The sequence below is a fragment of the Capricornis sumatraensis genome, chromosome 12 (assembly GCF_032405125.1).
Source record: "Capricornis sumatraensis isolate serow.1 chromosome 12, serow.2, whole genome shotgun sequence".
NCBI lineage: Eukaryota > Metazoa > Chordata > Mammalia > Artiodactyla > Bovidae > Capricornis > Capricornis sumatraensis.
This window is the reverse complement of record NC_091080.1, coordinates 22,733,132-22,877,310: the sequence shown is the minus strand read 5'-3', so window position 1 is coordinate 22,877,310 and position 144,179 is coordinate 22,733,132.

The following is a 144,179-nucleotide window of genomic DNA, read 5'->3' as shown; positions in this document are numbered from 1 at the left end:
ATAAAATAAGCCTATTTTATTCGTGGGAGGGATTTAACATAAGAAGAGAAAACCAGAAATGTGATAAAGCCAAGAAACAACACTCTTGAGGCAAGTATTCCTCCAAACCCTACATTCTGTGTGTGTCTACAAAGTCCTCATCCCAACTCATGGCAGAAGACTAGACTCCCATCAGCCATTTCTGCTCTAAGTGAGAATGTGGGGTTGGAAAAAATGTTCAACCATGTGGTTCCCTTGTTTTCTTCGGTTAAAATATTGACTTAAACTTTAGCAGACACCACTGTTTGTTTTAAGAGTGGTTGAGAAAGATGGAAAATCACAGCCATTTCCTCTTACAAAAGGTTTCTGGAAGGTTACTGGTAGTGCTTACCTTTGTCTGGGGGGAAGCTTCGAAGAGAGTCTGGGGACATGAGTTTGAAGGAGCTGTGTGAGCTTTTGGCTCTGTGAGGGAGCTCCACATTCCTTTCCTACAACCCTCACCACATGACCACTAGGAATTATGTAATCCTTCCCACCCTTCCCTTCAAAAGCCGCAGCCAGAGACACTGGCACCTTCTAGGAGACAAGCTTATTTTGTGTGGATTGCACATGCAAGAGAAGGACGACAGGGGATGAGATGGTTGAATGGCATCACTGACTCAATGGACATGAATTTGAGCAAATTTCAGGAGATACTGAAGTTCAGGGAAGCCTGGTGTGCTGTAGTCCATGGGGTCACAAAGAGTTGGACACGACTGAGCAACTTACCAACAACAACAGGTGTTGTAGGCAGTTCTGGGGTGCAAAATGCTCTAAACCTTGTTTCTTAGTCTTCTCCCAAAAATACTGGGGTGAGATTCCTGTCTCATACACAGTGACTTCCTCGGGTGCCAATCTCAGGACTCACAGCCTGACAGGGTCACCCCAGACCTCACCATGTGCAACTCACAGCCTCAGCTTAGACCATCCTCCCCTGGCAGCTGCCCACGACACTCACCATCACCCAGTCCCAACCCTAGGAGCCACAGTCACCATGGGAAGTATTTCTGGAGGTTGGCATCCTGAGATGGATTGGACAGGGTTCTGGGTATCTTTCACCTGGGAAACTCTCGACCCCTTCTTCCCAGCTGTGTGAGAATACAGACTTAATCGGCTGAGAAAATGAACCTTATTCAGTTGTTTTTTTTTTTTTTCTTTTTTCTGGCCTCTGGATCCTTTTTCTCTCCATGGTCTGAGTTGGTAAGACCAACAAAAGCCACAAAGAGCTATGCCTGTGCAGCCCTTGGGGAGCAATTGGTGGAGCAACCAGGAGCATCCATCAGAGGAGCCAGGACGCATTTCATTTCAGAGGCCGCATCAGGCTGCATTAACATCTTCCTCCAGGTCAGGCAGCACTTCCCACGTGGCTCAGTCTGTAAAGAATCTGCCTGCAATACAGGAGACATGGGTTCAGTCCCAGAGTTGGGAAGTTCCCCTGGAGAAGGGCTTGGCAACCCACTCCAGTATTCTTGCCTGGAAAATCCCACGGACAGAGGAACCTGGTGGGCTATAGTCTAAAATTAGAAACTTTCAAGATGGAAGAGCCTTCAGTCTAGTGGTTTTCAAATGCTCTTTAGGTTCAAAGCCCTTTATTCAGGGTAATCTTCATAGAAGCATATTACTGGACACAGAGAAAGGTAGATGTGTTCTGATAGACAGGAGTGGGGCAAATCCTGGACCCTGTCCTTTCAGACCCCAACTCAAACCCTCAAGAATTACACAAAGCTGTGCACCTCGTGGGACTATTTAAGTTTAAATTAAGTAAATGAAATAAAATGTAAAATTCAGTTTCTCAGTCACACTGGCTACATGTCAAGCACTCAACAACCTCTGGTGGCAAGTGGCAACCTGTTAGTGTGATTGTAGAACATTTCCATTATAGCAGAAGTTTCTATTGAACAGAACTGCTGTCGAATTTAGGACGTCCCTAAATGGGCTTCTCTGGTGGCTCAGCGGTAAACAATCTGCCTGCCAATACAGGAGACACAAGTTCAGTCCCTGGGTCAGGAAGATCCCCTGGAAAAGGAAATGACAACCTACTCCAGTATTCTTGCCTGGAGAATCCCATGGACAGAGGAGCCTGGAGGACTACAGTTCCTGGGGTCACGGAAGAGTCAGATACGACTTAGTGACTTAAAAACAACAACAACAAGGGGACTCTGCAACTTCTAGGCCTTTCTATCTTGTTGATAGAAAACCACTGATCTAAGCTAACACTTGAACAAGAAAAGAAGTCCAAAGAGGTGGGGCATAGTTTGCCAGCCACGTGACTGGTTCTTAAAGAACTGGAACTCTACCTTAGGTCTGTTAGTCTCCTGTCTGCCTCTCGCCACCACCTTAAGCCTTTCTCTGACAGCTCTACTATTTAAGACAAGGGAACCCAGGTCATAGGCATCTCTGATACTTGGAAAGAGACTTTAAATTTTATACATGTTCAGTCAGCCTCTGGCACATAAATAGAGACATTTAAACTCACATCAGGCCCAAGCAAATGTGAAGGGAAATACTGTCAATTAGTGAGAGGCTAATTAATCTTTCTTTGCCACATACACTCTGGCAGGATCGAGAAAGTGTTGTTTTTGCTCCAAGCTGCAGGATTGCTTGCTATGGAAACAATGCATGATGATAATGTTGATTTCTTGACTTTGTTCAGAAGCTGGCAGTGGAGGGCAGATCTTGCCAGCAGTTACCCCTGCAGTTAGAAAGGAAAGGAATTAGAAAATAGATTCTTTAATTAGTGAATCAGGGCATGTTGGATTCTTTACTTTTCATAGAATAGGAGTATTTTATGCTGTGTGACATCTTCCAATTCAGATATTTTGAAGTGATTTCCTAATCACATTTTATTTCTCAATCTAAATATTACTATTACTTTGATTATTATTATGCTGCAAGACAGAGAGGCATGGATGAAGCAACTATTATGGATGAAGTTCGTCAAGGGCAGAGCATCCTTCAGGACCTGCTAACTGGCTGTGATTTTTCCTGTGACTCAGAACTGGCTCCGTTTTACTGCGTGTCCGATGGTGGCTTCCTTCCTGTCCAAATCACCCTGTGGCTGCCACTGAGAGAGGTCTACTTACAGGGACTTTCCCTAAAAAGGGCCAAGCCAGAAATGGCATCTGCATTTATCTCTCCAGCCAGCAGTCTTGTAGCCACCTAAGCAGCTCGAAAATAAGGAAGAATGGACTCAGTGTCAGGGACAGTGCTGGGCACAACGGCAGTTATATAAATGAAAAGAACAGTATCCAGTAATGGAAACTCGGCTCGTGAACTCACAGTTAGAATATGGTGTGATGTTTGTGATAGAAGCGTTTACCAAGAGCAGTGGCAGCAGTGAGAAGGATTAGCTCTCATTACTACATGGAAATTGTTCTCTTTAATGCCCTGCCATTGACTGTCTGTATGTGTAACTTCCCTGGCTTCTTCACCTGTGTAGGTAATTTCCACTTATTCATCAAAGTGCAGCTGAGATCACCTTTATCTGTGAATCCTTTCTGATCACATCACTTTCCTTTATGATAGGCAGAGTTGGGTGCGTTACCCTCACTGTCCTTAAAGCAGCCCATAAATTTATCTCTTCAGTAATTACATTGTTTTGTAATTATTTGTTTATATTTGTATTACTCCTTTAGAATATGAGCTTAACCCCCCTGAGATCCAGTTTCTTCATCTCTAAAAGAGACCAGTGTGAGGAGAGTAGAGATAAATGGTAACTAACGTTACCATATAAATGAGTGGATGAAGGATGTGACGTGTGACTTGGGTCATGAAAAATGAAAGAAATTATCAGGTAGAGAAGATGTCTTAATTTTAGTAATGTCCTGTTTAAAGCTTGAAGTATATCTAAAACTGGGAACTCGTTTGTTGAAAATTTATCATTCAGATCACTAGGGTACTTTTAAATTTTATTTGTTCATTCAGTATTTATCATATTTATGTGGGATCTTTAGGAAATTCTTTGCAGAGGAAGAACTCAGAACCCTCTCTGGAAGAGTTTCAATTTCAAGTCAAAGACATATGAAAGAGTTAACCCTGAAGGTAGCTAATATAGTTAATTAATAGGTAGTTAACACTGCACAAAACTAGTAAATGCAAAATTAAGAATTTATATTGTTGTTGTGCAGTCAAATATATATAAAGGACATATATAACTAATATGCGTTCAGAGGTTGTAGATTTTGTTCTGACTTTCATTGAGAAAGCTTTCATGAAAGAGATGAGGCTTGAATGAGCCTTTTAAAAAGGTAATATCTGGAAGGATAAAGAATGTTTGGAAGTGGTCACACAAATATTTGGGGAAAATCATTCCAAGTGAGGGAAGTGCTATAGCTCTGAAGTATCAGAATGTTTGCTGGATTTGAAATGAACAAGGCATAGTGTTCAGAGGGAAGAGTACTCCAATATGCTGTCAGAGATGTGGGCAGGGTGTAGCTTTACTGGATAAAGACTTTAGATTTCTTTCCCAGTGTGCTTGAGGGCCATTCAGGGGCTTGAGTGTTAATGACATGATTATGCTTTAAAAGGATCCCTTTGACTTGATATATGAAGTACAGGGAGTAAGCAGAAGCAGGAATAATGATTATTAGGTCATTATATTGATGATGATGGTGTTGATGATAACAGATGGAATACTATATACTGTTTTAAGTGTTTCACAAATATTAACTTACTTTAACCCCAACAAAACTCTATGAGGACTTTACTATGATAATCCCAGGATGAGGAAACTGAAGTGTGTGAAGATGGAATATACACGGCAAAGGTGGGATCTGAGTTCATGCTCCACTCACTTCCCTAAAATTGCCTTTCCAACTTTCATTTAGGCTTGTCCTAAGTGTGTTCGTGCAGGGGGTGAGGAAAGGTTGAATTGTGGATGTATTTTGAAGGTAAAGCCAATAGCATTTGCTGATGAGTTAGATATAGGGGATAAGAGAAAGATCAAAGAAATACCAAAAATTTTGACTATACAAATACTAAAACAAATACAAATACTAAAAATTTTGATAATTGGTAATTTTGAGATGGGAACACTGGGCAAGAATTAGGTTTGGGCCTGGAGAAATGGGATAGGTTCAATTTCATGAAATTTCAGTTGCTGAAGGCATACATTCAGAGATAGAGAAACCTGTATGCAGGTCGAGAAGCAACAGTTACAACTGGACATGGAACAACAGACTGGTTCCAAATCAGGAAAGGAGTACGTCAAGGCTGTATATTGTCACCCTGCTTATTTAACTTACATGCAGAGTACATCATGAGAAATGCTGGGCTGGATGAAGCACAAGCTAGAATTAAGATTGCTGGGAAAAATATCAATAAGCTCAGATATGCAGATGACACCACCTTTATGGCAGAAAGTGAAGAGGAACTAAAAAGCCTCTTGATGAAAGTGAAAGAGGAGAGTGAAAAAGCTGGCTTAAAACCCAGCATTGAAAAAACGAAGATCATGGCATCTGGTGCCATCACTTCATGGGAAATAGATGGGGAAACAGTGGAAACAGTGTCAGACTATTATCTTGGGCTCCAGAATCACTGCAGATGGTGACTGCAGCCATGAAATTAAAAGACGCTTACTCCTTGGAAGAAAAGCTATGATACACCTAGATAGCATATTAAAAAGCAGAGACATTATTTTGCCAGCAAAGGTCCATCTAGTCAAGGCTATGGCTTTTTCAGTGGTCATGTGTGGATATGAGAGTTGGCCTATAAAGAAAGCTGAGCACTAAAGAATTGATGCTTTTGAACTGTGGTGTTGGAGAAGACTCTTGAGAGTCCCTTGGACTGCAAGGAAATCCAACCAGTCCATCCTAAAGGACATCAGTCCTGAATGTTCACTGGAAGGACTGATGCTGAAGCTGAAGCTCCAGTACTTTGGCCACCTCATGTGAAGAGCTGACTCATTTGAAAAGACCCTGATGCTGGGAAAGATTGAAGGCAGGAGGAGAAGGGGACGACAGAGGATGAGATGGTTGGATCACATCACCAACTCGATGGACAAGAGTCTGAGTAAGCTCCGGGAGTTGGTGATGGACAGGGAGGCCTGGAGTGCTACAGTCCACGGGGTCTCAAAGAGTTGGATACAACTGAGTGACTGAACTGAACTGAACCTAGAGAGTAAAAAAGCAATATTTGTTTTTTCACCCTCAGTGGACATGGAAGTTCAAAAGTTAAAATGCTTTCTATAAAAATAGATGGTTGCTCTTTCTTACCACTGAATTTATATTCTTGGAGTATTCAGGATAAAAAAGATGGTATGGGGAGTGAACGATGGCCTCCAAAGATATCATGGCCCAGTGTCCCCAAACTGTGAACCTTATATGGAAAAAGAGACTTTTCTGAAGTGATTAAAGATATTGAGGAAGGGAGATTTTCTTAGGTTATTACGATGAGGCCTAAATGCCATCACAAGTGTCCTCATGAGAATGAGGCAGAGATGATGTGACCAGAGAAGAGGATAAGGCAGTGTGTCCGCAGGAGTAGTGGTTGGAGAGATGTGTGTGTGTGCTAAGTCTCTCCGTCACGTCCAACTCTTTTGCAGCCTCATGGACTGTAGGCCACTAGGCTTCTCTGTCCATAGGTTTATCCAGGCAAGAACACTGGAGTGGGTTGCTGTGCCCTCCTCCATGGGATCTTCCTGATCTAGGGGTTGAACCTGCGTCTCTTATGTCTGCTGCATTGGCAGGCGGGTTCTTTACCACTCGTGCTGCCTGGGAAGCTGGAGAGATGTGGCACAGGCCACTGAATGCTGGCAGACAGCTAGAAGCTGGCAGAGCCCAGGAACAGGCTCTCCCCTGGAGCCTTCAGAAGGTAGCAGCCTTGTAACACCTTGATTTTAGATCTATCAGGTTCACTTTGGACTTCTGGCCTCCAGAACTTCAAGAGAATACATTTGTGTTGTATTAAGTCACTAAGACTTTGTGGCAGTTTATTATAATAGCAAGAGGAAGTTAATTCAGGAAGGTTACAAAGAAGATGAGTTGTGTGGTTTTTTTCCATTTGGGAAAGTGAGGAAGTGGAATGATTTCTTTGTAGCCAACTCATTTACTCAAAGGAAACAGAATCCCAGTCCTTCTGAAGACAAGAGGTTGGCAAGTATATGTGTTACAGGAGCATGAGCTCAGAATTCAGGGGCCTAGGGATCAGATTTTTGCATACACACTTACACAACTGTGGGAGCAAGGGCACAGATACACAGCACAGATATTCGTTAAATGTGAGCTGAAATTGTACTTTCTTTCTGCCTTTCCCTTCATCCAAATACCTAAATAAGCAGCGTAATTGTATTCATTTAAATGAAATCCAGAAAGGACTGGCTTATCTTTTTGTCACCATCCCTACATAACACACACACACACACACATGCACGCACACGCATATACACACACACACACACATGCACAGGAAAGCCCTGGAGTTCAAATGTATTCATTGTTCGAGGAAGAATGAAGGAAGGAGAACCAGCAAAGACAAAAAATCGATTCAAGAGGCTCTTGGGAACCGAAGCGTCTGCAGTCTCCTTCTTTGAGTGTTATAGACCAAACAACGAGACATTTGCATTTGTTTGCTTGTTTGTTTCTTTAGAAACTAGAAATTGATTACACCAAGATGAGTCATAGCTATATTATGTCTCTTTTTAATACTAAGTAAATTAAAGCCGATCACACTGGATTATGTATCATTTATATGCCAGCCTTCTAGTTACCACTGAAGAAAAACAGTCCTTAATCACTGTGGTTTCTTTGGTTTGCCCTTTATGTCTTTACTCCATGAAGCACATGGGAAAGAACTGACCAGATTTCTTAATGCTTGGAACTAACCACAAAGCCCTTCCCACTCTTTGAACTGCTTTGTTCTTCCAGATAAAACTGACTTTTGTATTCGGGGTCCTGCCTTTTTAATGAACATATCATATCTGTGAATTTCAGTGAACTGAAGCTTGGACTTAAATCCTAATGAACTTGATTTCTACTGTAGTATCTTCTAAGGCTCTGATTGGTTGGAAGCTATAGAGAAACACCAACAAGGACTGTTTATTGCTCAAAGATAATTTATTAAAAATTTAAAATATAAATTAAATTATGCATATTCTTGTATTCGAATTGAGCTTGTTATTTGTAAATCATGTGTCGATTGCAGTCATGTAAATTTCTACAGAGAGGGTTCTAGAGAGAACAGGTCTAGATTTCTTTGACCAGCTCCATCGTCTGTTAGCTGTGGAATATAGACCAGTTATTGGTCTTCAGCTTCCTTAGTAAAAATTGTGAAACTGGGGGAGGCTATGCATATGTAGAGGCAGAGGGCGTATGGGAAATCTATGTACCTCCCTCCCAATTTTGTTGTAAGTCAAAGCTGCTCTAAAAAAAATCATCTTAAAAATGGGGAAAATAACTACTTTGCAGAATTATTACAAACACTAAATGAAATGAAGATAAAGGACATATATTAGATACCTGAAAAGTTGAAGCTGTTGGTTGTGATTATTATTCCACCTCTAGCTGCTCTTTTCTCCTCCAGAGTAGGTCCAGACTTGGAGGAGAGCAAGACTTTCCCCTCTAAGGGTCTCCTCGTCCTTAGATCAGTACATGGCATCACACCTAGTTATGAGCTCTGAAGGCAAATCTTTGCATTTCCAATTTATGTTAATAATAATACTAATAATCACAATGACCCTTTCTTGGTCATCTGCTGTCTACCAGGCCCTTGGCTAGCAGCCTGCATAAATCAATACAACCAGTAACCCTATAATGTGGGTACATTTCTTAAAACATTTTATTCACAATTATTTACAATTTCTTTTTCATAGACAGCAAAACTTAAAAAGTTAAGTGTTGTTTAGTTGCTAAGTTGTGTCCGACTCTTTTGCAACCCTATGGACTGTAACTCACCAGGTTCCTCTGTCCATGGGATTTCCCAGGCAAGAATACTGGACTGGATTACCATTTCCTTCTCCAGGGAATCTTCCCAACCCAGGGATTGGACCCGTGTCTCCTGCATTGGCAGGTGGATTCAGGGAAGCTCCACCATCCCAAAGTTAAAAGATGTGTTCTGAATCATCTCATAATCAAAATGTATATCCAAAATTCTTTTATGTGTCTCAGCCATATCCTGGGCATCAAACCAAAGAAATCAATGAGAGATCATTCCTGTCGTTAAGAATTTACTGCTAAAAGGAGGCAAATCAATAGCTTATATCACTAGAAACAGGCCCATAATTATGAGTTGCGACAGCCAGAGTCAATCTTGCAGAGAAAAAAAAAAAGAAAAAATATGTAAAACCTCTATTAACAGGAATAACTAATTATAGCAGTCAAGTAGCAAGGCTCTTTTCCTCTGCTTCCCTCCCCTGCCCTCCATTTTCTGCTCTGTATTTTTAGAACAAAGAAACAAATGACAACCAAACTTCCTATCAGGAATGCAGATGATGCTGTTGATGTTGATTTGAATTCCAGGCATGTGCGGGTGGGTGGCTGTCTCAGGGGAAGAGTGACTGACAGGAAGTTGTCAACAGACACAGGCAAGGAATGCAGATTTCTTTCCTTCAATGAGGCCAGCAAGCAGGAACTGAGCAGTAAGGGGGTTGCTGCACAGAGCTGGAGACCTGCAGTGATCGCGTGGTTGGAGTTGCAGCTCCCTTCCCCACCCCGCCCTCAACCCTATCCCCTGTCCCCTGTATTCCCTACACCCGGAGACACAACCAAGGACACCACCCCATGGGGCTGGTGATTTGGTCAGGCTCTTCCAGACCATGAGGATTCAGTGGTGGCTCAGATGGGAAAGAATCTGACTGCAATGCAAGAGACCCAGGTTCGATCCCTTGGTTAGGAAGATCCCCTGGAGAAGGGAATGGCTACCTGCTCCAGTTTTCTTGCCTGGAGAATGGCTCTGCCACGGACAGAGGAGCCTGGTGGGCTACAGTCCCTGGGTGGCAAAGAGTAAGACGTACCTGAGTGACTATCACTTCCAGCCCACGTGCTGGGCCTTCCCAGGTTGACCGGGCTGTTGGTCTTGGGGGTGTCATTATTCCTCCATGGTGTTTCTTGACAGCTGTGAGTGGAAAGTAGCAGTGCTATCCAGAGCCAATTGTCACTCACCTGTATCAACAGCAAATTACTCTTCAGCTGTATCAGAACAGGAATGCATTTTGCTCTTAGGGACACTTCCATCTCTTTTTCTTCAAGCTGGGAGCAAGTATGAGCCAGTCATTCACATTGCTGAATGAAGGATGCAGATTGGGTTGCAGTAAGCAATCCAGGAACCTCTGAGATCTGATCATCCAAAGTAGGCACTGACTGTCATTTTGCCTGAAGTTCAATCCTCACTGTTAGGCTCAACACTATTCAGGACTGAAAGATACAGCTGCATAGGTTACATACTGCATGACTCTGAAGGACTCACTTATGGCGATCCTGGATTCTTCTCAGTCTCCTATCCTTTTGCCTTCCTAGGGATCACTGTTCAAAAACCAAGAATGTTCAGGATAACATTGCAAGATCTCAATAATTTAAAAAGAGCAAGGTCTATTTTCTATTTCATTCAAGGAGAAAATGGACAAATATAATAAATACCATATTCTAAGATTTTGAAAATGAGATGTAAAAGAAAATGTTGTTGTTTAGTCACTAAGCTGTGTTCAACTCTTTTGCACCCCACCAGGCTTCTCTGTCCATGGGATTTCCCAGGCAAGGATACTGGAGTGGGTGGCCATTTCCTTCTCCAAGGATCTTCTCGACTCAGGGATCTAACCTGCCTCTCCTGCATTGGCAGGCAGATTCTTTACCATCTAACCACCTGGGAAGACCCAAAGAAAAAGTATCTCTACACAATAAAATTGTTTGATTCCACAAATTCCATTTATTATGGATTTTGCAAACAATAATAATTTATATATCCTATTGTAATTACAGCAAAGAGCAATAGACTCTATCTCTTGCCTACCTTCTTACTTTATCACCCTTTCCACATGGGAAAATAGTTTTATGAGGTTTTCATTTAAGTAAGAATTGACTTTTAATATCTAATATGTGAATCTAAAACCTATTAGCAGAGAGAAGAAAGCGGTGGGAGGTTAATTTGTAATCCATGCCTATCCCCAGATAATTCAGGAAGGTATGATTAAGATTATACAGGGTACATTCAGTATTAATACATTTTAAGGAGAAATGTAGATTGGAATGAATTAAGAAGGGTTCTATGCCTGTCTCTCTTTAGGATTGAGTATGAACCCTCTGCCTAGATTTCTGTTAGGTTAGCTGAAGCAGTAATGCCTTTGATTCAAAAATATGAACAGTATTATCTAATACCCATTTATTGGAAAGCCTGCAGCCAAAACAGAGGTTAATGCTTTTTGCAGATCCTGAAAGACTAAGATGGAATTGGAATCACATTGTTTACTTTCTTAGGAACACAAGATTTCTGCACGGAACAACAATTCTTTCAGAGTTGTCAAATTCACATTACATGAACTATTTCCTGTCAGTATCTCTCACCCTTTCTTCTTGCACTGAAGGGACACATGCTAAAATGGCTCTTCATCTAAGCCAGGGAAAGATTCAAGGACTGAACACCTTGTGTGGGAGGAAATGATAATTGAACCAATTAGCCATTTCACAACCTCCCTGTAGTTTGAAGATAATGTTTCATCCTAGCTGCTTTACGCATAGATTTTTTTTTTTACAGATGGTAATAATTACTCTATAATTACATTAAACGCCAACTTCCATGATCTTTCTTGAACCCTGTAGAACTGCAAAGCAGTTCACCTAGGTGATGATGAACTTTCTAAATTAGACACAATATACTAATTTAATGTGGATACAGCTAAAGCCCAGTGGGGGCAATTGATTACTTATGGTTATAAATGTTACCAAAATGAGCAAGGAGGGTTTTAGTAATTCTCTGTCTTTCTCTCTCTCACACACACACACATACACACATACCTCATTAGCTAAATTGCTGCTCAAGTATAATCTTCATGATGATAAAATCATAACTTTTACATAGATTGAACAGAACTCAAATGTTTTATTTGTCTCTATATTTAAAGGGGGAATCATTAAGATGTTACTGGAGAATTTGAAGATCAGGCAATCAGGAATGTGGAAATGAATAGATGAATAGAGGGTTGAGATCCTGCAGGGCAATAAAATGTAAATTGGGGTATAACCTTTTCTATGGGTCTAAAATCATGTGTATACTTAGAAGATAAAATTTATTTACATTGTTGTGGAAAAGAATCAACGTGCATTAGTCTCAATTTTCAACAACTTCATTCTCCCACTATAGAGTTCCAAAATAGCCTAGTCAATAGAACCTATCCAAAGGTGAAACTTCTCTAGAATCCAATGAGTGAGTGAAAGTCGCTCAGTCATGTCCGACTCTTTGCAACCCCATGTACTATAGCCTGCCAGGTCCCTCTGTCCATGGAATTCTTGAGGCCAGAATACTGGAGTGAATAGCTGTTCCTTCCCCAAGGGATCTTCCCAAGCCAGGGATCAAACCGAGGTCTCCCTGACTGCAAGCAGATTCTTTACCATCTAAGCCACCAGCAAAGGCCAAGAATCCAATAATCCCCCAGAGATCAGCCAGATAATGCCCCACATACCAAGGGTGGACACCCAACTATTTCTTTGGCCCACCTCTAAGTATCTGACCATTTTTTTCTGACAGTCAGCTAGAGTTGACTGGTCATACTTCTGTTTCAGAGGAAGACAAAAGATAGGGAAGCTGGAGACAAATCAGGTGGATCATTCAAACTCCAAATATTCACTGGAAGGACTGACGCTGAAGCTAAAGCACCAATACTTTGGCTACCTGATGTAAAGAGTTCACTTATTAGAAAAGACCCTGATGCTGGGAAAGATTGAGAGCAGGATAAGAAGAGGACAACAAGGGATGAGACGGTTGGATGGCATCACTGACTCAATGGACATGAGTCTGAACAAACTCTGGGAAATAGTAAAGGATAAGGAGCCTGGCATGCTGCAGTCCAATGGGTCACAAAGAGTCAGATGTGACTTAGCAACTGAACACCAACAACATTCAAACTCACACACGCAAGGGCTAAATAAAGTCAAGGTGAAAATTCAGGAACGTTAGAACTCTGGGAATTCAAAACTAGAAGGGACATTAGGTATGACTCAAGACGTGGATTTTAAAGAAAATATGTCTGAGACTGCCTTTTTCTCATTGAAAGAAATGTTAAGCCACTTTGATCAGGTGCCTCAAGTTCTGTGGAGTCTGCCTTGCTGTAAAGAAACTCCTTTCTACATTCCCTCCTCCCTCCTTCTCATCCTGTGCTACCCTGAGATGTTTCCCTTTTTATTTGGGAATAATCAGAATTAAAATACACAGGAAAATTGTATATCAGGGTAATATTAGGTTGACCAAAAGGGTTGTCAGTTTTTGTCTTTTTTTCTTTAAAATGACTCTAGTAATTCTCCCTCCAGGGGACAGGCCAGGCCAAAATACTGGAGTGGGTTGTCATTTACTTCTATAGGGGATTTTCCCGACACAGTGACCGAACCTGGGTCTCTCGCATTGCAGACTGACTCTTTAGGGTCTGAACCACCAGGGAAGCCCCTTAGTTATCTTTCAGTTCAGTTCAGTTCAGTCACTCAGTTGTGTCCGACTCTTTGCGACCCCATGAATCACACCATGCCAGGCTTCCCTGTCCATCACCAACTCCCGGAGTTCACTCCCGGAGTTCACTCCCGGAGTTGACTCCCAGATTTCCATCAGGTCGGTGATGGACATGAGTTAGTCCATCCAGCCATCTCGTCCTCTGCCGTCCCCTTCTCCTTCTGCCCCCAATCCCTCCCAGCACCAGAGTCTTTTCCAATGAGTCAACTCTTCACATGAGGTGGACAAAGTACTGGAGTTTCAGCTTCAGCGTCAGTCCTTCCAATGAACACCCAGGGCTGATCTTTAGGATGGACTGGTTGGACCTTCCTGCAGTCCAAGGGACTCTCAAGAGTCTTCTCCAACACCACAGTTCAAAAGCATCAATTCTTCGGCGCTCAGCCTTCTTCACAGTCCAACTCTCACATCCATACATGACCACTGGAAAACCCATAGCCTTGACTAGACAGACCTTTGTTGGCAAAGTAATAGCTCTGCTTTTGAATATGCTGTCTAGGTTGGTCATAATTTTCCTTCCAAGGAGTAAACGTCTTTTAATTTCATGGCTGCAGTCACCATCTGCAGTGATTTTGGAGCCCCAAAAAATAAAGTCTGACACTGTTTCCACATTAATTTGCCATGAAGTGATGGGACTAGATGCATTGATCTTCGTTTTCTGAATGTTGAGCTTTAAGCCAACTTTTTCACTCTCCACTTTCACTTTCATTAAGAGGCTTTTTAGTTCCTCTTCACTTTCTGCCATAAGAGTGGTGTCATCTGCTTATCAGAGGTTATTGATATTTCTCCCTGCAATCTTAATTCCAGCTTGTGCTTCTTCCAGCCCAGCATTTCTCATGATGTACTCTGCATATAAGTTAAATAAGCAGGGTCACAATATACAGCCTTGACATACTCCTTTTCCTATTTGGAACCAGTCTGTTGTTCCATGTCCAGTTCTAACTGTTGCTTCCTGACCTGCATGCATACAGGTTTCTCAAGAGGCAGGTCAGGTGGTCTGGTATCCCCATCTCTTTCAGAATTTTCCACAGTTTATTGTGATCCACATAGTCAAAGGCTTTGGCAAGTCAATAAAGCAGAAATAGATGTTTTTCTGGAACTCTCTTCCTTTTTCCATGATCCAGCAGGTGTTGGCCATTTCATCTCTGATTCCTCTGCCTTTTCTAAAACCAGCTTGAACATCTAGAAGTTCACCATTCACTTATTGATGAGGCCTGGCTTGGAGAATTTTGAGCATTACTTTACTGGCGTGTGAGATGAGTGCAATTGTGTAGTAGTCTGAGCATTCTTTAGCATTGCCTCTCTTTGGGATTGGAATGTAAACTGACCTTTTCCAGTCCTGTGGCCACTGCTGAGTTTTCCAAATTTGCTGGTATATTGAGTGCAACACTTTCACAGCATCATCTTTCAGGATTTGAAATAGCTCAACTGGAATTCCATCACCTCCACTAGCTTTGTTCATAGTGATGCTTTCTAAGGCCCACTTGCCTTCACATTCCAGGATGTCTGGCTCTAGGTGAGTGATCACACCATTGTGATTATCTAGGTCATGAAGATCTTTTTTGTACAGTTCTTCTGTGTATTCTTGCCACCTCTTCTTAATATCTTCTGCTTCTGTTAGGTCCATACCATTTCTGTCCTTTATCGAGCCCATCTTTGCATGAAATGTTCCCTTGGTATCTCTAATTTTCTTGAAGAGATCTCTAGTCTTTCCCATTCTGTTTTTTTCCTCTATTTCTTTGCACTGATCACTGAGGAAGGCTTTCTTATCTCTCCTTGCTATTCTTTGGAACTCTGCATTCAGATGCTTATATCTTTCGTTTTCTCCTTTACTTTTCACTTCTCTTCTTTTCACAGCTATTTGTAAGTCCTCCCCAGACAGCCATTTTGCTTTTTTGCATTTCTTTTCCATGGGGATGGTCTTGATTCCTGTCTCCTGTAGAATGTCATGAACTTCATTCAAAACAATCTTGTTAGATTATACTGTGACAGCTGTTATATCAGGATGCAATTAGAAAACTATCAAAATTTGTGAATTTTTATATAATATTGAAAATAGAAGGAAAAAACAACACTCTTTGCCTATTATGCTCTATTATTTCAAGAAGGGTAAAATACAACTGAAACACAACAAAGATTTGTGCAGTGTATGCAGAAGGTACTGTGACTGACCAAGTGTGTCAAAAGTGGTATGTGAAGTTTTGTGCTTAAAACTTCTCACTGGACTAGTCTCCATGGTCAGGTAGGCCAGTTGAAGTTGATAGAGATCAAAATGAGACATTCAAGTCAGTTCAGCTCAGTCACTCAGTTGTGTCCAACTCTTTGGGACCCCATGAACCGCAGCATGCCAGGCCTCCCTGTCCATCACCAGCTCTTGGAGTCTACCCAAACACATGTCCATCGAGTCAATGATGCCATCCAACCATCTCATCCTTTGTCGTCCCCTTCTCCTCCTACCCTCAGTCTTTCCCACCATCAGGATCTTTTCCAATGAGTCAGCTCTTCACATCAGGTGGCCAAAGTATTGGAGTTTCAGCTTCAACATCAGTTCTACCAATGAACACCCAGGACTGATCTCCTTTAGGATGGACTGGTTGGACCTCCTTGCAGTCCAAGGGACTCTCAAGAGTCTTCTCCAACACCACAGTTCAAAGGCATCAATTCTTCAGTGCTCAGCTTTCTTTATAATCCAATTCTCACATCCATACATGACTACTGGAAAAACGATAGCCTTGACTAGACGGACCTTTGTTGGCAAAGTAATGTCTCTGCCTTTTAATATGCTGTCTAGGTTGGTCACAGCTTTTCTTTCAAAGAGTAAATGTCTTTTAATTTCATGGCTGCAGTCACCATCTGCAGTGATTTTAGAGCCCCAAAAAATAAAGTCTGACACTGTTTCCACTGTTTCCCCATCTATTTGCCGTGAAGTGATGGGACCGGATCATTGTTTTCTGAATGTTGAGCTTTAAGCCAACTTTTTCACTCTCCTCTTTCACTTTCATCAAGAGGCTTTTTAGTTCCTCTTCACTTTCTGCCATAAGGGTGGTGTCATCTGCATATCTGAGGTTATTGATATTTCTCCCGGCAATCTTGATTCCAGCTTGTGCTTCCTCCAGCCCAGCATTTCTCATGATGTACTCTGCATATAAGTTAAATAAGCAGGGTCACAATATACAGCCTTGACATACTCCTTTTCCTATTTGGGACCAGTCTGTTGTTCCATGTCCGGTTCTAACTGTTGCTTCCTGACCTGCATACAGGTTTCTCAAGAGGCAGGTCAGGTGGTCTGGTATTCCCATCTATTTCAGAATTTTCCACAGTTTCTTGTGATCCACACAGTCAAAGGCTTTGGCATAATCAATAAAGCAGAAATAGATGTTTTTCTGGAACTCTCTTGCTTTTCCCATGATCCAGTGGATGTTGGCCATTTGATCTCTGGTTCCTCTGCCTTTTCTAAAACCAGCTTGAACATCTGGAAGTTCACAGTTCATGTAGTGCTGAAGCCTGGCTTAGAGAATTTTGAGCATTACTTTACTAGTGTGTGAGATGAGTGCAATTGTGCAGTAGTTTGAGCATTCTTTGGCATTGCCTTTCTTTGGGATTGGAATGAAAACTGATCTTATCCAGTCCTGTGGCCACTGCTGAGTTTTCCAAATTTGCTGGCATATTGAGTGCAGCACTCTCATAGCATCATCTTTCAGGATTTGAAATAGCTCAACTGGAGTTTCATCACCTCCACTAGATTTGTTTGTAGTGATGCTACCTAAGGCCCACTTGACTTCACATTCCAGGATGTCTGGCCCTAGGTGGGTGACCACACCATCATGATTATCTGGGTTGTGAAGATCTTTTTTGTACAATTCTTTTGTGTATTCCTGTCACCTCTTCTTAATATCTTCTGCTTCTGTTTTGAGACATTATTGCAAACAATTAACATTATACCACTTGCAAGATAGTCAACATACTCAAACTATCCAAATCAAGCATTAAAAATCATTTGCAGCAGCTTGTCATGTTACTCTCTTTGATATTTGGGTTCCACATAAATTAAGTGAAGAAAACCTTCTTGACCATATTTTCACATGCAATTCTTTACTTAAAGTTATTCCATATTTGGCTTAAAGCTCAACATTCAGAAAACTAAGATCATGGCATCTGGTCCCATCATTTCATGGCAAATAGATGACAAAACAGTGGAAACAGCAGCTGACTTTATTTGGGGGGGCTCCAAAATCACTGCAGATGGTGATTGCAGCCATGAAATTAAAAGACATTTACTCCTTGTAAGAAAAGCTATGACCAACCTAGACAGCATATTAAAAAGCAGAGACATTACTTTGCCAACAAAGGTCTGTCTAGTCAAGGCTATGGTTTTTCCAGTAGTTATGTATGGATGTGAGAATTGGATTATAAAGAAAGCTGAGCACCGAAGAATTGATGCTTTTGAACTGTGGTGTTGGAGAAGACTGTTGAGAGTCCCTTGGACTGCAAGGAGGTCCAACCAGTCCATCCTAAAGGAGATCAGCCCTGGGTGTTCATTGGAAGGACTGACGTTGAAGCTGAAACTCCAATACTTTGGCCACCTGATGTGAAGAGCTGACTCATTGGAAAAGACCCTGATGGTGGGAAAGATTGAGGGTAGGAGGAGAAGGGGACGACAAAGGATGAGATGGTTGGATGGCATCATTGACTCGATGGACATGTGTTTGGGTGGACTCCGAGAGTTGGTGATGGACAGGGAGGCCTGGTGTGCTGCGATTCATGGCGTCACAAAGAGTTGGATGTGACTGAAGTGAACTGAACTGATTCCATGTTTAAAACAAATTTGTGACATGCGATGAAAAGTAGATACTGTATAATAATGTGAAATGGAAGAGACTATGAGGCAAGTGAAATGAACCACCAACCACACATACCAAAGGCTGGTCCATCTTCATTCAAAGTAGGTGATGTTGTGTATATGGTCGGATTGGAAGGGAGTCTTCTATTATGAACTCCTTCTGAAAAAGAAAACAATTAATTCCAATGAACACTGCTCTCAATTAGACCAACTGAAAGCAGTTCTTAATAAAACGTGTCCAGAATTAGTCAACAGAAAATGCACAATCTTCCATCATGATAATGTAAGACTACATGTTTCTTTGCTGACCAGGCAAAAACTATTATAGCTTGGCTGGGAAGTACTGATTCCTCCATTGTATTCACCAGATTCTGCAACTTCATTAGGTCTTTACAAAATTCTTTTAATGGAAAATATTTTAATTCCTTAGAAGACTGTAAAAGGCACCTGGAAGAGTTCTTTGCTCAAAAAGATAAAAAGTTTTGGGAAGATGGAATTATGAAGTAGCCTGAAAAATGGCCAGAGTTAGTGGAACAAAGCTTGTTCAATAAAGTTCCTGGTGAAAATGAAAACTGTCTTTTATTTTTACTGAAAACCAAAGGGACTTTTTGGCCAACCTAGCATGTTTTTAAATCATTAGTACATGTTTTAAAATTGTTTTCTACTAAAGGGATGGGACATCTGAAATGAGATTTAAAGTAAATATCATTTCAAATAAATGGTATGAAATAATATGGAAAAATAGCTTCATAGGTGAGAAATAGGATCCAAATGTCCATCTACTTCTGTGACTGGAAGGGTGGAAGTTTTTGTACCTCACAAAACTAGAGGGTGATGGGTTCCCTGTCTCCACTGCAGTCCTCACTCTTTGTAATATCTTTGCTGGGTTTGCATTCTAGCTCCCTCTGTGTCCTAAACAGAGCCACCAGTTCTACCCAAACCCTCACAAGCTTGGAAAGAGCAAAGGGTCCCCTCAAAACAAAACATCTCATTGCACTTTTTTCATGTTTAAATCATTAATTTATCCATTTCCAGCTGCGCTGGGCACTCATTGCTGCGCTGGTGGTGGTTTAGGCGCTAAGTCATTCTGACTCTTGCGATCCCGTGGACCTGTCAGGCTCCTCTGTCCATGGGATTCTCCAGGCAAGAGTACTGGAGTGGGTTGCCATGGGCTTTCTCTCATTGCAGAGTCGGGGCTCCTTCCCGCTGTGGCACGCGGGCTGCGCGTCTCTGCAGCTTCTCTTGTGGCGCACGGGCTCTAAAACGCAGGCTCAGTGGTTGTGCCGGTGCGCAGGCTCAGCTGCTCTGCGGCACGTGGGATCCCTCCAGACCAGGGACTGGACCTGTGTCCCCTGCACTGGTAGGCAGACCCCCACCCATTGTACCGCCAGGGAAGTCCACTTCCGCTTTGTTTTGTTCATTTCAAAGGGTACACTTTTAAAATTCATTCTTTCCTAGGCCTTTTAATATATAACTCATTCGGACCAGGGATAGAGTTCATATTATCAATTCCTGTGTATTTAGCATTGATAACTTTAACAACACAGGATAGCGTTGCTCTGTGTCATTAGCTACATGCTATCTAATTAGTAGATTAAAGATACTTATTAGTTAAAATCACATTGATGCTAAGAGGAAAAAAACCGCTTCTCAAAATTTATAGCTCATAAAACATCAGCTTCTGATTACTGTAATTATTCCTTTCAAGATGTAAAGTGTATGAATTATTTACATGAATGAGAGAAAAACCAGAAAAGGAAGCGGGAGGAAAAAAATGAGTCTTATTTGTCATCTTGTCTTTGTCTTCAAGTCTTAAGCTAAATCGCTATTATTTCATTTCGTTAAGTTCAGCTCATTTCTGTCAATACTGTAGAGATGTGGAGGGAATGAAAAAAGAAACCTGCATTGTCACCTTCCAATTCAACATGGAAATTTCATTAAGAAAAATATTTTTGTTAATGTAGAGTTCTGAAGGAGCTGATATCTGTCATTGTGTTTCTGGGGTGTTTTGAATGTTTTATTCTGACACTTCTCATTTTGTCTGCACACCCCTAGCCCACTCCCGTATAATAATCATTACAAGCAACAAAGACCAGAAGCCTGCCTTTGCATCACAGCATTCACCATCCTATCACCTTGCTTTTGAAGAGGAATTTTTGTTGGCATAGCACTTTCCATAAGAGTCTCTCCTTTGAGCTTCACCACTGCCCTGCCTAGGAGATAATGCAGGTTTTGCTAATTCCTTGTCAAGGCAGAAACCAAGCCGTTCAGGGACTGTAGAGACCACATTTCTGGGAAATCATGAAGCCAGAAGTTGAGGCTCTGTCTTAGTCCACACCCTAAGCTCCTTTTTTAAGAACTACAATCTCTTTTACTAGAAATTGTCATTGAAATAGTTAAATTACAAGTAAATATTTGTGATTGTTAGCAACATTCTCTAGCTTTGGTTTTTATGATAACTTCCATGGATCAATACTTTCTCTGTGCTCACCTTTGTAAACAGTTTAATTATTGGACCCCCAAACTTAATGAGGCTCACAAAAATGGAAGAATCATAATAAAGAAGACATTCTGCCCCACTAGGGATCCGTAAGCCTTTTATTGCCACAGAAGGATGAAATGTGTCCCAAATATAATTAATAAATGCAAATAGATGTCCTTCAGCTCTTCAGGAGGACTCATAATAAGCAAGACAATGAAGCAAGGTTTTGTTTTTTTTTTCAGTCTTTGAAGAAATGAGCCTGATTCAGAGACAACAAAGATTTAAAGTGGAATAAAAAACAGGCACTCACATTGTTCAGATAATAGAAATGTCATACGTTAGATTCAGAAGAGAGGAAACCTTAGCATATTAGGAAATCAACACAACATTTTCTCTTCTCCATCACATTTGAATTAATGAGAAATGCTTATCATCAGACATCAGACTGACAATCATGCACAAATTGCTCTTGACTGCTCAGCAGGGCAAAGTGATGAAATTTTACGAGGCAGAATGGGAAGATCTTCATTAGGACACAGACTAAGGTTGCTGAGGCAACCCTCCCCTATTGATTTCACTTCTAAAGGTGAAAATTCTATTTATCCGAACGGTCCCCGGACAAACAACCTAATTACCTCCTGGGTAGTCCAGTCTTAAGAGTAGTTACTTGTATCTCAAATCCAGAATTAATAGATTTCTGGCTTTCAGAGCTGCCTTATTTAAAGTATGTCTTTTGTCTGCGTTTGAAGCAATGACGCACATTGCCTGGCATACAGTGCTTCAGTGAAAATATTGTTAAATGATTATATTTTACTGTCAAAATTGTGAATTCACATTTTAATTGTGCTTATCTAACTCTATCCTTTGCCTCATTTTGAGGACATAGTGTTTGTTTGTTGTTGTTTAGTTGCTAAGTCATGCCCCACTCTTTTGCAACCCCATGGGCTATACCCGCCAGGCTCCTCTGTCCGTGGGGATTTTCCAGGCAAGAGTAATGGAGTGGGTTGCCATGCCCTCCTCCAGGGGATCTTCCTGACCCAGGGATCAAACCCACATCTCCTGCACCTTCTGCATTGGCAGGCAGATTCTTTACCACTGAGCCACCTGGGAAGCCCTGGTGTTTGTTTGAAAAGAAGAAAGAGAGTGCTAAGTCGTGTCTGACTCTTGTGATCCCCTGAACTGTAGCCCGCCAGGTTCCTCTGTCCATGGGATTCTCCAGGCAAGAATATTGGAGAGGGTTGCCGTTTCTTCCTCCAGTGTCTGTTTAGGTTCTTGCAAATGCAAAGAACAGAAACAGCCTCATGTTATCTTCTTGAATGAAGTACATGGAGAAGTATGGAAAACTGAGTGCCCTCCCAAAAGCACGCATCCAGGGTCTCAGTGACGCTGGGTGCCATTCAGCACCTGCAGCACACAACATCAACTCTGATAGTTTGACAGCAGCTTGAGGGCAAGAACAGACATTTTCTTTCCAGGCCAAGTTTCTGTTTCAATCTCTGCATCTATTTTTTCCCATCAGTTGCTTCTTTTTGCTATTTTGATATCATTTTTTTTCTTCCCTCTGCTTTTCCTGTATTCTACTTAGTCATGTCTTCTGCTTGCTCCTGGCTCTGGTGCTTCCCAGCTCCCACTCACTGCCTTCGTGGTCTGTCTCTGCATGCCTGGATCACTCTGTACGCTACTGATTGGGAGATCTCTCATTCAACTTCCCCCCAAAGAGAATCTATCCAGGGCTGATCATGCTTGTCCGTATAGTAGGTCCTTGATGTGGTAAACTGGTGCTAGGTACCTTGAGGGCTCCCGGGCAGCTCCCAGATGACAGAGACCTTATCCTTGGTCCAGTCTATCGTGGCCAAAGTAACAGCGACCTACAATACCCACATGGTGACCTATATGAAAGGAAACATTCAGAAAGGAGGATGGAGTGACCTCAGGTATCTGTGGTCAGTGAGATCTGCAGGTCTAGGATGTCTTCTTAAAAGTTCTTCAATCCCCACATCTATGACTTCAGAATTTTTACAAAGACAGAGACGAGGCTAAACCAGTTTGACAGGATACTTCAGATACTTGGATCGGACTCTTCACCCAAACATGAGCTAGACCTGAAAGGAGGAAACAGCTCCTGGACGTTGACTCCCTACAGTAAAGAAGTGAACACTCCAGGAAAAAATGCAAGTTGAGTTTTTGTTACTTTTTTTCACGTGCTACAGAATGACCTCAGTATTCAAGTACTCAATTCAACTGGCAATTAATCAGACTGTCAGCAGGCTGCAGTACACATTAAGACAGCATGAATAGGTTTATAACTCTCAAAAATGCACCACTAAGGCCAAGGAGTGAATTCACCTCAGAAACATGTTTCTGAGCATACCTACACACTTCTCTGGTAGCTAACTGTTTAAGACTCTGCCTGCAATGCAGGAGACCCTGGTTTGATCCCTGGGTCAGGAAGATCTCTTGGAGAAAGGATAGGTTACCCACTCCAGTATTCACAGGCTTCCCTGGTGGCTCAGATGGTAAAGAATCCACCTGCAATGCGGGAGACTTGAGTTCGATCCCTGGGTTGGGAAGATGCCCTGGAGAAGGGCATGGCAACCCACTCCAGTATTCTTTGCCTGAAGAATCCCCACGGACAGAGGAGCCTGGAGGGCCACTGTTTATGGGGTCACAAAGAGTCTGACACAACTGAGTGACTAAGCACAACACAGCACACTCACATATGGGCTTCCCTTGTGGCTCAGTGGTAAAGAATCCACTTGCCAATGCAGGAAATGGTTTGATCGCTGGATCAGGAAGATCCCCTGGAGAAGGAATGGCAACCCATTCCAGTATCCCATGGAGATACTGGAGAATCCCATGGACGGAAGAGCCTGTTGGGCTACAGTCCATGGGGTTGCAAGAGTCGGGCATGACTTAGTGACTAAACGACGGCAACACTCACATATGCTAAGGGTTACAGTTTCAATAAAGATGTGTTTATTAGTAAAAATTGGTTGGCCAAACATGTACACAAAATGATATGGGACATCTACTAATCACTATAATCAAATCTCATATATTACATTGAGTTTTACAGCTTTTCACCATTTCAAAATTTCTCCCAGGCTCATCTTTTGCTTCTAAACAAGGAAAATATTTTTATTTTTTAAAATAAAGGTCATCTTACAGAATCCACCTACAGTTTATTGTAGTCATTAATCCATAGATTATCAATGACACTAAAAGTTTTCCCTACACAGGCTTTTAACACTGAATTTGAAATAAAATATTATTTTGGTTTCTAAAAATTTGTAGTAGCAGTTTCTTCACTGAAAAAAACAACAAAACAAAAAACCATTTCCACCTAACCAGAGATATTGTTCCCTCTTGGGAAGTAAAACATCGTGTCCAAGGCACTGATTTCCTTATTGAAAAAAAAGATGAAGAAAATTCTTCATTTCTGGTGACAGCATTCAGAATTGAATTATTTCATCAAAATAGGGTTATTTCTCAAAAGTGCTCAGAACACAATATACTGACTTTTCAAAAGGGAAATCACCTATATTTGTAGGCTCTTGTGTCAATGCTATTAGAAATATTATATTGAACATCAGAACTCTAAAAAAACTTGTTTTCAGATGTAAACATAACTTATATCCCCAAACAATTTTTATTACTTTCCTTAGAAATTTAAAGCCAAATTATATTGCTAAATTCATGGCCAAAAATAAAATCTTAAAGAGCACTGGAAGATACTAAGAAGATGAAAGTTTGCCAAGTGCTGCTTAAATCATGAACTTATAAAAAGATGTTCAGCACTACTGAGTACTTTCCTATTGACAGGCTAGTGGAAATGGATGCTATTTGGAATTTAAGCTTACAGTCGCAACTGTAGTTGGTTGAATGGTGGCCCCTGAAAATATATGTCCATGTCCTAATCCCCTGAACCTGTAAATGTGACCCTGTTTTTAATGAAAAGTTTTTCAATTTATTTCCTTGGGATTTTTGTGTGTACACACATTGTATTTAAAATAGTGACCATTTAGTCTTTGGAGACAGATTAAAAGATAAGGTTATAAATGTCCTATTTCTGTTTCACTCTAAATGTATGAAGCATAAGTTTCAAAAATAGTTTTAAAATAATGCTTATAACAGATACCCTGTTAGGCTTCCTAATTAAGTTTTAATTTATAAACTTATTTTTATTTTCCCCCATAATCCCTATTTTATTTTTTTCAAACTTTAAACTTTTTCTTTTGTATCAGGGTATAGCTGATTAACAATGTTGTGGAAGTTTCAGGTGAACAGCGAAGGTGGCCCTTTTTTTGGGAAAAAAAAAAAAGATCTTTGCAGATGTGATTAAATTGAGGATCTAAAGATGAGCAGGTCATCCTAGATCATCGGAGTGGGTCCTAAGTCCAATGACAAGGGTCCTTGTAAGAGATGCACAGAGCAGAGATACAGAGAGAACAGTGAAGACAGAGGTGGAGATTGGAGTGATGTAGCCACAAGCCAAGTGAAGCAGGCCCCAGAGCTGGAAGAGGCGAGAAAGCATTCTCTAGAGCCTCCGGAGTGAGGGTGGCTTTGCTGTCGCTTTGACTTCTGAATTCTAGCCTCCAGAAATGTGAAAGAACACATTTAGAATGTGTTTTCGATAAAGGGAGAAAAAGAACACATTTCTGTTTTAAGCCACCTAGTTGAAGAATCAGGACATTCAGAACCTGGCAACAGAAAGCTTAAAGGACAGAGAACAACTGCTTCAAAACTAAACTCTCCAGGGTCTCCACACACGTTGCACTCTGTCCTCAGACTGCCCCTCCCTGACTTCTTTATTTAGCTATCTCCCACCTTTCCTTCAAAACCCTATTCAAGTGCCACTGCCTCTGAAAAGCTTTCTGTACCAGAACCTGGCTTCAATGTCCTGCCATGTGCTTCTATATCAATTTCTGCTTACTGCATCGTACTGTAATTGCACTATGAATGACCTGTCTGTCTGTATCCCTAGACTATACCTTCTGAGGGTTGGGCTACATTCCATGTCATTAACTTTGTATTTCCAACACTTAGCACTCTCCCTGGGACAAAGTGACCACTCAGAAAGATTCTTTGATTAATGGAATGAGTGAATTTGGAGGACTTGTTGTTGTTCAGTCGTCAGTCGTGTCTGACTGTTTGCGACCGCATGGACTACAGCACGCCAGGCTTCCCTGTCCTTCACTATCTCCTGGAGATTGCTCAAGCTCATGTTCATTGAGTCAATGATGCATCAACTATGCTGAGAAGACTTGCATTTTATTCTTCATGGTAGTATGCATTCTGAAAGCTGAATCATGACTGAGGATAGATAGTGATATTCTAACACCAGCACGGAATCAGAGCAGGACCCTCTAGTCTTTGCTCCCAGCCACCGTGTCCTCAGCTTGCCTTTTGTCTCTGGAAAAACTTTAGCCAAAGAATAAGCTTAACCAGAGAAATGGGAAAACACAGGAACAAAGGAAAACAGTCCCATAAGAATAAATAATAGTAGTATTTAGTCATTAAACATAGTTGAGGGCCTTTAGTTTCTTCTCATGAGCTGTAGTAATATTCTGAGGCATATCCTGTGAGCTGTCTTATAGATCCTGAAACCCCCACCATCAGGAAGAAGTTAACTACATGATGTCCAGACTGTAACCATGGCTTAAGCTGCCACAGTTCTGAGAATTGGCCGCAGGGAAATGGGAACAAACCGACCCTGGAACTAAAGATTAACTGTACTTAAAACTATCAAGATGACACCGATCAGACTACCGATGACTAATTTCCTGTTTCTCTATGTAACTTCCTCCCTCTACCTATGAAAGCTCTTGCCTACTGATGGTCAGGGGGTGAATCAGCCTAGATGATAAGTAAGCTCCTGATCATCCTCTTAAGAGTCTTATGCTACCGTAAGCATGAAGGTGAAAACATTATTTATGACTCATATAACCAACAAGATGCTATGAGTGTTCACAGAAGAAAAAGGTTGTATCTAATAGAAGAATATCACAGGGACCAAGGTGAAGTAGGTGGCCTTTGAAAAGGACTTTGAACCATAGCTAGGATTTTGAAAGACCATTGGAACAAAATCTTTTGATGGCCTGGTGTTTCATATTTAGTTGTTTCATGTTTGCTAATTATTTATTAACATGCAGTTTTTCTTTATAAACTTTATTTGGAGCATTAACCCTACAGACCCCTCAGCTTTGGGCTTCCCAGGTGACACTAGTGGTAAAGAACTTGCCTGCCAATGTAGGAGACCTAGGAGACACAAGTTTGATTCCTAGAACAGGAAGATCCCCTGGAGGAGGGCACAGCAACCCACTCCAGTATTCTTCTCTGGAGAATCCCATGGACAGAGGAGCCTGCTACAGTCCATAGGGTCGCAAATCGTCAGATACGACTGGAGCAGCTTAGCACACACACATGCACCCCTCAGCTGTAGTCATTGTAACGTAATGATATTTAGCTTATTTCTAGCCAGAAAGAAGTCTTCCCCATAGGATCTCAATGGTCTATCTATCATTAATTCTCCAAATTCAATTGTTGTAGCTTCATTCCTTTAACCTTCATCAATATAGTATACTCCCTGTCCCATTCCTAATAGCTATACTTTTTATTCATGTCTCTGATTTTTTTCTTGATCAGTCATACTGGAAATTGTCTATTATTTTAATTTTCCCAGAGAAATATTTTGCTTTGTTGATCTTCTGTATTTTAAAAAATCAATTTCTAGTCCTATTTTTAAAATACATTTTATCCTACTTTCTTTGGTTTTATCCTTTTTTTTCATGTAACTTCTGGATATGAACACTTAACTCATTCATTTTCTGGTTTTTCTTTTTCTGACATAAACATTGTTTGTGGGGTGAAGGAATGTGTCCAGGAACATGAGGATAGAGGATGTTCAAAGTGTTGTCTGTTCTGTTCCACGGTGTCCTTCGAGGCCTAGCTGTGCTGCTTGTAGAAGGGTTTGCTAACAGAATGCATTAGTGTTAACTTTTCTGATCCTTCATGTATTTGCACTGGTTTATATTCACAGACTCTTTTTTTCCCTTAGTAAATATCTACATCTATTAGCTGCCTAGAGAGGACTGTGTAGTGCTAATTACTACCTCATTCAGGGCTTCCCTGGCGGCTCAGATGGTAAAGTGTCCGCCCGCAATGCGGGAGACCAGGGTTCGATCCCTGGGTTGGGAAGAGCCCCTGGAGAAGGAAATGGCAACCCACTCCAGTATTCTTGCCTGGAGAATCCCATGGACAGAGGACCCTGATAGGCTACAGTCCATGGGGTCACAAAGAGTTGGACACGACTTCACTTTCACTTTCACTTTTCTGAACAGCAAGTTGTGGGGACCTAAAAGATATGACCCGGCAATGTTTTCTCCAGAGGCTACACTTTTCCTCAAAAGTGGAACTCTCCCCAAATAACATGTACATATTATTAAGTACCAGTATTGCTTTAACTAAAAATTAAAGACTGGTGGAAAGAAATATAAACAATGACGCATCCCCAGTCTATAAACCATTCTTGTTTACTGTTATGCAATATTGCCTAATCTAGATTTTATGTTTTTATAGAATCGAGGAGATGGAGATCACTTGTAACAAGTAACTCATGCTATTCATCTATCAAGAAACTAATGTTTTTCTTTGGCATCTAACCTGTTACCGAGTTAGGTTTGAAGAAAGTAGCAGAGATGTATAAGCTACAATCTCAGATATTTATAGTCCAGTGTGGTAACTAAAATGGTATTTGAAGTAAATATTACACAAATAGAAGGTGATGAATGTCAAAAGGGAATATGGATAAGTGCTCTGTGAGTTCACTGCTGAGAGCTATCCTGTCCCTCTTGGTTCTCATTATATTTTTTATCCAGTGTCTAAGGTCTTTGGGGTCCTGGTTACAAAACACTTGGTTCAGCTCTCTTGAATCTCTTCTGTTTTTCTAACACTGAAAATGAAACCTTCTTTTTATTTCAGATACAACAGCACAAAGTTGGAACAGCTTAAGCTATCACTTATGGTGGCTTTTGAAATGAATAAGCCATAAATACTTCTCTGGAGTTATCATCACCATTAGGAGCGATAAGCAAACAAAAACCCAAATCAATAGTTAATGTCACAGTGAAATAATGCCTGTTTCCTCTTTCTAGAGGATACTACACAAAACACTTCATTCTCTCTAGTCTGCTCTAACCCCATCATATACCGTTGTTTATGATACTAACAATTACGACAATGCAATACAGCACACTCATCAGTTGCTGCCTTCCGGAGGCGCTCAGTTCGCACATATAGCATGAGTAATGGCCCACAGAGACATTGCTTAATATCTGTAATCAGTTTTAGTCCGATGCTATCCTCAAAATGCATTCTTCTTTTCCAATAAATGATAAATTATAAGGCTATTGCCTGGCAAAGAGAGAGTCATTTTTTCCCCAGCCAAAGATTTATTTCCCAACCAAGTTGTTTTGGAATCCTTGAATGTCACTTTCAGCTGTTTCCAATTCTGAAAACAAGTATCTGCCAATCACCCAGACGTGTGTGGGGCAAGGCTTGAGTGTGTAGTTATTTAATGGGAAATGTTTGCCATCAGAATTGAAGAGATGGTCTGTCAAAGTCTGAGAGCGTGGCAGGAAGGAACTGGAGGGGAGGTGATGCAGGGTGGAGGTGTGGAGGAGGAAAAAGGAAACACAGACACAATGGAATAGAAAATTCCACACGCAATAAAATCTCATTAATTTGGGATAAGTAAAATAAACCATAAAAGCATTTAGTTTCTCAAATGAGGCTATAGTCGTTGAAGTATCCTTGGAAAAGGATTTCCTAAGTATGGAAAAACTGTAAGCAACATCACAAAGAGGCTAGTTTCTCTACATCTTCCTTACGTCTTTGGTTGTTGTTACATAGTCTCTAAATCATGTCCGACTCCTTTGCTGCACCATGGACCGTAGCTCACCAGGCTCCTTTGTCCACGGCATCTCCCAGACAAGAATACTGGAGTGGGTTGCCATTTCCTTCTCCCAAGGATCTTCTCAACCCAGGGGTGGAACCCGCATTTCCTGCATTGGCAGGTAGATTCTTTACTGCTGAGCCATCAGGAAAGCCTTATGTCTTTTAGTAGTGTCTGTTTACAAAAGCAAAGAGATTTCCTTTTCTCTTTTTCACCAAAGCAACTTTAGCAAGTCTCACTTAACAAGCCTTCATTAACCATGGATTTTTGTCATTGTACTATAGACTAGAATTGAATTTAAAATATTGCATAATTTAAGCTTCTCACTTCCAAGTTGCTTTAAATTAATGAAGATATCTGTTTTCTAGATTAGAACTAATGTGTTATAATTACTGATTTGTAGCTCTACATTATTTCTTTGCCTAGTATCTCGCTGATGAAGAGTAACTATATAGGTAAAGATTTCCAGATTTTACAGGAATTAGTCAGGGGTTCTTTGCAGATGCATGCCTGGACAGCCATAAATATATGCTCACTGAGGTTCCGTGAACCCAGTATTGTCATGGATATGGTGGAGAACTTTTGGAAAACTCTTCCCTGACTCGACTTCCAGTTTTACTGTCTTTGTATTTTCTTTCCTCCTGTCTGACCACTATTTCATGGCCTTCTCCACCTGTTTCTCTTTGTTTCCCCATTTGGTCAGTTTCCACGTGACACTTCTCTCTACTTGGTCTAACATTTTCCCCAGGTGCTAGCATCATTTCCCTGTTGCATTTGGTCCATTTTAAATTGATCTGTTGATGAATTTTTAAATTTATACTTCCTGATTTAAGCAGGTTTCTACATCTCAGACTTAATTTCCAGCCAGACATCTCCACCTGGATATTTCCACAGGCACCTACCCTTGATATATTTAAACTGCATGTATCAGCTCTTTCTGCTCCCGAATGTATATCTCCTTTGTTCCTTAACCTGCATGACAGCATCAGGCTCAGTTGCTTAAGTGAGATACTCCTCCTGTATACCAAATGATCACTAAGCCAGACCAATTTTCTCTCTTAACTTCCTCACTCATCATTCTCTCTACCATTATCACAATTTGGACTATAAACTCCTTATAATGCATTCAAATCTCCCTACTAGCTGATCCCAACAAATCATTACTGTCTTATAACTCACCCATCACTCTATCATACTCCTGATGTTATAGGCACAGTGGAGAACACCCCATTACTTAAATTATCGTCTTTCAGTCATTGCTTGTGGCAATGCAAAATGGTACAGCACTGTGGAAGCCAATCTGGTGCTTTCTTAAAGAAATAAATACACTTTTAATAACCCTGTATGCAAGACAGCAAGAGACCACAGATGTATAGAACAGTCTTTGGGACTCTGTGGAAGAGGGCGAGGGTGGGATGATTTGGGAGAATGGTATTGAAACATGTATAATATCATATAAGAAATGAATCACCAGTCTAGGTTCACTGCAGGATACAGGATGTTTGGGGCTGGTTCACTGGGATGACCCAGAGAAATGGTATGGGGAGGGAGGTGGGAGGGGGCTTCAGGATTGGGAACACGTGTGCACCCGTGGCAGATTCATGTTGATGTATGGCAAAACTAATACAGTATTGTAAAGTAAAATAAAAAAATAAATTAAAAAATATATATATACAATTCTGCAAAAATGCTGCCTGGTATTCTACCAAAGGAGCTGAACATTCATGTGCACACAAAAATGCAAAGGGATGTATGTAGCAGCTTTATTTCAGAGAAGGAAATGGCAACCCCCTCCAGTATTCTTGCCTGGAAAATCCCATGGACAGAGGAGCCTGGTGGGCTACAGTCCATGGGGTCAAAAAGAGTTGGACACAACTGAACAACTGAACAACCGAGCAGCGGCAGCTTTATTCATAACTGCCCAAACTTGAAAGCAATCAAGATGTCCTTTTGTTGTTTTTAATTGTTGTTTAGTCGCTGTGTCTGACTCTTTTGTGCATATTTGCACAAAATATGCAGAACTTTAAATGCATATTTCTAGGTCTGATTTCTGTGTCTGTGAGACTGGTTTTATTTTGTTTTATTTTTTTAGACTCCACAAATGAGTGAAATCCTCCAACTGTTGTCTTTCTTTAACTGGCTTATCTGAGTTAGCTTTATCCAGGTTGTTGCGAATGGAAGAGTTTCATCTGTTTTTATGGCTTGGTAGTACTCCATCACGTGAATATATACCACATCTTCTTAATCCATTCATTCCTCGCTTAAATTTTCCATATTTTGACTATTATAAATACCACTGTGATAAACATAGAGGTGCACATATCTCTTTGGACTTTGTTTCCATGTTTTTCAGATAAATACCAAGGGGTCAAATAGCTGGATCATATGGTAGTCCATTCTTAATTTTTTTTGAGGAATTGTTGTACTGTTTTCCATAGTGACTGTACCAACTAATAGTCCTACTGACAGTATGTGAAGGTCCCCTTTTCTCCATATCCTCACCAACATTTCTTGTCTGTTCAATAATGGCATTCTAACAGATATGAGGTGATATCTGATTGTGGTTTGATTTTAATTTCCCTAAAAATTAGTGATGCTGAACATCTATCCATGTGCCTGTTGGCCATCTGTATATTCTCTTTGGAAAACTGTCTATTCAGATTCTCTGTCCACTTTTTAATTGGAGTGTTTGCTTTTAATTGGAGTGAATGCAAAAAAAATTCATTCTGAGTTGTATGAATCGTTTGTATTTGGGGTATTAACCTCTTGTTAGATATATGATTTGCAAATATATGCACCCATTCAGTAGGCTTCCCTGTCATTTTGATGTTTTCCTTCACTGTGCAAAAGCTTTTTAGTTTGATGTAGTCCTATTTGTTTGTTTTTGCTTTTGTTTCCCTTGCCTTTGGTTGGATTTACAGGAAACATCACTAAGTACAATGTCAATGACATTCTTCCTTGTCTATGCTTTCTTCTAAGAATTTTATGGTTTCAGGTCTCATGTATTCAAGTATTTATTCCTTTTGAGTTAATATTGTGTATGATGTCAGTCTAGTTTTATTCTTTTCATCTGAATGTCGAATTTTCTCAACACTATTTATGGAAGAGACTGTCCTTTTGCCAGTTGTGTATGTTTTTTGCTCCTTTATCATAAATTAATTATCCATTTATGTGTGGGTTTATCTGGGCTCTCAACTCTGTTCCATTGATCTGTGTATCTATTTTCGTGCCAGTATCAATCTGCTTTGATTACTATACATTTGTAACATAGTTTGGAATCAGGGAATATGATACTTCCAGCTTTGTTCTTTCTCAAGGTTTTTTTGGTCAATTGAGGATTTTTTTGGTCATTCCATACAACTTTTTAGCATTATCTGTTCTGTTGTCATTGTTGTTGTTCAGTCACTATGTCACATCTGACTCTTTGCAAAACCATGGACTGCGGCATGCCATCCTTCCCTGTCCTTCCCTATCTACCAGAGTTTGCTCAAATCATATCCATTGAGTCAGTGATACTATCCAACCATCTCATGCTCTCCTGCCCTGCCTACTTCTTCTTTTGCCTTCAGTCTTTCCCAGCATCAGTGTCTTTTCCAATGATTCAGCTCTTTGCATCAGGTGGCCAAAGTATTGGAGCTTCATCTTCAGCATCAGTCCTTCCAATGAAGATTCAGGGTTGATTTCCTTTAGGACTGACTAGTTTGATCTCCTTGCAGACCAAAGGACTCTAAAGAGTCTTCTCTAGCACCGCAATTCAAAAGCATCAATTCTTCTGTGCTCAGCCTTCTTTATAGTCCAACTCTCACATCCATACACAACTACTGGAAAAACCATAGCTTTGACTACACAGATCTTTGTCAGTAAAGGGATGTCTCTGCTTTTTAATGTGCTGTCTAAGTTTGTCATAGCTTTCCTTTCAAGGAACAAGCATCTTTAAATTTCACGGCTGAAGTCACCATCCACAGTTACTTCGGAGCCCAAGAAAATAGTCTGGCACTGTTTTCACTTTTTCCCTTTCTATTTGTCATGAAGTGATAATGCAGGTATAATCCCTGGGTTGGGAAGGTCCCCTGGAGGAGGGCATGGCAACCCACTCCAGTATTTTTGCCTAGAGAATCTTATGGACAGGGGAGCCTGGCAGTCTACAGTCCATGGGGTTGCAGAGAGTTGAACACAACTGATGCGACTTAGCACACACCCATGATGGGACCGGATGCCATGATCTTAGTTTTATTATCTGCTCTAGTTCTGTGACATATGCCATTGGAATCTTGATAGGAGTTTTATTGACTCTAAGGTTTCTTGGGGCATTTTGTTTCATTTGGCCACGCTATACAGCATGTGAGATCTCAGTTCCCCAACCAGGGATCAAACCCACATCCTCTGCATTGGAAGCATGGAGCCTTAACCACTGGACTGCCAAAGAAGTCCTGATATGTGCATTTTAATAGTATTGATTCTTAAACACAGGAAAAACTTAACTAAAGTGGTGAAAGACCTATATGCTGAAAATGATGAGACCCTGATGAAATAAATTGAAGACACAATTTTAATATATTTTGCTTTTCATTTTCATTTAGTTCCAAATATTATTTAATTTCTCTTCAGAATTCTTTGATCTCTGTGTTAATTAGATGTGTGTTGTTAAGTCTCCACACATTTGGGAATTTTCCAGTTATCTTTGATTATTGATTTCTAGTTTCATTCCATTGTTGTCTGAAAGTAGACATTATATGATTTCTATTCTTTAAAATTGTAAAAGTGTGTTTTATGGCTGGGAATGTGGTCTGTCTTGGTGAGTTGTTTCATGTGCTCTTGAGAAAAATGTGGATTCTGCCATTGTTGGATGAAGCAGTCTATAGATCTCAATTATATCCAGTTGATTGATGATCCTATTGAGTTCAGCTATATCCTTACTGATTTTCTGCCTCCTGGACCTGTCCATTTCTGATAGAGGGATGTTGAAGCCTGCAACTATAATAGTAGATTTATCTGTTTCTCTTTGCAATTCTATTAGTTTTTGCCATACATACTTTGATGCTCTGTTGCTAGGCTTATACGTTTTAAGGATTGTTACGTGTTTTTGAAGAACTGACCTCTTTATCATTATGTAATAAATGGTCCTCTTCGGGCTTCCGAGGTGGCTCAGTGGTAAAGAATCTGCCTGCCAGTGTAGGAGATGCAGATTCGATCCCTGGGTCAGGAAGATCCCCTGGAGGAAGAAATGGCAACCCACTCCAGTATTCTTGCCTGAGAAATCCCATGGACAGAGAGAAGCCTGGTGGGCTACACTGCAAGGGGGTTGCAAAGAGTCAGACACAACTGAGTGCATATGTACACACATACACACACACACACACACAAACATACACACACACACACACACACACACACTGTCCTTCTTTATCCCTGATAGCTTACCTTGGTTTAAAGTCTGCTCTGTCTGAAATTAACATTATATACATATTTTTTTCTTCTCTTTCCTTGCATCTGTTCCTCCTTCTTTGTCTTCTCCCAGATGAATAGTTACATAATCTGTCAACACAATATCTTTGCTTTGGCACAAACCAAAATGAAAAATTATTATCTACAAGAAACTTAACCCATTAATCTTACTACCTCTGTGATTCAAGTCTCTAATTTTCCTCCTTAGATCCAACAGCAGTAATTCCACTACAGAACTCACAGTTATCACTATTTTTACGGGAAAAGTGATATAAAAAGAAAACAACAGACTACAGTTGTATTAGTAGAAAATGGTTCTCCCTATCCTCCCCACCACCGCACTGCCACTCCCAGGAATTTCTGAATAACCCAGTAGAGTTATCCCTTTGTCACACGGAACTGCAAAGGGCCAGAAAAGTCATGATACAAATGCACTGGGAACATTAAAATGTCACTGGAAATATAACAAAATGGAAAGCTTTTGTATGTAGCAAAATTCTTCTCAGGGAGAGTGATCAATATGTGTTCAGATGGAATGGTGGTGGTTGTAACATAGGTAGCAGTTAAAGGATGGGCCCACAAATGCATGCTTGATAACAAGAGAAGTTTGCTACGTCATCTTCTAAGATTTGTAGGTAGGTAAAATTTTGGTTTTTCTGAATAAAAAATGGGAGTTTGTGATCAGTGCTGAATTGTCTCAGACCAGCAGTTCTCCAGGTTAGTTATGAGCTCAGCTGTGTCCAATTCTTCATGACCCCATGGACTGTAGCCTGCCAGGCTCCTCTGTCCATGGGATTTCCCAGCCAAGAATACTGGAGTGGGCCGCCATTTCCTCCTCCAGGGGATCTTCCTGACCCAGGGATTGAACCCGTGTTCCTTGCATCTCCTATGCTGGCAGGAGGATTCTTCAACAATTGTACCACCTGGGAAACCCACAGATTTTAGCATATATCAGAATGCCCTAAAGGCTCATTAAAACATATTGCCAGGCCTCACTCAGAGTTGTTGACTCAGTAGGTATGGAGTGAGGCTCAAGAATCTGAATTTCTAGCAAGTGCTCTGGTGAAGCTGATGTTGCTGATCTTGGAGACCACACTTTGAAAATCATTGCCCTAAACCAGAGAGCTAAGATGCTAATCACTCTCACTATAGTCCTATTTTCCAGCTCCTTCTTCCACCGAAAAATAAATATTGGGAAAACTTTAAAGACAATCAGTTTGAGGTATGTCATGTTATTAGCATGTTTGGTGTCTCTAATGATTAACTTGCACAGGGCACTTGCTTGCCTTGATGCAGCCATAACTGCAAACCAATAAATAACAAAGCCACTACTTCTTCATCTTCATCATCTCACCTGTATTTTCCCTGTGATGTTGATTATAAAATGGTTTCCTTTGTATCACCCATGAAAAGAGAAAAGGGATTCAGGGACAAATATAAGAAAACATCTGACAAAAATATTACTTTTATATTGTAACAATATTGTGAGATATAAAAACACACTGTATCCTGTTTCAAGGACTGAATTTCACCAGTATATAGAACATGCTTCATTATACTGGTTAGTCATCTCTATTGAAAGTAAGATTCCCAAATGCCATGCTATTTCTGAGAAAAAGGTTCAAAAATATTCTGTTAGATTTCCCAATAAAAATTGTTCAGTTTGGAGTAAAGTTGTAAGGATGATTGGCCAGTCTTCTCATTTGTTTATACTCCTTTCAAAATCCATCTCAAGCCCTTCCAACAATGACTTGACTCAAGCCTTTCATCTTCAATAAACATTGCATTGCTTGACAGTCACAATTTTATTTTACTTAACTTTTAATTTGCAGATCCTAGCAGGTGCCTGGTACACAGCAGGCATTTGGTTCATCTCTGACAAATGGTGGCAATGTGCATAATACTTTTGCAACTGAATTATAACCATACTGCAGGAATTCTGCCCGTGTGACCCACTGCTTTACAGCCAGTCACTCAGCCAATCTGATCTCAGATCTTCAGTAAAATACAGAGGCTGGACGTCTCAGACCACCCTGCTCTGCACATTAACAAAAAACTGGGTGATGTTGTGATTTGACTGAGTGGTCAGTTGGATGAAGGTGAAGGTGAAGTCGCTCAGTCGTGTCCGACTCTTTGCGACCCCATGGACTGTAACCAACTAGGCTTCTCCATCCATGGGATTCTCCAGGCAAGAAAACTGGAGTGGATTGCCATTTCCTTCGCCAAGGGATCTTCCCGACCCAGGGATCGAACCCGGGTCTTCCGCATTGGAGGCAGAACGTTTAACCTCTGAGCCACCAGGGAATTTCAGTTGGATAGGATTCTATTATCTCTCACACTAAGGAGAAGAGACTTCATTCATAATTCTCCTAATTATCCATGTTTTGTTGCCTATATTCACAGCTATTTTTCATAGGACATGAACCTGGTCCATTTAGAAACAGACATTTCCTTTAGAAAAGACCCAAGTAACATATTTCTTGGAGAAGGCAATGGCACCCCACTCCAGTACTCTTGCCTGGAAAATCCCACAGATGGAGGAGCCTGGTAGGCTGCAGTCTATATGATCGCTAACAGTCAGGCACGACTGAGTGAATTCACTTTCACTTTTCATTTTCATGCATTGGAGAAGGAAATGGCAACCCACTCCAGTGTTCTTGCCTGGAGAATCCCAGGGACGGGGAGCCTGATGGGCTGCCATCTATGGGGTCGCACAGAGTCGGACACGACTGAAGTGACTTAGCAGCTGCAGCAGCAGCAGCAGCAGCAACATATTTCTAGGTGATAATCTTTTCATATGATTTTGAAGTGTATTTAAGAACCAGGCGTAATTGATACACTTTCTATAGTAAATGTTATTGAATTGTTTCCTTTGATATTAAAAATATGTGATTTTCATAGCTGATAAAGGTCCTATGTAACCAGGAGTCTGCCTGTTTCTGGTGTCTGGCTGCTGAATGTTTTCAGCACCCTCTCCTTCTTTTCTACATTCTGTTAGCTGATCAGGAAGCCCAGGTGCTCCTCCTTTGGCACAGGTGGGATGTTGGGCCACGCAGTCCCAGGTTGTGAATGTGGGGACCCTCACTGCTGCCACTCTATAACACGTAAGCCCCACACCAGTCTCAGCTCCTTGCTCTCTCAAGCAAGTTTTGGACCTGCTTTTATGCCTGTTCTATTATCCCTAGAAACCCTCAGCACTTGAGTAACAAATTCCAACCTCTTCAGTAGGGCTTCTCAGGTGGTTCAGTGCTTAAGAATCCACCTGCCAAGCAGGAGACACGGGTCTCTTCCCTGAGTTTGGAAGATCCTCTAGAGAAGGAAACGGCAACCCACTCCAGTATTCTTGTCTGGGAAATCCCATAGACAGAGGGGCCTGGTGGGCTACAGTCCATGGGGTTGCAAAGAGTTGGACGTGACCGAGAGACTAACACTTTCCTCACTTTTCACAATGTCGACACTTTCAGCACTGTTTTAGTCACTTGTACAAAATGCATAGTACCAGTATTTCCAAATACATTGAGACATTTCTTCATCAAAACTGAGAAATGCAGGAGCCATAATAAAAATCACAGGATTTTGTGTAGTAAAGACATTGAAGACCAAATGTTTTTCTTTCCCTGTATGCCACCTCTTCTTCAACCTTTTTCCTTTTGCTGTTACAGGCTAGTCATAGTGAGGATTTTTAGACTGCTCACTGGAGATTAAGTAAATTTAGGAGTCGACATGAAAAAATTCTAAATGGTTTGAGTTCATTTAACATTTTGCCTAAGAGTGTTTTTGCTTGTATATCTTATCAATTAAGGGGTAATTTTAGATAAGTGAATGTCATTAGGAGAAGTATTAAGTGTGGCTATTTAAGCACTTATGTTGGCCAGAGCAAGAATAATTTGATTAAATAATTTGGACAGATTCCCTCTCGATGTAATTCTATGAGGGACAAAGGTGGGGGAGCATCAGTTCCCCAGGGGATTAAATGGAATAGATAATCCTGTGGTCAAACAAGTTAAGGGAAACACTACTAAAGATGGGGCTTTCTGTCTTCATTAGAAAAATTGAAGATGCTCTAAAGAACTCCATTAAAGATAATGGTGTCTCTAAGAACTGTGTGCTTTGTGGCTTAGGTACTTGATTAAATGGCTAATTCAATCCTCTGCTTATCTAATTGATCTTGTTTTCTCCTCCTTCACCCTACCCTTGAGATATCCAGAAGTAAATGACGTGTAACCATAGCAACTTCTTTCCCTTGACTTAGCAGGCATTTTCAAACTGTATCTACAGCAATCATAGGTTCTCTTGATACCTCAAGGTGTGACGAATTGTATTATTATGGGAGTGACCATATTTATTTTGGGAGGCTAGCTCCAAGCTGAGAATCCCTTCTTAAAATGCACTTAGCTATCATGCAGGCCAGGAAGCAACAGTTGGAACTGGACATGGAACAACAGACTGGTTCCAAATAGGAAAAGGAGTATGTCAAAGCTGTATATTGTCACCCTGCTTATTTAACTTATATGCAGAGTACATCATGAGAAATGCTGGGCTGGAAGAAGCACAAGCTGGAATCAAGATTGCCGGGAGAAATACCAATAACCTCAGATATGCAGATGACGCCACCCTTATGGCAGAAAGTGAAGAAGAACTAAAAAGCCTCTTGATGAAAGTGAAAGAGAAGAGTGAAAAAGTTGGCTTAAAGCTCAACATTCAGAAAACGAAGATCATGGCATCCGGTCCCATCATTTCATGGGAAATAGATGGGGAAACAATGGAAACAGTGTCAGACTTTATTTTTTTGGGCTCCAAAATCACTGCAGATGGTGGCTGCAGCCATCAAATTAAAAGACGCTTACTCCTTGGAAGGACAGTTATGACCAACTAGATAGCATATTAAAAAGCAGAGACATTACTTCGCCAACAAAGGTCCGTCTAGTCAAGGCTATGGTTTTTCCAGTAGTCGTGTATGGATGTGAGAGTTGGACTGTGAAGAAAGCTGAGCACTGAAGAATTGATGCTTTTGAACTGTGGTGCTGGAGAAGACTCTTGAGAGTCCCTTGGACTGCAAGGAGATCCAACCAGTCCATCCTAAAGGAGATCAGTCCTGGATGTTCATTGGAAGGACTGATGCTGAGGCTGAAACTCCAATACTTTGGTCACCTCATGCGAAGACTTGACTCATTGGAAAATACTCTGAATCTGGGAGGGATTGAGGGCAGGAGGAGAGGGGACAACAGAGGATGAGATGGCTGGATGGCATCACCGACTCGATGGACATGAGTTTGGTTAAACTCCAGGAGTTGGTGATGGACAGGGAGGCCTGGCGTGCTGCGATTCATGGGGTCACAAAGAGTTGGACATGACTGAGTGGCTGAACTGAACTGATCATGGAGGAAAGAAAGAATTCCTGTATTACAATCACTTCCCTTTTTTACCAATAAATGATCTTTTTACTATTATCGGCAAAAAGTGACTTACCCCTTAATTTGCTTTCATATCCCCCACAGATTCTGATAGGGAATCCTCATTTCGAGGGAGGAGTAAGGGTGTAACCATGAGCAAGCACACCAGCTGATTGGCAGTTTCAAAGGGGTCTTGGCAGTAAACCATTATCCACCCCTCTCTTCACTAAATGTGATGAAGAAACGGTTTTCAGTCACTCTTCTATTGACACAACGTATGCTTGATGGCACTTGTATATATGACATAGTCACTCATTTATTCTGGATATATCCATTCAGCATTTACTATTCACCAGGCACTCTTTGAGAGATTAGTAGTACAACAGTGAACAAATAGGCAATAATTCATCTCCCTCCAAGAGTTTACATTCCAGTGATAGAGACAGCTGATTAAAGAAGAGAATAAACATTCTGCTATATATATTTAAATCTGTAAAGAAATAAACAAGTTATGTCTTGTAAAACATATATATGTAAATTTTATATAAAATCAACTTGTGTGTACTATATATAACTTATATAACTATATAACTTATATAACTTATATATGTGTATATTGTGCATATGGTCAATATACAAGTCAGTCACTCAGTTGTGTCTGACTCTTTGTGACTCCATGGACTGCAGCCTGTCAAGCTTCTCTGTCCATATAGTTCTCCAGGCAAGAATACTGGAGCAGGTTGCCATTTCCTTCTCCAAGAGATCTTCCCGACCCAGGGATGGAACCCACATTTCCTGTGTTCCCTGCATTGGCAGGTGGATTCTTTACCACTGAGCCCCCTGGGAAGCCTATGTATATTGCATATATCCATATATAGTGTATGACTTAGATAGTAACTAGTATTATGAAGAAAACTGAAGTAGGAAAGAATGGAAGTATTTGAATAAAGAATGATAATCTAGTATAGTGTCTAGAATAGCCTCGTTGAGAATATTCCACTTCGGTTCAACACCTGACTGACTTGGGAATACCTAGGGATGAACGCTTAAAAATGCAAACAGAAAATGCAAAAGCCATTAAGCAGGAACTCACCTGGCATTTTCAAGGAGGAGTGGGAAAAGTCAGTGTTGCTGGAATGGGCTGAATGAAAGGGGAAAGAGTAAGGGATGGAGTCAGAGAGGTGAACGGAAACCAAATCATGTACAGCCGCATGCAAAGCATATTAAAAAGTGTGGCTTGTCAGTTGCTTTATTTGCTATTATTTTCTCCCATTCAGAAGACTGTCTTTTCACCTTGCTTATAGTTTCCTTTGTTGTGCAGAACTTTTAATTTTAATTAGATCCCATTTGTTTATTTTTGCTTTTATTTCCAGTATTCTGGGAGGTGGGTCGTAGAGGATCCTGCTGTGATTTATGTTGGAGAGTGTTTTACCTATGTTCTCCTCTAGGAGTTTTATAGTTTCTGGTCTTACGTTTAGATCTTTAATCCATTTTGAGTTTATTTTTGTGTATGGTGTTAGAAAGTGATCTAGTTTCATTCTTTTACAAGTGTTTGACCAGTTTTCCCAGCACCACTTGTTAAAGAGATTGTCTTTAATCCATTGTATATTCTTGCCTCCTTTGTCGAAGATAAGGTGCCCATAGATGTGTGGATTTATCTCTGGGCTTTCTATTTTGTTCCATTGATCTATATTTCTGTCTTTGTGCCAGTACCATAATGTCTTGATGACTGTGGCTTTATAGTAGAGCCTGAAGTCAGGCAAGTTGATTCCTCCAATTCCATTCTTCTTTCTCAAGATTGCTTTGGCTATTTGAGGTTTTTTGGATTTCCATACAAATCTTGAAATTATTTGTTCTAGTTCTGTGAAAAATATCTCTGGTAGCTTGATAGGGATTGCATTGAATCTGTCGATTGCTTTGGGTAGTATACTCATTTTCACTATATTGATTTTTCCGATCCATGAACATGGTATATTTCTCCATCTATTAGTGTCCTCTTTGATTTCTTTCACCAGTGTTTTATGGTTTTCTATATATAGGTCTTTAGTTTCTTTAGGTAGATATATTCCTAAGTATTTTATTCTTTTCGTTGCAATGGTGAATGGAATTGCTTCCTTAATTTCCTTTTCTACTTTCTTTCCTAACAACTAATCTCAAAAATATACAAGAAACTTATGCAGCTCAATTCCAGAAAAATATATGACCCAATCAAAAAATGGACCAAAGAACTAAATAGACATTTCTCCAAAGAAGACATGCAGATGGCTAACAAACACATGAAAAGATGCTCAATATCACTCATTATCAGAGAAATGCAAATCAAAACCACAATGAGGTATCATTTCACACCAGTCAGAATGGCTGCAATCCAAAAGTCCACAAGCAATAAATGCTGGAGTGGGTGTGGAGAAAAGGGAACCCTCTTACACTGTTGGTGGGAATGCAAACTAGTACAGCCACTATGGAGAACAGTGTGGAGATTCCTTTAAAAATTGCAAATAGAACTGCCTTATGACCCAGCAATCCCACTGCTTGGCATACACACCAAGGAAACCAGAATTGAAAGAGACACGTGTACCCCAATGTTCATTGCAACACTGTTTATAATAGCCAGGACATGGAAGCAACCTAGATGTCCATCAGCAGACAAATGGATAAGAAAGCCGTGGTACATATACACAATGGAGTATTACTCAGCCATTAAAAAGAATACATTTGAATCAGTTCTAATGAGGTGGATGAAACTGGAGCTGATTATACAGAGTGAAGTAAGCCAGAAAGAAAAACACCAATACAGTATACTAACACATATATATGGAATTTAGATAGATGGTAATGATAACCCTGTATGCAAGACAGCAAAAGAGACACAGATGTATAGAACGGACCTTTGCACTCTGAGGGAGAGGGAGAGGGTGGGATGATTTGGGAGAATGGCATTGAAACATGTACACTATCATGTAAGAAACGAATCGCCAGTAAAAAATAAATAAATAAATAAAAATAAACAGTGTGGCTTTTACTATGAAAGAATGAGAAATCCATGGGAGTTGTGAGCAAATACATCCATGATCTGAAGTATCCTTTGATTATCAGGATGCTCTTCAGGGTAGTGACAGTGGGGATGGTAAAAAGGGTTTGTGTGCTCAGTCACGTCCAACTCTTTGTGCCCCTATGAACTGTAGCCCACCAGACTCTTCTGTCCATGGGATTTCCCAGGTAAGAATCCTGGAGCAGGTTGCCATTTCCTTCTCCAGCTTCCCGTTCCAAGGGGTCAAACCCGCATCTTTTATGTCTCCTGCATTAGCAGACAGGTTCTTTACCACTAGCGCCACCTGGGAAGCCAAAACATTGACCTTCTTAGTTGAAGGAGAGATGTGCATGAGTGCTGAGTCACTTCAGTCATGTCCAACTCTTTGTTACTCAATGGACTGTAGTCCATCAGGCTCTCTGACCATGGGATTCTCAAGGCAAGAATACTGGAGTGGGTTGCCATGCTGTTCTCCAGGGAATCTTCCCAACCCAGGGACAGAACCTGCATCTCTTATGTCTCCTGCATTGCCAGGCAGGTTCTTTACCAGTACCACCACTTTGAAAAGGGTTTTAATATTAAATATAGCACTGTTTTTTGTTGAATGGTGTTCCCTAAAAATTCTTCCTGGAGCCTCAGAATAAGACCTTATTTTTGTTTTTTGTTGAACGGTGTTCCCTAAAAATCCCTCCTGGAGCCTCAGAGTAAGACCTTATTTAGAAATAAGGTCTTTGCAGATGTAATTAGTTAAAATAAGGCCATACTGGATTAAGGTGGGTGGTAAAACCAATGACTGAGAAGACAGAGAGATGCGCAGGGAGAAGCCATGTGAAGCCAAAGGCAGAGACTGGAGTGACGCGTCTGCAAGCCAAGAAACACCAAATATTGCCAGCGACCACCAGCAGGTAGGATAAGCAAGGAAGCTTACTCTCCCAGAGCCTTCAGAGAGAGTGTGGTCCTGCCCACACCTTGATTTCAGACTTCTGGCTTCCAATATCGTGAGAGGATAAATTTTTGTTGCTTTTCACCATCTGATATGTGGAACTTTGTTATGACAGCTCGAGGAAATTAAAATACTCATGAAGATAAAGCCAACAGAAATTGCTGATGGATCAATGAGTGTAGTCATAGGAAGAGTTGTAAAACAACAGATCAAGATTTTAGATTGGAGTGACAGAAAAAAATGAAGTGTAGGGATGTTATTTGGAGTTCAGTTTTGGACGGATTTTATTAAAATATCCCTGTACCTAACCCAGTCATACAATTTTAAAACTATTTGCTAAATCCCAAAGAAGAAGGTAAATTATATGGTTGTGTGAGTCCCAGATAATAAAAAGGAATTTTAAGTTTAACAAGGAGCCTACTTTAATAGATTACTTAAATAAGTTTCTAAATCATTATCAACAAATAACTTGAGTACAAAGTTATATCATTCTACTTTTATTTAGTGTATGGATCTCTTTCTCCCTCACTGCTGCCAATAAATGGGAGCCATTTGGAGGGTGGGACACATGGAGAACTGGAGATGAGAATTAAATACTCTGCCCATAGTGTTCTGGCCTGAAATAAGAATTCTTTTACAAAACAGCATCATTGATCATATTTTAATGCAGTACTAGGATTTTCTTCCACTGAGACACTTCAAGGGCTGTGTTCAATAAGACCACCATGAAATATACTTACAGACTTCTGGTTTAAAATTATGAGCATTTTTACTCTCCTTTGCCTGGAAATCCATCAAAAACAACAAAAAACTACCACTTCTTTTTTTTTTTTTAATTTCTTTTTTTATTTTTTTAGATTTTATTCCTATGTAGGTCATTTCAGAGTATCGAAATAGAGTTTCTTGTGCTATTTAGTAGGTTCTAGGTAGTTATCCTCTTGCCTGGAAAATGCTATGGATGGAGGAGTCCGGTAGGCTGCAGTCCATGGGGTTGCTAAGAGTCGGATACGACTGAGCGACTTCACTTTCACTTTTCGCTTTCATGCATTGGAGGAGGCAATATACTCCAGTATTCTTGTCTGGAAAATCCCAGGGATGGGGGGAGCCTCTTGGGCTGCCATCTATGGGGTCTCACAGAGTCAGACACGACTGAAGTGACTTAGCAGCAGCAGCAGCAGGTAGCTATCTGTTCTATATATAGTAGTGTGTATATCTCAGTCTCAGTGTCCCAGTTCATCCCTCCCACTGTCCCTTTCCCCTTGGTAACCACACATTTATTTTCTACATCTGTGACTTAACTTCTGTCTTGTAAATAGGTTCACTTGTACCATATCTTTAGATTCCACATGTAAGTGATATCTTTCTCTGTCTGACTGACTTCACTCAGTATGACAATCCTTAGGTCCATTAATATTGTTTCAAATGGCATTATTTCACTCGTTTTTATGGCTGAGTAATAGGGGCACAAGCCAGGAGGACCCCATGCCCAAGGGGCGGCGGCCAAGAGGAGCTACCCCACGCCTGAGGCCAGGGGCGGTGGCCAGGAGGAGCAACCCCACTTCCAAGGAGTGGTGGCTGCGCAGGCACAGGAGGGCCTAGAGGAGCTACTCCATGTTCAAGGTCAGGAGGGGCGGCGGTGAGGAGATACCCGTTGTCTGAGGTAAACCCAAGTAAGACGGTAGGTGTTGCAAGAGGGCATCAGAGGGCAGACACACTGAAACCATACTCACACAGAACTACTCAATCTAATCACACTAGGACCACAATCTTGTCTAACTCAATGAAACTAAGCCATGCCCATGAGGCCATCCAAGATGGGCAGGTCATGGTGGAGAGGTCTGACAGAATGTGGTCCACTGGAGAAGGGAATGGCAAATCACTTCTGTATTCTTGCCTTGAGAATGCCATGAATAGTATGAAAAGGCAAAATGATAGGATACTGAAAGAGGAACTCCCCAGGTCAGAAGGTTCCCAATATGCTATCAGAGATCAGTGGAGAAATAACTCCAGAAAGAATGAAGGGATGGAGCCAAAGCATAAACAATACCCAGCTGTGGATGTGACTGGTGATAGAAGCAAGGTCCGATGCTGTAAAGAGCAACATTGCATAGGAACCTGGAATGTCAGGTCCATGAATCAAGGCAAATTGGAAGTGGTCAAACAGGAGATGGCACGAGTGAATGTCGACATTCTAGGAATCAGTGAACTAAAATGGACTGGAATGGGTGAATTTAACTCAGATGACCAGTATATCTACTACAGTGGGCAGGAATCACTCAGAAGAAATGGAGTAGCCATCATGGTCAACAAAAAAGTCTGAAATGCAATACTTGGATGCAATCTCAAAAATGACAAAATGAACTCTGTTCATTTCCAAGGCAAACCATTCAGTATCACAGTAATCCAAGTCTATGCCCCAATCAGTAACGCTGAAGAAGCTGAAGTTGAACGGTTCTATGAAGACCTATAAGACCTTTTAGAACTAACACCAAAAAAATATGTCCTTTTCAGTATAGGGGACTGGGATGCAAAAGTAGGAAGTCAAGAAACACTTGGAGTAACAGGCAAATTTGGCCTTGGAATGCAGAATGAAGCAGGGCAAAGACTAATAGAGTTTTGCCAAGAGAACACACTGGTCATAGCAAAAACCCTCTTCCAACAACACAAGAGAAGATTCTACACATGGACATCACCAGATGGTTAACACTGAAATCGGATCGATTATATTCTTTGCAGCCAAAGATGGAGAAGCTCTATACAGTCAACAAAAACAAGACCAGGAGCTGACTGTGGCTCAGATCATGAACTCCTTATTGCCAAATTCAGACTTAAATTGAAGAAAGTAGGGAAAACCACTAGACCATTCAGTTATGACCTAAATCAAGTCCTTTATGATTTTACAGTGGAAGTGAGAAATAGATTTAAGGGACTAGATCTGATAGATAGAGTACCTGATGAACTATGGACTGAGGTTCATGACATTGTACAGGAGACAGGGATCAAGACCATCCCCATGGAAAAGAAATGCAAAAAAGCATAATGGCTCTGTGGGGAGGCCTTACAAATAGCTGTGAAGTGAAGAGAAGCAAAAAGCAAAGGAGAAAAGGAAAGAGATAAACATCTGAATGCAGAGTTCTAAAGAATAGCAAGAAGAGATAAGAAAGCCTTCCTCAAACTGGAGGAATCAACCTGCCTGACTTCAGGCTCTATTACAAAGGCACAGTCATCAAGACAGTATGGTACTGGCACAAAGACAGAAATATAGATCAATGGAACAAAATAGAAAGCCCAGAGATAAATCCACACACCTATGGGCACCTTATCTTCGACAAAGGAGGCAAGAATATACAATGGATTAAAGACCATTTCTTTAACAAGTGGTGCTGAGAAAACTGGTCAACCACTTGTAAAAGAATGAAACTAGAACACTTTCTAACACCATTCACAAAAATAAACACAAAATGGATTAAAGATCTAAATGTAAGACCAGAAACTATAAAACTCCTAGAGGAGAACATAGGCAAAACACTCTCCGACATAAATCACAGCAGGATCCTCTACGACCCACCTCTCAGAATACTGGAAATAAAAGCAAAAATAAACAAATGGGATCTAATTAAGATTAAAAGCTTCTGCACAACAAAGGAAACTATAAGCAAGGTAAAAAGACAGGCTTCTGAATGGGAGAAAATAATAGTCAAATAGTCAAATAGTCAGTTGCAAATGAAGCAACTGACAAACAACTAATCTCAAAAATATACAAGAAACTTATGCAGCTCAATTCCAGAAAAATATATGACCCAATCAAAAAATGGGCCAAAGAACTAAATAGACATTTCTCCAAAGAAGACATGCAGATGGCTAACAAACACATGAAAAGATGCTCAATATCACTCATTATCAGAGAAATGCAAATCAAAACCACAATGAGGTATCATTTCACACCAGTCAGAATGGCTGCGATCCAAAAGTCCACAAGCAATAAATGCTGGAGAGGGTGTGGAGAAAAGGGAACCCTCTTACACTGTTGGTGGAAATGCAAACTAGTACAGCCACTATGGAGAATAGTGTAGAGATTCCTTAAAAAACTGCAAATAGAACTGCCTTATGACCCAGCAATCCCACTGCTGGGCATACACACCAAGGAAACCAGAATTGAAAGAGACACGTGTACCCCAATGTTCATGGCAACTATTTATAATAGCCAGGACATGGAAACAACCTAGATGTCCATCAGCAGACAAATGGATAAGAAAGCTGTGGTACATATACACAATGGAGTATTACTCAGCCATTAAAAAGAATACATTTGAATCAGTTCTAATGAGGTAGATGAATCTGGAGCCGATTATACAGAGTGAAGTAAGCCAGAAAGAAAAACACCAATACAGTATACGAACACATATATATGGAATTTAGAAAGATGGTAATGATAACCCTATATGCGAGACAGCAAAAGAGACACAGATGTAAAGAACAGACTTTTGGACTCTGCGGGAGAGGGAGAGGGTGGGATGATTTGGGAGAATGGCATTGAAACATGTATACTATCATGTAAGAAACAAATCCCTAGCCTAGGTTCGATACAGGATACAGGATGCTTGGGGCTGGTGCACTGGGATGACCCAGAGAGATGATATGGTGAGGGAGGTGGGAGGGGGGTTCATGATTGGGAACTCATGTATACCTGTGGTGGATTCATGTCAATGTATGGCAAAACCAATACAGTATTGTAAAGTAAAAAAATAAAATTTAAATTTAAAAACAAACAAACAAACAATAAAGCCTTCCTCAGTGATCAATGCAAAGAAATAGAAGAAAACAACAGAATCGGAAAGACTAGAGATCCCTTCAAGAAAACTAGAGATACCAAGGGAACATTTCATGCAAAGATGGGCTCGATAAAGGACAGAAATGGTATGGACCTAACAGAAGCAGAAGACATTAAGAAGAGGTGGCAAGAATACACAGAAGAACTGTACAAAAAAGATCTTCACGACCAAGATAATCATGATGGTGTGATCACTCACCTACAGCCAGACATCCTGGAATGTAAAGTCAAGTGGGCCTTAGAAAGCATCACTATGAACAAAGCTAGTGGAGGTGATGGAATTCCAGTTGAGTTATTTCAAATCCTGAAAGATGATGCTGTGAAAGTGCTGCAATCAATATGCCAGCAAATTTGGAAAACTCAGCAGTGGCCACAGGACTGGAAAAGGTCAGTTTTCATTCCAATCCCTAAGACAGGCAGTGCCAAAGAATGCTCAAACTACCACACAATTGCACTCATCTCACATGCTAGTAAAGTAATGCTCAAAATTCTCCGAGCCAGGCTTCAGTAATACATGAACCGTGAACTTCTAGATGTTCAAGCTGGTTTTAGAAAAGGCTGAGGAACCAGAGACCAAAGTGCCAACATCCGCTGGTTCATCAAAAGAGCAAGAGAGTTCCAGAAAAACATCTATTTCTGCTTTATTGATTATGCCAAAGCCTTTGAATGTATGGATCACAATAAAATGTGGAAAATTCTGAAAGAGGTGGGAATACCAGACCACCTGACCTGCCTCTTGAGAAATCTGTATGCAGGTCAGGAAGCAACAGTTAGAGCTGGACATGGAACAACAGACTGGTTCCAAATAGGAAAAGGAGTACATCAAGGCTGTATATTGTCACCCTGCTTATTTAACTTATATGCAGAGTACATCATTAGAAATGCTGAGCTGGATGAAGCACAAGCTGGAATCAAGATTGCCAGGAGAAATATCAATAACCTCAGATATGCAGATGCCACCACCCTTATGGAAGAAAGTGAAGAGGAACTCAAAAGCCTCTTGATGAAACTGAAAGTGGAGAGTGAAAAAGTTGGCTTAAAGCTCAACATTCAGAAAACTAAAATCATGGCATCTGGCCTCAATACTTCATAGGAAATAGATGGGGAAACAGTGGAAACAGTGTCAGACTTTTTTGAGGGGGCTCCAAAATCACTGCAGATGGTGACTGCAGCCATGAAATTAAAAGATGCTTACTCCTTGGAAGAAAAGTTATGACCAACCTAGATAGCATATTGAAAGCAAAGACATTACTTTGCCAACAAAGGTCTGTCTAGTCAAGGTTATAGTTTTTCCAGTGGTCATGTATAGATGTGAGAGTTGGACTGTGAAGAAAGCTGAGCACTGAAGGATTGATGCTTTTGAACTGTGGTGTTGGAGAAGACTCTTGAGAGTCCCTGGACTGCAAGGAGGTCCAACCCGTCCATTCTGAAGGAGATCAGCCCTGGAATTTCTTTGGAAGGAATGATGCTAAAGCTGAAACTCCCATAATTTGGCCACCTCATGCGAAGAGTTGACTCACTGGAAAAGACTCTGATGCTTTTCTAATGAGTCAACAATCCCTCCCTCCTCTGATGGGAGGGATTAGGGGCAGGAGGAGAAGGGGACGACCCAGGATGAGATGGCTGGATGGCATCACTGATTCGATGGACATGAGTCTGAGTGAACTCCGGGAGTTGGTGATGGACAGGGAGGCCTGACGTGCTGCGATTCATAGGGTCACAAAGAATGGGACATGACTGTGAGACTGAACTGAACTGAATACTCCATTGTATATATCTGCGACATCTTCTTTATTCATCCCTCTGTCAGTGGACATTTAGATTGCTTCCGTGTTCTGGCTGTTGTAAATAATGCTGCAATGAACATCAGGGTGCATGTATCCTTTTGCATTATGGTTTTCTCTGGATGTATGCTTATGAATAGGATTACTGGATCATATGGTAGTTTTATTTTTAGTTTAAAAAAATTATTTTAATTGGAAGATAATTGCTTCACAATGTTGTGTTGGTTTCTTCCATACAACAACGTGAACTCAGCCATAGGTATACATATATCCTCTCCCTCTTCAACCTCCCTCCCACCCCTCCAGGTCATCATAGAGTGCCAGGCCGAGCTCCCTGTGTTATAAAGCAACTTCCCGCTAGAAACTGCCACTTCTTTGAAATAAAAGTGGTTAGAAAACCAAAGCCAAATCATAAGGACTGTTTGCCAAATATAGTAGGACTTCCGTGGTGGCTCAGATGGTAAAGCATCTGCCTACAATGCAGGAGACCTGGGTTCGAAAGATCCAAATATAATGAAATTTGCACCAAAATTAGGAAGGATGCTGAGAGTTGAAACAAACTTCATCAGACTCTAGGCAGACATGAAAGGGATTTTTTGAAAAGTATGTATAATGTAATATCAAAATGGAAAGCTCTGTGACTCAATTTTAGGAGAGACCTCAAGCAGTTAAGGCCTTCATTATTCTTAAAGTGAGGTGCTAGATGACCAATACAGAATTTGAAAAGGATGTGGCTGAAAATTGAATTTGTCCTCATCCACTCTACGCTCCTTTCAGAGGGATAAACAGTTGAAATGAAAATGAGATGAAGAATACCTCTGGGACGTATGATGGTGCCTATGGTATTTTTCTCTCCCTAATCTGAACATTCACGTTCTTATCCTCACTCTGCAGTGGTCTGAGAGAGCGGTCTCCATCTGTCATCTCCAAATAAGAGAGAGGTACCTCAAGGTCTGCTCACTGAGACAGTTTGTTTTGTGTGCCCAGAATTCAGTGCAGGCACAAGTACAACTCAGTCCAGTTCCACAAAATCCAAAGAAAGACACTGGGCGGCAGAGACAGCTGGCTGCCCTGGGAATAGCCTACATTTCGTGAAGGTAAAAATGCATAAATTTGGGACAAATTACTTGATTAAAACGAACTTAATACACCATGCTTTTTTTTTTTCATAAAAGACAGCTCAAGGAAAAGTAATAACTCAAGGAAGGAATAATAAAACAGCAAAAGATGAAAAGTGAGCTAGCAGAACACAGGAAGGAGGTAGAAAAGAAGGATAAAAACTGTTGTAGGTCTGAAGACGAGTAGAAATATACAACTGAAAACAGCAATATGGCTGGAAAGCGAAAGAAAATCACACGGAATATTGGAAAAACTAAGAAAAGTGATTAGAAATAGAGATAGATATTGAAGACAAAGGAGTTTAAACATTGTCTGATTGATATTTCTAGAAGTGATAACAAATGACACATGGATTCCATATATTATTCCAAAATATTCTTAAAGACGGTCTTAAACCTTTGACAAGTTAGTGAATTTCAACGATAAAGAAAAAAATCCCAGGGGGATCACCGTGGAAAACTAAAATTATTTTTAAACGATTGTAAAAAATCACACAGCCTTTAAACTTCTCCATAAGTATATGTAATGCCCAAAGATGTGCATAGAACTTTATTACAAATCTTTGAAGTGAGACCCAAGAATCTTTTTCATTTTTACAACTTTTTCAATTGCACTTTTATGGATAAGGAAGTGTGGACCATTCTGTTTAACTTGAACGTCCACCTAACAGCAACTTAATGCACTACGGTTAAACCAGTGTGTTTGCATGTACAGTCTGGAGACCATATAGTTCCTGCAATTCTTCATCCTTAACGTGTTTTCTGAACTACACAGCAATCCTTCTACTATACACATATTTCTTCATCTCAGCCACTATCCCTCTCTCTCCTGGGTTTATCAACACAGGAAGGAAAGGTGGTAAGGTTGAAAAAACACTGAACTGAGAATTAAGAGGTTTTATTTTAGCTCTGCTAAAATAAATAGCTTTGACTTAGACAAGCCAGTTTCCTTGGTGAGACTCTCTTTCCACATAGTACCAAACAATTGTAGCACATTTTAAATCTAAATTATATGAACGGAAAGGTCAGTCTTGAGTGGAAAAGAAGGGAGGGATTTGTTAAACGTGAGAAGCAGTGAGTGGAATGGAAGGTAGTGACCAAGCACCTAGGCTCAGATCCGTTTCAGCATTAACATGCAGGCTTTGTCAGCATCCTGATCAAAACACAATCTCTGTTTGAAAAATATCTGCTGTATCTTCTCATTTGGCCAAATGTTCTGATGTGAGAATACCCTGGGCTGCTTAACCATCCAGTCCATTTCTCCACATTAGATAACAGGACAGTGTCAAACTAAATCAAGATTTTTTTTTTTTGCCACTTTATGTTTTTCATTGAAAGATAGTTGCTTTACAGAATTTTGTGTTTTTCTGTTATACCTCAACAAGAATCAGCCATAGATACACCCATGTCCCCTCCCTCCTGAACCTCCCTCTCATCTTCCGCCCCATCCCACTCTTCTAAGTTATCACAGAGCCCCTGTCTGAGTTCCCTGAGTCATACAGCAAATTTCCATTGGTTATTTATTTTACATATGGTGATGTAAATTTCCATGTTACTTTCTCCACACATCTCACCCACCTCCCTCCTCGCCAACCCTCCCCTCCCCGCCACTGCCATGTCTATAGGTCTGTTTTCTATGTCTGTTTCTCCATTGCTGCCCTGAAAATTAATTCATAAGTGCCACCTTTTTAGATTCCATATACATGTGTCAGTATAGGATATTTATATTTTTTCTCAGCCTGATGTTTTATAAAGTTCTTGGTGGCTCAGATGGTGAAAAATCTGCCTGCAATGCAGGAGACATAGGTTTGATCCCTGGGTCTGGACGATCCCCTGGACAAGAGAATGGCAACCTATTCCAGTATTTTTGCCTAGAGAATTCCATGGACAGAAGAGCCTGGTGGGCTACAGTCCCTGGGGTTGCAAAGAGCTCAAACACGACTGAGTGACTAACACTTTTCACTTTCACTTTTATGAGGTTCAGCTGAATTCTCAACCAAATCCTTCAGATCTATAAATGTACACATCACTTAGTGAAGAATAACAAATACCACAGAAATCTTCAGCCTTTAGTTTCTGTGACTCTAAATGAGTTTAGAAATAATGAAAACATGATCCTCCCTGTTAAAATTCCTATATAATAGGTACGTAAGCATATTCTTCAGACTTGGGTTTGGGTGAAATAGCTTCATTATGAACAGCTTTTGGCTATGAAAGCAATGAAGCTGTGTTAAAAGATCACTTAAAGCCATAAAAAGATAAGTGAATTGCTAAAGTTCCATCAGCAAAAGTTCTAGAAAGCCTATGTGGAGGAAATTTCCAACATAACAAGATTTTGGCTTATTAATAAGCTACAACTGGAAGTCAGGCATTTTGGCTGTCGACTGCTGTGGAAAAACCTTTAAAACTACATGTGCCTTTGGTGGTTACTTTTCATAAAGAGAAATTCTGCCAGGGATGTCTGGTAAAACTGGGCTGCCTCTGTAAGGGACGCAGGATTCAATGTGGCACCATAGTTCTCCTGGATCAAAGGAAAATGAAATAAAAGCCAATGGCTTGTGTTCTCTGATTGGCATCCAAACTACTGAGAGGAGTTCTATCCTTAAGTTTCCTAAGTACTGTGGGTACTGGATTAGTACCAAGAGGGTCTGTGTTTCTGGGCTTGTGCTCAAACCAGCAGACCTCCTACTTTTCAGGCCACAAATCATGATGACTTCTGTGATGTTGGAGGTCCTGAGACCACAGGTCCCAAGGCTTGGATTTATGAACTCAGCCGGGTCAACACTTAACCATGCTTTGAGTTCAACCATTGCCATCTTTTCAGAATCTTCTTTGTGTGCATATAGCTCAAGCCTATGAACTCAGAAATAAGCACACACACACAGAGATTAGTTTTTTCCTTTTTGAGCAAATCAAATTCATGTTCCTTACATGTATCATGTTTATTACATGGTTATCATATTAGCACTTCTTTCAGCCTGTGGAGTAGTCGTCTGAATGCCAGGCACATGAAACCTGTCTCTGTTTTTCACTCACTTACTAGAAGAAGGAGATCAAACCTGTCAATCCTAAAGGAAATCAACCCTAAATATTCATCAGAAGGACTGATGCTGAAGCTGAAGCTCCAGTACTTTGGCCACCTGATGGAAAGAGCTGACTCATCAGAAAAGACTCTGATTCTGGGAAAGATTGAGGGCAGGAAGAGAAGAGGGTGACAGAGGATGAAATGGCAGGATGGCATCATCAACTCAATGGACATGAGTTTAAGCAAACTCGGGGAGACAATGAATGGAGTACAGGGAAGCCTGGCGTGCTGCAGTCCATGAGGTTGCAGAGTTGGACACAATGTAGCTACTGAACAACAACAACTAGAAAAATTAGCTTCTGCTTTCATAAAATTTGATTCTTTTCTCTGAATACCTTTCAGAAATGTTGTGATGTTTATACGAGAGCCATTACAGGAGTGCTTTTTACCTTAAAACCCGGAATAAGCATTCTCCATGTGCCCCATAAGTCCTCAAATAAGTTAATTGATATCTTGCAAAAACAAATAAATCAAGCTGTCAGCTCAAACTAAGTTGGGAAAATTTTATCTTAAGACAAAAGTCTTTACTGTAGGACTTCCCAGAGTCCAGAAATCCCTAAGATGCTGTAAGAATTTCCAAGGGAGAGGTGTACGATACAATGCTGTCCAACCTACTGCACGTTGAACTTGTTTTTCAGTATACATCTCAAGGGACATTTCCCAGGACACACTAAACCTTAAAATGCAAGTCACATTAAAGTGGGTGTAAACGAGTTGAGCATCCTTAATAGAATTAACCAGAAGGCATAATGACATTCATGCCTCTACTTAAAGGAAATTCTAATTTTAGTTTGGAAACTCAATGACAGAAATATTTTACATGCTGGAAAGCAGATAAAAGCCTTCAAAATTCCATCACAACTTAGACAGGACACAAATGGGGCCCAAGACTGACCCCACAGAGCCACACAGGGTGGAGAGCAGGGCTGCAACATTTCTGGGCTGGTTGATAAGTGACTAGCTAGGGTTATTTGTAGAATGTGTTGGAAGATGCAAACCTTTTTACATGTCATATTGGGAAAAATTCTTATTCAAAAGTTCTGTTGAAAAAATTCTTTCGTGACTATATCAGTCTTGAAAAAGCTGCAACACATTAAGTAGACAAGGGTTAGTAGAATATGATTAACTCAGGAAGAAGAAAAACCCAGCAAAACCAAAGAAGAGACAAAGCTATGAAGCACACATGGGTTCCAACTTGTAGATATGGAAAATTGAAAGGCAGTATCAGAACACTATCGTGTTCTGTTTCATTACATAAATTAGTCCTAAAGTTATTCATATGCTAGAGTAGCCAACACAATGTTGAGGAGATGAATAAAAGTGGACGACTGACACTATCCAACCTTAAGATTTACCATAAAGCCATAGTAATCAAGTCTTTGGTAATGATAAAATAATATACAGATCGGTGGGACAGATTAGAGAACCAAGAAACACACCTACATAAGTATAACCGACTGATCTGTGATGAAAGGAGCAAACAACACAATGAAATAAAGATAGTCTTTTCAATAAATGCTGCTGAAACAACTGGACATCCACATGTAGTGGGTGCAGTGGTTGGTATTTACCCCAAATATGAATCTAGATGCATATCTCATACTCGTCACAAAAATTAACTCAAAATGGATCACAGACCTAAATGTAAACCTCAAAGCTATGAAACTCCTAGAAGATAACATAGGGGAAAAAACCTAGATGACCTTGTGTAGGGTGACGACTTTTTAGACACAACACCAAGGTATGAGGTATGCAAGAAGGAATTGATAAGCTGACCTTCATTATAATTAAGACTTCTGCTCTGTGAAGAGCCATGCCAAGAGAATGCAGAGATAAATCAAAGGCTGAGAGAAAATATTTTCAAAAGACACATCAGAGAAAGCATTATTATCCAAATTATACAAGGAACTCTTAACAATCAACAATAAGAAAATAAAAATAGTTAAAATAGTTAGAAAATAAGTAGTTAAAAAATGTGCCAAAGACCTGAACAGACACCTCATGAAATATGCTGACAGCACATGGTCCTATAAAAATATGGCCTCTATCAAAAGTAATCAGAAAAATGTAAGTGAAAACAATAATATATTGTTACACACGTATTCCAGTGGCCAAAATCTGGAACATAGCCCGCACCAAATGATGCCAAGCATGTAGAGCCAACAAGAACTCATTCATTGCTGGTGGGAACGCAGAACAGCCAGTTTGAAAGACAGTCTGGTGGCCTCTTACAAAACTAAACATACTCTTACCATACTATCCAGTAATTGCAGTCCTTGGTATTTACCCAAAGAAGCTAAAAACTGTATCCACACAAATACCTAAGCACAGATGTTTATAACAGCTTTATTCACAATCACCAAAATTTGGAAGCAACCAAGATGTCCTTCAGCGGGATGAATGGATTAATAAACTGTAGCACATCGAGACAACAAAATATTATTCATCACTAAAACGAAATGAGCTATTAAGGCACAAAGAGATGGAGGAAACTTAAATGCATATTTAAGTGAAAGAAATGAATCTAAAGTGATGACGTACTATACGATTCCAATTGTATGGAAAAAACAAAACTGCAGAGATAGTTAAAAGATCAGTGGTTGCGAGGCCTGGGGGCAGGGGGAGGTTACGGATGAATCAGCAGAGTATAGAAGATTTTTAAGGTGGTAAAAATATTCTGTATGATACTAAAATGATGAACACATGTCATTATACGTTTGTCCAAACTCAGTGAATGTACAACACCAACTGTGAACTTTGGGTGAATATGATTTGTCAGTGTAGGTGTGTCATTAGTGACAAATGTACTATTGATAATGTGTGTATTAGTCATTCAGTCGTGTCCCACTCTTTGTGACCCTGTGGATTGTAGCATCAGGCTCCTCTGTCATGGGATTTTCCAGGCAAGAATACTGGAGTGGGTTGCCATTCCCTTCTCCAGGGGATCTTCCCAAGCCAGAGACTGAACCCAGGTCTTCTGCATTGCAGGCAGATTCTTTACCATCTCAGCCACCAGGGAAGCCCATATTGACAATAGTGAGGAAGATGGGGGGTGGGGGGTCACTTGAGGAACATGTGGGGTCAGAGGGTAAATGGGTATTCTCTGAAACTTCCTCTCAAATTGGCTGTGAACTTTAAACTGCTCTAAAAATAATAGTCTTAAAAGTAGAAGAAGTTGGCAGGGAAATGAAAATATTTTAAACCAAAAGTTTCAAGATGTTTGAAAAAGAAAAAATATCTTACTTTTTCTTACAAACTATCTCTTATCACTGTTGGAAAACAGCGCTGAGCTGGATCATCTTAGGATGCTGATTCGAAACAGTAATTCCTGTTTGCTTAAGAATTCTAATGGGAGAGGGTGGGATGATTTGGGAGAATGGCATTGAAACATGTATAATATCATATAAGAAATGAATCGCCAGTCCAGGTTCGATGCAGGATACAGGATGCTTGGGGCTGGTGCATTGGGATGACTCAGAGGGATGGTATGGGGAGGGATGTGGGAGGGGGGTTCAGCAGGGAGAACATCTGAACATCCGTGGTGGATTCATGTTGATGTATGGCAAAACCAATACAATATTGTAAAGTGATTAGCCTCCAATTAAAATAAATAAATTTAAATTTTAAAAAAAGAATTCTAATGGGAGGTGGGGATGCATCAGATTTTGGTTTATCTTGTGCTTAGGAGAAAAGTGAATTGTTATCCAGTTAATTTAAAGAAGCTTCACTTTAGCCAGTGGGCTTTCTTGGTGGCTCAGTTGATAAAGAATCTGCCTGCAATGCAGGAGACCTAGGTTTGATCCCTGGGTTGGGACGATCTCCTGGAGAAGGAAATGGCAACCCACTCCAGTATTCTTGCCTGGAGAATCTCATGGACAGAGGAGGCTGGTGGGCGTTGCAAGAGTCAGGTATGACTGAATGACTAAACTACCACCTCACTAAAAATTATCCAATGAGCAATACTACTTTATAGTTACTATGGCTGTGCAACAAACCACAACAAAAGTTACCTTAAAACAATCATAATATTCATTTTACTTGTGAACCTGCCCTCTAGCCAGAGGTCAATGAGAACAGCTCATTTCTACCCACTTGGTACAGGGCTGGGCAGCTCAAAGGCTAGTGGAAGCAACTGGAGGCTTCTTCACTCATGCACCTGGTGATTGATACCGGCTGTTGGCTGGAGGCCTTGTTTCTTCTACATGTAGCCTCTTCAGGAGGGTTAGTTTGGGCTTCCTTACAGCAAAATGGCTGACTTTCAAGCCATTTCAAGGGTAAGTGTCTGAGAGCAAAACAGAAGCTGTGCAGCTCCCATTAGAAGACAAATGGCATCGATTCTGTCACACTAGTTTGTTGGTTGAAAGAGTTACAAAGCTCTGCTCAAATTCTAGGAAGGGAGACACAGTTCCAGCTCTTAGAGGGAGGACAAGAGCATATGTGCAATTATCTTTGAAAAATACAATCTGCTACAGCTTTACTAGAAGCAGATTGTGTTCTTAAAATTTCTTGTCTTTGTAGAGAACAATAACCAAATGAAATGATAACAAAAGGTAGAGTTGAAATACCTTGTTTGATACGGCATAAGACTTGCTATTGAGACAATCTGTTTTCAAATATTGTTATTATTTAGAAACAGATAAGTAACTTACTAGTTAAAAATTCTAATTTGAGATAATATAAAAGCCAATTGAGTCAGTAAAGAAAGAATTGTTTGAAACTCACTAGCTCATTAGCATCAGTTAATAAATTAAATCAATATAAACTTCCCAAATCTTGGTACTTAAACTTTATGAGTTTTCAATGCAAGGCAGTAGTCCAACATTGACTCTTAACAAGGAAAAGATGAAAATAATTATTTTGCACTTAAAACACACGATAAAAATAGAGAAAATTCTCTGATGTCAAAATTAGACTACCCCAAATGGAGAAGGCAATGGCACCCCACTCCAGTACTCTTGCCTGGAAAATCCCATGGACAGAGGAGCCTGGTAGGCTGCAGTCCATGGGGTTGCAAAGAGTCGGACACGACCGAGCAACTTCTTTCACTTTTCACTTTCATGCATTGGAGAAGGAAATGGCAACCCACTCCAGTGTTCTTGCCTGGAGAATCTCAGGGATGGCAGAGCCTGGTGAGCTGCCATCTCGGGTCACACAGGGTCAGACACGACTGAAGCGACTTAGCAGCAGCAACGTTTCAAAAGAGGGGAAACAGAATGAAAATATAATTAATAATTAATGTACTATAATGGGAGATGATTTAGAATGAAAGGGAAAAGATAATAGAGAAACTGTAATGTTCCAACATATTTCTTTTTCCTGAATTCATTTCAGCATGCTACTTATGCAAATTATTACTTCTAGCCATTATTGCACACAGAAATATGTATACATATAATTTATATTTTTTAAATCTTCTTTCACATGAAATGTGTATTCACTCCTGGCTCCTAATCCATAAATACTGTGGATATTTGATACATGTCATAAAAATGTAATGACAATGAAGTAAAGTAATTATGTTATACATCACTGTAGCATGTGAGAGTTGAGAACTTTGATTTGTTTGGTTTGAGAGTTTGGTTGATTTGAAGGACTCTCTTTTCAAACAACTTGAAAAAGTACCATTTTGAGGTTTTGCTCCTCTGGCTACTACAAGTGAATGTATTAGGTGGGCAATACTTGAAGAGCACTACTAACACAGCAAACAATGTTAGTTAGTTCAGTCTCTCAGTTGTGTCCGACTCTTTGCGACCCCATGAATCGCAACACGCCAGGCCTCCCTGTCCATCACCATCTCCCGGAGTTCACTCAGACTCACGTCCATCGAGTCAGTGATGCCATCCAGCCATCTCATCCTCTGTCGTCCCCTTCTCCTCCTGCCCCTAATCCCTCCCAGCATCAGAGTCTTTTCCAATGAGTCAACTCTTAGCATGAGGTGGCCAAAGTACTGGAGTTTCAGCTTTAGAATCATCCCTTCCAAAGAAATCCCAGGGTTGATCTCCTTCAGAATGGACTGGTTGGATGTCCTTGCAGTCCAAGGGACTCTCAAGAGTCGTCTCCAACAGCACAATGCAAAAGCATCAATTCTTCGGCGCTCAGTCTTCTTCACAGTCCAACTCTCACATCCATACATGACCACAGGAAAAACCATGCTAACTTCATTTTATTGTTCACAGATTAAATCAAATTATTCTCACAGGCATCTGCCTCAATTAATATTCAGTATATTACTAGTCTCCTTTTGTTCTCAAGGATGAACATATTTATAACATGACTGGATTTTCTTCTTTCATAAACAAACCCTCTTGCTAAATTGCCTTTCACAAAAGCCAGTGTTAAGGTAGATAGATAAGTATTGTTTCATAAGATAAGAGCTTGAAAGACATGATGCTGAGTCTCTGAGAAGGAAAAAGTACACTCAGAGTACCTGAGGGTTAAGGAAAGGAACTCAATCCATGAGAACTGAGTTTAAACACCACTTGTGTCCCTGACAGTATGAAAAGACAAAATGATAGGATACTGAAAGAGGAACTCCCCAGGTCGCTGGATGCCCAATATGCTACCAGAGATCAGTGGAGAAATAACTCCAGAAAGAATGAAGGGATGCAGTCAGCAAAAACAATACCCAGCTGTGGATGTGACTGGTGATAGAAGCAAGGTCCGATGCTGTAAAGAGCAATATTGCACAGGAACCTGGAATGTCAGGTCCATGAATCAAGGCAAATTGGAAGTGGTCAAATAGGAGATGGCAAGAGTGAATATCGACATTCTAGGAATCAGTGAACTAAAATGGACTGGAATGGGTGAATTTAACCCAGATGACCATTATATTTACTACTGTGGGCAGGAATCCCTTAGAAGAAATGGAGTAGCCATCATGGTAAACAAAAGAGTCCAAAATGCAATACTTGGATGCAATCTCAAAAATGACAGAATGATCTCTGTTCATCTCTAAGGCAAACCATTCATTATCACAATAATCCAAGTCTATGCCCCAACCGGTAATGCTGAAGAGGCTGAAGTTGAACGGTTCTATGAAGACCTACAAGACCTTTAGAACTAACACCCAAAAAAGATGTCCTTTTCATTATAGGGGACTGGGATGCAAAAGTAGGCAGTCAAGAAACACCTGGAGTAACAGGCAAATTTGGCCTTGGAATGCAGAATGAAGCAGGGCAAAGGCTAATAGAGTTTTGCCAAGAGAATGCACAGGTCATAGCAAACACCCTCTTCCACCAACACAAGAGAAGACTCTACACATGGACATCACCAGATGGTCAACACCGAATCAGATTGATTATATTCTTTGTAGCCAAAGATGGAGAAGCTCTATACAGTCAACAAAAACAAGACCAGGAGCTGACTGTGGCTCAGATCATGAACTCCTTATTGCCAAATTCAGACTTAAATTGAAGAAAGTAGGGAAAACCACTAGACCATTCAGATATGACCTAAATCAAATTCTTTATGATTATACAGTGGAGGTGAGAAATAGATTTAAGGGACTAGATCTGATAGATAGAGTGCCTGATGAACTATGGACTGAGGTTGGTGACATTGTACAGAAGACAGGGATCAAGACCATCCCCATGGAAAAGAAATGCAAAAAAACAAAATGGCTGTGTGGGGAGGCCTTACAAATAGCTGTGAAAAGAAGAAAAGTGAAAAGCAAAGGAGAAAAGGAAAGATATAAGCATCTGAATGCAGAGTTCCAAAGAATAGCAAGGAGAGATAAGAAAGCCTTCCTCAGTGATCAATGCAAAGAAATAGAAGAAAACAATAGAATGGGAACGATTAGAGATCTCTTCAAGAAAACTAGAGATACCAAGGGAACATTTCATGCAAAGATGGGCTCAATAAAGGACAGAAATGGTATGGACCTAACAGAAGCAGAAGATATTAAGAAGAGGTGGCAAGAATACACAGAACAACTGTACAAAAAAGATCTTCACAACCAAGATAATCATGATGGTGTGATCACTCACCTAGAGCCAGACATCCTGGAATATGAAGTCAAGTGCCCCTTAGGAAGCATCACTATGAACAAAGCTAGTGGAGGTGATGGAATTCCAGTTGAGCTATTTCAAATCCTGGAAGATGATGCTGGAAAGTGCTGCACTCAATATGCCAGCAAATTTGGAAAACTCAGCAGTGGCCACAGGACTGGAAATGGTCAGTTTTCATTCCAATCCCTAAGAAAGGCAATGCAAAGAATGCTCAAACTACTGCAGAGTTGCACTAATCTCACATGCTAGTAAAGTAATGCTCAAAATCCTCTAAGTCAGGCTTCAGCAATATGTGAACCGTGAACTTCGAGATGTTCAAGCTGGTTTTAGAAAAGGCAGAGGAACTAGAGATCAAATTGCCAACATCCACTGGATCACTGAAAAGCAAGAGAGTTCCAGAAAAACATCTATTTCGATTTTATTGACTATGCCAAAGCCTTTGACTTTGTGGATCACAATAAACTGTGGAAAATTCTGAAAGAGATAGGAATACCAGACCTGTCTCTTGAGAAACCTATATGCAGGTCAGGAAGCAACAGTTAGAGCTGGACATGGAACAACAGACTGGTTCCAAATAGGAAAAGGAGTACGTCAAGGCTGTATATTGTCACCCTGCTTATTTAATTTCTATGCAGAGTACATCATGAGAAACGCTGGGCTGGAAGAAGCACAAGCTGGAATCAAGATTGTCGGGAGAAATATCAATAACCTGAGATATGCAGATGACACCACCCTTATAGCAGAAAGTGAAGAGGAGCTAAAAAGCCTCTTAATGAAAGTGAAAGAGGAGAGTGAAAAAGTTGGCTTAAAGCTCAACATTCAGAAAATGAAGATCATGGAGTCTGGTCCCATCACTTCATGGCAACTAGATGGGGAAACAGTAGGAACTGTGTCAGACTTTATTTTTTGGAGCTCCAAAATCACTGCAGATGGTGACTGCAGCCATGAAATTAAAAGACACTTACTCCTTGGAAGAAAAGTTATGACCAACCTAGATAGCATGTTCAAAAGCAGAGACATTACTTTGCCAACTAAGGTCTGTCTAGTCAAGGCTATGGTTTTTCCAGTAGTCACGTATGGATGTCAGAGTTGGACTGTGAAGAAAGCTGAGCACCGAAGAATTGATGCTTTTAAACTGTGGTGTTGGAGAAGACTCTTGAGAGTCCCTTGCAAGGAGATCCAACCAGTCCATCCTAAAGGAGATCAGTCCTGGGTGTTCTTTGGAAGGACTGATGCTAAAGCTGAAACTCCAGTACTTTGGCCACCTCATGTGAAGAGCTGACTCATTGGAAAAGACTCTGATGCTGGGAGGGATTTGGGGCTGGAGGAGAAGGGGAAAACAGAGGATGAGATGGCTGGATGGCATCAGTGATTCGGTGGACAAGAGTTTGGGTGAACTCTGGGAGTTGGTGATGGACAGGGAGGCCTGGCGTTCTGCAGTTCATGGGGTTGCAAAGAGTCGGACACGACTGTTTGACTGAACTGAACTGTGTCCCTCTTGGCTCAGCAGGTAAAGAATCCACCTGCAATGCAGGAAACACAGGAGATGTGGGTTCAATCCCTGATTGGGAAGATCCCCTGGAGAAGGAAATGGCAACCCACTCCAGTATTCTTTCCTGGGAAATCCCATAGACAGAGGAGCCTGGTGGGCTAGAGTCCATGGGGTCCCAGAGTCAGACACAATTGAGAGAGAGAGATGCCTGTAACATGAGTAATACTGATAAGCAATCTAGCATTTCTGCAATTTACTAAAAATGAGACTAACACTCCCTGTTCTGCAGGACCGTCATAGGGATTAATGTGCAAAGTGTCTGATACTAAGTAAACAATCTGTCTACTTTTATCTAAGTAAATAAATTCTATTTTATCATCTCTCCCCAACTCAAATGTTATAGTTTTCTGCTTTTAACCTGTTAAGCATTTCTAGTTTGCTGTTGTGACAGGTGAAGGTTTTGAAATTACACAATTGCACACATACACTCAGGAAGGATTTCCCTGACCATTGTCCTTCATGTTCTGATTATTCCCTCTTCAGAAACCATGCTTGCTTACCATACTCTAAGCTACAATTCAGATGGTCATTAGAGAGTTTTAGAAACTACAGATTTAGTAGCCTACTTTGTCACAGGTAATTTCAAGGGTCCTGGTATTTCCTTTCAAGATGAACAATCACCAGCTGATGCCACTATGCTTGAATTATCTTTGGCAATACAGTTCTCTTAATAACTGAGAAGGTGTATTAGTGTATCTGTTTCTAGGCAATTCCATAAAATAATCAATGGGAAGAGTCTTGTCTAGACATGACCTTTGAAAATTCCTGTCTCCTATCATCTGCCTTTTCTCCATGATCCTCCATCAAGGCAGAGAGAAGCAAGATACTTAGAAGAGGCAAGACCACCCACCCATCCTCAGTCTGGTCAGTGCTGCCAGATATTTCCCTTAAAGCATTCTTTATTGCTAGCAGTGTTTATACCTCGCCCTTCCCCCCCCCTTCCACTTTTGCCACATATCTGGGCAAGCAGATATGAAAGTCCAGGCTTTCCTTTGGGAACAGTGGGAAATTCAAACAATGCAAAGCCCATTCCATGCACAAACTCTCACCCAGGGTCACCTACTAACTACAGTAAAAACCCAGGCCAGTCACCTTTCTTTGCTCTCTCAATCCAATTTGGACCTTTGGGAGAGGCTTGCCCAGAGATTTCCATTATGTAAGTCACAAAATGTTATATGCCCTATTGGTGTGTGTATAGCATCATCAATCTTGACATTCAACCATAACTTTGGATGAGGTCCCTCTACTTCAGCAGATATCATTCAACTTTTCTAATATTATTCTCCATTAACTTATATTACAAGCCACAAACAGAAAATGCTTGTCTTAGCAAAGCTATCCTGTCTTTCTGCCCTGTTTTGAGGGTAGTCTATCTTCAGACTACATTTCCCTTTTTTGAAATCATAAGACATATCTAAAAGCCTCAAGAAATACCCTAATTTTTCCCATCATTAAAAAAAATTATAACTCCATTCAGCAAACTGAGTTCAAGGTACCAAAATTCATAGTCTGACAAAATATTTCCCTGTCACATAACAAGACCATCAACTGCCCAGCCTAGAAAATGGATTCTCTCTGTCCTTATATCTTAATGATTTCTGTCCTCAACAAATTTCATATTTTTTGTATCTGTTACTTCCAACATTCTACTTATGGTAAAAATTTTATGTTAGTTAGGAGATAATCCATTGAAGTTTTAAAAATACTCAAGAAAGGATTAACCAATGGGATTCATTGCCTCACACAGCAAAAAGTCAAGATCTTCCAGAGTTGGCTAAATCAGTGGCTTAAAAAGTAGCAATACAGGCATACCTCAAGAAACAAGAAAAAAGTCAAATAAATAACCTAACTCCACACCTAAAGCAACTAGAAAAGGAAGAAATGAAGAACCCCAGGGTTAGTAGAAGGAAAGAAATCTTAAAAATTAGGGCAGAAATAAATGCGCAAAAAAAAAAAAAAAACCCATAGCAAAAATCAACAAAGCCAAAAGCTGGTTCTTTGACAGGATAAATAAAATTGACAAACCATTAACCAGACTCATCAGGAAACAAAGGGAGAAAAATCAAATCAATAAAATTAGAAATGAAAATGGAGAGATCACAACAGACAATACAGAAATACAAAGGATCATAAGAGACTATTATCAGCAATTATATGCCAATAAAATGGACAATGTGGAAGAAATGGACAAATTCTTAGAAATGTACAACTTTTCAAAACTGAACCAGGAAGAAATAGAAAATCTTAACAGACCCACCACAAGCACGGAAATTGAAACTGTAATCAGAAATCTTCCAGCAAACAAAAGCCCAGGTCCAGATGGCTTCACAGCTGAATTCTACCAAAAATTTAGAGAAGAGCTAACATCTAACCTACTCAAAGTCTTCCAGAAAATTGCAGAGGAAAGGAAACTTCCAAACTCATTCTATGAGGCCACCATCACCCTAATACCAAAACCTGACAAAAATGCTACAAAAAAAGAAAACTACAGGCCAATATCACTGATGAACATAGATGCAAAAACCCTTAACAAAATTCTAGCCATCAGAATCCAACAACACTTTAAAAAGATCATACACCATGACCAAGTGGGCTTTATCCCAGGGAGGCAAGGATACTTCAACATCCACAAATCAATCAATGTAATACACCACATTAACAAATTGAAAAATAAAAGCCATATGATTATCTCAATAGATGTAGAGAAAGCCTTTGACAAAATTCAACATGCATTTATGATAAAAACTCTCCAGAAAGCAGGAATAGAAGGAACATGCTGCTGCTAATTTGCTTCAGTCGTGTCCGACTCTGTGCAACCCCATAGAGAGCAGCTCATCAGGCTCCACTGTCCCTGGGATTCTCCAGGCAAGAACACTGGAGTGGGTTGCCATTTCCTTCTCCAATGCATGAAAGTGAAAAGTGAAAGTGAAGTCGCTCAGTCCATGGGATTTTTCCAGGCAAGAGTACTGGAGTGGGGTGCCATTGCCTTCTCCATACCTCAACATAATAAAAGCTATATATGACAAACCCACAGCAAACATTATCCTCAATGGTGACAAATTGAAAACATTTCCCCTAAAGTCAGGAAAAAGACAAGGGTGCCCACTTTCACTGCTACTATTCAACATAGTTCTGGAAGTTTCAGCCACAGCAATCAGAGCAGAAAAAGAAATAAAAGGAATCCAAATCAGAAACGAAGAAGTAAAACTCTCACTGTTTGCAGATGACATGATCCTCTACATAGAAAACTCTAAAGACTCCACCAGAAAATTACTAGAGCTAATCAATGAATATAGTAAAGTTGCAGGATATAAAATCAACACACAGAAATCCCTTGCATTCCTATACACTAATAATGAGAAAGTAGAAAAAGAAATTAAAGAAACAATTCCATTCACCATTGCAATGAAAAGAATAAAATACTTAGGAATATATCTACCTAAAGAAACTAAAGACCTATATATAGAAAACTATAAAACACTGATGAAAGAAATCAAAGAGGACACTAATAGATGGAGAAATATACCATGTTCATGGATCAGAAGAATCAATATAGTGAAAACGAGTATACTACCCAAAGCAATCTACAGATTCAATGGCATCCCTATCAAGCTACCAGCGATATTTTTCACAGAACTAGAACAAATAATTTCACAATTTGTATGGAAATACAAAAAACCTCGAATATCCAAAGCAATCTTGAGAAAGAAGAATGGAACTGGAGGAATCAACCTGCCTGACTTCAGGCTCTACTACAAAGCCACAGTCATCAAGACATTATGGTACTGGCACAAAGACAGAAATATAGATCAATGGAACAAAATAGAAAGCCCAGAGATAAATCCACACACCCATGGACACCTTATCTTTGACAAAGGAGGCAAGAATATACAATGGAGTAAAGACAATCTCTTTAACAAGTGGTGCTGGGAAAACTGGTCAACCACTTGTAAAAGAATGAAGCTAGAACACTTTCTAACACCATACACAAAATAAACTCAAAATGGATTAAAGATCTAAATGTAAGACCAGAAACTATAAAACTCCTAGAGGAGAACATAGGTAAAACACTCTCCGACATAAATCACAGCAGGATCCTCTATGATCCACCTCCCAGAATACTGGAAATAAAAGCAAAAATAAACAAATGGGATCTAATTAAAATTAAAAGCCTCTGCACAACAAAGGAAACTATAAGCAAGGTGAAAAGACAGTCTTCTGAATGGGAGAAAATAATAGCAAATGAAGCAACTGACAAGCAACTAATCTCAAAAATATACAAGCAACCCATGCAGCTCAATTCCAGAAAAATAAACGACCTAATCAAAAAATGGGCCAAAGAACTAAATAGACATTTCTCCAAAGAAGGCATACAGATGGCTAACAAACACATGAAAAGATGCTCAACATCACTCATTATCAGAGAAATGCAAATCAAGACTGCAGTGAGGTACCACTTCACACCAGTCAGAATGGCTGCGATCCAAAGTCTACAAGCAATAAATGCTGCATAGGGTGTGGAGAAAAGGGAACCCTCCTACACTGTTGGTGGGAATGCAAACTAGTACAGCCACTATGGAGAACAGTGTGGAGATTCCTTAAAAAAACTGCAAATAGAACTGCCTTATGACCTAGCAATCCCACTGCTGGGCATACACACTGAGGAAACCAGAATTGAAAGAGACACGTGTACCCCAATGTTCATCGCAGCATTGTTTATAATAGCCAGGACATGGAAGCAACCTAGATGTCCATCAGCAGATGAATGGATAAGAAAGCTGTAGTACATATACACAATGGAGTATTACTCAGCCATTAAAAAGAATACATTTGAATCAGTTCTAATGAGGTGAATGAAACTGGAGCCGATTACACAGAGTGAAGTAAGCCAGAAAGAAAAACACCAATACAGTATACTAACACATATATATGGAATTTAGAAAGATGGTAATGATAACCCTATATGCGAGACAGCAAAAGAGACACAGATGTAAAGAGCAGACTTTTGGACTCTGTGGGAGAGGAGAGGGTGGGATGATTTGGGAGAATGGCATTGAAACATGTATAATATTATGTACGAAATGAATCACTAGTCTAGGTTCGATGTAGGATACAGGATGCTTGGGCCTGGTGCCCTGGGATGACCCAGAGAGATGATATGGTGAGGGAGGTGGGAGGGGGGTTCAGGATTGGGAACTCATGTACACCCATGGTGGATTCATGTTGACGTATGGCAAAACCATTACAGTATTGTAAAGTAAAATAAAGTAAAATTAAATTAAATTTTTAAAAATAGTAGGCTCTGATTCCAGTTTTAAAAACAAGCTAGAGTAGGAAACAGGTAGAACCTGTTTCCAACCTGAAGCAGGTATTTTATAAGCAATCAGTACTGTTTGCCACAGTCAGTTGGTCTATATATAGTTCTTGGGTATCTTTGGCGTCCCAAATGCCAGCTTGGCCAGTAGGGAGAAGACAGTGAACAAGATGTTCTAGAATAAAAGGAATTCTTACTTGCTGAAAAATACTTTGTTTCATAAAAAGGAAATACAATCCTATGTCACTACACCTAAACTTTACCAAAGAGATCATTCAAATCATCAAATGTTAAATCTCTTTTCTTATACTTGATAGATCCTCAAATAATGCTATATTTTAGTGTCTTTGTATGTAGATCTTGACCTTCTCATTTAGTGTTTTTTTTTTTTCACCCTGAAAATTTTGTCTCCTTCTCTTTGTTAACAAAAAACATGTGCACACTAAGTTACTTCAGTGGTGTCCTATGCTTTGTGGTCCTATGAACTATAGCTCTCCAGGCTCCTCTGTCCATGGGATTCTCCAGGCAAGAATACTGGAGTGGGTTGCCACGCCCTCCTCCAGGAGATCTTCCCAACCCAGGGAAGGAATCCGTGTCTTTTATGTCTCCTGCATTGACAGGCATGTTCTTTACCACTATTGCCACCAGGGAAACCCTAACAAGAAGCATATGCCTTTGTTAATTATTTAAAAGGGCTTCCCTAGTGACTCAGATGGTAAAGAATCTGCCTGCAGTGTAGGAGACCTGGGTTTGATGACCCCCTGGAGTAGGGGGGGGAATGGCAACCCACTCCAGTTTTCTACCTGGAGAATCCCATGGACAGAGGAGCCTGGGGGGCTACAGTCCATGATTTATGCAATGATCTCCATTTTCGTCTTGACATTCATCATAGAGCTACTTTTTGTTTTAACTTGGACTGTTTTTCTTTTGTATCTGCTGTACAGATTTCTTACAGGAATTTCTTTTTATTTCTGATTAACTCCTCTGTCTCTATGAACCCATACCGCCTGTCATTTTTTTGTTCCCTTTTTTGTTTTGCTGGACTATATCCTCAAATAATTTTTTTCATAAAAGTTATGGGATAAAGGAGGGGGCGGTCCTAAGATGGCAGAGGAATAGGACGGGGAGACCACTTTCTCCCTCACAAATTCCTCAAAAGAACATTTCAACGCTGAGCAAACTCCACAAAACAACTTCTGAATGCTGGCAGAGGACATCAGGCACCCAGAAAAGCAGATCATTGCCTTCAAAAACAGGTAGGAAAAAATATAAAAGACAAAAAAAGAGACAAAGGAGGTGGGGAGGGAGCTCCATCCTGGGAAGGGAAGCCTGTCCTGGGAAGGGAATTTTAAGAAGAGAGGTTTCCAAACACCAGGAAACACTCTCCCTGCCGAGTCTGTGGCGAGCCTTGGAAGCACAGAGGGCAACATTACAGGAAGGAAAAATAAATAAATAATTAAAACCAACAGATTACAAGCCCAACAGTAACTTCCCCAGCAGAAAAGCAGCACAGACACCTGCATCTGCCACTAGCAAGTGGGGGTTGGGCAGGGAGGCGCGGGAGGCACGGGCTGCAGTGCTTTGTAAGAATCGGGCAGGAACGCCCCACGCGTAACCAGAACGAACTAACTTGGGCTAGCAAACCAGACTGGGATAGCTACCACGCGGAAAGCTCGAACATAAGACACAGCCAGGACTGCGCACAGAACAAAGGATGGAACAGAAATAGCTGGCTGCAGACCATCCCCCACCGGGGACAGGCAGCCAGAGCCGTAGGGGCTGGAAAGGGGCAATCGCAGCCCCGGAGAGACTTTACCTACCAAACTGCAAGCAGGCTTCTTTGCTAAGACTTCTGGGGGTGCTGGACAGTCACCATATGCCTCACAAGGGGTGCCAGCGGTACACCCAGAAAACTGAGCAGCAGAGGCAGAAAAGGGGACAAGTCTCAGTGACCACGCGCACCAAACACCTGAGATACTTGGACCTGGGAAGGGCACAAAACGCAGTCCAACCGAATCTGCGCCTCTGAGGGCTATTTGAGCTCCGAACCTGAGCGGCTTAGACCGGGGAGGTGCTCGCAGCCTAGGGCCAGCCTCAGATGGTTCCCGGCTGAGCAACGTAGAGCCAGAGCGGTTTGTGTGCCACAAGCAGGGACAGGCCCAGTGGGGCTGAGACACTGTGTGTACACGACAGTGTTATTTGTTTGCAGCATCCCTCCCTCCCCACAGCCGTGACTGAACAAATGAGCCTAAAAAAAAGAAAAGTGTCCACCACCGACCCCCTGTATCAGGACGGAAATCAGACACTGAATAGACCAGCAAACAGAAGAAGTTAAACAGAGGGAACCACCTTGGAAGAGACCCCACACTGCGCACAACACCAGAGAAAGGGCCAGATATATCTTTACTATTTTTACAATCATTTCCTTTTTTTTTTCTTTTTTATTTTTTGTTGATGCTATTGTGGGGTTGTTTTTTCTTCTTTTTTTTTTCTAACTTTTTAAAATTGTTTAAGTCCTCTATTTCTCCTCTAATTTTTATTTCTATAACCTACTATTACTTTTCAAAAAAAAAAAAGAAGACTATTTTTTAAAGCAAACACCATATATAGTCTTTGTGTGGTTGTTCTTGGTGTTTTTTTTAATAATTCTTGTGGCTTTTTTTTTCTTTTTTTTTTTTTCTTTTTTCTTTCTTCTTCTTTTCTTTAATATTGTATTTTTGAAAATCCAACCTCTACTATAGATTTTTAATCTTTGCTTTTTGGTTTTTGTTGTCAATTTTGTACATTTAAAAACCCAAACTTCACTACCCAATTTTACCTGAAAGCAAGATTACTGGCTTGACCACTCTCTCCTCCTTTGGACTCTCCTTTTTCTCCACCAAGTGGCCTCTGTCTCTTCCCTCCCCCTTCTCTTCTCTATCCAACTCTGAATCTCTGTGTGTTCCAGATGGTGGAGAACACCTAAGGAACTGGTGGATTTGTCTCTCTCCTTTTCATTTCCCTCTTTTATCCTCCTGGCCACCTCTGTCTACTTCCTCCCTCTCCTCTTCCCTGTATAACTCCGTGAATACCTCTGAGTGGTCCAGACTGTGGAACGCACATAAGGAAGTGATTACTGGCTAGCTTGCTCTCTTCTCTTTTGATCTCACCGCATCTCATTCCAGCCACCTCTAATTACCCCTTCCCTCTTCTCTTCTGCATGTAACTCAGTGAACCTCTCTGGGTGTACCTCAATGTGGAGAAACTTTTCATCTTTAACCTAGATGTTTTATCATCAGTGCTGTATAGATGGAGAAGTCTAGAGGCTACTGTAAAAATAAAACTGAAAACCAGAAGCAGGAGGCTTAAGTCCAAAGCCTGAGAACATCAGAGAACTCCTGAATTCAGGGAACATTAATCAATAGGAGCTCATCAAATGCCTCCATACCTACACTGAAACCAAGCTCCACCCAAGGGCCAACAAGTTCCAGAGCAAGACATACCACGCAAATTCTCCAGCAACACAGGAACACACCCCTGAGCTTCAATATACAGGCAGCTCAAAGTTACTCCAAAACCATTGACATCTCATAACCCATTACTGGTCACTCCACTGCACTCCAGAGAGAAGAAACCCAGCTCCACCCATCAGAACTCCAACACAAGCCTCCCTAACCAGGAAACCTTGATAAGCCACTGATATAACCCCACCCACAATGAGGAAGCTCCAAAATAAAGAGAATTCCACAAATTCCCAGGATATAGAAAGGCCACCCCAAACGCAGCAATATAACCAAGATGAAGAGACAGAGGAATACTCAGCAGGTAAAGGAACAGGAGAGTTGCCCACCAAACCAAACAAAAGAGGAAGAGATAGGGAATCTACCTGAGAAAGAATTCCAAATATTGATAGTGAAAATGATCCAAAATCTTGAAATAAAAATGGAATCACAGATAAATAGCCTGGAGACAAGAATTGAGAAGATGCAAGAAAGGTTTAACAAGGACCTAAAAGAAATAAAAAAGAGTCAATATATAATGAATAACGCAATAAATGAGATCAGAAACACTCTGGAGGCAACAAATAGTAGAATAACAGAGGCAGAAGATAGGATTAGTGAAATAGAAGACAGAATGCTAGAAATAAATGAATCAGAGAGGAAAAAAGAAAAATGAATTAAAAGAAATGAGGACAATCTCAGAGACCTCCAGGACAATATGAAACGCTCCAACATTCGAATTATAGGAGTCCCAGAAGAAGAAGACAAAAAGAAAGACCATGAGAAAATCCTTGAGGAGATAATAGTTGAAAACTTCCCTAAAATGGGGAAGGAAATAATCACCCAAGTCCAAGAAACCCAGAGAGTTCCAAATGGGATAAACCCAAGGTGAAACACCCCAACACACATATTAATCAAATTAACAAAGGTCAAACACAAAGAACAAATATTAAAAGCAGCAAGGGAAAAACAACAAATAACACACAAGGGGAATCCCATAAGGATAACAGCTGATCTTTCAATAGAAACTCTTCAGGCCAGGAGGGAATGGCAAGACATACTTAAAGTGATGAAAGAAAATAAGCTACAGCCCAGATTACTGTACCCAGCAAGGATCTCATTCAAATATGAAGGAGAAATCAAAAGCTTTACAGACAAGCAAAAGCTGAGAGAATTCAGCACCACCAAACCAGCTCTCCAACAAATGCTAAAGGATATTCTCTAGACAGGAAACACAAAAAGGGTGTATAAACCCGAACCCAAAACAATAAAGTAAATGGTAACAGGATCATACTTATTAATAATTACCTTAAACGTAAATGGGTTGAATGCCCCAACCAAAAGGCAAAGACTGGCTGAATGGATACAAAAACAAGGCCCCTCTATATACTGCTTACAAGAGACCCACCTCAAAACAAGGGACACATACAGACTGAAAGTGAAGGGCTGGAAAAAGATATACCATGCAAACAGGGACCAAAAGAAAGCAAGAGTAGCAATAGTCATATCCGATAAAATAGACTTTAAAACAAGGCTGTGAAAAGAGACAAAGAAGTACACTACATAATGATCAAAGGATCAATCCAAGAAGAAGATATAACAATTATAAATATATATGCACCCAATATAGGAGCACCGCAATATGTAAGACAAATGCTAACAAGTATGAAAGGGGAAATTAACAATAACACAATATTAGTGGGAGACTTTAATACCCTACTCACACCTATGGACAGATCAACTAAACAGAAAATTAACAAAGAAACACAAACTTTAAATGATACAATAGACCAGTTAGACCTAATTGATATCTATAGGACATTTCACCCCAAAACAATGAATTTCACCTTTTTCTCAAGTGCTCACGGAACCTTCTCCAGGATAGATCACATCCTGGGCCATAAATCTAACCTTGATAAATTTTTAAAAATGGAAATCATTCCAAGCATCTTTTCTGACCATAATGCATTAAGATTAGATCTCAATTACAGGAGAAAAACTACTAAAAATTCCAACATATGGAGGCTAAACAACATGCTTCTGAATAACCAACAAATCACAGAAGAAATCAAAATATGTATAGAAACTAATGAAAATGAAAACACAACAACCCAAAACCTGTGGGACACTATAAAAGCTGTGCTAAGAGGGAAAGTTCATAGCAATACAGGCATACCTCAAGAAACAAGAAAAAAGTCAAATAAATAACCTAACTCTACAACTAAAGCAACTAGAAAAGGAAGAAATGGAGAACCCCAGAGTTAGTAGAAGGAAATAAATCTTAAAAATTAGGGCAGAAATAAATGAAAAAGAAACAAAAGAGGCCATAGTAAAAACCAACAAAGCCAAACACTGGTTCTTTGAAAGGATAAATAAAATTGAGGAATATTAGCCAGACTCATCAAGAAACAAAGGGAGAAAAATCAAAACAATAAAATTAGAAATGAAATTGGAGAGATCACAACAGACAACACAGAAATACAAAGGATAATAAGAGTCTACTATCAGCAACTATATGCCAATAAAATGGACAACACGGAAGAAATGGACAAATTCTTAGAAATGTACAGCTTTCCAAAACTGAACCAGGAAGAAATAGAAAATCTTAACAGACCCATCACAAGCACGGAAATTGAAACTGTAATCAGAAATCTTCCAGGAAACAAAAGCCCAGGTCCAGATGGCTTCACAGCTGAATTCTACCAAAAATTTAGAGAAGAGCTAACACCTTTCCTACTCAAACTCTTCCAGAAAATTGCAGAGGAAGGTAAACTTCCAAACTCATTCTATGAGGCCACCATCACCCTAATACCAAAACCTGACAAAGATGCTACAAAAAAAGAAAACTACAGGCCAATATCACTGATAAACATAGATGCAAAAATCCTCAACAAAATTCTAGCCATCAGAATCCAACAACACATTAAAAACATCATACACCATGACCAAGTGGGCTTTATCCCAGGGATGCAAGGATTCTTCAATATTCGCAAATCAATCAATATAATTCATCACATTAACAAATTGAAAAATAAAAGCCATATGATTATCTCAATAGATGCAGAGAAGGCCTTTGACAAAATTCAACATGCATTTATGATAAAAACTCTCCAGAAAGCAGGAATAGAAGGAAAATACCTCAACATAATAAAAGCTATATATGACAAACCCACAGCAAACATTATCCTCAATGGTGAGAAATTGACAGCATTTCCCCTAAAGTCAGGAACAAGACATGGGTGCCCACTTTCACCACTACTATTCAACATATTCTGGAAGTTTTGGCCACAGCAATCAGAGCAGAAAAAGAAATAAAAGGAATCCAAATTGGAAAAGAAGAAGTTAAACTCTCACTGTTTGCAGATGACATGATCCTCTATATAGAAAACCCTAAAGACTCCACCAGAAAATTACAAGAGCTAATCAATGAATATAGTAAAGTTGCAGGATATAAAATCAACACAGAAATCCCTAGCATTCCTCTGCACTAATAATGAGAAAGTAGGAAAAGAAATTAAGGAAACAATTCCATTCACCATTGCAATGAAAAGAATAAAATACTTAGGAATATATCTACCTAAAGAAACTAAAGACCTATATATAGAAAACTATAAAACACTGATGAAAGAAATCAAAGAGGACACTAATAGATGGAGAAATATACCATGTTCATGGATCGGAAGAATCAATATAGTGAAAACGAGTATACTACCCAAAGCAATCTACAGATTCAATGCCATCCCTATCAAGCTACCAGCGATATTTTTCACAGAACTAGAACAAATAATTTCAAGATTTGTATGGAAATACAAAAAACCTCGAATATCCAAAGCAATCTTGAGAAAGAAGAATGGAACTGGAGGAATCAACCTGCCTGACTTCAGGCTCTACTACAAAGCCACAGTCATCAAGACAGTATGGTACTGGCACAAAGACAGAAATATAGATCAATGGAACAAAATAGAAAGCCCAGAGATAAATCCAAACACCTATGGACACCTTATCTTTGACAAAGGAGGCAAGAATATACAATGCAGTAAAGACAATCTCTTTAACAAGTGGTGCTGGGAAAACTGGTCAACCACTTGTAAAAGAATGAAATTAGATCACTCTCTAACTCCGTACACAAAAATAAACTGAAAATGGATTAAAGATCTAAATGTAAGACCAGAAACTATAAAACTCCTAGAGGAGAACATAGGTAAAACACTCTCCGACATAAATCACAGCAGGATCCTCTATGATCCACCCCCCAGAATTCTGGAAATAAAAGCAAAAATAAACAAATGGGATCTAATTAAAATTAAAAGCTTCCGCACAACAAAGGAAACTATAAGCAAGGTGAAAAGACAGCCTTCTGAATGGGAGAAAATATAGCAAATGAAGCAACTGACAAACAACTAATCTTAAAAATATACAAGCAACTTATGCAGCTCAACTCCAGAAAAATAAACGACCCAATCAAAAAATGGGCCAAAGAACTAAATAGACATTTCTCCAAAGTAGACATACGGATGGCTAACAAACACATGAAAAGATGCTCAACATCACTCATTATTAGAGAAATGCAAATCAAAACCACAATGAGGTACCACTTCACACCAGACAGAATGTCTGCAATCCAAAAGTCTACAAGCAATAAATGCTGGAGAGGGTGTGGAGAAAAGGGAACCCTCCTACACTGTTGGTGGGAATGCAAACTAGTACAGCCACTATGGAGAACAGTGTGGAGATTCCTTAAAAATTGCAAATAGAACTGCCTTATGACCTAGCAATCCCACTGCTGGGCATACACACTGAGGAAACCAGAATTGAAAGAGACACATGGACCCCAATATTCATCGCAGCACTGTTTATAATAGCCAGGACATGGAAACAACCTAGATGTCTATCAGCAGATGAATGGATAAGAAAGCCGTGGTACATATACACAATGGAGTATTACTCAGCTATTAAAAAGAATACATTTGAATCAGTTCTAATGAGGTGGATGAAACTGGAGCCGATTACACAGAGTGAAGTAAGCCAGAAAGAAAAACACCAATACAGTATACTAACACATATATATGGAATTTAGAAAGATGGCAATGATGACCCTGTATGCAAGACAGCAAAAGAGACGCAGATGTGTAGAGTGTATTTTTGGACTCTGTGGGAGAGGGAGAAGGTGGGATGATTTGGGAGAATGGCATTGAAACATGTATACTATCATGTAAGAAACCAATCACTAGTCTAGGTTCGATGTAGGATACAGGATGCTTGGGGCTGGTGCACAGGGATGACCCAGAGAGATGTTTAAGGGAGGGTGGTGGGAGGGGGGTTCATGTTTGGGAACACATGTACACCCGTGGTGGATTCATGTCAAGGTATGGCAAAACCAATACAGTATTGTAAAGTAAATAAAAATAAAAATAAAAATTTAAAAAAATAATAAATAAAATAAAATAAAAGTTATGGGAAGAATACTTGAAAAACCCTTAATTGTAGGAAAATAACTTATTTTGTCATCATATAGCTGTGATATTTTGGCTAAGCCCTACAGATACATATTATACAGGTACAATGGAGTTCCTATCTGCATTGTATCTTCCATAAATTCAATGATATTTCTGATGTGCTGAACTATTTTATTGTATTTACTAACCTCATTGTTGTTTGGGGGAAGGGAGATAATGAAAAAAAAAACATGCTTAGTCTGCTTTCCTCATTCAACATTCAGTTCCTAAATTTTTTTGAAATGTATAGGTTTAAGTTAAGCCTTCTCCTGTTCTACTTTTATATTCCATTCTTACAATTTGACATCAGTTTGATAAATATAAGTGATGCATTAGTTGATTGTTTAGATAGTCCTAAGTTCTTGGATTCAAATGGACTTTGAGGAGCCATAAGTTAATATACACATGACTTTCAAACACTCTATTCTTAAAAAAATATCCTAAAAAGGCCTGTAATATCATTATTTTCCACTGTAAGGTAATAAATAATCTTGAGTCCCATGTGTGTTTAGGAATTTAAGAATTTTACTCCCCACTTTTCCTGAGAATATTTACTTAGTGTTCCTTTCTCAATATCTTTATTTAAATTATTTCTAGTACTTCTGTTACAGTATCCTCTACTTGCCAATTTAAACTACACAAGTGTAATTTGTCTCACTTTTAGAAAAATTAGTAATTTTGTATTATAACTGAGAAGCTAGACCTTTTTATAAACTGTGATAAAGGATGATTTTTCTATCTTATGTCACATGTTTGGGCAGTACAGATTTTCAAGTGCATTACTGAAACTTTGGCCTCTGGTATTAAATTTCCTCCAGATATCAGAGTCTGTTCCACAGAGGTAACATTAATCTCCTCTACTGAGACAAGATGTTCCCATTATTCACCAAGATATCTAGTTCTAAGATGTGCTGACAAGAATCTTTTTTCCCCCAAATATCCAGACCAAAGAGGTGGCAAAACTCACTTAGAAGAAAGAAGACAGTGAGGCTAAAGATCAGCCTTCCTAATCTTCAGAACATGAATTATTGTCATCCCTATCTGGATAGGCACGCATGAGTCAGAGCAAACCCACACATCTAAGGAACATGGTCAGAGGTTAAGTAAGAGATTGGCATATTTTTTCTACCTAAATAGAATTACATTTTGTCTAGGTAGCATATAAAATTTGGAAATGTTATTCTTGATATTATATTTTTTAACTTTGGCTTTATGATTGAAGTATGATTTTTTTTTGAAGCCCACTTACTATACAAACTCCATGTTAATTTATGACTAAGACCTCAAAGCAGTGAAAGTATTTCCAAAAAATTGTATGAGAAATCTACTTTAACCTACGGAAATTAAAATACTGATATGACATTTACAGAAGAAGCATGAATAGCTTATATTGAAAACTGGTTCATATAAAGTTAAGCCTTCCAAACAAACAAATGTGGGTGAGCTTTTTCCTCAGTCCTTCATATTTTTTAAACATTTCTGAAGTAATTTATTGCCTAAAAACCTTTCTTTATCAGAAAATTTAATTGTCAAAAGACAGGTATTCCATAATTGGGCTCTACTAACGACTTATGTAAATTCATCTCTCTAGACCTGTTGCTTATTCTGTAAAAGAAGGGGGGAGGGGCGTTGGTCCTGATCATCTCAATAGTCTGTCCCAGCTCAAAAAACATCTGCTGTTAGAATTTTTGTTTTGCTGTAAAGTTCCCAGTTAGATAAATGGTTAGTTAAGATCAGCTAACACCAGTGGAAACATCAACTCCTTTTTAGCCCAAGCACTCTCAGTAGTTCTAAACTAGAAATCTTGAGATTATGGGATAGTAAAATGATTATGAGATCAATGAACTGATTATGTGAAGTTGACTGTCTCCAAAAAACTAGAGCCATCAAAAATGGCAGTGTACATGAGTGTATATGCGTGTGAGCATATGCAGGTGTGTGTGCTGTTGTGGGTAATTGTGCATGTGATTTGGGAGGAAGATGAGAATATTGGTGTAAGCATTAGCAGAACAAGTAGAGCTTGCCTCTCTTTTCAGGTTCTTTGGGAATGTTGATAGAACGTGACAGTTTCATAAAAAGTCATGATTTTGTTCTCACTTACCAACTTTAGATTACACCTTTCCTCTTTCAAGGCAGAGACATAAGCAAGGTGCCCATTGACATGTCACACATATCCACCAAGATGTCTGAATTAATGAGCTGCTCAGGCTCAAAGACTCTAAAGTTGAATCACTTGACATTTTACCAATTTCTTTTCTTTTTTAAAAAAGATGACACAAAAACAGATTATTCTGTTTACAAATGAAACTGCTACAAATGATACTTCCAAGGTAAGTGATTACAAAACAAAACTGATTTCAATAGGTAAGCACTTATCAATAATCACGTCAGCACAGTTTTCAGTGATATAGAATCTTAATGTAAGAAGGGACTCCAGTGATTATCTCCTACACCAAGGGCTGGGAAATTACAGCCTGCAGGCTAACTCTGATCCACCACCTGTTTTTGTAAATAAAGATTTATTGGAACACAGGCACACTCATTCATTCATCTACTGTCTATTTGCTTACCTGTTACTGTGGGAGAATTGAGTAGTTATGACAGAGACAATATGACTAACAAAGTAAAAGAAATTTTGTTTTTATATAGAAAAAGTTTACTAACCTCTGATCTAGACCAGCTGTTCTCAGTTATTATTATGTTCATCATGATTGTTGTTACTATTATTATTATTTCTCATTTAGATATGAGTGACCCTGGCCCTTTTTTCAAAGTGGAAATAACTAAATAATTGTCGTTTTCCCTGGCAATATGTTTTCCTGGTAATACACATTGTAGACTCTCTACTATCAACCTTCTTTCCTAACCTAATCTTCCCTTCTAACCAAGCACTGATTTTGCAACAAGAATTCTCAGTACAGATTGGATGCTTCTGGAAAGGGGCACTCATGAAGGTTTTTGAAGGTCTTGGAAACATGGGATATTTATGCAGCAATAGTTCAGTCTTCTCTCTTCAGGTAGAAATTAAGATGGTGAAGAGAACAGCTTCCTTCTTCCTGGGTCACAGCTTCAGAAAGCCCTGTAATTCCAGTGGTGGCCTTCTAATCCTCTCCGTTCCTAGGGGCTGATATAGTAGGGCTTCTGGCAGGCAGGCTGAAGTATTCTAGGTCATTCAAGAGACCCTGTCCTCAAAGTACCTCTTTTTTAGACATCAAATTTTTGTCTAGATGTCAAAATTTTTGACAGATGTCTAGATTTTTTAGACATCAGATCTGTAAGTACATATCTGATTTAAATATTATTTTAAAATACCTTAAGTACCTTTTATTTTCTCTACAAATCACAGCTGTTACATCGTGATCACATGCTGAATATTCATATATGTGAGCCTGGCTTAAGATTTTTTCTCATCTTCCATTCATTTAAACTCTCCATCAGCTTCACTGTAGTAGTTTGAGTTTTCTATTTGGTGGGACATGAATCCTCTCGTTAGTACTTTTAGGGGAGGAAAGGGCCTTCTTGAATATTAATCCTTGCAAATAAATTTTAGAAACTATTAGCCAAATCTTCCTACATCTGTCTACCACAAAACTAGTCAAAATTTTAATTAGAATTCCACTAAATTTATAACAACTTGGAAGATTAATATCTTTATAATATTGAAGGATAGAGTTCACCTCTGTTTCTTTAAGTCTTCTCCTATAGGAGAACAAAAGAAAGAAAAAGCATAGATTTCACAGATGATTATAATTACTCTTGTAAGATGGATACTGAAACAAAATGTAATATCATGAGGGAGTGTCAATTCTGAAAGCTTTTGAAATGAAACTATTTAATAATCAAATAACATCCACATACATTTTGAAAACAGTATCAAATACAAGTGAAAGACTTTTATTTATTGGATCTAGAGATACTTGGGTTGCATGGTGATTTGAATATCTCTTAAAACAATTCCAAGAATTTCCAAAGTTATCTAGCCAATGGATTGAGAAGCACCAGCTTAGACCAACCATCCCCTTACAGTGACAATTCTTTGGGAAATGCTTCTGAACAATTACTGTAAAGGCTAAAATGGTAAGGATAATTCATTACTTCATGGTAACTATCTCATTCATGGCAAAATTTAATAGAAAAAGTTTACTTCTTCATGAGCAACCAGATCTACCTATGGTCCTGCCCTGTAGAGCTAAAGTGAATATATTTTATTCTCTGGAGCATTCCAGAGAATATTCAAGTATCAGATAAAGTTATCATCTCACCCATGCTGACTTCAGTTGCCTTTTACTAGTTCCTTGAATTTCTTTTTATAGCTTGTTCCTTTCACCATTCTAGTCACCCTTCTGAGAATATACCTAAGTTTGTCAGAATCTCATTTAATGAGAAAAAATCAGCAGGCACTAACCCCAGCACTTTAGATGTGTTCTAACATAATCTACTGAACACATAGGTTTGCTGTAGAACAAGTACTAAGATTATATATTTTGCCTCATATTGCACTTTTGGCTCACACTGCACATTTATCTCTTAGCTTTTGATTTTTCCTACCTGAACTCTACATCAGGTAACTCAAAGTTTGCACATTAAAAAGGAAAAATAAGGAGACAGAATCAAGATGGTAGACTAGGAAGCTCTTAAGCTTACCTCCTCTCACAAACACACCAAAAGTACAAATGCACATAGAAGAACTCTCTCTGAGAATGACCTGAAGACTAGTAGAATGGCTCTCCTATAAGCAAGGATAGAAAGAAAAAAAAAAACACCAAGAATGGTAGAAGGGGAAGAGAAGTGGTCTTGTGGGGTCCCACACCCTTGTGGGTGACCCAGAAGAGGAGGGGCATATTACAAGCTTGAAGATCCTCCCTAACAACTGAGAGATTCAAGTCAACATTGGGCACTTGTATGGTGCTGGGGTCTGGCACTGGGAAGATAAGCTCTCTTGGCTGGTTTTGAAAACCAGTGGGACTTGCCAGCTGCTGTTGCTGCTAAGTTGCTTCAGTAATGTCAGACTCTGTGCGACCCCATAGATGCAAGCCCACTAGGCTCCTCCATTCCTAGGATTCTCTAGGCAAGAATACTGGAGTGGGTTGCCATTTCCTTCTCCAGGGACTTGCCAGAGGCCTGCAGAAAACCAAGATCTTCCCTCTAAGGGCACACACGCAGATTTGCTTGCTGCCAGTTCCAGCACAGAGAAAGTGCCTGATGCTGTAGCTGGCCTTCCAAGACCACCCTAGCAAGCCCTCCAACTCTAGCCCTTTTGGCTCCAGCTGCCCATCAACCAACTGCCTAGGTGGCAGCCACCAACATACAATGGGAGAATTCATGGCTGCCACCACGCTCTAGCCCTTGCCAAAGAGGCAGTCTCCACCGTGCTGAGGAGAAGCTCTGACCTGCACTCAGCTCCAGCTCAAACCCACTTACCTCGCACTCACCTGGCTTTGGTCCACTTCTGCAAAGGTAACAGCCCTGGGAAGTTCTGGCAAAAGCCTCAGACCATGTTGCTTCAGACCTAGCTCTCCCACCGAAGCCACTGGGCACGCACAGTGTAGGGACACTCCACACAAGGACATACATTCAAGACCAAAATAGATGACTGTTTTACCTTATTTCATAGAGACAAACAGTGAAAGTCAAACAAAATGAGAAGATATAGGAATATGTTCCAAACAAAAGAACAAGATAAAATCCAAGAAAAACAACAATAACAAACAAACTCTAATGAAATGGAGATAAGTAATTTACCTAATAAAGAATTTGAAGCAATGGTCTTAATAATGCTTACTGAACTTAGAAAAAGAATAGAGGAACACAGTGAGAACTTCAACAAAGACCTAAAAAATATAAAAAAGGAACCAATCAAAGATAAAATATAATGACTGAAATGAAAACTACACTGTAAGGGTTAACAACAGATTAGGTGATACAGAAGAACCCATAAGCAACATTAAAGCCAGAATGGTGGAAATCACCCAATCAGAACAGAAAAAAATGGTTTATGATTAATGGAATTTGAATGCAGAGTTCCAAAGAATAGCAAGGAGAGATAAGAAAACCTTCCTCAGCAATCAATGCAAAGAAATAGAGGAGAACAATAGAATGAGAAAGACTAGAGATCTCTTCTAGAAAATTAGAGATACCAAGGGAACATTTCATGCAAAGATAGGCTCAATAAAGGACAGAAATGGTATAGACCTAACAGAAGCAGAAGATATTAAGAAGAGGTGACAAGAATACACAGAAGAACTGTACAAAAATGATCTTCATGACCCAGGTAACCACAATGGTGTGATCACTCACCTAGAGCCAGACATCCTGGAATGTGAAGTCAAATGGGCCTTAGAAAGCATCACTATGAACAACGCTAGTGGAGTTGATGGAATTCCAGGTGAGGTATTTCAAATCCTTAAAAATGATGTTGTGAAAGTGCTTGCACTCAATATGCTAGCAAATTTGGAAAACTCAGCAGTGGCCACGGGACTGGAAAAGGTCAGTTTTCATTCCAATCCCAAAGAAAGGTAATGCCAAAGAATGCTCAATCTATCACACAATTGCACTCATCTCACACGCTAATAAAGTAATGCTCAAAATTCTCCAAGCCAGGCTTCAGCAATACATGAACCATGAATTTCCAGATGTTCAAACTGGTTTTAGAAAAGGCAGAGGAACCAGAGATCAAATTGCCAACATCCTCTGGGTCATCGAAAAAGCAAGAGAGTTCCAGAAAAACATCTATTTCTGCTTTATTGATTATGCCAAAGCCTTTGACTGTGTGGATCACAATAAACTGTGGAAAATACTGAGTGAGATGGGAATATCAGACCACCTGACCTGCCTCTTGAGAAATCTGTATGCAGGTCAGAAAGCAACAGTTAGAACTGGATATGGAACAACAGACTGGTTCTAAATAGGAAAAGGAGTATGTCAAGGCTGTATATTGTCACCCTGCTTATTTAACTTATATGGCGAGCACATCATGAGAAACATTGGGCTGGAAGAAGCACAAGCTGGAATCAAGATTGCCAGGAGAAATATCAATAACCTCAGATATGCAGATGTCACCACCCTTATGGCAGAAAGTGAAGAGGAAATAAAGAGCCTCTTGATGAAAGTGAAAGAGGAGAGTAAAAATGTTGGCTTAAAGCTCAACATTCAGAAAACGAAGATCATGGCATCTGGTCCCATCACTTCATGGCAAATAGATGGGGAACCAGTGGCTGACTTTATTTTTCTGGGCCCAAAATCACTGCGGCTGGTGATTGCAGCCATGAAATTGAAAGACTCTTACTCCTTGAAAGGAAAGCACATGCAACCTGATATGCAACCTAGACAGCATATTAAAAAGCAGAAACATTACTTTGTCAACAAAGATCCATCTAGTCAAGGCTATGGTTTTTCCAGTAGTCACGTATAGATGTGAGAGTTGGACTGTGAAGAAAGCTGAGCACCGAAGAATTGATGCTTTTGAACTGTGGTGTTGGAGAAGACTCTTGAGAGTCCCTTGGACTGCAAGGAGATCCAACCAGTCCATCCTAAAGGAAATCAGTCCTGAATATTCATTGGAAGGACTGATGTTGAAGCTGAAACTACAATACTTTGGTCACTTGATGCAAAGAGCTGACTCATTGGTAAAGACCCTGATACTGGGAAAGATTGAGGGAAGAAGGAGAAGGGAATGACAGTGGATGAGATGGCTGGATGGCATCACCCACTCAATGGACATGGGTTTTGGTAGACTCTGGGAGTTGGTGATGGACAGGGAGGCCTGACATGCTGCAGTTCATGGGGTCGCAGTACGTCGGACACGACTGATTGACTGAACTGAACTGAACTGAGAGAATGTCAAGAGTATTAATATTTGTCCCAGAATGAGAAGAGAGAGGCAGAAAATTTATTTGATAGAATAATGGCTGAAAACATCCCTAACCTGAGGAAAGAAACATATCCAGGTCCAGGAAGCACAGAGTCGCAAACAAGACGAACCCAAAGAAATGAAGTGAAGTGAAAGTTGTTCAGTCACGTCTGACTCTTTGTGAACCCCATGAACTATACTGTCCATGGAATTCTCCAGGCCAGAATACTGGAGTGGGTAGCCTTTCCCTCCTCCAGGAGATCTTCCCGACCCTGAAATCAAACCACAGTTCCTGCATTGCAAGCGGATTCTTTACCATCTGAGCTAGCAGGGAAGCCTGAACCCAGAGAGAGCCACACCAAGACATATCATAATTAAAATGGCAAAAGTTAAAGAGATAAATTGCATATCAAAAAGAGAAAAACAGTCGCATACAAGGGAACTTTTCAGCAGAAACTTAAAGGCCAGAAGGGTGTGGGATGATATATTTAAAGATCTGAAAGGAAAAACTCTACAACCAAGTATACTCTACTTGACAAGAATATCATTCAGAATTTAAGGAGAAGTAGAATTTCTTAAAAAACTAAGAGATCATCACCACTAAACTGATTTTGCACAAACCATTAAAAAATCTTCTTTAAGAAAAAAAAGAAAAACGTTTATAATAAGAAATAAGAGGAAAATACATGAAGGAAAAAAATCTCCGCGGTAAAGGTAAATATATAGTTTAGGCAGTGGATCAACCACTTAAAAGTTAGTATTACAAAGGTTAAACATCAGTAAAATAAACTATAAAAAACAGTTAAGGGATACAGATAAAGATGTAAAACATGACAGTAAATATAAAATGTGGGGGTAAATTAAAATGTAAATCTTTTAGAATGTATTTTAATTTAAATGATCACTAGTTTAAAACAAACAGATAACACATCTGCTGATATAAATGATCCTTACAATAACCACAAACAAGACAAAATGAAATAAAACAAAGAAAAAATTACAGTTAATACACCAGAAAAACAAAAAGAACCTAAATATGATGCTAAAAAGTTTGCATCAAGCCACAAAGGAAAAGACTAGAAGAAGAAGAAAAGAACAGATAAGAACTACAAAAACAAGCAGAAAAACAAGTAATGAAATGGCAATAAATACATACCTATCGATAATCATTTTAAATATAATTCAACTAAATGTTTCAACCAAAAGACATAAGGTAGCTGAATGGATAAAAAATTAAGCTCCATCTATGTGCTGCCTGTAAGAGACTCACTTCAGAGCTATCAGTTCAGTTCAGTTCAGTCAGTCAGTCGTGTCTGACTCTTTGCGACCCCATGAATCGCAGCACGCCAGGCCTCCCTGTCTATCACCAACTCCCGCAGTTCACTCAGACGTTCATTGAGTCAGTCATGCCATCCAGCCATCTCATCCTCTGTCGTCCCTTTCTTCTCCTGCCCCCAATCCCTCCCAGCATCAGAGTCTTTTCCAATGAGTCAACTCTTCCCATGAGGTGGCCAGAGTACTGGAGTTTCAGCTTTAGCATCATTCCTTCCAAAGAAATCCAGGGCTGATCTCCTTCAGAATGGACTGGTTGGATCTCCTTGCAGCCCAAGGGACTCTCAAGAGTCTTCTCCAAAACCACAGTTCAAAAGCATCAATTCTTCGGCACTCAGCCTTCTTCACAGTCCAACTCTCACATCCATACATGACCACAGGAAAAACCATAGCCTGAACTAGACAGACCTTAGTCGGCAAAGTAATGTCTCTGCTTTTGAATATGCTATCTAGGTTGGTCATAACTTTCCTCCCAAGGAGTAAGCGTCTTTTAATTTCATGGCTGCAGTCACCATCTGCAGTGATTTTGGAGCTCCAAAAAATAAAGTCTGACACTGTTTCCACTGTTTCCCCATCTATTTCCCATGAAGTGATGGGACCGGATGCCATGATCTTCATTTTCTGAATGTTGAGCTTTAAGCCAACTTTTTCACTCTCCTCTTTCACTTTCATCAAGAGGCTTTTTAGTTCCTCTTCACTTTCTGCCATAGGGTGGTGTCATCTGCATATCTGAGGTTATTGATATTTCTCCTGGTAATCTTGATTCCAGCTTGTGCTTCTTCCAGTCCAGCCTTTCTCATGATGTACTCTGCATATACGTTAAGTAAGCAGGGTGACAATATACAGCCTTGACATACTCCTTTTCTTATTTGGAACCAGTCTGTTGTTCCATGTCCAGTTCTAACTGTTGATTCCTGACCTGTATACAGATTTCTCAAGAGGCAGGTCTGGTGGTCTGATATTCCCATCTCACTCAGTATTTTCCACAGTTTATGTGATCCACACAGTCAAAGGCTTTGGCATAGTCAATAAAGCAGAAATAGATGTTTTTCTGGAACTCTCTTGCTTTTTTGATGACCCAGAGGATGTTGGCAATTTGATCTCTGGTTCCTCTGCCTTTTCTAAAACCAGCTTGAACATCAGGAAGTTCTTGGTTCACGTATTGCTGGAGCTATAATCACACACAAAGTGAGGGAATATTAAAGGGTTCCCATGAAAATGGAAATAACAAAAAAGTTGAGGTGGCAATATTCATATCAGATGAAATAGACTTTAAAACAAAGTCTATAACAAATGACAAAGCAGAATGTTATATAATAATAAAGGGGTTAATACAAGAAGAGAATATATGTGCAGTTAACATGGGAGCACCTAAGTATATAAAGCAAATATTAACAGAAACAAAAAAGAAATTGACAGCAGTACAATAATAGTAGGAAACTTTAATACACCGCTTATATCAATGGATAGATCATCCAGACAAAATATCAATAATGAAACTATGACCTTACATGATATACTAGACCAAATATCTTAATATATATATAGAGAACATTCTACCCCAAAGCAACAGGATACACACACTTTTTAAGTGCACATGGAACTCTCTCTAGGATAGATCATGTGCTAGGCCACAGAACAAGTCTCAATAAATTTAAGAAGACTGGAATCATATCAAACATCTTTTCCACCCATAATGGCATGAAACTAGAAATCAATTTCAGGAAGAAAACTGAAAACACACACACACACACACGGAGACTAAACAACATGCTACTAAAAAGCAATGGGCCGAAGAAGATATCAGAAAAGATATCAAAGTATACCTTGAGACTAAAGAAAAATAGAAACAGAACTTTCCAAAATCTATGGGAAAAAGCAAAAGCAGTCTTAAGCAAGGAATTTATAGTGATACAGGCCTGCCTCAAGAAACAAGAAAAATCTCACATAAATGACCTAACTTTCCTCCTAAAGAAATTAGAAAAAAATGTATTTTTGTAACATTTTGCTCCATTTGCTTTATTATTTGTTGTTCTTTTTTCAATCTCTCTAGTTCTGTCTCTCATGATTTATTGTCATATTTAAATATGTTAGTGCTCCAATAGTCCCATATTTGGCCAGTGAGAGCACTTCAAGGTGGCACTTGCTTCCTTTCATCATGTCCCAGCACTTCTTTGAGCAATTCCTTAATTTCTGGCAAAGCAAGACATTCCAGACTCACCCACACTATTCCAACCCTGAAATCAGCCACTTCTGTGCAGTAGTCCTTGTTCCTTTTAATGAGGGAATTAAATCTCCACTTTATAATCAGTTGATGTTTTAAGAGTAGTATAAATGTATTATTAGAGATCACATGGTCATTCTTTAGATGGAAAAAGTCACTTTACCCAGAAAGTTCCAGAATATTGCTTAAACAGTGATTAGGGAACAGAATCAGGAGTAAAGTCAGATCTTCTAACTCACAAATATCCATTCTTTCTATTTTACAACTTTTCAACCTGCATATAGTCCTCAACAATAACATATGTTAAGTTTCATGTTGTTGATTTTTTTTTCCTGATCATTTCAACATCCTGAGATGTCTATTTATTAGACAGTCTCTTCACTGTATACTCAGTCCTCACTCAAATACTTTAAAAGTAAGTTTTTGTCCTGAGATTGGGTCTATTTCCAACTTCATGGGAGATTTCTTGGACTGAGTTATAAATCTTTGAATAATGAGATTTTTAATGAAACCAGGGCTAGCACATCATTAACTGTGGAGAGAGAATGTTACTGCTATAATCACTATTTTGGGGGAACATAATGGAAAAATACAGAATATTGGAAATGGTTTCTTCTTATTATTTAATTTGTCAAAAACCCCATCATTTATGCCACATTTTAAATGAGGTGGAATAGTGTTTAAAGATGCTGTAGAGATCATTATGAAAGCACTGAGAAGCCAAATATAGTGAGGGTAGAGTGAGGGAGGAAGAACAGGAGGAAAAAAAGAATGACTAAACTTGATGTGAATACAGGTGCTGGCAGCACACATCAGCTTAGCCTACTGTCAACAATCCTTCGGGGAACATAAGGTGAAAGTTAAAATGGGATGGAGATAGGCGTGTTGACAGTTCTGCATCCATAACATCCATCCATCCCAAGGCACCATCTGTTACATCTTCAGTCTTTTTGTAAGTATCAGCAATAGAGGTAAATTAAGCAAATGAGCAGCTAAAATGGCAGTTCCCAGGAAGGAGGAAAAGTTAACAGAGGTACAGCAATGCGGTGTCAAAGGAACAAAGGCTAAAGGCCCGAGTCACAGAGTGAATGGGCGTTGAGTGGGAGCGTGGAAAACCAGGAAGGCTAATGGCTTTATGGTGGCTCATAGTTTTTGGAGCTGCTGATGGCTGACAAAAAAATGCCTCTGATTTCCTCATTAAGGAGAAAGAAGCATGCACAGATAGTCTTGGACATCCTCTGAAAGGAAAAGAAGCCAAAGTGGCACAGCCACAATGATGCCTCCATTCACAAATCCCCTAAGAGTAGCGTTCCCTTGAACAAAGTTGGTGGAGGCACCTGGGGAAGCTCCAGTCTCTATGTTGGCTGCTGGGGGGGTAGCACAAGAGGGTCTAGTGCAGCCCAGCTAAGAGGAGGGCCAAGCTACTAAGGCTTCTAGAGCTGAATTAGCCAAGAGGGCACCTACCCCACTTAGGAACCATGCACAGGCTCAGAGAGCAAGGAAACCTATAGCTTTTGTGATGTTTTTGACAATCAAGTGTTAGTAGGACCATAGAGGCAGAGAGGGTCCTTCTACCTGAATCTTGATTTTGGTGCTTCTTGCTATACTCTTTTGCTTGTATTCCAATCTCTTGAACTTTCTTAACTTTAAAAAAAATTAATTTATTTAATTGGAGGCTAATTACTAAACAATATTGTAGTGGTTTTTGCCATTCATTGACATGAATCAGCCATGGGTATACATGTATTCCCCATCCTGAACCCCCTCCCACCTCCCTCCTCATCCCATTCCTCAGGGTCATCCCAGTGCACCAACCCTGAGCACCCTGTCTCATGTATCGAACCTGGACTGGCAATCTGTTTCACATATGATAATATACATGTTTCAGTGCTATTCTCCCAAACCATCCCAGCCTTGCCCTCTCCCACAGAGTCCAAAAGACTGTTCTTTACATTTGTGTCTCTTGCTGTCTCTCATATAGGTCATTGTTACCATTTTTCTAAATTCCATATGTATCAGTTCAGTTCAGTTGCTCAGTCGTGTCCGACTCTTTGTGACCCCATGAACCACAGCATGCCAGGCCTCCCTGTCCATCACCAATTCCTGGAGTTCACCCAAACCCATGTCCATCGAGTCAATGATGCCATCCAACCATCTCATCCTCTGTTGTCCGCTTCTCCTCCTGCCCTCAATCTTTCCCACCATCAGGGTCTTTTCCAATGAGTCAGCTCTTTGCATGAGGTGGCCAAAGTATTGGAGTTTCAGTCTCAACATCAGTACTTCCAATGAACACCCAGGACTGATCTCCTTTCGAATGGACTGATTGGATTTCCTTGCAGTCCAAGGGACTGTCAAGAGTCTTCTCCAACACCACAGTGCAAAAGCATCAATTCTTTGGCGCTCAGCTTTCTTTATAGTCCAACTCTCACATCTATTCATGACCACTGGAGAAACCATAGCCTTGTCTAGACAGACCTTTGTTGGCAACGTAATGTCTCTGCTTTTTAATATGCTGTCTGGATTCGTCATAACTTTCCTTCCAAGGAGTAAGTGTCTTTTAATTTCATTGCTGCAGTCGCCATCTGCAGTGATTTTGGAGCCCAGAAAAATAAAGTCAGCCACTGTTTCCACTGTTTCCCCATGTATCTGCCATGAAGTAATGGGACCAGATGCCATGATCTTAGTTTTCTGAATGTTGAGCTTTAAGCCAACTTTTTCACTCTCCTCTTTCACTTTCATCAAGAGGCTCTTTAGTTCTTTTTCACTTTCTGCCATAAGGGTTATGCGTTAGTATACTGTATTGATGTTTTTCTTTCTGACTTACTTCACTCTGTATAATAGGCTCCAGTTTCATCCACCTCATTAGAACTGATTCAAATGTATTCTTTTTAATGGCTGAGTAATACTCCATTGTGTATATGTACCATAGCTTTCTTATCCATTCGTCTGCCAATGGACATCTGGGTTGCTTCCATGTCCTGGCTATTGTAAACAGTGCTGTGATGAACATTGGGGTACATGTGTCTCTTTCAATTCTGGTTGGAACTTTCTTGACTTAATTCCTTTCTTTCTTATTCCTTTTCTGTCTCCCCAGCCCCTCCCCATAGACCTGTAGGAAACTCATCCTCCTCCCAGACCATAATCAGACGCAGATCTTCCCCTTGGTCATGATAATCCCGAGTAGCTTTTCCATGGAGCACTGTCGGCCTTGTCACAGTCCCCACTCTGGCCATGCATTCCAGCACTTGGGCTCCTGCATTATTTTTCCAACCAGTCTCCTGCTAATAACTGGCTTCCTGATTTTTCTGCCTCAGCCTCAGCATACAGAGGCTATATGCTTTCCTTCCCAGGATCCTTCCTTCTCAGGGAATGGAACCACATCCCCTCCTGACAAATCTTCCTGGGTTTGACCACCACTGTGCTTGGAGTTCTGCCTATTTCCAGCTACCTGACATCCCCTGCCCCCATCCAAAGCTTCCATCCGCAGGTGGAGATCTTGGCTGATTGCACACCTGTTGTCAACTGCCTGCCTCTGGCTACAGGGACCATCCTTGACATACTCACTGCAACCCCTCTCCCCTTGGTCAGGCCTCTGGGCTTCAGTGCTAGCAGAGGCTTTCCTCACCGGACCCATGGTTATGACTGAGGCTTGTATCTAGAAACAGGTAAACTGTGCCACCTGAGTGCAAATACATGGCAAGGAATGTTCCAGCATTACAGACACATTCAAAAGAAGAAGTGTCCCGGCAGAGATTAGGCAGCATTCAAACTGTCCCAGATTCAGACTCTCAGAGTAGTTTCAATCAATTTCAGTTCCCTGAACAGACTTGGAGCACAAGAACAACCTCAACAATGTGTGCACGCTGCTTCAACTAATAGATGTCAAGCTATTTGCTCTCACATCCTTATTGATTGAGATGAGAAGGTAAACAGCTGAGAATCTGTGCTCGAGTGTAATTTAGTCAGTTGAGGAGGAATGAGTGCTCCTGGGTTGGAGGTGTGTAGCTTAAGGAAGGGAAATACTGCCTAAAAACACGCAGATCAGAACTTTCAAACAGCCCAATCCACCCCCTGAGGACCAGGCGTGCTCTTTCTGATGTTAGCTTTTGTCTGGGACAGTCTCATGACCCAGAGGGAAGCTGTGTGGACCATCCCTTCCTTTCAAAGTGCAACCAAGTAACCCAAAGGAGTGTCTCTGGTTATTGCACTTGTAAGTTTTTGCAGAACCAGTACTTGGGTCAGTACAGTATAAGGAAACCACCGGTACCATATTGGGTCTGTGACAGGTAAAGCTTATTCCTATAAGGAGCAGCCCACTCTGTCAACCACCACACTCTAGGTCAACAGTCTAGGGCAAGAATGGAGCCTCCAAGAAGCAGGTGTCAGGGTGAGATTAAATATGCAAGAAACTTACGATGGAAAACATCTACGAGAGAAAAATAAGGTGGGCTCCAGGAAAAGCTGAAAGAGACATCACTCCATATACAGCTCTGAATTGAGTGAAAGAGACAGGATGGGGGAAGGACTGGTGGTCCAGTGGAAGTATCTTGGGTGCAGTGCCGTTTGTTCTAAGGAAAGTTCAGGAAGGCCACTGGGGCAAAGTTGTTTGTCGGAGGGATATGTCATTTCCTGAGAATGGGCTGCCTTACTATTCCTGTGGCATTTATCAAGGAGCAGCCCATAAGAAGGTGGCCTCGGCTCAGGTGCAGAAAAGCAGGGGGCCATCAGTAGAGTATACTCCCTGCAACCAGAGACCTGGGAGGCCAATTCTTGCATCCATGACATAAAGTGACTAACCCAGACTCTCACAAGCTGTTTATATGTTTACATCCTGTCAACTACCAATTGAGATTTAAGGAAATTTAATTTAACTCCCCCCAAACCCTCAGGCAGAGAGGTAAAAATAATCCACAGAGGGAAAAGGCAGGGTAATAAGAATAGCTACCCTTTTGGGGGGCTTCCCTGGTGGCTCAGCTGGTAAAGAATCTGCCTGCAATGTGGGAGACCTGAGTTCAATCCCTGGGCTGGGAAGATCCCCTGAAAAAGGGAAAGGTTACCCACTCACTATGAACAAAGCTAGTGGAGGTGATGGAATTCCAGTTGAGCTATTTCAAGTCCTAAAAGATGATGCTGTGAAAGTGCTGCACTCAATATGCCAGCAAATTTGGAAAACTCAGCAGTGGCCACAGGACTGGAAAAGGTCAGTTTTCATTCCAGTCCCAAAGAAAGGCAATGCCACAGAATGCTCAAACTACCGCACAACTGCACTCATCTCACACGCTAGTAAAGTAATGCTCAAAATTCTCCAAGCCAGGCTTCAGCAATACGTGAACCGTGAACTTCCAGATGTTCAAGTTTGATTTTGAATAGAAAAGGCAGAGGAAGCAGAGATCAAATTGCCAACATACATTGGATCATTGAAAAAGCAAGAGTTCCAGAAAAACATCTATTTCTGTTTTACTGACTATGCCAAAGCCTTTGACTGTGTGGATCACCACAAACTGTGGAAAATTCTGAAAAAGATGGGAGTACCAGACCATGTGACCTGCCTCTTGAGAAATCTGTATGCAGGTCAGGAAGCAACAGGTAGAACTGAACATGGAACAACAGACTGGCTCCACACAGGAAAAGGAGTACGTCAAGGCTGTATGTTGTCACCCTACTTATTTGACTTATATGCAGAGTACATCATGAGAAATGCTGGACTGGAAGAAGCACAAGCTGGAATCAAGATTGCCAGGAGATATATCAATAACCTCAGATATGCAGATGACACCACCCTTGCGGCAGAAAGTGAAGAGGAACTAAAGAGCCTCTTGATGAAAGTGAAAGAGGAGAGTGAAAAAGTTGACTTAAAGTTCAGCATTCAGAAAACTAAAATCATGGCATCTGGTCCCATCACTTCATGGGAAGTAGATGGGGAACCAGTGGAAACAGTGTCAGACTTTATTTTGGGGGGCTCCAAAATCACTGCAGATGGTGACTGCAGCCATGAAATTAAAAGATGCTTACTCCTTTGAAGGAAAGTTATGACCAACCTAGACAACATATTAAAAAGCAGAGACATTACTTTCCTAACAAAAGTCCATCTAGTCAAGGCTATGGTTTTTCCAGTGGTCATGTATGGATGTGAGAATTGGACTATAAAGAAGTCTGAGTGCCAAAGAATTGATGTTTTTGAACTGTGGTGTTGGAGAAGATTCTTGAGAGTTCCTTGGACTGCAAGGAGATCCAACCAGTCCATCCTAAAGGAAATCAGTCCTGAATATTCATTGGAAGGACTGATGTTGAAGCTGAAACTCCAATACTTTGGCCACCGATGCAAAGAGCTGACTCATTGGAAAAGATCCTGATGCTGGGAAAGATTGAAAGCGGGAGGAGAAGGGGACAACAGAAGATGAGATGGTTGGATGGCATCACCAACTCAATGGGCATGAGCTTGAGTAAACTCCGGGAGTTGGTGATAGACAGGGAGGCCTGCTGTGCTGCAGTCCATGGGGTTGCAGAGAGTCAGACACGGCTGAGTGACTGAACTGAATGAAACCCACTCTAGTATTCTGGCCTGGAGAATTCCATGGACTCTACAGTCCATGGGGTCACAAAGAGTCGAACATGTCTGAATGACTTTCACTTCACTTTCACCCTTTATTTAGCACCCATCAAACGGGAGGCATTTTATATCCTTATCTCTAATCCTTACAACAACTTTGTGAAGTCCTTTTACCAAGAGAGCATGTTTGAATGGGCTGAGTGCTTATCTGAAGCCACACTGCCAGCATGTTGAGTAGCCAGTATTTGAGTCCATACCTTTGTTCCAAAGTCCTGATTTTTCTACTCTGTCATACTGAAAAGGGGAAGAGAAGACAGCAATTATGCCAGAAAACAGGCTGAGAAAGTCACTACAATGAGCAGGAAACTTAACCCTGAATATACAGGCAGTCAAGGAAAAGGGAAAGATGCTGGGTTATGCCATCTTCGACTATTAAAAGAAACACACGAAAAGGTGGCAAGAGAAGGTAAAACATTGTCCTATCCTGAAAATAAAATCAGTTGAGAAACGTTTGAAAGAAAGAAGTGGTAATGGATGAATTTTGTGTTTGCAGTAACTGTAATGTTAGTAATGTGCTAGTACATATGTGCATGAGTTAAGCTTACTTAGCAGGGTCCTATTCTTAAGACGGCCCTCCCTGGTTGTTCAGCAGTAAAGAATCCACCTGCTAATGCAGGAGACATGGATTCAATCCCTGGGTTGGGAAGATCCCGTGGAGAAGAAAATGGCAACCCACTCCAGTATTCTTGCCTGGAAAATCCCATGGACAGAAGAGCCTGGCAGGCTACAGTACATGAGGTCCAAAGAGTCGGACACAACTGAGCAACTAAACAAGAACAGCCCTTAAGATGGATGAGTAGTAGGGATTCAGGCTCTATTTCTTTCCATGTCTGTGCAGTAAAGGCTTAACTTGACAGACAGGGGTGCCTGAACATACTGCACATCCGAGAAAGGACTGGTTCTTAACTGGCTCCTGAGACATCACCTCTGGGCCCATGAAATATCATACCTGATAGCCATGTCATTGTCTACCTGGACCTTAAGCCACAATAGATTGTTTATGCTAATATTATGGCTTCTGTATTTTTGTGTTCCTGAAACTTTGACCTCCAAAGGAGGCTGGAGACTGAGGAGTCAAGGGCACTCATATGGGTGCTCCACGACTGTGCAATTGACTGATCTCCAGAAAACTCTGCACACCAAGACTGGAAGCACTCAATTAATGTATTGTCACACATCACTCCCGGGAGAATTGAGTGCTGTCTATGAAACTCCACCAGGAGAAGAGAGCTGGGAGCCCTGTGCCTGGTCTCTGCAGCACCTTTTTCCTTTGCTGACTTTAATCTGCATCCTTTTGCCGTAACAGACATAACCATGGCTATGACATGTTTTGGGGGTCCTGTGAGTCCTTGTGGTGAATTGTCACACCTGAGGATAGGTTTGGGGACTTCTGACAGGTCTTTATTCTTTCTTCTTTCCTTCATCTTCCTCCAATCAACTGACATCTTTCCTCTTTCTGATTGCCCTCCCTCCCTTCCCCCTTCACATCCCCTTATAGAGCCAGACAGTAACCTCTCATGATGGAGTGAGCATTTTTCTTTTCCCACTTCAACCCTTGTTAAAATGATCGTGTGGTCTTTCTCATCTTAGATCTCCAGTCACTTAATAAATAGCATGTAATCCTCAAAAGAGCAAAGGGCCACACAGTATGACTTCCACTGCACAAATGGGAACATTGAGACCCAGGTGTGACAGATTAGCTCAGCCTCCCAGAGCTGATCCGGGGCCATGCTTATGGGTGACAAATCTGACCTTATTGGTTATTGCTCTGGGTCCCCAACTTCTTGGCTCTTTTTAAGATCCCCTGATTAAATCATAGCTCTATCGAGAAAAATGACTCTGAGAACAAGCCGACTCTAGTGCTTTTCTGCATCTCCCTGTTCCCTGAGGTGCACCTTTTCAGGCAGGAGTTATTCCCACCAACTTCATTAGCATTGAGTTAGAAGGATAAAAATATCCCACCTCTGTCACTGACAAGTTGCATTCTGCGCTGAACTTACCAAGTCATCTTTGTTCCAGTAATTTTGTCAGTGACATGTTTGTTGTTGTCAGCAAGGCAAAGCCAGCGCAACGGATTCAGGGTGACCTGGGCTCTGTTCCACTCTGAGCATCAATAAAATTGCCAGGTCCGCTTGGATTTCAGAATCTGTATTGTAGGTAATGATGATATATGAGCTTGTGGAATAGATTTGATTCTCAGTGATGGGAACGGTTCTGGCAGCTAAGGAGGAAAACAAAATCATTTCTGATATGCAGTATAGACAGGCTTACTCTGATATGGATTTCTGATATCAATGGGAAATTCAGAGGGGCATGGATACCATTCCTACCCTGACAGTTGGACCGTACTGAGAAGAGTGGGAGACGCAGTTAAGCCAAAGAAGTGGAGAAGATAGGCTTGGGTTGTGGGGTGGGGAGAAAGCCAGTTGGGGAAAACATTTCAAATCAGCTGAATTCCGTGCATGCTGTTATGCCCAGCAGCCAGTGTCATGTTGAGGACGCAATCAGGTTCAAGCAAATGATTGCTCTCCTTCTACCGGGTGATCGGAAAAGACAATTACAGCGGGGAAGGCAGCTCTGCGGGGCAATCAGGATCCGACAGGGGCCAAGCGACACAGCCCCCAGTTGAGACCGTGAGGAACAGTCGAGTGCCAGTGGTAATTAGAACGACCATCAGCACTGGAAGCGTTGACCGAGCTGGGGTTTCCACAGGGTGGCCTCTTCCCTGCCCCTGCTCCCACTGAGCAGAGCAGACTCTCCTACTGGTGTCAACTATCCTACGTAAGGTTGTTTGTATTGTGGCAAATATATAAACATGAAGCTTCCCGTTTTGGCCATTTGTAAGGGCAATTCAGAGGCGTTAAGTAGACTCCCATTGTTGTGAAATCCTCTATCCCCATCCATCTCCACCCATTTTCCATCTCAAACAAAAACTCTCCATTGTAGAATAACTCTCTCTTCTGCCTTCCCTTCCTGGTAACCTCTGCTCTCCTTTCTGTCTCTAGGAATTTGCTTATTCTAGATACTTCACGTGAAAGGAAATCACAGCATTTGTCTTTTTGTGTCTGACATTTTACGTAACATAATGTTTTCAAGGTTCGTCCATAGTATGTAGGGTGTACTGGAATTGTGTTCCTTTTTTGTTGTTGTTAAGAAAGCACACTGACATGATATTTATTTTCTGATTTTCGTTTTGACTGGTCTATGTGTCATGCAGGATCTTAGTTCCCTGTCCAGGGATCAAACCCGGGCCCCACGCAGTGAAAACATAGACTCCCAGACACTGGACCATCAGGGAGCTCCCTTTGTGCTCCTTTCTTTTTTTTTTTTTAAAGCTGAATGATATTTTGTTGTGTGTATATATACCACATTTTGCTTATCCCAAACTGACATTTAGGTCATTTCCACCCTTTGGATATTGTGAATAATGTTGCTATGAACATGGATGTGCAAATATCTGTTTAATTCCCTGCTTTCAATTCTTTTTTTTTTTAATTTTATTTTTTTACTTTCCAATACTGTATTGGTTTTGCCATACATTGACATGAATCCACCACAGGTGTACATGAGTTCCCAACCTTGAACCCCCCTCCCATCACCTTCCCCATATCATCTCTCTGGGTCATCCCAGTGCACCAGCCCCAAGCATCCTGTATCCTGTATCGAACCTAGACTAGCGATTCGTTTCTTACATGATAGTATACATGTTTCAATGCCATTCTCCCAAATCATCCCGCCCTCTCCCTCTCCCTCAGAGTCCAAAAGTCTGTTCTTTACGTTTGTGTCTCTTTTGCTGTCTCGCATATAGGGTTATCATTACCATCTTTCTAAATTCCATATATATGTGTTAGTATACTGTATTGGTGTTTTTCTTCCTGGCTTACTTCACTCTCTGTAATCAGCTCCAGTTTCATCCACCTCATCAGAACTGATTCAAATGTATTCTTTCTAATGGCTGAGTAATACTCCTTTGTGTATATGTACCACAGCTTTCAGAAGTGGAATTGTAGGATCATATGATAATTTTATATTTTAATTTTGAGGAAAAAAATTATAGATATAAATATATTTAAAGAGTAGAAAATCTCATAGGTGTTTTATAGAAGCCCTTTTATGGCAGGTTGGGCACCTTCCATATCATGAATGGAGAAAATTCCTATAGGAAGAAGCCATGTGGTTCCTGCATCTGTAATAGAATCTTCATTTGTCAAACACTGAAAGATAAAGCTCCATTCATGTGCCACTCACTGGAAGGTGCTGGAGAGACAGCAGTGAGCCAGACAGGAGCCATCCTACCAAGGGGAGTTGTTATTTAGTCACTAAGTTGTGTTTGCAACCCCATGGACTGTAGCCCACCAGGCTCCTCTGTCCATGGGATTTCCCAGGCCAAAATACTGGAATCGAGTGCCATTTCCTTCTCCAGGGCCTCTTCCCGTCCCTGGGATCGATCCTGGGTTGTCTTCTGCATTGCAAGTAGATTCTTTACCACTGAACCACCGGGGAAGCCCCTGCCAAGGAGAGGAGCAGGAGCCAATAAGTCAATCCATGGAGGAGGGCAGCTCCATCCATAGAGGACCCTGTGACTGAGCTGCAAGCTGAAGCTGAAGAATGTTAGCTGCTACCCACTGAGTGCCTGATAGATGTCACTTGCCAGACGCTTTAACGCAGTGTAATTTAATCCTCACATGGGCAGGATGATCACCCCATTTTACAGGTGAGAGACCTGTGAGGCTCAAAGTGGGTAGCACACCCCGGTACTTAACAGATGACATTGACCTCATTGGTAGATCTACCTAATGTACCTCATCATCTCACTGGTACCAGGATTCAGAGGGGCAGCCAGGGAGACGGTCACTCACAGCACAGAAAATAGGTTCTCCAGACTTCATTTCAGGTCATGGTTCTACTATTCACTAGGCCTGTCCATGTTAACCAAAGACACACAGAAGCACACACGTACTTAACTTTCCAGTCATAGTTCATTTCTAGCAGCGCGTAAATTTGAACTGTAGAGAAGAAAAAAAAATAGACTATCTCTTTAAAAATTCTTTGTTAAACCACAAATTCCTCCAAGATAGGTACATCTGGGGTCCAGTACTTAATTTTATGTACCACACACAGTAGGAGTTCAGTCAGTCAACATGATACATATTTATGGAGCAATTGTATGATCAACCCTGAAGGTGAACATCACTTTCCTGATTGTAAGGAGCATGCAGTTTGGTCCATGAGACAATAAACAGAAACTTACGACTATATACAGTGGGGAGGTAATTTGCATACAATGGGTGCAAACATCTGGATCCACCAGGAATGAAAATCAGCACCTGTAGTGAGGGCTTACCACCTGCCACGCGCGGAGCTCCGCACACTTCTCTACATACATAGTCCACTACGTTCCTTACACCAGCCCGTGGGGCAGCGAGGAGCTGCATTTCCCGTGGGAGAACGGAGCACAGACAGGTCGCGCAGCTCATCGCCTGTCACGCGCTGAGCGGATGGGAAGCAGGCATTCCAGCTCAAGTTTGTCTGGCTCTAATGCCTGTGCTTTTCACTTTCAGTTTGAGTCTCTTAAGGTTCACCACTCATGAACGTCCCAAGCATGAGACAGGACAAAACTATGGCAGGGGTGGGAGGAGTCTGTGATGGGAACCCCCTGTGGAGAAATGTGGAGACTGCCACCCGTGGAGCAGGTGTTCCGCACTAACATAGTTACAAAGCCCAGGAAAACCCAGGTTGCAAGCAGCCCCACTCCCAAGCATGAGTTTTCTACTCTATAGGCAAGAGTAGACCTGTAAGAGTCAACTATTGATTCTTTCAAATATTTATTTCTGTATTCTTTATTAAAACAATTTTTTTTTTACTTTATTTTACTTTACAATACTGTATTGGTTTTGCCATACATTGACATGAATCCACCACGGGTGTATACAAGCTCCCAATCCTGAATCCCCCTCCCACCTCCCACCCCATATCATCTCTCTGGATCATCCCCATCCACCAGCCCCAAGCATCCTGTATCCTGTATCGAACATAGACTGGCACTTCGTTTCTTACATGATAGTATACATGTTTCAATGCCATTCTCCCAAATCATCCCGCCCTCTCCCTCTCCCTCAGAGTCCAAAAGTCTGTTCTATACATCTGTGTCTCTTTTGCTGTCTCTATTAAAACAAATTTTAAACTTTCCTTAGAATGTTAAAAAGTTTAGCAAAATGCTTTAAAAATATATTATTTATAAAATAGATTTTTTTAAAATTAATTTTTATTGGAGTATAGTTGCTTTTTTGAACTTTAAAAAAAATTGAAGTAAGTTAATTTACAATGTTGTGTTAGTTTCAAGTATACAGCAAGGTGATTCAGTTATACATATATATATATATATGTATTCTTTTTCAGATGTGTTTGCATTATGGTTTATTACAAGATATTGGGTATAGTTCCCTGTGCTATACAGTAAGTATTTGTTGTTTGTTTGTTTGTTTTTTAAGTAGGGTGTATCTGTTGATCCCAGACTCCTAATTTATCTCCCCCCTCCCCGCCTTCTGTCCCCTTTGGGAACCGTAAGTTTGCTTTCTAGGTCCGGGTTCATCTCTGTTTTATAAATAGGTTCATTTGCACCGTTCCTTTATAGCTTCCACATATAAGTGAGATCACATAGTATCTGCCTTCGGCTTTTAAAGAGGAGGAGGATGTCATGGGAGAGGACACCTCCTCCCATAACCGTGCCAGCTTACACTAAGAGATCCGTGGGCTGAAGACCTGATGGGGCAGGACCCAGGGACTCATGAGGACGTGCCTGACCCTGTGGTATCACTTTGTAAATCGTACTTTTGTGAGGCTGAGCTTTATACCTAAAATAGGCTGAGGAAACCAAGACACCATGCCTTTTGTGCTACGATTACTATTGGCTGCAATGGCTCAATACTCTTGGATTCAAACAGACTTGATTTTGAACTGCAGGTTTTTTCCTAGGAAAGAAATGCATACGGAGCGTGGGCACATACGCCACTTCTCTAAGCTGCAGTTGCCTCATTTATACAATGAAAAGGTTACAGTGTCTTCACAGACTTCAACTTGATTCGGTGCTACGGTTTCTATATGGAGGTTATTATTATCACCATCCTTGTCTCTTCCCTGGTGGCTCAGATGGTAAAGAGTCTGCCTGCAATGCAGGAGACCCGGGTTTGATCTCTGAAGGAAATGGCAACCCACTCCAGTATTCTTGCCCAGAGAATCCCATGGACAGAGGAGCCTGGCGGGCTACAATCCATGGGGTCGCAAAGAGTCAAACGTGACTGAGGGCTGACTAATGCTTTCGCTTTCGCTTATCATTATGAGTAAAGTTTGTCGAGGAAGGAGGGGATGGTCACAGAAGGAGGCTCCTGAATGGGCAGGAAGGAGTGAGATGCCAAATCCAAGTGCTGTCCTGGGAATCCATGCCATGAGGTATATTCATGGGTGCAATCATAAGAACTTACCCAAGGGGGAAGGAAGAGGCATGTCTGTGCCTCTTGGCTTGGAAGAAAATTGCAAAGAAAGAGTTTTCATTTCCTGAGCCTTTATCATACAGCTGCAGGAGATGGGATTGAGGAGAGCGCCATGCGGCTCAGAGTTGTGGAGAAGATCATCTCACCATGCGAGGTTCATGACCAAAGTCAAGAAGCCACTTCCACATCTGAGGCATCAGGGGATGTTCGTATCTGTGGGTCTGTGTTGTCATTTAAGTATTCTCACCCGCCAGAGTCCACCCATCTAACATCATGGACCATGCTTCTGAAGTAGCGATGCAAAAATCCTAACTCCACAGCAGTCTGAGGCAGGGCAGCTGACTGGAAGAGGCTCCTCTGTCCGTGGGATTCTCCAGGCAGGGATACTGGAGTGGGTTGCCATGCCCTCCTCCAGGTGATCTTCCCAACCCAGGGATCGAACCCAGGTCTCTTAGGTCTCCTGCATTTGGAAGGCATGTTGTTTACCACCAGAGCCACCTAGAAGCCCCAATATTTATACACAGGATAAATATACATATATATATATACAAACACAGTATTTATATTATATGTATATACGCATTATATGTATATACATACATACATTTGTATCTTGTTGGTTCTGTTTCTATGGAGAACCCTAACTATGCTACCTAGAAATGACTTGAGATTAAAACTCATGGTTCAGAGAGAGATTTACTTTAAGGAATTAGCTCATGTGATTGTGGGAATTGCATTTTTAAGGCAGGCCAGCAGGCTGGAAACTCAGGCAGGTCTCTCTTTGTTTGCTTGTTTTTTTTTTTTTTTCATATTTTATTTTATTTTTATTTTTATTATTTTACTTTACAATATTGTATTGGTTTTGCCATACATCAACATGAATCCACCACGGGTGTACACACGTTCCCAATCCTGAACCTCCCTCCCCTCTCCCTCCCCATACCATCCCTCTGGGTCATTCCAGTGCACCAGCCCCAAGTATCCTGCACCTTGTATCGAACCTAGACTGGCGATTCGTTTCTTATATGATATTATACATGTTTCAATGCCATTCTCCCAAATCATCCCACCCTCTCCCTAAATCCACACACCGATGGATACCTTATCTTTGACAAAGGAGGCAAGAATATACAATGGATTAAAGACAATCTCTTCAACAAGTGGTGCTGGGAAAACTGGTCAACCACTTGTAAAAGAATGAAACTAGAACACTTTCTAACACCATACACCAAAATAAACTCAAAATGGATTAAAGACCTAAACTCTAAGACCAAAAACTATAAAACTCCTAGAGGAGAACATAGGCAAAACATTCTCCAACATAAATCATAGCAGGATCCTCTATGACCCACCTCCCAGAATACTGGAAATAAAAGCAAAAATAAACAAATGGGACCTAATTAAAATTAAAAACTTCTGCACAACGAAGGAAACTATAAGCAAGGTGAAAGAGCCTTCGGAATGGGAGAAAATAATAGCAAATGAAGCAACTGACAAACAACTAATCTCAAAAATATACAAGCAACTCATGCAGCTCAATTCCAGAAAAATAAAATGGGTTTGCTTGTTTTTTTAACTGGAGGATAATTGCTTTTCTGCATTGGGTCGGTTTCTGCTGTACCTCCATCAGCTTTATGTATACGTTTATCTCCTCCTCCTTGAACCTCCCTCCCGCCTCCCCATCCCACCACTAGAGGTCACCACAGAGCCCCAAGCTGAGCTCCCTGTATTAGACAACAGCTTCCCACCAGCTACCTACTTCACAGCTAGGAGTGTGTACATATATATGTATATATCAATGTTACTCTCTCAATTTGTTTCACCTTCTCCTTCCCCTTCTGTGCCCATGAGCCCATTCTCTACATCTGCATCGCTGTTCCTGTCAGACAGATCTTCATGCTACAATCTGGAAGTAGAATTTCTTCTTCAGGAAACCTCAGTTTTGCTTTTAAGACCTTCAACTGATTAAACAAAGTCCACCGCATTAATAAGAGCTATTTCCTTTCCTCAAATTCAATTAACTTTAGATGCTAACCACATCTACAAAATACCTTCACTACAATACCTAGTTTCATGTTTGATTTAAAAAGTAGGTACTATACAAACCCTAGCTATTTACACATATAAAACTAGGCATCAAATACATATAAACAGGAGTCCTTCTTAAGGGATAGTTAGGGACTTTGGGAAGATCATGTATGCACTGCTGTATTTAAAATAGATAACCAACAAAGGCCTACATATAGCACAGGAAACTCTGCTCAGTGCTATGTGCCAGCCTGGATGGGAGGGGTGTTTGGGGGAGAATGGATGCATGTATATGTATGACTGAGTCTCTCTGCTGTTTATCTGAAACTACCACAACATTGCTAAATGGCTATACCCCAATACCAAATGTTTTTGGCGTTAAAATAAATAATTAAGTAAATAAAATGCTTTTTATGAAAAAACCTTACTACTCGATAAAAATAAGAGTCCTTCTTAGTCTTGTGCACAGTAATGGCCAGGGAAATTTCACTGAGCTGGACATCAGTAGACCTAGGCTTTGTACCACCTCCCTAAGTATACTTCAAACTTTCCGAACCTCTATTTTCTTAGGTGAGGCCTATAGTATTTCTTCTGCTTACTTATCATGAGGTTTAAGGAGATAAAGCATGTAAAATTTTGGAAAAAATTTTAACTTGATGTTATGCCAAGTTCTTTACATAAATCCTATTATTTAATTCTTGAGACAATTTTGAGATTGATAGATTTTATAGATGTGGCAACAAGAGCTCAGAGAGGCGAAGTAAAGCAGGCAAGGTCCTGCAGAAAGTGAACAGCAGCTAAGATTCAGATTGAGCTATGTCTGACTCTGAAACCTACAACTTAACATTTTTACTATATTTAGATATAGTAAGATTTATTATGCACCTCTATTCGTTGTGGGCTTCCCATGTGACTCAGTGGTAAGGAATCTGCCTGCCAACGCAGGAGACACAGGAGATGCAGTTTCCATCCCTGGGTCGGGAAGATTCCCTGGAGGAGGGCATGGCAATCTACTCCAGTATTTTTGCCTGGAGAAGCCCATCGGTAGAGGATCCTGGTGGGTCCAGGTCCATGGGGTCACAAAGAATTGGATACAACTGAGTACATAGGCATATTCGTTAAGTAGCTGGAAGCTGGTGAACCTTATGACCAAATTCACTTTTTGATGCTCACCTAAAGTACATTATAAAAGGTATCAGTTCTCATTTGATGTGTACTATCAAGGGAAACCAAATGCTCAGCAACATTATTGCATATATGCCTAGAAACAGAAAACAAACCTATCCCAGTTAGTCTCTTAGGTATTCTTTTTTCAGTGCTTCATCTGCATCTAAGCAGTTTCCCTATGTCACTGAGTCCTATCTTTAGCTCTTAGATAACTTCAGTACCTGTTATTATGGGGCTTCCCTGGTAGCTCATCTGGTAAAGAATCCGCCTGCAATGCAGGAGACCCTGGTTTGGTTGCTGGGTCAGGAAGATCCCCTGGAGAAGGGAATGACTATCCACTCCAGTATTCTTGGGCTTCCCTGGTGGCTCAGATGATAAAGAATCTGCCTGCAATGTGGGAGACCTGGGTTCGATCCCTGGGTTGGGAAGATCCCCTGGAGGAGGGCATAGCAACCCGCTCCAGTATTCCTGCCTGGAGAATCCCCATGGACAGAGGAGCCTGGCAGGCTACAGGCCATGGGGTTGCAGAGAGTCAGGCACAACTGAGCAGCTAACACACACACGTGTTATTATATGGAAACCACTGAGAACATATTATGCAGTATCACAAATATGGAAGGATGCAATAGGAAGTAAAAGATAAAGAAAAACAGACACAATTAAAATTTCTGGCACTTTCTCCTATAAAATTTCAGCTGTTATTCAGTGTACATCAGAGAAATCCTTGTTAGTTCTTGGAAATTCTTAACTGCTACCCATCCCCGCAGTTTACCACCTGCCTGTTCTCTTGCAGTTCTGGGAATAATTGATGTATTTCAAGTACTATCTACCATAATAAATACATATGAATGCTGTTTGCTTTCTGCTAGTATCAGAAAGGAGACTAGTTTCCTGAATGTTTTCTTTTGTGTACAGGGGACATGTTTTCTACTCTATGAAGGTCTGATCTAGCCCCGGTGACAAGTGGCTTTGAAGGCACTGGAATAAAAACCATTCCTACCCACCCTATTATGTGCATTAATGAACACTCAGTGCACTTTCCTGCTATGATTCTGTGCTCATTCAAAAAAAAGTTTTTACCAGGAATTTTATTCATTTCCACACATGATGATCCATTCCCCCGCCCCCAACCCCCCACCCACCAGCTTAGTGAAACCACTCACTGGCTTCTGCTTCCAAGCCTTGTGAAGATCCCCTTCAAATTTTAGGTAATAGTACTCATTATCAAAATATTTGGTTTTCCTCCCCTCAGGGTCACAGCCGCTCTGAATCTGTCTACCCCATTAAATGTAAGGTTGTCATTTGACTTGCCTTAACCAATAAACTGAAAATAAATAGAAGTAATTCAGGAATGGGGAAGGTGATTTTCTAAAGAAATGCTAGGCCAGAAAAATAAATATATATATATTTATTTATTAACATATATATGTATGTTCAAGCTGGTTTTAGAAAAGGCAGAGGAACCAGAGATCACATTGCCAACACCCACTGGATCATCGAAAAAGCAAGAGAGTTCCAGAAAAACATCTATTTCTGCTTTATTGACTATGCCAAAGCCTTTGACTGTGTGGATCACAAGAAACTGTGGAAAATTCTTAAAGAGATGGGCATACCAGACCACCTGACATGCCTCTTGAGAAACCTGTATGCAGGTCAGGAAGCAACAGTTAGAACTGGACATGGAACAACAGACTGGTTCCAAATAGGAAAAGGAGTACGTCAAGGCTGTATATTGTCACCCTGCTTATTTAACTTCTATGCAGAGTACATCATGAGAAAGGTTGGGCTGGAAGAAACACAAGCTGGAATCAAGATTGTCAGGAGAAATACCAATAACCTCAGATATGCAGATGACACCACCCTTATGGCAGAAAGTGAAGAGGAACTGAAAAGCCTCTTGATGAAAGTGAAAGATGGAGTGAAAAAGTTGGCTTAAAGCTCAACATTCAGAAAACTAAGATCATGGCATCTGGTCCCATCACGTCATGGCAAATAGATGGGGAAACAGTGGAGAAACAGTGTCAGACTTTATTTTTTTGGGCTCCAAAATCACTGCAGATGGTGACTGCAGCCAGGAAATTAAAAGATGCTTACTCCTTGGAAGAAAAGTTATGACCAATCTAGATAGCATATTCAAAAGCAGAGAAATTACTTTGCCAACAAAGTTCTGTCTAGTCCAGGCTATGGTTATTCCAGTGGTCATATATGGATGTGAGAGTTGGACTGTGAAGAAGGCTGAGCACCGAAGAATTGATGCTTTTGAACTGTGGTGTTGGAAAAGACTCTTGAGAGTCCCTTGGACTGCAAGGAGATCCAACCAGTCCATTCTGAAGGAGATCAGCCCTGGGTGTTCTTTGGAAGGAATGATGCTAAAGCTGAAACTCCAGTACTTTAGCCACCTCATGCAAAGAGTTGACTCATTGGAAAAGACTCTGATGCTGGGAGGTATTGGGGACAGGAGGAGAAGGGGATGACAGAGAATGAGATGGCTGGATGGCATCACTGACTTGGTGGACAAGAGTTTGGGTGAACCCTGGGAGTTAGTGATGGACAGGGAGGCCTGGCGTGCTGTGATTCATGGGGTTGCAAAGAGTCAGACATGACTAACGACTGAACTGAACTGAACTGATGTCACAATGTCAGAAATGCTCCTAAAAAACCCATGTGCCACACTCCTACAAGGAAATAGCCCCCAGTATATCTTGGGATTTAACCAATGTCATCATGCCTAATCGCCTATTTGTTCTAAAAAGTTATTTTGAAGCTTTTACCTTTCGTTCACAAGTAATTTCAAAGAACAATGCTTTCTTTTTATTTTTTAAAAATTGGACTATAGTCGCTTTGCAATATTATGTTAGTTTCTGCTGTAAACCAAAGTGAATCAGCCATAAGTATACATCTCTCTCTCTCCTGGGGCTCCCTCTCGTCACTGCCACCCATCCCACCCCTCGCGTTTAGCACAGAGTGCGGCTCTGAGCGCCTGTGCTGCACAGCAGCTTCCCACTAGCTATCTGTTTTACACTCAGTGGTGTATAAATGTCAGTGAGACTCTCTCAATACATGCCAGTCACTCCTTCTCACCCTGTGCCCACAAGTCCATTCTTTACAACTGCGTCTCCATTCTTGCCTTGCAAATAGGTTTATCAGTACCTGTGAAAGGAAGGAAATTGGGTCATTTTTAGTGATGTGAATGAACCTAGAGTCTGTCATACAGAGTGAAGTAAGTCAGAAAGAGAAAAACAAACACAGTATGTTAAACATATATGTGGAATCTAGGGAAAAAAAGAGAACAATGCTTTCTAATAGCCAGTGACCCACAACTACCAGTTCTGGTTTCCCTGTGATCACTAGAGAACTCACATTTGAAAATCAAGCTTTTCAGGATTAAAATGTTAAATATGTCTTGATTACCCCTCTTCTATAATGCATCTGTAATGATTTCAAAAGTGGATTCCAGAATTTCCTTTAGGCAGGAAAAAAAAAAAAGTACTTAATAAGTAAAAGTTTTGCTGACATTGCAGTTACTACATTTAACAGCTTGGGCATATTCATTTGCCAAGGAACAAGATAAAGAGTTAGAAAAGACCCATAGTAAAATGACAGTTTGATTTGTGTGGCGGATGATATCTCTGTTCCATCTTCATTTAGTTCATTAATGTGCCTGCATGATACATTTGTAATTAAGTATGATAAAAACACAAATAAACAGTGCCATCTTTTGGATGATGCTTAAACTTTATGCTTATAGACGGTCGCACAAACCAGCATCGGACAACCTACTCAATACCCACCAGCATTCATCACAGACACCAGAAAGATCTCATTTTTATTAGTAGTACATTTCCAGGGTATGAAAACTTTTATTGGCACCATGGGATTGCAAGCCACCAGCTCTAAAAAATAGTGTGACTTGCATCTCTCCAAAGTACCTGGAATTGCACACTCAGATTGGCCTTTTAACATCTCTATGGAAACGGCTGCTACAGTCCAGCCTTTTGTTTATTGCTTCTTGGAGCACCTGAAGATGCTTTTATTTTTTTTTTTTTCCCAATTTCAGCTCCTTTCTAAATCTAGGGTGAAATGTATCTTGCTCAGGTGCCAGGGTTGGAAAAGCAGATGGACGAACGTCATGTATAAAAATAGAAATGCGGTTGTTATCCTGCTCAACTGTTATTCATAACGAAAGTGGGAGGAACAGATACAAAAAACTCGCTTTCTACTGAAAAGCACAGATCAGTTCAGTAGTGGGCAATCTAAAGAGATGACCTGTGTATAAAGATGCAAGTATTTTATTTTATTTTTTTTAATTTTAATTTTTACTTTATTTTGCTTTACAATACTGTATTGGTTTTGCCATACATGGACATGAATCAGCCACGGGTGTACATGAGTTCCCAATCCTGAACCCCCCTCCCACCACCCACCCCATATCATCTCTCTGGATCTTCTCCGTGCACCAGCCCCAAGCATCCTGTATCCTGCATTGAACATAGACTGGCGATTTGTTTCTTACATGATAGGATACATGTTTCAATGCCATTGTCCCAAATCATCCCACCCTCTCCCTCTCCCACAGAGTCCAAAAGTCCGTTCTATACATCTGTGTCTCTTTTGCTGTCTCGAGATGCAAGTATTTTAAAAGAGGGATTCCAAACTGTTCTGTGGAAGCATTTAACAACCACCTAGCACTGGACATGAACTTGGGCACACTCTGGGAGATGGTGGGGCACAGGGAAGCCTGGCGTGCTGCAGTCCATGGATCGCAGAGAGTCAGACAGAACTGGGCGACTGAACAACTACAAAGCATTGTGCTGGGAGCTATGCGCGAGACAGTCCTATGGCCCCTAAAATTACTGAGATAGCTGTTATTTGAAGGCCTTGTGATAGGAGAAACCTTTCAGAGGTGTGATTTGAAAGGATTAGGGAATATAAAGTGAGAATGGAAATAATTTTGATGAGGAAAAGGATAGCTAACACTTATCAACTATTTACCATGTGCCAGACACTGTTTAAATGTTGTACATCTATAAATTCATTTAATCTTCATGAAAATTTAATGAAGGAGGTTGTTTTATAAGCATGACGCCACACCTCCATCATTCATTCATTCACTCAATAAATATTTATCAAGCATCATGGGTAGGGATGCAAAGATGGGAAACACATCCCCACCCCTGCAAGACAGACAAATAAAACTTTAATTTAAAAAAATCATGATGTCACAGATGGCAATACTGAACCAGAGAAAGGATTGTCCTAAGTTGCACAGTCAGTTACTAGAAAATCTCATGTTAAAGAAAACTGGGGGAAAAAAGTGTTTGCCATGTTGAAAAAATAATGAGCCAAAGCCAAGATATGGGCTTGAATGTTGACTTCATTCATCCATTCAATAAATCCACGATTTGAACACCTATTCTGTGCCAGGTATCATTGTGAAAGCTGAAGATTGAACAAAACAGACAAACTCCCTGGCGTCACAAAGCCTGCCTCATAGTGGAGCAGATAATACATAGAACACGTCTTGTGACAATCAGGAAAGCAGGATAGAATTAGAGAATGCATGCTGTGCTCAATGCTGTGCTCAAGTTAATATGAGATTAAATAATGTATACCTACCTGCAAAGCACCTGGAACCCAGTGAGGAAGGCAGACAGACTCAGCAAAGAGATATGCTGTGACTTACGCTGTGGAGAAGCAAGCACAGACAGCCCAGAAGGACACAGGGCCTCGCACTCAGACAGGAAATGGATGTACCAAAGAGGGCTGTTCAGAGATGGCAATGCTTTTACTGAGAACTGCAGGATTAATAGAGTTAGCTAGACAGGAAATGCGGGGACATCTTGGAAAGAAAAAGCAGGACACATGAAACTTGAGAGCTATGTATATAAAATATTCATTCTGTTTCTCTAGAAAACCTTGACTAATACATTTCAGTTACCATGTCTTGCCAGACTCTCAAGTTTCACATTTCGTGCTTATTATTTCCCAGGGTATCTAAGGCTTCGTTGGTGACTCAGACGGTAAAGAATCTGCCTGCAATTCAGGAGACCTGGGTTTGATCCCTGGGTTGGGAAGATTCCCTGGGGAAGGGAATGGCTGCCCACTCCAGGATTCTTGCCTGGGAAATCCCATGGACAGAGGAGCCTGGTGGGCTACATTCCATGGGGCCACACAGAATCAGACCTAGTCTATTTATATAAGTAGATAGAAACTAAAGAATCAGCTCTGTACGTAGAGGCTGAGAAGCACTGTGGTCTGCCATCTGGAAGCTGGGGACCCAGGAAAGAGAGTGGTACCATTCAGTCCTAGTCTGAAGGCCTGAGAAATGAGAATGAAGGAATTCATCCCCCAGCGAGGCAGGAAGGGCTGGAATTCTTCCTCCCTCTGCCTTCGTGTTCTATTCAGGGCCTCAATGGATTGGACAAGTTCCATGCACCTTGGAGAGGGCACACCTTTACTGAGTCCACTGATTTTCATGCAAAGTTCATCCCAGTGCCCTCACAGACATGCCAGAAATAATGCGTAGCTTAATATCTGGGCTCACCTGTGACCTGCTCACGTTAACACATAAAATCAACCCTCACATGAAGCAGCTCCTTGGTCGGGGCTTCCCTGGCGACTCAGACAGTAAGGAATCTGTCTGCAATGCCAGAGACTCAGGCTCAATCCCTAGGTCAGAGAGATCCCCTGGAGAAGGGAAAGGCTGTCCACTCTAGTGATCTTGTCTGAGGAGCCTGGCTGGCTACCGTCCATGGGGTCGCAAAGAGTCGGACACAACTGAGCAACTAACACTTTCACACTTTTCAAGCAGCTCCATAGAGTGGGATCTGAAAGGTTGTGCAGAGGGCAAATCACACCAGACCTCCATCTGGCCCACGATGGAGCAGGTGTTAATCTGAAGGGCCATGAGTATTCGCTGGTGGGAAAAGAGATGGTGCCGTCCACCTTCTAGAGCGAGCCCTGTGTCAATGATGTAAGTCACCGCCGGAAGAAAGACAAGACAACAGCAGGAGGATGAGCAGAGACGGTTGCTGCCAGCTCGGGGAGAGATGGTGGGCTTGGGGAGGAGGAAGCCCATTTGCAAGGCTCTCAGAAGAAAGCTGATGATTTATTGGACTGCAGAAGGCAAACAGGAAGATGCCCTGGGTGACTGGGAAGATGGTCATGTTATTCACAAGAAGAGAGATACAAAAGGAGGGCCAGACCTGAAGCATGATTGATGTCCCTGCTACACCAAACTGCCCTGTTATTTTTTTCCCCACAATCCCTATTCCTTCTAGGCTTTTGCAAAGACTGTGTCCCTTCCCTGTTCCTCCATCTTCGTGGCCTCTGCTTCCTGAGCTTTCCCTGAGTAATCCCTCCCCAGATCTCAGGTCTTGGCTTCAATGTCATTTCCTCCATGGTTTCCACGACCCCAGGCGGTCAGGCTCCTGCTCATTGCTCCTGTTGTCTCTGCTCCCCAGCTTTATAAGTTTTAATTTTTTTTTTTAACTTTGTCTCCCACACTAAGTGATGAACCATGTGGATTCCTCACTTCACCCTTCCTGCCACATGGCACACCCTACGAAATGCTTGTTGGATGCCTATATGAATGAGTGTCCTATAAAAAAAAAAAAAGTGTCCTAGATATATGGGCACCAAGCTCTAAAGAGGGGTCTGAAATTAGAGATATGGATTTGGGCGTCATCAGCTGGTGGAAGCAATTTCCCTTAAATTGATGATCACATAGCCCTAGGAGATGAAAGCGTTTTTTTCAACATCCTGAAGGACAGTACTAAAAAAAATGCCATATAGTTATTATGCCCCCAAGCACCTCACATGTATTTTCTTTTGACGCTTTCTATCTACCCAGGAAAGCAGGTGGTCGTGTACACTCATTTTCCTTCTATTTTTTTCTCTCTCTCTCCACTGGTTTCTTTTCAACTCAAGCTAAAAGGCTTTTCACACTAACAGCAGAGACAGCATAGATGCACTGAAATGATACACAAACAAGGAGATTTGTCCTCTTATCAGGAAATGGCCTCTCTTCAAGTACAAAGATGAAAGCAATACTTTCCCCTTCTAAACCTTGTCCCATATAAGGGTCTTCAGGTCCCCTCAGGTTCACTATTCTATGTCCTACACCGCCTCAGTTTCTCTTTGGAAACAGTTGCCCTTCTCTGGGTGGGCTCAGCCTGAACTTGAAACCCTGTCTGCTCTTGGAACTGGATTCAGCAGGGATCATCATGGCTTCGGTTTCCTACCAAGTTCCCCCACCAAGGTGAAGAAGTGCATCTTTTCTGGATGGGGTTAATGGAAATGCTGTTTCTGCACACACTTTGTGTTCAGTCCTGATCAAGATGTAACCTGGTATCCTAATGAATGGTAATTAGGGTGGATTATGGTGTGGCCATCTGTCACATCAGTTTATTTCATTGCACCCCTCTGCTGGAAGGAATTACACTCTCCTTCTCTTGTGAAGATTGTTTAATTTGAATACAGAATAAGGAGGCTTTGTCCTCAGTTCACGTCTCTGCAATAATCACCAGCATCATTCATATTGATCTTGTGCCTGTTTCTGTACCCCTTTAAATGGCTGAATGTCACACTTTCGGAGAACTTGAGGAATGACAGCAAGACCAGTTAAGAAATCCTAAGCACATGCACAAAATATACATCCTTGCACAAATACAGAAGCACGTGAGGCCTTTCTGAATATGGATAGTCTTGTTTGTGGATCGTCTGCATGCTTTCTGAATTGATGGGTGTTATTTTAAATGGGAATGAAAGCATGGTTCTTAGTTGAATCGGTCATGTTTTTTGAAGTCTTTGAAAAAAAGTATAATAATTATCTTGAGACGGGTTGTTGTAGTTGTTGTTGTTCAGTCACTAAGTCATGTCCCAACCCCGTGGACTGTAGCAGCTAGGCCACTCTATGCCCTACTATCTCCTGGAGTTTGCTCAAATTCATGTCCATCGAGTTGATGATGCTATCCAACCATCTCACCCTCTGCCACCCCCAGTCTCCTGGAGCCTGGTATTAGAAGACTTTTCGCTAAGGAGATGTTTTGAGTATAAATGAGCATCTCTTTGAGTAGTTGAAGAAGTGATTTCAATGTAAACTGAAATGATTTACGTATTTTTCAGAAGGTTAAAATCAGTGTCTTCCTAGTTCAGATACCAAACTATGAGGCAGAGCCTCCCTGCTTGTAGTATTTCAATATTCTTGGAACCCCCTTTGACTCTGAAAGGATATAAGAGCAAGAGAAACTTTTGAAGCAATTCCACTTGATAACTATTGCTATGCTAATTCTTCCCCACTCCTCCCTTCTAATTCCTCCAAGAGGAAGGTTGCTAGTTCTCTCACTTCTCAAGCCTAATGAAGAAGACTTTCTGGAAACTGCTGAGAAAGTATACACCCTGAGGACCAGTGCTGACCCCTTCTGGGAAAATTCCAGCTGCCCATGACAGTGGTGGAGAGTGATGACTGCACTGCTGTGGGTCTACAATACCGGGAGTTTTAGGAGCAAAGGATTTGTGAGCCTTTCCTATAGATTATACCTGGGCCAGGCAGCAGACAGGGTCATTGTGAAGTTACTATTTCCCAACAGTAATCCCGATTAGCCGAAGAACTTTGAATCTCATTGTTGTGCTCAGTTGTGTAGTTGTGTTTGACTCTTTGCAGCCCCATAGACTGTAACCCGCCAGACTCCTCTGTCCATGGAATTTTGCAGGTAAGACTACTGGAGTGGGTTGCCATTTCCTTCTCCAGAGGATCTTCCCAACCCAGGGATTGAACTCACATCTCTTGCATCTCCTGCATTAGCAGGCAGATTCTTTGCCACTGCACCATCTGACTCATTAGCATGAGGTCTAAAGTCTGGGAATCCAAGCTTTTTCTTTTATACACGTGGGAACTAAGACTCAGTGAGTGATTTCCCCAAGGCTATAAGTAGTAAGACGTCGAAGCTAAAACATCCAGCAGAATTACAGCTGGAATCTCTGGGTGAGCTAGCAGCATGCAAATGTAGACCAAATCTTTGGGGTTAGCAAAAAAGTTTGGTGTTTTCCCTAAGATGGCTGTAGGAGCATTTACTGTCTTTAACTTTATTCGAAACAATTTTGTTAGACTGTATTGTGACAGCTGTCATATCAGCATGCATTTTAAAAATACTTATCAAAACTAGTGAATTTTTGTGTAGCCACTTCAATACTGAAGATGGAAGGAGAAAAAGCAACATTTTTGGCATATTATGCTTTATTCTTTCAAAAAAAGTTAAAACGCAACTGAAACACAAAAAGATTTGTATGATGTATGGAGCAGGTGCTGTGACTGATCAAACATGTTAAAAGTGGTTTGCAAAGTTTCATGCTGGAGATTTCTCACTGGACAATGACCCATAGTCGGGTAGACCAGTTGAAGTTGATAGAGGTCAAATTGAGACATTAATTGAAAACAATCAGTATTACACCACACAGGAGATAGCCAGCATACTCAAAATATTCAAGTCAAGCACTGAAAATCATTTCCACCAGCTTAGTTATGCTAATCACTTTGTTGTTTGGGTTCCACATAAGTTAAGCTAAAAACAACTTGACCATATTTCTTCATGCGATTCTCTACTGAAACACAATGAAAATATTCTTTTTTTTAAACCAATTGTGATGAGTGATGAAAAACAGATACTGTATAATGATGTGGAAAGGAAGCGACTAGGGGGCAAATGTAGTGAACCACCACCACCCACACCAAAGACTGGTCTTCATCCAAAGAAGGTGGTGTTGTATATATGGTGGGATTGGAAGGGAGTCCTCTATTATGAGCTCCTTCCGGAAAACCAAATGATTAATTCCAACAAGTACTGCTCCCAGTTAGACCAACTGAAACAGCACTTGATGAAAAGTAGCCAGAATTAGTCAACAGAAAATGCATTATCTTCCATCAGGATAATGTAATACTGCATGTTTCTTTGATGATCAGGCAAAAACTGTTACAGCTTGGCTGGAAAGTTCTAATTCATCCACCGTATTGACCAGACATTGCACCTTCAGAATTTCGATTTGGTTTAGTCTTTGCAAGATTCTTTTAATGGAAAAAACTCAGTTCCCTGGAAGACTGTACAAGGTACCAAGAACAGTTCTTTGCATAAAAAATAAAAAATTTTGGGGAGATGGAATTATGAAGTTGCTTGAAAAAATGGCAGAAAGTAGTGGAACAAAATGGTGAATACATTGTTCAATAAAGTTCTTTGTGAAAATGAAAAATGTGTCTTTTATTTTTCCTCAAGAACTGAAGGAAACAGTTTGCCAACTCAATAGATCAATACATGGTATCTATGATTTTCCATCACAGTCTCTTCGATGTGTACAGACATGCTTGAATATTCTTTAACGAAACCAGGTCCTGAGCACAGTCTGACAGTTGAATGGACAAAGGTGGCACTAACTTTCCAATTACTCAGGGTATGTTTTATATTATTTATCTGTTAACAGATGTGATGGATCTGTGTTTTGATTCTATATTTATGATGAATGGAGAGGGAACACCAGCTGCTCAATCTAACTTTTGAACCTGGAGGCCTAAAGCAATCTGATTGAAGTGACATGAAACGTAAGATGGGGAATTATGGTTTCTTGTTATATGTAGAAGCCTTTTCAAGTCTTTCCATTGATGCCACAACAAAACTGCCTTACCTCCCATACAAGGATGTATTCACGATTGCCCAGTCACTGAGAAGAAGCCTGGAAAGCAATCTACCCAAACTGCATGGAGCACTTTAAACACCCAGGTCCTGGAATAATAGGTTTCCAAAAGAAAGGCATCATGTTTAGCTTCTACACACAGACATATTCTGTATTTTGCAAGTTTACAACCACCTGGATTAATCTTGTAGAGATATCCAAAGGCTCAAAATACATACAATGATTCCTTTTGTCATTTATTTTCCATAGTCTTACACTTTTTTTTTCCTTTTGTATCAAAATTTTTAGATTTGAAACACAGATCCCCAGATTCTTCAACTCATCCTTCTGATTTCTGATAAATAACAGGGGATCAGGCAGAGGAAGGGTAAAGGCATCTGACTTTCTAAAATAGAATATTCTTTTATTCCTAGGCAGTGGGCCTTCTAGGAATAGCTAGATATAGTGTTGTAAAATCCTAAATATTGTGACTTCCCTGGTGGCCCCGGGGTAAAGAATCCACCTTTTGAAGCAAGGGATGCCGGTTGGATGGATGCCTGGTTGGAGAACTAAGATCCCACATGGTGCAGAGCAATTGAGCCCTCGAGCTACAACTAGAGAGAGTCTGTGCAGGGCCTTGAAAAACTTCATATGACGGAGCAAAGATCCCGCATACTGCAACTGAGACCCAATGCACCAAATGAATAAACAAATAAAATCCTATACATATTGAATCTAGAGGGATTTTGAAGGTAAATAAATAAGTGCTTTATTATGTCATGCTTTATTTAGTCTTATGAGCATTTGCATTGTGAAAACTTGGGTATCTTACTATTAAAAATCCACCTCCTTGTCCTAGTTCCTTGATTTTTTCCTCTTTTCCCATTGACCATTGTTTATTTTCTCTTCCTTACATTAAGCACATTCCCCCCGCCCCCCATCACTCACTCCACTCCAAGATTCTGTTTTGGAGGAGAGCAGGAAATCATATCCCTTTCCATTTGCAGATGCGTTAGGGGTATGTTTTCCTTGCCCAGAGTCTGTAGGATGAACCCTGGTGGGAGTAGGCTTGGGAGTGTTCTAGGACCTGCTTCTCAATAAGCTGTTCCCCTGGCAGAGACCACGTTACTCTGTATTTAAATTTTTCTAAGACTAGGCTATGTCCCACATTTGTAAAACCAGGCCAGGTCAAAAACAGTAATAGACACCCAGAGTTGGCTTTTGATTATGCTTGTCCTCATTTGTTTCCTTTTTCTTTCAAGTCAATAGAAATCCATGCAAATGGGAAGGCGTCTGGCTGCTGCATGATTTATTACTCAGAATTTGCAGGATCCGTACATGTCATTTGAATATTTGCAATCACATGCAAGTTGCGCCTGGTGCTCTGTATTTTGAATGTCGGAATCTTTACTGCACTAACCAAGACATATTATTCACCACTCTGGAGGTAGCAGAAGATTGATTTATTCTAGCACGTTCTGCTCACCCAGCAGCTGTTGGATTCAAAATCATTTGCTTAGAAAATCCATCAGAATTAAAGAGCAAATTTCAAAATAGATTGCTATCATTTTCATCTGCAGCCTAGCTGCATACACCATGGGAAGTACAAACATTCTTTGCGTAACGTTTCTTTGAACCTCTTCCTCATAACAACGCTTGTGAAAGCAAGCGCCTGGGGGAGTTTTTCCAGTGACAGCAGCCTGTGTTTGACCTCGTGATGTTGAGATGGGCTTTCAACTTCATCTGGTTTGTGTTAATGACAAGCAGGCTCATCAAAATAAGTCAGAACTCTTGAATCATTGTAGATTTCCAGCTCTGAAGGAGTGAACAATCTAGAAAGGGAAAATGGTTGCTCATTCATCCTCCTGAATACTAACAGAAGCCTGGCCCAGGGCTCCCTCCCGCTCAGTGAGGCTGACCTCTTGGGAAGCATCCTTAGGGCTTGAACTTTCTTTGCTGGAAATGCTGAGTGGCTCCTGTCTCCTGGTCCATTCAGCTTAGGTACCCCTTTGAAAGCATCCCTCAAGAGGACCATTGGTATTATATCCATTAACAGAACAATATGAGATTTAAAAAGGAAGTCACTTCCAGCAATTTGGTGGCAAATACAAAGCTGAGTGGTCAGAATTCTGCTTACTTCAACCCTGTTGCTAACACAAACTGACTCATGTTGCTTCCCTAGACTTTACACAAATAGTTTCTTTCTGAACTGCCCTGAAATGATTTGCCTTCAAAGGCTTATCTTATAATCTTGACCCCTGGCTCACTCACCTTCATCTTTCAGCTACATGTAGTCAGTATTGTCTAGTGGATAAGGCCCCAGGGCTTGAGAGTGAGTTGCTTTGGCGAATTTTCACCATTTGTCCATCATGTGACCTTGGACACATTAATCAGGTTGAACCATATGAGACTGCCATATCTGAAGTTCCAAACCAGTTGAATATTAGCAATTTCATATGGTTCATCTTTAATTTCTCAAAATTTTTGCTTTCCTCCTCTGGGAAAAGAGACAACCTGTTAAGACATGGTATAGCGTTTGGCACAGGATGAGTGTTGGCTGTTTTTATCATGGACAGTAGGAACATGAATTAGGTGTCCTTGACTTCAGCTGAATCTGCAGAAGCAGTCATTGTGATCAGATTTTGGTATGCTGGTCTTTCATGCCATTTTTCAGTTGTTATTGTTCAGTTGCCAAGTCCTGTCCAAATCTTTGCAATCCCATGGACTGTAGCACGACAGGCTTTCCTGTCCTTCGCTCTCTCCTGGAATTTGCTCAGACTCATGTCCATTGAGCCAGTGGAGCTGCCTAACCATCTCATCCTCTGCCATCCCCGTCTCCTGCTGCCAATGGAGCAGCATCAGGGTCTTTTCCAATGAGTCAGCTCTTCACAGTAGGTGACCAAGGTATTGGAGCTTCAGCTTCAGCTGAATGAATATTCCTTCCAGTGGATCCACCTTCTAATGAATATCCAGGGTTGATCTCCTTTAGGATTGACTGGTTTGATCTCTTTACAGTTCAAAGACTCTCAAGAGTCTTCTTCAGCACCGCAATTCAAAAGCATCAATTCTTCAGCACTCAGCCTTTTTTATGGTCAACTCTCGCATCCATATGTGACTACTGAAAAAACCATAGCTTTGACTATATGGACCTTTGTCACAAAGTGATGTCTCTGCTTTTTAATAGACTGTGTAGGTTTGTCATAGCTTTTCTTCCAAGGAGCAAGTATTTTTAAGTTCCTGGCTGCAGTCACCGTCCACAGTGATTTTGGAGTCTGAGAAAGTAAAATCTGTCACTGTTTCCATTGCTTCCCCATCTATTTGCCTTGAAGTCATGGGACCAGATGCCATCATCTTCATTTTTTGAAGGTTGAGTTTTAAGCCAGCTTTTTCAGTCTCCTCTTTCACCTTCATCATTTAGTTCACTTTCTGCCATTAGAGTGATATCAGTACAGAAGTATATATTGATAATGTTTGTAACATGTTAGAAATCTGGATTGCAAGCTGTACCTAGAGAGTTCAACACTGAATTAAAATTTCAAATCCAACCAAGCTGCTGTCATCTAGAAAGTGTTCTCACCAAATCCCTCACATTCAAAAACCTTTCAAAAACAACCCAATGTTTTTAATTTCCACTTATTGGAAATTAAATAAGCACTGTGTCCTTGGTGTGGTTAAGCACTGTTCCACATTTTCATGGATTATTTGTATTTCAAACCAAAGAGCTTGGAGTCCTAATCTACCTGCAGAAGGAGGGAGACGAGACCTTAGGCTGTCCCACAGATCTTCTGAGTGTTACCATCTGCCCAGCTACCCTGCCCCCCAACCCCTGCTCTCCTCCATCCTTCCCTTTCTCCCCAGGGTCCAATCCAGGCTTATAGAGTACCACTCCCTTCCCTACGGTAATTTGTTTTAACCAAGGTCTTCTGGTTAAATCAACAATCATCGTCATAAGAGAGCCTCAAGTTGACAGGACAAAGGAACCCGGGTCCAGGCCCCTCACTCTTCTCGGCGAGCATGGCAATTGAGAGCAGAAGTAGAAGAAAATGAGAGTCATCGCTAATGTTTAAAATATCAGTGATAAGCAAAACGAACGACAAAACACCAGTAGCGTCATTTTGCTCCAGTATGCAAGTTAATGAATGGCCTCAGTCCTGTGATGTTTATATTTTGTGCGTGCATGCTAAATTGCTTAGTCGTGTCCCGCTCTGTGTGACCCCTATGGACTGTAGCCCTGCCAGGCTCCTCTCTCCGTGTGATCCTCCTGGCAAGAATATTGGAGTCGGTTGTCATTCCCTCCTCCAGGGGATCTTCCTGATCTGGGGATCAAACCCGCGTCTCTTCTGCCTCCTGCATTGCAGGCAGGTTCTTTATCACTAGCACCACCTGGGAGGCCTGAAGTTCACACTGTAATCAGAAGCAAATTGTGTTCACCCACAAGCAAGCCTAACCTCAAAAATCATTGCATAGCCCTTTATTTCCTATAGAAGACACTTCCTTGATGGTAACACTTATTAAAGTGCATAACACTGTGTTAGCCACAGTTCTAACACTGATTTCATGTTATATGAATAAGCTAAACAAGAGAATGATCAAGTGATAGATTATGTAGTATAACCTCTAAACGTGATAAATGTTCAGAGAAAAGATGAGGCATGACAGGTTTACAGAAGATCTGGGACCCGAATTATATCCACTGGGTGATCCAGAAGATGGCATCTCCTTCTTGTTCTGCTTCCATTCTTGGCTCTGTTCTGTGAAGCCTGGCTCTTTCTCAGAAACCTGTAGAAATACCTAATTTCCTCAAAGCAAAAGAAAATTCTTGATCTTGAACTTCAAGATGTTGGGTTAACTGACCGTCCCCATGAGGTTGAGCTGTCCTCACTCCCAGTGTTGATTTCTTGATACTAATCTAAGCAACCTTTGCTGGTTGGTTAGTTGCTAAGTCGTGTCTGACTCTTGTGACTCATGGAATGTATCCCACCAGGCCCCTCTGTTCATGGGATTCTCCAGGCAAGAATACTAGAGTGGGTTGCCATTTCCTTCTCCAGGGGATCTTCTCGACCCAGGAATCGAACCCGCATCTCCTGCATCGGCCAGTGGTTTCTTTAATCGCTGCACCACCGGCGAAGCCCAAGCAACCTTCGTTAACCTCCTCCATTCTCACCTCTCATTCTTACCTCCGAGAGCCTACACTAACCTCTACTCCTTCTGTGAATGCTGCTGCCGCTTCTTCTCTTCCTTCTTCCCTGTACCCTCCCCAAATCTCCACACTTCCATCTACGTCCCATTTTAACTCCATCGAACTCTGACCACGCAATCACTTGAATCAAGCTGATGACAGATAACTATGTCAGGAAAATGTGGTTTGGCATTTTTTGGTGTGGCAAAATGGTTGTTTCTCTTTTATCTTCTTACTTATTTTCACGTGTGTGCTCCTCACTGCCCCGGAAAAGTAAGAACCCTTCTAGAGCAGAAGAACCATCTTCTCTCTGCTCGAATGCTTCCCATAGCGCGGAGTGCTCTGCACACAGTGGGCGCCCCAGAGTTGTCACCGGCTGATGGATGTAATGAGAGCTTCAACAGCCTCAGGATCCCACAGGCCACAGAGTGGTTTGATCACACTTGCTGATTATCTCTTCTTCCAAACTCTGGGCAGAAAGCCAAAGCCCACCCAAGATGTTGTAATGGTCTTATAATGACACAGTATTTGTTTACAAGCCTTCTTAAGAGAAAGTCAATTTGTGAGCATCTAAAGCTTTTGAGACTTACTGTCTGATTAACCCTCCTATGGTGGCTTGAGAGTGATCTAATCCTCTATACAAAAGGAGAAACGACAGAGGATATGGAGCCTCCTTTATACATGTCTTTGGTGACATCCATAAGACTATTACAGAGAAACCTCTGATTCCCTTACTCCTGGAAACCTCCTTCACTCACTTGACCAATGGTAGTCATTCTATGTTTAAAATACATTTATAGTGTCTAATGTCTGCATTAATTTGATCTTTGCATAAACTGACCTTTGACACTTATAGCTGAGAAATAAAATTCATATTTTGTGGCACAAGAAAAATGTAAACATAAGATTATTTTCTGCCCTTTGACTTCTCTCTCTTCCTTAGTGTGCGTTGTGTATCTGCATTATGTAACATCCAAACCTCTCCCACGGGCAGAAATACCTGCTCAAAGACAACAAGCAACATTTTCTTAGGATAAACAAGACAAATCCTGAGAACATAACATTCCCTCTTGATCTCGTAAGAGGCCATGATGATTCCTAGATCTGGATTGTGTAAACTGTCTACAGCCCTCTGTCTCCAAAACCTTATATAACTGCCTTGACTTAGAAGGGGCAGAACAGTTCTCAGAGCTTTCTGAGATGCTATTCCCAGCTTATAATGTTAAAATTTGATTCTGGTAAAATTTTCCATTTTTCTTAGATCAGCTGATTAATTTTTCATCAGCATAGCAATAAACAAATAATGTTAGCCAGTAACAATGACTGATGATACAAAGAAGTAGAATTTTCCTGATAATTATCCCCTGAGGCAGAGTTCACAGACATCTTTTCTTCTTATTCTTTACCTAAAATGGCAATTAGAGGGCTTTCCAAGTGGCTCAGTGGTAAAAATTTCACCTGCCAATGCAGAAGCCACAGGAGATGCAGTTTCAATCCCAGAGTGGGGAAGGTCTCTTGGAGGAGGAAATGGCAACCTACTCCAGTATTCTTGCCTGGAGAATCCCATGGACAGAGGAGACTGGTGGGCTACATTCCATGGGGCTGCAAAGAGTCAGACACGGCTGAGTGACTGTGCAGGCACACAAATGCCAATTAGAAAGCAAAGATTCTATTCTTGGCCAGCAAGAGACCTCAGAGATGAAATAAGTTCATTTCCTTTAAAGTCCATGATTCTATTTCTCCTCCCTTTCCCCCTTAGAAATAGATACTAGCTAGACTGAAACATGGGAAGTTCTAGCCATTAGGTAGTGATGATATTAAGGCACTTAACTTGCTTTTGCAGCTCTGACACGTTCCCATGGAAATAACTGTTGGAAGCCAGCAACTGAGAAATAAGAATTCTGGGTTTTCCTTAGCTTCTGGCAGCTAACAAAGAGCCAAATATTCAAACATGCTGAAGAATCTCAAAGTTTTTATCTAGTGCATTTACCATAGTCCATAAAGATGGACTTTAACTAACATAGTTTTAACTAACATAAGGATGCCATAGCTCTTTTTTTGCAAATTTCTATTTATCTTCTTGATTGTCAACTAATATTTAGGTCACCCCCGCAGATTCAGGAAATTAGCTCAGTACGGTAATGCTATCTGGGCTCAAATTTCACAAATGCTACGGGTGGAAACTTGAACAGATTATCTAGATTCTCAGAATCTCCATTTCTTAAGTAAAAGGTAAATTATTATTTACAGGGTAATCATGACTATTAAACAAAAGAAAGCATGGGAAACATTTGGTGTAAGGTACATAGCAAGTGATAAATGAATGACAAGTGGAACTTAGTGGTGAGATAGAAAAGTAGAAAGCATCTATTTGTTCTTACCTCTGTCCATCTCTACGTTCATGAAGGTCCTCAACAAGCTGAAGGCAACCCTCCCCTTGAACACATGGCTGTAATCTCTGACCCAAAAGAGCTTCATGATGTGTATTAGCTTCCTCTGGCTGATGGAACAAATTACCCCAGACTTAGTGCTTTAAAACCACACAAATGTTTTACTTCTGTGTCTGTAGGTCAGACGTTCTCTGCTCGTGGTCTCATAAGGCTGAAATCAAGGTGTTGGCTGGGGCTGCAGTTCATATCTGGGGCTCAGGGTCCTTTTCCAAGGCCACTGATTGACGGCAGAATTCAGTCCTTTCTCACACGTTCTATATGGGCCCCTCCATCTTCAAGCCAACAACAGCACATCAAATCCTTGTGTTTCAACTCTCTTTGAATTCTTTTGCCCAGAGCTGAGAGAAAGCTCTGCTTTCGAGGGCTCATGTTAACTAGGTAACTCAGGGCCATTTTCTGCCTTAAAGTCAGTTGATTAGTAACTTAATTACATCTGCAGAGTCCCTTTTGCCATGTAACAGAGCACATTCACATGTAGAACATCAGATGGTAAAGTCATGGAGGCAGAAAGTCTGCTGAGCACATGACGTGTCCTGCGGAATAACAGGGTGAGTTCTTCCACTTAATCTATTACAAATGGGGAAATGGGAAATGGTGAGAAGTAGCTATGGTCATCTAAATGTCCAGGAACAGAGCCACAATAACCCATGTTCTTTATTCAGTTCTGATAGATGAGTGATCTCCACACCAAGCACTCTAGATCCTACTCAGTCAAATTTCCAGACTCAGCATCAGCCTCCTGCTTTCTGACCTGCCATCTTTTAATTTGACTCAATGGCAAGAGAAATAAAACTCAGAAAATATTTTTTAAAAAATTCAGTGCTTGCTGTAGAGACCACCATGGCACTTTGGGTACATGATAGAGAGGCTGGTGCAGACAACTGGGGAGAGAAGCATCTCTTTCTCCATTGTGTCTCCCCAGAAGCTTCCTGCCCTGTGGCTTCTGTTGGGGAAGGTGGCTCCCCGAGACTTGCTGGAATCACTGTAACTGTGGGCAGATGTAAGCCAGAACCCAAGGCATGTGATGCCGGTCTGGGGAGGCTCAACCCCAGGCAATGCCAACCAAAGTCAAAGTAATATGTTCCCCTACCTCCAGCTCCACCCCCAGTTACCAGGCTCTCAACAGTGCCCAGCAGCCTCTGCCCTCTTCCCCACCTCTTCCCTTTATCCCACCCTCCAGCTGTACCAGATTCCTGAAAACCTGAGCACAGCTCAGAACACAGAGATGTGAGCCTGGAAAAAATCTTTTTATTTTTTGGAGTATAGCTCATTAACTAGTTGCAGTAGTTTCAGGTGGACAGCAAAGGGATTCAGCCATACGTATACATGTTATGTATCCATTCTCTCCCAGACTCTCCTTCCATCCAGGCTGGTACATAACATTGAGCAGAGTTCCATGTGCTGTACAGTAGGTCCTTGTTGGTTATCCATCTAAAATATAGTAGTGTGTACATGTCCATCCCAAACTCTGTAACTATCCTTTCCCCCTACCCTTCCCCCCAAGCAACCATTCTCTAAGTCTGTGAGTCTGTATCTGTTTCACAGAGGTGTGATTTTAAGCTAAATTTTCTGGTAACTTATCATGCCAAAATAGATAACTAATAGAATGGAATTAGCCACAGATAAACAATAACATACTCATCCATTAAAAAAAAAGATTTAAAAATTCAGCTATTTTTAAATTTTATTTTACAACATTAAAAAGCAGACATCAAAACTACCATGATGCAGACTTTAAATATATTACAATTTTATTTGTCAATTATACCTTAATAAAGATGAAAGCAATCAAAAGGTACTACACATATTTTCTCTACTTGGAGACACCATGGAAGCAGGTTTCAGTGGTGTGAACGGGTCTAAGGCAAACAGACTCTCAAATCATCTTCATGAAAACACGTGCAAAGGACCACATGTTCTCTGTAATATTTTCTAAAAGTCATGGGGCCAAGGAGGTCCATTCCAGATTTTTCCACCCACGGCCAGCAGTGAATGACCTCTGTTCAGAAGTCTGGGCATAAAAAAAAAAAAAAAAAAAGAAGTCTGGGCATGAAGTAAGTCAATAAACAGGTGAAAGGGGGGAAGATCTGGGCTAAACATGTGAAATCAAAGAGCGCCAGTATTTTGCTTAAAACCATCAAGATGTTGTAGATGTATGTATGCCATGAGCTTTCTAGAAGCATAGTGACATTTAATTATTTACAAGAATGTGAAGAATGTCATCCTTTTGGCTCTATGCTTCTCCAGGATAATTGGGAGGGATTCTCAGAGCTGTGACTAATAATGTTGAAATCAAATGGAAACTTTCCCAGAAACATTTACCTGCTTTTGAACTACAGTCTTCCCTAGGCAGGTCAGGAAACAAGACCTAAATTGAAAACGTGACCTACTTCAGAGGAAAGAGCCCCTAAGTCCCCAGCACTGAGCCGTGAACACCAGCTTCCAATGCTGATGCTGTATGAGTGAGCTAGACCGTCAGTTTGCTCCATTGTCACTTCCTGTGATGGTGTGTTTTACATCTCATCAGCCAGAGCGCATGTCCTTGCTCACGGATGAAGGCCAAACCAACTCTCCTGCTTGAATTTTTTTTTTTTTTAACAATACTTTCTTCTTTTGGAAAACAAGCATCCCCAAAGCCCCCAAGAACATTTGCATTTTGGTTGCTAATGTGGTCACTGAGGAACACTCTTGCTTACTTTGCAAATATTATGTTGACTCAGAGAATACCTGTCTCTAGAGAAAGACTCTCTTCTTCAGTGCTTTCCCAAGACATTATAGATAAACCAAGTCGCCAAGGCTGGAGACTAAGTAATCTAACATTCATTCCCTATAGGAATGAACCATCCAATGTGAAGCAAGGCCTGGATTTACAAAACTAGGCCTACAGATGTTTAATCAATTTGGAAATTTTAAGAGTCAGCATTTGCAACTGCTGTTACAAATAACCCTCAAACAGCAGCAGCATGTCAAAAACAATTATATCTCATTCTTGCTCCAGGCTGAAGCAGGAGTTCCTTTTTTAAGTGTTTTTATGGAATGCCTCTCCTTCCATGAAGACACAGGGGTCCAGTCTCCATCTTGTTCCAGTCTCTAAGCCCTCAAATTCTTTCCATCCAACTGGTCGTTGGAGAAAAACAAAAGAGTCATGGTTTCCAAAGTGTGCAGGCCATGCCGTGTGCTGCAGTGAATTCACAGGGGTGCCACAAGCTATGTAAAACATTTTAAGGAAACACAGCTATACAATGCCTTTGTTAAACACTGCAAAAACTGCTAGCTTAAGGTAATTCCAGTTTCATCATCAAACCATTACTCATTTCTAAAGTCCTCTATTATTTTTATTGAAATACAATTGGCATATAACATTGTGTGAGGTTAATTTATATGATGTACTGACATGCCACATATTTATATTACAGTATAAATTACCACTATAACATTAGCTAGCACCTCTATCACATCATTTTTTTGTGTGTTTTTTAAAGATCTAGTCTCTTAGGAACTTTGAAGTTTATAATCCAGTATTGTTGGCTGTCACCACTATGCTGTGCATCAGCTCTCCAGGAATTATTTATTTACTAGTTCCCAGTTGATATGCTTAAACAACATCTCCACACTTCCTCTACACACCCTCAACCCAGCCCTCGGTAACCATCATTCTACTCTCTGATTCTACAAGTTCAGCTTTTTTCGCTTCTATGTATAAGCGATATCATACAGTACTTCTCTTTCCTTATCTGATTTATCTCAGCATAATGCCCTCAAGGTTTATCCATGTTGTCACAAATGGCAGGATTTCCTTCTTTCTTGTGGCTCAATAGTATTCCTGTGTGTGTGTGTGTGTGTGTGTGTGTGTGTGTGAGTGAGGCTTACATTTCTTTATCCATTTATTCATCGATGGTCACTTACGTTCTCTCCATAGCTTGCCTATTGTGAATAACGCTGCAGTCAACATGGGAATACTTACATCTCTTTGAACTCCTGTTTTCATTTCCTTTGGATAGATACCCAGGATTGGAATTGTTGAACCATATGATGGTTCTCTTTTTAATCTTTTAGAAAAACTTCATGCTGTTTTCCATAGTTGCTACACCAATTTATGTTCCTGCCAACAGTGTACAAGGATTCCTTTATCTCCACATCCTTACCAACACTTGTTACCTCTTGTCTTCTTGATGATAACCATTCTGACATGTGTGAGGTGACATCTCATGGTTTTGATTTGCATTTCCTAATAATTAGTGATGTTGACCATCTTTTCATGTACTTGTTGGTAATTTAAATGCCTCCTTTGGAAAAAGCTCCATTTAATTTCTCTGGCCATTTTTTAATTGTATTGTTTTGTATTTCCACATTGAATTATATGAGTTATTATATAATTATATTAACCCTTTATCTGATATATGGCTTGCAAATTTTTTTCTCATCCTGTAGGTTACCTTTTCATTTTCATTTCTTTGGCTCTGCAGAAGTGTTATATAATTCCACTTACTGACTTCTGCACTGGTTACTTTTGCTTTTGTTATCATGCTTAAGAAATTAATGCCAAGGAATTTCTTTTCTATATTTTCTTCTAGGAGTTTTAAGGTATCAAGTCTTATGTTTAAGTCTTTAATCCACTTCCAGTTAATTTTTATGAGTGGTGTAATATAAGGATTAAATTTTATTTTTCCGCATGTGGCTATCTAAATTTCCCAATACAGCTTACTGAAGAGACTATCCTTTCCTTGTTGAATGTTCTTGGTTTCCTTGCCAAGGGGTTCTCAGGTGGCACTAGTGGTAAAGAACCTGTCTGACAACGCAGGAGACTTGGTTTCCTTGTCAAATATTAGTTGACCATATACGCAGGAGTTTATTTCTTCGCTCTCAATTCTGTATCACTAGTATGTATATCTATTTACCTGTACCAGTCTATTTTATTAAAATTACTATAGTTTTGCTTGAAATCTGAAAGTACAATGCCTCCAGCTTTATTTTGTCTCATGAATACTTTAGCTGTTAGGAGTCTTCTATGATTGCACACAAATTTTAGGGTTTTTTTCTATATTGGTTCAGTCTCTGAACTGAAGAGCATCCTGGCTCCTTTGGTGGGAAAAGACTATCACTTCCTTGGTTAAATTTATTCCTAAGTATTTTATATTTTTTACTTTGCTTTGAGGCTTACATAAGACATCTCATAGATAAAATAGTCTGTTTTAAGCTGATAGCACATTTCATTCAATCATCCTCAAAATCTTTTCCTTTCACTCTGCTCCTTTAATAATTTTATTTGATTATTTACTTTTTTATATTATGTATTCTTTTACCCAGTACACTAGCTATAATTTTTAATAGTCTTTTTCTTTGATATTTATACTATAGTTCAGTGGTTAACACATTATCCTCTTACAGGTTTTAAGTTTTCTATGATTTATATTTATCTTTGCCAGTGTACGGTATACTTTTGTATGTCTTCATGTCTTTTCATTTCAGCTTGAGAACTCCTTTCAGCATTTCTTGCAAAATTGGAATAGTATGGTAAAATGCCTCAGCTTTTGTTTTTTTTCAGGAAAATATTTTTTTTTTCTTTTCATATCTGAATGATAACTTTCCTGGATCCTTGACTGGCAGTTTTTCCTTTCAACACTTTGATTATGTCATTTTACTTTCTCCTGGTCTGTAGGATTTCTGCTAAAAATCTATAGATGGGCTAATGGAAGTTCCTTTGTAGGTTGTAATGTCTTTCTTTCCCCTGACTGCATTTAGAATTCTTTATCTTAAATTTTTGACAATTATATTATAATTGATCAAGCCAGTCAATCCTAAAGGAAATCAACACTAAATATTCACTGGATGGACTGATACTGAAGCTCCAATACTTTGGCCACCTGTGAAGAACTGACTCATTGGAAAAGACCCTGATTCTGGAAAGACCGAAGGCAGGAGAAGGGGACGAAAGAGGATGAGATGATTGGATGGCATCACCAACTCAATGGACATGAGTTTGAGCAAGCTCCGGTAGACGGTGAAGGACAGGGAAGCCTGGCGTGCTGCAGTCCATGGAGTCACAAAGAGTCATGACTGAGTAACTGAACACAATTATAATGTGTCTTGGAGAAGATCTTTGATACAATAGAGTGATCTATTAGCATTGTGAAATTTGATGTCTGATTCTCTTTTCAGATTTGGACACTTCTCGGCTACTATTTCTTTAAATAAATGATTTGCTCTCTTCTCCTTCTGTAATACTGAATATTCAGCTACTTGTTTTTTGATGGAATCCCATAGATCATGTAGGCATTCTTCATTCTTTGTCCTTTGTTCTCCTCTAACTGGGCTATTTCAAATTTTCTCTCCTCTAATCCTCTAATTCTGTCTTCTATTCATTCTACTGTACTGAAGATGGTCTTTATTGCACTTTTTAAAATTTTTCATTCTTCAAGTTCTTCAGCTCCAGACCTCTTTTTTTTTTTTTTTTTTTTTTTAGTAGTATCTATATGCTTGGGGGAAAATAATCTCATTTTGATCATGTATTTTTTTCTTGAGATTTCATTGAATTATCTTTCTCAGTTTTTTGTAGCTTATTGAGTTTCTTCAAAACATATATTTTGAATTCTTTATCACCAAATCACATAACCTTTGAGCTCAGTTATGATAATAGTGATATGATAATTGAAGAATCATTATTTTTATTTTTGCAATGGCATGTTTTCTTGATCTTTCGCATTCCTTGTAGCTTTGCATTGCTGCTTTTGCATTTGAAGAAACAGTCATGCATTTCAACTCTTTGTGACCCTGTGGACTGTGGCCCGCCATGCTCTGTCCATGAAATTCTCTAGCAAGAATACTGGAGTGGGTTGCCATGCCCTCCTCCAAGGGGTCTTCCCAACCCAGGGATTGAACCTGCATCTCTTTCTCTCTCTCTCTTTTTTTTTTTTTTTAGCTGAAAGCAATTTTTTTCACTTTTTAAAAAATTTATTTTTTATTGGAGGATAATTGCTTTATAATATTGCATTGGTTTCTGCCATACAACAATGTGAATCAGCATAAGTATACATATATCCCCTCCCTCTAGAATGTGCCCCCATCTAGGTTATCACAGAGTACCATATTGAGCTCCCTGTGTTTTATATAGCAACTTCCCATTATTTCTCTGTCTTAACACAGGCAGGTATTCCAAGAGCTTAGAGCAAACCCACATCTCTTGCATTGCCTGCACTGGCAGGTGGGTTTTTTTTTTTTTTTTTTTTTACCACTAGTGCCACCTGGGAACCCCAACTCCTCTTGGCTTGTTGCCTTCAGAATGGGTGGGCTTCCCTGGTGGCTCAGATGGTAAAGAATCTGCCTGCAATGCAGGAGACCCAGGTTCAGTCCCTGGGTCGGAAAGATCCTCTGGAGAAGGAAATGGCAACCCATTCCTGTATTCTTGCCTGGAGAATTCCATGGACTGAGGAGCTTGGCGGGCTACAGTCCATGGGGTTGTAAAGCGTCAGACGCAACTGAGTGATTGACGCTTTCAGAACGGGTATTATGTTTGGTGATATTATCTGTGGGTTTATCTGTCTTTGTATGGGTTCTTGTTCCCTTCTTCTTGTTCCCTCTTGTGGCTGGATTCTTAAGCTTTCACATTTTCTCTGGTTCTTTCAAGTCACCCAAGCTGGCTACTGGAGTCTTCTTTTTGTTTTCCAGAAGGTGGTGCTATGGCTCAAGTATGTGGTTTCTCTCTTGCCCACAGCCTATGCCCTCTTTTCTGAGCATGCTCCCTGCCTACCAGAGCTCTCATCACCACACATGGCTGCATGCGCAAGGAGTCAGCCACGGAACCGGAGGAGGCACAGGTTTAGCACTTGGTTACTGGGGGTGCCCACAGGCCTGGGGAGACTCCTGAGTATGGTATCCCAGAGGGTCCTAGGTGGACTTCCTGACAACCACAGTCAGTAGGAACCTTGTCCCTTTTCTGCCTCTTTCCCAATCTCCCCCGCCCCCTAGTCATGGAGTTTCTGACTCAGCACTCTGGGTGCTGCTGGAGAGAAATGGGTTTCTCCAGCCATGACCAGCACAGCTGGGGTTGCCAGGCACTCACTCGATGCTATCCTTTTCTCCTGAGGGAGAGGTTGCCACCACCATATGCATCAAACTCTGTGCAGTGTTCCTTGGTAGAAGTGGCTGGGAAAGTTTATTTTACCACCACCTCCACTATGATAAAGTTATATTTATATATGGCTTCCCAGGGGGCACTAGTGGTAAAGAACCCACTTGCCTATGCAGAAGATATAATAGACATGGTTCCAATCCCTGGGTCAGGAAGATCCCATGGAGAAGGGCATGGCAACCCACTCCAGGGTTCTTGCCTAGAGAATCCCATGGACAGATGAGTCTGGCAGGCTACAGTCCATGGGGTCCCACAGGGTCCTCGATGAAGCGACTTAGCATGGATGTGTGTGTATGTATATATATATATTTGTTGTTGATCAGTCGTTCAGTCGTGTCCAACTTTTTGAGACCGATGGACTGCAGCATGCCAGGCTTCCATGTCCTTCACCATCTCCCGGAGCTTGCTCAAACTCATGTCCATTGAGTTGGTGATGCCATCCAACCATCTCATCCTCTGTTGCCCCTTTCTCCTCCTGCCTCCTATCTTCCCCAGCATTAGTTAGTCGGCTCTTCACATCAGGTGGCCAAAGTATTGGAGCTTCAGCTCCAGCATCAGTCCTTCCAGTGAATTCAGAATTGATTTCCTTTTGAATTGACTGGTTTGATCGCCTTGCAGTCCAAGGGACTCTCAAGAGTCTTCTTCAACACCATAGTTCAAAAGCATCAATTCTTTGGCACTCAGCCTTCTTTATGGTCCAACTCTCACATCCATACATGACTATATATATACACATATATATACATATTATTTTTGCTCCAATGTTTTGCAGGAATCTCCTTCCCTGGTGGTTGAGTCTCTGGAAATCTGTCTCCGGCTTGTGTATCTGCTGAGTCAGCACTCTTCTGAGAGAGAGAGAGAGAGAGAGAGAGAGAGAGAGAGAGATTTTTTTTCTGATTGCAGCAAGAGGGGTTAAGGCAGGTTTTCTGGCTTCCCTCATTCCACAGCCCATATCAAGGTCTGTCTGCCTATTACTGGGTGCACGGGTGGGCAGGATTCCTCTCAGGTCCTGGGGCTCATGACGTTAGATCCCACAATACCCACAAAGGTGATTTTGTTCATGAATGGATGTCTATTTTGCTATCAGAAAGAGAGGATAAAAAAAAAGGAACACCTTACACCAGTGTGATGCTGGTATCACTGATAATGCCATGTCTTTTTGAAGCTAGGTTTTCAGCCACTGTTGCTAGAAAAAGCGGTTTCCAGGTGGAAATCAATGCACAACACGAAATGAGAGTGGCTGTGTCCAGTCAGATTCCCCAGCTTTAAGTTATGCAGTGCCCAAATGACATACACATCCCAGCAGTAGCTGTGGTTATTCCATCCACACTCCGCTGGCAGGAGTTTACTAGGTAGCTATATCAAAGAGTAAAGAGGATGGGAAATTCAGTCTAGCTGTGCACCTAGGAGACAAAGGAAAACAATCTGATGAAAGACTGTGTTAGTTGCTGTCGTGTCTGATTCTTTGCGACCCCAAGGACTGTAGCCTGCCGGGCTCCTCTGTCCATAGAATTCTCCAGGCAAGAGTACTGGCGTGGGTTGCCACTTCCTTCTCCAGGGGAGCTTCCTGACCCAGGGACCAAACCCGGGTCTCCTGCATTACAGGCAGATTCTTTACCACCTGAGTCACAAGGGAAGCCAGTAGAGATGAAAGACTAGTCATTCTGCATTGTTGAAATGAATAGACAGGGGGCACAACAGTGTCCCACACCCACGGTCTGACTGGTACTGGAAACTGTTGATGCAAACACTCTCTGTAACTCAGCATCCCCATCACCTCGTCCATCCTACATCTCTTCTCATCCACAAAACACATAGAAGCCATGTGCTCACTTGCCTCTCGCAACCTCATAAACAGGGCAGAGCAAAGACTATCCCCATTTTGTCCCCATCTCACAGACTAGATTACTTTAGTCACCCAGATAGTGAGTAACAGAAACCAGACCCAAATCCCAGTTTAACACCACATTAAGGCTTATTTATGGTTTAGCCAACCTCTAGGTCAGAGGATTCAGTGGACAGATGTGGAGCTTGTATTCAAGACAGGGTCATGATCTGACTGGCAGAGGGCTAGGATAAGCAGGAAAGGGCAGCAGGCTTGTCAGACAAGCAGCCTCTGTTCTACACACAGTTATCATGTCCTGAAAGTGACAGTTTTTGTGATGTGAGAGACTGTCATCAAGGGTTCTTCTTCAGTTCCTACTGTCCCTAGCATGCTCACAGGCGTCTGGCCTCAGCATTTCCCCAGCTTTCTGACTTACACAGGCGTTTCACGGCCAGCTGTCAATCACAGTGACAACTAATCGTGGAAATGAGGTTATTAGGAGAAACAATTGCTACCTGGATCTCGTCTACAATTTGAACTGTCTTATAATTTTAGCACATTTGTCTCAAAGGCATATTTTCCTAATGTGATTTAGTTATATTGGAAGCAGTCTCTTTTTTTCTTTAAGGTTGTTACTGTTAATGGGAAGCAAGGAGGCAGGTGAAGAGCGGGAGGAGGACTTTCTGGGGTTTGGAATCTGCCAGTGATAACCCACAACACGCAGGACCCTGATCTAGTCTGCATAGACACGCAGGACCCTGATAGAGTCTGTATAAGCCTTTGCCTAACAGACACGGCTGCTCAGTATCCTGAGTTCCCTACTGCCCCAGTAAACAGGAGGTAAGAGGCCCGAAACCCTGGACCTGAAGAAGTTTCAATCTATGGTCTTCCTGCTCTGAACAGCGGACTTGGGCCCAAGGATAACTGAACTACTGAAGACAGTTGAGAAGGACTTCTCTCGCATGACCAATCTTTATGTTAGTGCATTTTCTGTTCACATTTATGTTTTTCTCCAAGCTTCAGATGAAAGTCATTACAGGCAGAGATTTCATCACTAGGTGCAGGTCAGAGGCCAGTTGGCTTGCTGATATATTCTTCTTTTTTTTTTTGGCAGTCAGCTAAAATATGCCAGTTTCAGGGCATGTGCTAAGAGATGATTTGAGAATAGTTTCTGGGAAGAAAACCGAGTTCTCTTGTGCTTATCAGTGATTTATTGCTGCCTGAACCAGAACTAGCTTGCCTGCAAAGCTATACTTACAGCCAGACCAATTGAGTCTGACAGGGCTGAAGCTAAAATGATTGATGAAAGGACTGAGGACCGCATATGAGAAGTTTATTCTTTTGGTGTGCTTTCTAGACGTGCGTGCAAGTGGTTCCCAGAGAACATTTACACCCTGCGGTTTTCTCTCTTCTGAAACACAGTCTACTCTGGGAAGCCATGGGGAGTGCAGTATGACGAATTCTCAGTTTTTCTTTCCTGACCCTACAAGGAAATCTTGCAGACATTTCCGTTGCTGTAAAGTACCTTCCCGTGAACCCTGTATATGGTGCTAGTAAGTTACCCCACTTGTGAAGATTCCTGGAGAGCCACAGAAATGGCATGGTCCTTGTCAAAATGTAGAAAAGAAAAAATCCTAAAGTTTTCAGCGATTCATTTAAACTTGTCTAGTTAGAAAGAGATGGTAACAAACTAGGCCACAGAGTTTTCAAGGCCTAAAGAGAACTTCCCAATAAGTCTGAGCTTTGGCATTAACCCCATCCATTTTATTCCCTCACCTGCTTGCTCAGTAATCAACACTTTTTGAGATCTACCATTCACTTTGTGCCCGGATGTGGTACCAAATGCTTTCTACACATTGTATCATTTAATCCTCACAATGACATAAAGGGATGAGGTGAGATAAAAATCAACGCTCAGTGTATAATGAATAGCTTGACTCCAAAATCCTCACTCCAAACCAGCATAAAGATTGCCTTTTAGTCAGACTGAAATGGTAATTTTCAGCTTCTTCTGTATTTGTGAGATATCTCCTCAAATAACAAGATGTTTTGAGATGACTTCAAGGAATTTTAAGATTCAAACTGGCACTCATTATAATGCCATTTGCAGTGACAGGGTTGGCCCCAGAGTTTGTCATACTGAGTAAAGTAAGTCAGGCAGAGAAAGACAAATATCGTATGAGACCACTTATATGTGGAACCCAAAATAACAGTACAAATGAGCTTATTCACAAAACAGAAACAGAGTCACAGACGTAGAAAACAAACGTATGTTTACCAAGGGGAAAGAGGAGGGAGACATAAACTGGGAGGCTGGGATTGACATATATACACTACCATCTATAAAACAGATAACTAATACAGACCTACCATATAGCACAGGGAACCCAGTGCTCTGTAACGGCCTCTATGGGAAAAGGACTTTAAAAGGAGCGGAAATATGAATATGTATAGCTGATTCACTTTTCTGTACAGCAGAAACTAACACAACATTGTAAATCAGCTATACTCCAATAAAAATTAATTAAGAACAGAACAAAATGGCCCTCATGAGGTCAGCACTCGTTTAGGTGTTATCAATACTAGATCGTCTCACTGTGGCACAGATTCCAATAAGACTCTCCACAGTGTCCATCCTATTCCCTGGTATCCCTTGGGCCTTGGGTCTCTGTTCAAACAGAACTGCTGTTGCCCAAACCGAGGGAAGAAATTCACCTACATTCCTAGAAGCGCTGGGACTTCCTTGATGTTCTTCTGTACTGTGTATCTCCGACTTAGAGAAATCGTGCCCTGCACAGCACATAGCAAGGCTGTTACAGCACAGCGTTCCTACGGATAGTCGTTGCTACGGGATGCATATATACTTGTTACTGTTTGTTTATTTAGTTAGTTAGTTTTGGGCTGCGCTGGGTCTTCACTGCTCTCTGTGGGTTTTCTCTAGTCCTGGTGCACAGGCTTCGCATTGCCGCGGCTCCTCTTGTGGCCGAGCACGGGCTCTGCAGCTCACAGGCTCAGTAGTCGTGTCTCACAGGCTCTAGGGTATGGGTAGTGGTTGTGATGCACAGGCTTAGTTGCCCCTCGGCATGTGCAATCTTTCTGAACTGGTGATCAAACCCATGTTCCCTGCACTGGTAGGTAGATTCTTGACCACTGGACCACCAGGGAGTCCAACAGGACATATATTTAATTACAACACAATGAGTCTTATGCATTGATGGAATTTGGCAGCCTACTGAAGAATCTTTTGGTTTGCCAGTGCAGACAAATAAGAACCACTGGTCTGATTAGAAATGGAAGATCTGAACCCTATTCCTTGGTTCATAGTGCAAACAAATCGGTGAAATGTCCGACTTCTCTCATATAAGAATGGCCCTCATCAAGGTAATGGTCTGACCCAAAGAAGTGCAAAACACAAGGTCAGTATCTGAATTTGCTTAGGGGAGAGCAGAGCCATATTTATGTATGATTTCTATCCCCTCTCCATGTATAGATAAGTTTACACATAGGTATATGTGGCTGTGGTCATGCTATTCATACACCATGCTGACATGTATTCTAGTATTTTTTTCACATGTCACTTCTATCTATAAAATCATCTTGTCAACTCATGGAGAGGTAAGAGAGGTCATATATTTGGCATTCTTCTTCTACCTCTCATCTAGGCTATGGTTTAGAATTCAGTGATCCCTACTGGTTTCACTGTGTCGCTGGTTGCATACGGTCTTTTAAGGCAGCACAGCGCAGAGGGACGGTGAGGGTTTAAAGACAAGGCAGGCGTACATCACTGCATTGCACATTGCTTTATTGTGCTTCACAGATACTGCATTTTTACAAATTGAAGATCTGTGGCAACCCTGCACTGAGCAAGTCTATGAGCGCCATTTTTCCGACCCCGTTTGCTCCCTTCAAGTCTCTGTGTCAAAGTTACATTTTGGTAATTCTCGCAATGTTTCACCCTTTTTCATTCTTATTATAATTGTTATGGTGATCTGTGATCAACAGTCATTAATGTTACTATTGCAAAAAGAGGTCAGCTCACTGAAGGCGGAAATGATGGTTAGCATTTTTTGAGCAAGAAAACATTTTTAAAATTAAGGTGTGTGCATTGTTTTTATAAACATAATGCTATTGCACACTTAATAGACTATAGCACAGCGTAGACCTAACTATGTATACGTTATGTATGTGTATCTGTACTGGGAACCAACAAATTCATGTGACTCACCTTATTGCAATGTGCACTCTATTGCAGTGGTTTGGAACTGAGTTGGCAACATCACCTGGCTATGCCTGTACAGCCGTTTAAATTACAGGACCTTGGGATACTGGTGGTTTTGTGACATTGAAGTTATTTAATGCCTCTAGGTTTGCAATTATCGCTTTAAAGAAAAGAGAAAATAATGTCTGGTAGGATGGTTTGAGAGCTGGAGTCGAGAGTGATGAATGTCTGTGGGATAGTTCTCCAAAGCTACTGATTACTAAGCAAGTGATGGAGGGTACACAGGCTGATGGGCTATACCAGGCATGACTCTTGCGCATTAGGTTGTTCTCTGTTACCATCTCTTCCAACTAGGTGAGTTCAAGCACATCGCTGAAAATCTCAGGATTCTTCTTTTCTTCTTTTAGAAACAAAGCCCTGTGCTGTTTCCCTGGCTCTCCAGGAATGTACCTGGGCAGAGTGGATTATAGTCGCCCCACCTTTTCCATGAGTGATATGATCTAAGTCCCTCAGTGGATGCTGAAGCCACGGATAGTTCTATACCCTGTATACCATGGTTTTGTTTTTTTTCTACACATTGTTGTTTAGTCACTAAGTTGTGTCCAACTCTTTGTGACCCCATGGACTGTAGCCCGCCAGGCTCCTCTACCCATGGATTTCCCAGGCAAGAATACAAGAATACTTCTTCATCCTACACATACATACCTGTGATAAAGTTTAATTTATGAAACAGGCACAGTAAGGGATTAACAATAAAAATAATAGACTAATTGTAGCAATAGACTCTGGTAAAGTTATGTGAACGTGGTCTCTCTCCAAATATCTTATGGTGCAAATTCAATGTCTTTTTCATCTTAACTAAGCCCTTATTGTGCCCTGTGGCCATATCTTTTGCAGTTTGAGGTGCAATAGGAAAACGGTGCAAATATCTTTTTCCTTCTTTACAATTTTGTGGATAGAAGATCCATTCTTACCATAGATCTTAGTAATCTCAGAATAGTTTCCTTTCTTTCCTTATTAAGTCGAAAACTTTCATCTTTTTACTTAAAGGAAGAACTTTATGGCTTCTCTTTGACATCCAAACTGTCACCATTATGCAAGAGACATGGGTTCAATCCCTGGCTCTGGAAGATTCCCTGGAGGAGGGCATGGCAACTCACTCCAGTATTCTTGCCTGGGGAATTCCATGCACAGAAGAGCCTGGTGGGCTACTGTCCATGGGGTCACAAAAGAGTCAGACACAATTTAGCAAATGAGCATGCACAATATATTATAAATGATAGAGAATTATTATCCTAATCATTGAATATTAGGGTGTGTTTGCTGGGTAGAGTGATTAAGAAATTGTGTTTGGAGAGGAGACTGTAGATGTAGGCACAGCTTGGATCATGAAGGATCTGTGAGTCCTTAGACTTGACCTTAAAAGTAATTATATTGATTATATTCTTTGCAGCCAAAGATGCAGAAGCTCTATACAGTCAACAAAAACAAGACCAGGAGCTGACTGTGGCTCAGATCATGAACTCCTTATTACCAAATTCAGATTTAAATTGAAGAAAGTAGGGAAAACCACTAGACCATTCAGGTATGGCCTAAATCAAATCCCTTATGATTATACAGTGGAAGTGAGAAATAGATTTAAGGGCCTAGATCTGATAGATAGAGTGCCTGATGAACTATGGACAGAGGTTCGTTACATTGTACAGGAGACAGGGATCAAGACCATCCCCATGGAAAAGAAATGCAAAAAAGCAAAATGGCTGTGTGGGGAGGCCTTACAAATAGCTGTGAAAAGAAGAGAGGTGAAAAGCAAAGGAGAAAAAGAAAGATATAAGCATCTGAAAGAAGAGTTCCAAAGAATAGCAAAAAGAGATAAGAAAGCCTTCTTCAGCAATCAGTGCAAAGAAATAGAGGAAAACAACAGAATGGGAAAGACTAGAGATCTCTTCAAGAAAATCAGAGATACCAAGGGAACATTTCATGCAAAGATGGGCTCGATAAAGGACAGAAATGGTATGGACCTAACAGAAGCAGAAGATATTAAGAAGAGGTGGCAAGAATACACAGAAGAACTGTACACAAAAGATCTTCACGACCCAGATAATCATGATAATGTGATCACTAATCTAGAGCCAGACATCTTGGAAAGTGAAGTCAAGTGGGCCTTAGAAAGCATCACTGTGAACAAAGCTAGTGGAGGTGATGGAATTCCAGTTGAGCTGTTTCAAATTCTGAAAGATGATGCTGTGAAAGTGCTGCACTCAATATGCCAGCAAATTTGGAAAACTCAGCAGTGGCCACAGGGCTGGATAAGGTCAGTTTTCATTCCAATTCAAAGAAAGGAAATGCAAAAGAATGCTCAAACTACCACTCAATTGCACTCATCTCAGATGCTAGTAAAGAAATGCTCAAAATTCTCCAAGCCAGGCTTCAGCAATACGTGAACCGTGAACTCCCTGATGTTCAAGCTGGTTTTAGAAAAGGCAGAGGAACCAGAGATCAAATTGCCAACATCTGCTGGATCATCGAAAAAGCAAGAGAGTTCCAGAAAAACATCTATTTCTGCTTTATTGATTATGCCAAAGCCTTTGACTGTGTGGATCACAAGAA